This window comes from Sciurus carolinensis, chromosome 14, assembly GCF_902686445.1.
Source record: "Sciurus carolinensis chromosome 14, mSciCar1.2, whole genome shotgun sequence".
Lineage (NCBI taxonomy): Eukaryota > Metazoa > Chordata > Mammalia > Rodentia > Sciuridae > Sciurus > Sciurus carolinensis.
Window position 1 is genome coordinate 28,448,977 of NC_062226.1, and position 144,179 is coordinate 28,593,155.

At 35.0% G+C, this 144,179-nt stretch overlaps 1 protein-coding gene across 1 annotated transcript; it reads right to left on the bottom strand.

The window, feature by feature from the left end:
* Positions 1-44,408: 44,408 nt before the first annotated feature.
* Smc2 (structural maintenance of chromosomes 2) lies at positions 44,409-94,731 on the bottom strand. The gene is given in 35 exon segments (XM_047523988.1): positions 44,409-46,270; positions 47,189-47,336; positions 50,605-50,765; positions 56,205-56,321; positions 58,362-58,562; positions 59,132-59,326; positions 62,084-62,225; positions 62,678-62,820; positions 63,373-63,379; positions 63,756-63,900; positions 63,903-63,947; positions 65,567-65,691; positions 67,929-68,064; positions 70,691-70,759; positions 70,762-70,894; positions 72,552-72,640; positions 72,643-72,670; positions 73,995-74,068; positions 74,071-74,143; positions 74,715-74,821; positions 75,308-75,467; positions 76,214-76,410; positions 76,413-76,446; positions 85,559-85,575; positions 85,578-85,613; positions 85,616-85,706; positions 86,029-86,072; positions 86,075-86,261; positions 87,456-87,500; positions 87,664-87,764; positions 88,933-88,997; positions 90,326-90,447; positions 92,793-92,942; positions 93,537-93,766; positions 94,567-94,731. Coding segments are annotated over 34 exon segments (3,714 nt in total). The 5' UTR covers positions 93,705-93,766; positions 94,567-94,731; the 3' UTR covers positions 44,409-46,111.
* Positions 94,732-144,179: the final 49,448 nt, after the last annotated feature.

Below are 144,179 nucleotides of genomic sequence, written 5' to 3' on the forward strand. Positions count from 1 at the left end.
GCTTTCTCTTCACTATCAGAACATCATCTATCACATCTGACACACTCAAATCTCCCAAATCAATGGCTTATAAAATTTAAAATGTAGGGATGTTAAAAAAAGATCTTCCGCCATGCTGCAAAACAAATGTGTCTCTCCCATCCCGTGCGCGAAACACTATACATTCCCCAATTCTCAGACGTACCAGTTCCTCTCTGACTCCTCTTCACTACTTCACATCAGTGCTACTGCTACTGACATGCTAGGTACTTTAGACCTGTACTGAAAAGAAGCATTAAACCTTTCCACAACTTCAGCAAACACTTTGGTACCTTCCTGCCTCCACTGTCAGAGACAGGCCATTCTCATTAAGTTCTGTAAACGCATCCTACTACAGGATAGCTGCAGTATGAGATTGGAAAGAATCTAGAGTAGTGCTGTCCAATAGAAATTTCTGCAATGACGGAAATATCCTATAATTCTGAGCTGTTTGATATAGTAACCACTATCCGCAAAGGCTGTTGAACACTTGAAATGTAAACAGCAAATATCTTGAGTGTTAGAGTTATTGCATTTTAGGGTAAAAAGTCATACTGTTAACTATCTCTTGTTAAACTATAAAATGCTTCAACTCCTTGACTTTATACCAGCATCACACAAAACTTTTTACTGTTATTCTCTACTTTTCAGTTATTCTTGACCCTAGTTTCCCTAGGTCTTCCAAAAAATGTGGAAATTTGCCTAACAAACCAGGATTTCTATAATACTTGATAAATGTCAGAAATTTTCTTCTTTCAGGAAATTATATGGGTCCGAGATGGGGTCCTGCTGTTCTGTTAGACTTAAAATGGTTTTTGTTCATTTGCACTGCAGAATGAATGTTTGGAGAGAGTTACTGGTAGGTAGCTTCAAGTTTTTATACATTTCATGTTTTATTCTTTGTTTTAAATAGCTCTGCAATTCGTTCTTTCAAGCGTTTGTTCATTCTACAACCTCTATTTAATACCTAGGAGCTAGTCACAGAGCAATAAACATGAGAGTCTCTACCTTCTTGGAACTTAAATTGTAGCAAGGAAGTCCAACAATAGACAAATAAGCAGCTATTTATATATAAAAAAGAAAATATTATAAAATAGTGTAGTGTATTGGCAAGTTATAAAAATTAATCAAGGAAAAGATGGATGTAAGAGAGCATAGGTATTTTAGACAAGGAGATCTCAGAGCCTCTCTGAGGAAATAATGATTGAGCACAGACCAGAACGAAGGGAGGGGACAAGTAGTGCAGTATCCAGAGCAGAACTTTAAGGCAGAATCTAGAGCAAAGGCAAAGTATCCGAGGCTGAAACACGTTTCCTACATCCAGAAACATCTCCTTGAGAAGATGCTAAGAACAAGGGTATGGCTACACAAGATGAGAGCAAGGGAGAATGAGAGCAGATGAGCTCTGAGAGGTAGTCAAGGACCACCAGGGAAGTTTCTGGAAAACAGCATTTCAGGTTGGACCAGTACCTACAGCAAGAGCTGAATTAAGTCAAGAATCCTTTTTCTTGTATCCTGACTAAAGTTCGTCCAAGTGTTCTAGGTTAGTGCTTCTCAAAGTTCAGTGTCATATGAATTAATTGAACCTTTTATTAAAGTGCCAATTCAGATTATGCAGGTGTTGCATGGGTTCTGAGAACACTTCTGTACTGATGTTGCTGGTTCAGTTTGAGATTGCAAGGCTCTAGAGTCTAGATCACCCTCAGGCTCAAGTCCAAACTCCTTGGAATGGCTCCAATTATGTGTTTGGCTTCATTTCTTGATGCCCATTCTCACATCCCAATTCCCTTCCCTACTTTGTGTTACAGGTGCAGTTCTTCCTTTCTTGAACATACCAGGAGTTCTCCTACCCTTTGGCCTCCACACAGTGTCTGTGTTCCCGGAGCAACCCTTTCTTTCTCCAGTAGTCTCCTGTTCATCTCGCAGTTCCTCACTTAGCTCTTACTTCCCTGAAGTGTGGGTTAGCTGCCCTTCTACAGGCTATTAAAGTGCTTTTCACTCTCTAAAACACTACTACTCAATTCACCACGTGATTCCTGCACTGTGTGTCTCATTTAGTCTGGTCCATGGAGTAGGGGGAGGAAGAACCAGGTCCTTGTTCTCATCGTTGTAATTCAAAAGCCCAGCACAATGCTTACAATAAAACCTCCCAATAAATATTTGATGAGTAAATGTATAATTGAAGGACTTAATCAAACCACAAGACATACTGCTAGATCAATCTACAGAAAAGGAGTATTTTACTAAAATGTAGCAACGTCTGGTGCTTATGTAGGCTAAAAAATTAGTGAATAAACAACTCAGTAAACAACTCAGCATCATGACAATATTTTAACCTAGATTAATTAACCTTTTTAATTGAATGACATGCGATGAATTATTTTTGAATTGTCATAAAATATGATAAATAACAAGGAGGAATAATGTTTCAATTAAATTTCTTAAACTAGTTAAGTGTTTTCTTTGTGCATAAACAACTCACTGCCACAAAGACATGGTCCATAAATTTTACAGATTTATGACCTTTTCACTTTTCCAAACTGCTTCAAACATTGGTTTATCAACAGATTGTCTACTAACTAATCAGCACATTGAGTTTTTTCTGTTCTGACTCCCTTTCCCTGAATTTGTAAGTGCACCTGTTTGGACAGGCATCAAATCCCATCATTACTGTGACCTACAAAGAAGCATAGGTTAGCTTGGGACAACACAGCATTAGCTGTGCGTGGATTACTTCATTATTTCTCCCTTCATAAGATTATTCAGAACAAAGTCCGCTGGAGATTCAAAGAGTCTGTCTGGATTGGGTCTAGGCAGGGACTTCAAAAATGCAAGTAAAGTCAATATCATAAGACAGACATTGGGAAATTGTATCATAATAAAATTTTCCAAACCATAATAAAAGTTACAATACTATGCCAGTCAGTAGAAAACAACAGAACTATCTATATTTATCTCACACATGTAAATTTTACATTCTTATAGTTATATAAATTGTATCTATTAAAATTTTATGTGTATTTAAAGATTTTTTTTAAAAATTGGCTCAAGCAAACGTGGAGCTGGCACATACAAAATTGCAGGTCAGGTGGAAACTCAGGGAGGAGATGATGTTATAGTCCTAAGTCTGAAATCGGTAGGACAAGTTAGTTGGCTAGAAACTTGGTAAAAGTTGATTTTGCAGGTTTGAAGCAGAATTTCTCCAGGAAAATATTAATTTTCAGTCCTAATGCATTCAACTGACTTGATGAGATTCACCCACAGTATCAAAGGCAATCTTCTTTAAAAAGTTAGCTGATGGGCTGGGGCTGTAGTTCAATAGTATATCACTTGCCTAGCATGTGTGAGCCCTGGTTCAATTCACAGTACTCCAAAAAAAAAAAAAAGTCAACTGATCATAGATACTAACCACATCTACAAAATATCTTTGTAGTAGCACCCAGGTTAGTTAGTATTTACTTAAATAACTGAGATGGTAACCTGGACATCTTGATACATAAAAGTAACCACCACACATACTGAACTATAGATCGCATGTGTCTTATTTAAGAACAAATGAAGCAAATGATTGGTAATCACACAAAGTGCATGCTACCAACCAACTCTGAGTGATGAAGTAGTAACAGAGAAATCTGCATTTAGCATAGAACACCTGAGAACTGGGTGGAAGTATAGAAATCTAGCTTGTCAGGAGGATCCAACAGGTCAAATGAGCAGTTTTATAGTCAGAGAGATCTGAATTCCATATCTGTGCTTAGTGAGCAAGCTGTTAAACCTATGTCTTACATTCTTACCACTCACATGGAGGTCAAAATGACAAATAGGGCCTTCCTTCCTGATTTTGCCTTAAGGGGGATCCACCCCACCCGCCTCCTCTCTTCTCTTCTCCTTCCTTCTCCTCCCTCTTTCTCTCTCCCTCTCTTTTTTTGCCCCCCTTTCTCTCTCTCTCTCTCCCTCCCTCTTCCTTTCCCCCTCTCTCCCTTTTTTCCTTCTTGCCTTGCTCTCTCTCCTTCCTGCTGCCAAAATCTCTGTCCTTGACCCCGTGCTAATCTGATAAGGAGGAGATGGTTTTGAGAAAAAGGAAAAAGAAGGTTTGTTGCTTAGCTAGCAAAGGAGAAACATGTGGGGGCTTTTCTACAGGGTGTCCCTCAATTGCTGATGCTGGCCTCAAACTTGTGATCCTCCTGACTCAGCCTGGAATTGCAGGTATTCGGCTCTCCTTCCTCCTTCAAGTGATGGGGGCACTATGGGATATGTGAAGGGGTTGGAGAATTGGAACATTTTTCTCCTGGACAGCTGTCAAACCTGCAGTAGGACACAACTATCTGTCCAGTCCTGCAGTGGAAGATCTATAAAGGATCCTCAAGGAAGCAAGGAATAGGAGTGGGTCCCAGAAACTCTTCCCATGAAATATCCCCACCACCCTTTCCCCACCACACACACTGTTTACTTCTGGGAAATGAAAACACAGAGTTTAAATAAATAATAACAACAAAAACAGAAATTTGGAGCAAAAAAAAAAAAAAAAAAAAAAAAGACAAGTAGGGAGCAATGAGATGAAAATGAAATAACATCTTACAAAATATGCTCAAAAAAATTGCACAACTTTAAAAAAAAACTTTTCCTTTTCTCCTCATTTATTTTAAACTAAAGTGAAATTTAGGAAATCAAGTTTTTTCCCTGACTAGAGCAGAATCAACAATAAATGTTTCCAAGTAAGAGTTGCAAGTACTAGGCCAATCTCCTTCAACTACCCTGTTCCATCTTCTAAATTTATAGCAGCTTCTGAGTTCAGGAAATCTATGATTTTGATTTCAGAATAATTCTGTAAATAGAAAATTTCTCACGGTTTGTGAAATTCATTGTGTCAAGTTTTTCAAATGTGTGATCTTTAAGTTCCATGTTTCTCACAGTCAGAAGGTTCCAGGTCATTATTCTGCACTTATTATGCAATTAGATAAATCTGTAATATCGTCATCATGGGTCACAGGTGGCGAGTTAGGGAGCCAGCAATCTAGCTGTTGGATTCATTTCATGGGTGAACAACACTGGGGTTACGTAAGGGTTATCTGCATGAATTAATTCCTTCAACTTGTGCTTCAGACTGGCCATCTGGTCCCAGACTCTCTGGGAGGATCCTCTCAGGGCAAATGCTACAGGGTTAATTCACACAATTAGTATGGTTAGTTAGCACCTGGAGATACAAAGTATAGCTGATTCATTAGACGATTAGTGTTGGGGCAAAAAGAAAATTCTAGTGAATCAGAGATGATGAAATGGCTTTGATGCTTGGATACAGACATCTTGTAAAGATTTGGGACAGGTCCAAAAAAAAAGAAAAAACCAGAAAATGAAGGATCCTCACTTTCCACCCCCTCTAAATCTTAATCAATTTCTAGAAAGGATATAGGACAAGTGAAATACTATTATAATACTGCAAATAAATAATGGAGGTGACAAATATTCTGAATTAGTAAAGAAAGAGTTTAACAAAAGAAATACAGACCAGCTTAGCAAGAAAACAACCCACATAACTTGATGGATAAAGTCCTTGCTGCCTTTTTGTCAAAGACATGCAGGAATATACTTCCTTCTTTTGTTTTAGCAGAAATTAAAGAAACGTTGGATAGGGAAACATAATTACCCTATCTAAATAATCATGATTTCCTATCTAGTGTTCATCTTCATACATCTTACTGTTGTAATCACTGTTAAGTTGTATTTTAGACTCTGATAATTCCATGACTGTGTTAACATAGCAATTTTCTATTACAAGCAAATACCTTTCAAATTATTATATTTCTTCTTCTTAATACCTTTATTTTTTTCTTATTTTATAACCCTCCAGAGGGTAGGAGATAAGTTCTGCAAAGACTCAATAACTTACTACATGTATAAAATTTGGGGGGCCATTTTAGGGGCAGAGTGGACATCCCCTTTAAAAGTTAAAACATCCTTGTTCCTAGCAAGAATCTTTGGGTGATGAAGGTATTTCACACCTTGGAATACTACTGAGATTCAAATACTGCAAATGTAAAACAGCACCAACAATCTCTATGTGGTACCCACCTTAGAAAGTCTCTCAAACAGGACCAGGTATGGTTCAAGCAGCCCCACCAAGAGAGTAATAAAATCCAGTAGACTTCCTGGTGTTGGAGGTGTCTATAAAATCTAGTAGACTTCCTGGTGTTGGAGGTGTCTACAGTAGGAGAGAATGTTGCATAGAGCTTGTGGCAAATTCCAGTGGAAGAATTATAGGAAGGGCCCATGGGAACAAGGACACTAAGATTAAAATTTTAGAAGTTAAATAGTTAGAAAGAATACTTTATCACCTCTAATTTATAACTCATGACCATCCTTTTTGATAATCATTAAAATTTTGTCATTTTCAAAGTCCCAATAATTATTTTATTAGAATTCTAATCTATATTCCTGTTTATTCCTCTGAGTCCTATTTATTTTTCAGATATAAACTGAAATAATGTTTCATCCTACACTTTTCTGACCCTTGCAACTTAAATAATTTCATTCCTCAACATACTTATGATGGTTAAGTTGGTTTTGTCCAGCACCATATGCTTGGTGCCTCATATAGTGCCTGACAATAGGTAACTCATGGATAATTAAGTATATAAATATTCATAGAGTCTTTTATTTCCTTTGAATGAAGTTTTCTTTTTAAAAAATTGTTCTTTTTGGTTATCCGTGACAGTAGAGTCTAATTTGACATATTTGTACAAACATGGAGTATATCTTCTAATTAGGATCCCAGTCTTGTGGATGTACACAATGTTGAGATTTACTGTCATACATTCATATATGTTCAGAGGAAAGTTATGTCAGATTAATTCCAGAGTCTTTCCTATTCCTATACCACCTCCCTTCCCTTCATTCCTGATTTCACCATGGGTGAAGTTTTCTTGTAAATAAATATGATAAAGTCTACCAGTATAATGAAAATAGAAGATGGACTTGTTGTAATTATGGCCAGTATAATGGAAATGGAAGATAGACTTGTTATAATTGTGGTCGGTATAATGGAAATGGAAGATGGACTTGTTATAATTGTGGCCAGTATAATGGAAATGGAAGATGGACTTGTAATTGTGGCCAGTATAATGGAAATGGAAGGTGGACTTGTTATAATTGTGACTCTCAAGGAACTTTCATTTTAGTCACAGAACTAGAAAATAAATAAGTAAATTAAAGAATAAATGAGGTAAATTTTAACAATTACATGAATATAAACCAAGAATTATGTGATAATAAATCAGTTATATAATGTTGTAAAGAATAACTGGAAAGCGATGGAAGAAATTTCTGGCTAGGTAATTGGGGGAAACTATCTTGAAAATTACATCTAATCTCTATCTAAGATAGAGGTTTGTCCTGAACAGGAGAGTGGGGGAAAGCAGGCATGTTATATGCAGAGATAATAGTGAATGCAAATATTCCATGGTGGAATCAGGTTTGGAAAATATGACAAAGAGTAAGGCACCCAGTGGATCTACAGAGCATAATAAAGGAGATACTTCTAGAAGATGAGGCTGGGAAGGTTTGCATAAACAGGATCATATAGAAGCATTAGCAAGAATCAGTAAAAATCATTTTCTTGAAAAAGAAGTAAAAAATCATGTTTTAAGCATGAGTAACAATATCTTTAAATCTTTCTTCCTTGAAAGAAAATAGATTGGAATAAAAAATAAATGGAAAGAGTAGACACAAGGGCACTAATAAGGAGAGTTTTTTTAGCATAGGAAATATATGATGCTTTAAGTAAAAGGGATAGATTGGAAACCTGGCAAAAGAGGAATTCGTATATATTTTCAATACTAGCACAAAATAAAGATGTGATGGTTGTGAGACAATGAGGGGAAGGAAGGAATCAAAGATGATTCTTATGTTCTTGACTCAAGAAAGTGGGTGAGAAGCAGCATATCATTTACCAGGAGTAAAGGGATATTTCGTTGGGGCAGAGTCAGAAATCACACCTTCTATTTGGGGTATGCTATGTTTGAAATGTTTACTAGAAATCTATAAGGAAATGTCAAATAGGCACTTGGATAGCTGAGTTCAGACTCAGGGGAGAGAGTAGACCTGCAAATATACAAACAAAAGTCATCAGTGTTTAGTTGAGATGGAGGGAGTAAAGATGAGAAAAACAGGAAAACGGACCAATCTTGGTTGCTGCAGTCTGCTAACATTTACAGATCGACTGGAAGAGAGCCGACAGAGGAGAGGGAAAAAGAGCAGTGAGAATGGCAGAAGCAATTTTGCATCAAAAAAGCAAAGCAAAGAATTTCAGGGAAAAAAACTAGAGCAATCTACTAGAAACTGTTAAAGAATGGAATAAAATAAGACAACTGCATTTGGTAAACTGAAGACCATTGGCAAAGATGACACAAGCAGAGAAATGGAAAGAATAGAAGCTCAATTAGAGAAGACTGAGGAGAGAATACATTAATGCTCTTGGCAACATCTGTACTGCACTATAATACCTACTGAGAAGATCAGACATTTAGTCAATAATTCCTCAATTCATTTATTCAGCATTTAACTGGTCACTAGTTAAAAGGTGAAATTTTCAAGTAATTAAAAGATGATTCCTGCCCTTGAAAATATTATTTTTAAAATATCTCAGAACTCTCAGGAATGTGTCATTCAGTTCTGGAAATCTTTGTCATTGTTAAATTTTATATCTGCCAAAAGATGATTTAAAATTTAATACCTCCCTCCTTGCCTTACTCAATAAGGATGGAGGCTAAGGCTGGATTTAGTCTTACACATTTTCAAATTCTTGACTCTGGCAGAATGTTTTCATTCATTTTATAATATCTTTCCATGTTCAATATATTTTAAAATCCTTTTATGGATTTAAATAAAATAGAAGATAGCTATTCATACTCATTACTTCTTTAGCAAGTTATCTTCATTTGTCCTATATTCTTGTCCTAAATGACTTGGCAGTTTGGGGTCAATACCTGACTATGAATAGATACTATTATTAAATTCACTAGTCCTTCAATAACACTAGAGAATTCATTACAATGAACAAGTTTCTTAGCACAGTAATTAGGGAGTTCAATATTGATTTTCTATGCTGTGACAATTGCTGGCATTTCTGTGACAAGAATAACCATTACATTTAGAGAATCTTTTTAATACCAAATATAATTAGAAGCTTGAGACATGGACATGTTCACTATTATACCAGAAGTAGTTAAATTTTTTCTTTATCACAATTCAAAGGTACAGAAGTATCTTTTAACAGATTGATTTACTTGAGGTACAGGCTAGAATTCATTTTTTTTCCATTCTATTTTACTTTAAGAATGGAAGGTATTTTGTTTATTGTTACCATTGATATTGGGTTATTGTGGAAAATAAATGTTGATAATACAGACATTTAAAAAGTACAAGCAACTCATGATCTCAATAGAGAAATTTACTTTTATATTTTTATATATAATCCCTTGTAAATATTTCTTTGTGCTTGTCTTTAAATCAGATGCCTAACTAAGGGTTGACCTGGTTGGTAAAATAGTGTTTTATGCTTTTCAGAGATTATTTTGCGAAGTTCATTTTTCTGTTTTCAGAGAAAAAAAAATAGTTTTTAATAGGAAATCCAAATTCTAAAAACAAGAAGCTCTCTTATCATCACTAATCCAAATATAGTCACTATTTACAATGGGAAATTTTCCTTTCAGGATGCATTTTAGTTATAATTATTGTAGTGGCAATGAACACAGAGTATTTCTTTCCTTGGTTATAACTAATTTAGTCTGTTACTTACTAATGGCCACTATTTTTGCACTTTCAAGTGCCATGAACATTCTTGTACTCTGGTCTCATCAATTTATCTCCTTTGTATTCTTATCAGTTTATCTCTTTTTCTACCTTTAATATCAAAGTAACATTAAAAGGTTAAAATATGACTTACACAAATAAGCACTACCACAAGGGAGAAAATCTTTGTTAGCTATTCTTCCCACAGAGGATTAATATACAAGTATGTAAAGAACTCAAAAAATTCAACTCCAAAAAACAATAAGCCAATCAGTAAACAGGTAAATGACTAAAGAGACATTTCTCAAAAGAAATTAAAATGACCAACAAATATATAAAAATGGTCAACATCTTTAGCAACCAAGGAATGCAAAATAAAACTACACCGAGGGCACCGTGACACGGCCCAACCACCTGGCCCAGCTCACGCTGTCTCCAGCGCCAGCGCCCCAGCCCACGGTCTAGTGCCTGCACTGCAGCTGACCATCCAGCAACGTGGGGTCGCCTCTGGCCAATAGCAAGGATTATTCCTGACCTGGAGGCCACCATCCCTAGCGGGTCAGCACCCTTTTTGGGACACCGCATTATCAAGTTTCTTTCAGACATTAGGCTACTGGAGACGAGGAGTATACTGTTTGAACAGCAGAGTATAGTTTTATTGCAGATTTTTTTATTTGTAGTATTATTACAATTATTCCTATTTACTTACTATTATTCCTACTTTTATTTTCTTTTATTAATAATTTTATCATTCCCTATTTTCCTCCTATCTCTTGGAGACTCTTTCTCTCTTTTCTCATGCTAACAACCAATTTCTTTTAATTCTGCTTTCACTATTCCTACGACATAGTACCTCTGTAGACTCATTTCTTATCTCATTGATGTTATATCCTACACCCCTCCCCATCTTCCATGGCCACCATTAGAAATTGTGGCTCTTATTGCAAACCTATTAGTTATGCTGTAGATAAAATCAAACTCATCATCTCTGTTTATTAAGACAATATGGTTAATAACTTAATAGGGACTATTTGGGTAAAAAAATGAATATTTTTTGTATTGTGTGCTGCTAATATTGATCTCTCACTTCAAGGTGAGGTATTGGAAACCTGCAGGGACACTGTAAGTCTTTAAGGGGAAACTGAAATACCTTGGATTCACACTGCTAGAGCAGAAGATACACAAACAACATGAGAAAACAAGGGAAGAAAGTGTCCCAAACAAACCTAGATGCTATATCAATAGAATCCAATGACAGCATGGAAGAAGAAATGTCAGAAGAGAGTTCAGAATGTACATAATTAAAGTGATCTGAGAAGCAAACAATGAGATAAGAGAGCAAATGCAGGCAATGAATGATCGCACCAATTAAAAGAGCAAATGCAGGAAGCAAAAGAGCATTTCAATAAAGAGATAGAGATTCTGAAAAAGAACAAAAAAACAAACAGAAATACTTGAAATGAAGAAAACAATAAACCAAATTAAAAACTCAATATAAAACATAACCAACAGGCTAGAGAACTTCAAAGACAGAACCTCAGACAATGAAAACAAAATATTTAATCTTGAAAACAAAGGTGAACCAAACACAGAAGATAGTAAGAAATCATGAATGGAATCTCCATAAATTATATCATGAAAAGACCAAATTTAATAATTATTGAGATTGAAGAAGGCACAGAGGTACAAACCAAAAGAATGAATAAGTTATTCAATGAAATAATATCAGAAAATTTCTCAAATCTGAAGAATGAAATGGAAAATCAAATACAAGAGGCTTACAGGACACCAAGTGTACAAAATTACAACAGATCCACACCAAGACACATTATAATGAAAATACCTAACATACAAAATAAAGATAGAATTTTAAAGACTGAGAGAAAAGAATCACATTGCATATAGGTGGAACCAATACAATTATCAGCAGATTTATTAGCCCAGACACTAAAAGCTAGAAGGGCCTGGAACAATATATTTCAAGCTCTGAAAGAAAATGGATGCCAACCAAGAATCTTATACCTTCAGATTTGATGATGAAATAAAATCCTTCCATGATAAACAAAAGCTAAAATAATTTACAAATGGAAACCTGGTACTACAGAACAATCTCAGCAGAATATTCCATGAGGAAGAAATGAAAAACAACAATGTAAGTCAGCAAAGGGAGAAACTACCGTAAAGGAATAACCAATTAAAGGAGAAATCAAATCAAGTTAAAAACCAAAAATAAGCCAAAATGGCCAGGAATACAAGTCATATCTCTATAGTAACCCTGATTGTTAATGGCCTAAACTTATCAATCAAAAGACAGACTTGCTGATTGGATTAAAAGAACTACCCAACAATATGCTGCCTTCAAGAGATTCATCACATAGAAAAAGATACCCACAGAGTAAAGATGAAAGGACAGGAAAAACATACCACATACATAGTCAGTAAAAAAGTGGGGCTTTCCATCCTCATATCAGATAAAGCAGACTTCAAGCCAAAGTTAGTCAGAAGGGATAAAGAAGGACATTTCATACTGTTTAAAGGAGCATAAATCAGCAATAACATTACAGCTCAAAGTCCTAGAAAAAGAAGAACAGATCAACACCAAAAGTAGTAGAAGACATGAGATCATTAAAATCAGGACTGAAATCGATGAAATTGAAACAAAAGAAACAATTTAGAAAGTTGACAAAACAAAAAGTTGGTTGTTTGAGAAAGTAAACAAAATTGATAAACACTTCACCACACTAACAAAGAGAAGGAGAGAGAAAACTCAAATTTTACTAAAATTTGGGATGAAAAAGGAAATATCACAACGAACACTATTGAAATACAAAACATAATTAGAAGCTATTTTGAAAATCTATACTCCAACAAAATAGAAAATCTTGAAGATGTCAACTGGTTTCTAGAGACATGTGATCCACCCAAACTAAATCTGGAGGACATACACAATTTAAACAGATCAATTTCAAGCACTGAAATAGAAGAAGCCATCAAAAGCCTACGAACCAGGAAAAGTTCAGGACCACATGGATTCTCAGCCAAGTTCTAAAAGACCTTCAAAGAATACTCCTCAAAGTATTCCATGAAATAGAAAAAGAAGGGAACCATTCCAAACTCATTCTATGATGCTAATATCACCCTGAAACCAAAACCAGACAAAGACACATTGAGGAAAGAAAACTTCAGACCAATATGCCTAATGAACATAGAAGCAAAATTTCTTAACAAACTTTTAGCAAATCACATACAAAAGCATATTAAAAAGGTAGTGCACCATTATTAAGTGGGTTTCATCCAAGGGATGCTAGGTTTGTTCAATATCCAGAAATCAAAAAAATGTAATTCACCACATCAACAGGTTTAAAGTGAAGAATCATATGATTATTTCGATAGATGCAGAAAAAGCATTTGATAAAATACAGCACCACTGCATGCTCAAAACACCAGAAAAAATAGGGAGAGCAGGAACATACCTCAACTTGTAAAGGCTATCTATGTTAAGCCCATGGCCAACATCATTCTAAATGAAGAAAAACAAAGCATTCTCCCTAAAAACTGGAACAAGGCAGGAAGGCCCTCTTTCACCACTTCTATTTGACATCATCCTTGAAATTCTAACTAAAGCAATTAGATAGACCAAAGAAATTAAAGGGATATGAATAGGGAAAGAAGAATTCAAACTATCACTATTTGCTGATAACATGATTATATATTTAGAGGACCCAAAAAATTCCACCAGAAAACTTTTAGAACTCATAAATGAATTCAGTACAGTAACAGGATATAAAATCAAAACTCATAAATCTAATGGATTTTTATTCATAAGTGATGAATCCTCTGAAAGAGAAATTAGGAAAACTACCCCATTGACAATAGCCTCAAAAAAAAAAAAAACTTTGAAATCAATCTAACAAAAGAAGTGAAAGATCTCTATAATGAGAACTACAAAGCACTAAAGAAAGAAATTAAAGAAAACCTTAGAAGATGTAACTATCTCCCATGTTCTTGGATAGGCAGAATTAATATTGTCAAAATGGCCATACTACCAAAAGTACTATACAAATTCAATGCAATTCCAATTAAAATCCCAATGACGTACCTCATAGAAATAGAGACAGCAATCATGAAATTCATCTGGAAGAATAAGAGATCAAGAATAACTAAAGCAATCCTTAGCAGGAAGAGCAAAGCAGGTGATATCACAATACCAGATCCTCAACTATACTACGGAGCAATATAAACAAAAACAGCATGGTATTGGCACCAAAAGAGACAGGTAGAGCAATGGTATGTAATAGAGGACACAGAGACAAGCCCACATAAATACAGTTATTCTAGACAAAGGAGCCAGAAACATACAATGGAGAAAAGATAGCCTCTTCAACAAATGGTGCTGGGAAAATTAGAAATCCATATGCAGAAAAATGAAACTAAAACTCTATCTCTCTCCTTGCACAAAACTCAACTCACAATGGATCAAGGGCCTAGGAATTAGACCAGAAGCCCTGCACTTAATAGAACAAAAAGTAGGTCCAAATCTTTATCATGTTGGCTTAGGACCAGACTTCCTTAACATGATTCCCAAAGCACAAAAAATAAAAGCAGGAATCAACAAATGGGATAGATTCAAGCTAAAAAGCTTTTTCTTAGCAAAGGAAACAATCAGAAATGTGAAGAGAGAGCCTACAGAGTGGGAGAAAATCTTTGCTACACGCACTTCAGATAGAGCACTAATTTCCACAATCTATAAAGAACTCAAAAACCTTTACACCAAGAATACAAATAACCCAATCAATAAATGGGCTAAGGAAATGAACAGACACTTCACAGAAGATCTACAAGCATTCTACAGATACATGAAAAAAATGCTCAACATCTCTTGTAATAAGAGAAACGCAAATCAAAACTACCCTACAATTTCACCTCACCCCGATTAGAATGTCTATCATTATCAAGAATACAAGCAACAATAGGTATTGGCAGGATGTGGGGAAAAAGGTACACTCATACATTGCTGGTGGAGTTGCAAATTGGTGCAGCCACTCTGGAAAGCAGTATGGAGATCCCTTAGAAAACTTGGAATACAACCACCATTTGACCCAGTTATCCCACTCCTGTCCTATAACCAAAGGACTTTAAATCAGCATACTACAGTGATGCAGCCACATTAATGTTCATAGCAGCTCAATTCACAATGCCTAAACTATAGAACCAACCTAGATGCCCTTCAACAGAAGAATGGATAAAGAAAATGTGATGTATATATATACATATATATATATATGATATATATGTGCATGATGAATATTACTCAGTTTTAAAGAAGAATGAAATTATGGCTTTTGCTGGTAAATGCATGGAGTTAGAGAATATCATGCTAAGCAAAATAAGTCAAACCCAAAAAACCAAAGGCTGAATGTTTTCTCTGATATGTGGAAGCTAATTCACAAAAAGTGGGACTGCAGGGGTGGATAGGGAAGAATAGAGTTACTTTATATTAGGTAGAGGGGAGTGAAGGGGAGGGAAGGGGTATGGGGGTAGGAAAGATAGTAGAGTGAAACAGACATTATTACCTCATGTACATGTATGACTGCATGGCTGATGTAATCCTGCAATGTGTATAATCAGAAAAATGAGAGATTATATTCCATTTATGTGTGATCTATCAAATGTATAAATGCATTCTGCTATCATGTATAACTAATTAGAACAAATAAAATTTAAAAAAAAATTTAATTCCTAAAGAGGATGTGAAAATCTTATTATTAAACCATCTCAAGGAGAAAAAAATATTGTTTTTTTAAGTTCTCAAGAGAAAATTGATCTTTTCTCAAAGAAGTTGTGGTTGGAATTTTTATTAAAAATCTGTCCATATGAAAAGAAAACTACACTGAGATTTCATCTTACTCCAGTGTGAATGACAGTCATCAAAAATTTAAATACTAGTAAATGCTGGTAAGGATGTGGCAGGATGGGGGACAATCACTTATACACTGTTAATGGGATTACAAACTAGTAGAACCACTATGGAAATTAGTATGGAGTTTCCTCCAAAGGCTAGGACTGGAACTGGTACATGACCCAGCTATACAACTACTCAGTATTTCTCCAAAACTGCTGAACGTACTATAGTGATACATGCATAACCATGTTACAGCAGCACAATTCACAATAGCCAAAGGAGGGAACCAGCCTTGGTGTCATTCAACAGGTGAATGGATAAAGAAAACGTGATTCATATACATAATGGAGTTTCATTCAGTCATAAAGAATGAAATCATGTCATTCGCAGGAACATGGATGGAGACAGAAAGCATCAGGTTGAGCGAAATAAGTCAGTCTCAAAACCTCAAGGGTAATGTTTTCTCTTCTATGTGGAAACCAGAGAGGAAAAGGAAAAGAAAGGAGGGGTGAACCACATGAAAACAGAGGGGAGACCATGGAATTGAAGAAGGGGACCAGGGGGAGTGCGGAGGGGAAGAAAAAGGGAAGTACTAAGGTATTAAATTAATCAGATTATGTGCTTGTATGAATATGTCACAATGAATGCCACTATTATATATAATCATAGTGTACCAATAGAAATCACCTTAAAAATATGATTCAGAGTCTTATCATTTAGATGATAACACCTATAAATTTCTTACAATGTTAATAGTCTCTCTTGAGATATTTTGGTTTCCTATTTCTCTCCTTGATCACTTTTTCTGGGAAAGTCAGAATGGTCAGATGGGGTCATAAAACACTATCTAATGAATATGAGGAGAACTGGGGCATAGTAACCCCATGCTAGCAGAAAAATGAGGAAATACTGAACAATTCTATGTACAGTCAATAGAGAAAGCAGACCATCATTGCCTAGTGAAGGCAGTGAGTTAGGGATGGATTTTGGAGATGAGGAAACTTTCGGAGGTCATGAATTTGTTCATTATGATGATTATAATGATGGTTTCTTAGAGTACACCCTTGCCACAGCTTACCAATGATATATTTCAAACATGTGCAACTTAATGTATGTCAATTGTAGCTTGATCAATCTATTAAAACCAAGGCAAAAAGAAACATTACTAATGGTTACTGGTAAACTTTCAAATAGAGTTGCTGAACTATTATCTATAATTACATTTATATTTTGCTTTCAGTATATAAAGTACTTCATTACATTTTCCCCTTTTTATCCTCACAACAGTTTTGTGATATGTTAAGCAGACAGACAGACACACACACACACACACACACACACACACACATTCCATTTCACACATGAGAAAACTGAGACTCAAGAAAGTGAACTTGCCCAGAACTAAAAACTGCAAAAGACTGGTGTAAAATCTTAGGCTAAGCTCACTTTATATTCTGTAGAGTTTTCTCTGACATCACACTCCCACCAAATATAACCTTAGAGCCCTCCTTTTCATGATCCCTAATTGATACCAAGCAATAGGCAGTATAAAAATCTGGAGCTGTCAAAGCTGTCAACATAAAAAATCAAGATCAAAACAAATGAGGTTTTCACACAAAAGAAAGCAGGAGCTCTAAGAGATGTTTTTCTACTCATGTTCATAGCTATAATTTTATAATAGCCAAAATGAGGAAGTGAGACACTTGTTTGTTTACAGGTGAATAGATAGCAAAATGTGCTGTTTACAACGAATGAAATACTCAGCTCCTGCCATAGCACATCTGTACATTGGTATCCTCTCCTCCACTTTTCAAATGGGTGCATTTAGGTTCTTTGGATCTCAAATATCCCTTATTCACTGAGGTCTCTCCTGAATACATTATCTAATGTGGGTTCTTCCATTACCCTTCATCTCTGTTTCCTCCTTGCTTACTTCATGGCCTTTAACAAAATTTGAAATTATGTCATTTAACGATGGTTTCACTTCATTTTATCAGTTCCCTACACTTGAAGTTGAGTTGTTGGAGGTCTGGGAATATATTTGTTTTGCTCACTATTAACCTGAGCACCTAGCAGAGATTTGGGCACCTCAATAGGAAATCAGTAAAAGTTATTGAATGACTGAATGAATGAAGACAAAAGTAATACTACCTAAATGTCCATTGATGGAGGAATGACTTTCTATTTAATACCACTAAATTGTTTTAAAAATTGAGAAAGAGTTCTCTGTGCTGTTGTTAAATAAAAAAAAGACAGATGAAATGAAAGTACATTAAATACTATAGTATTTATATAAAATGTGAATATGCATAGATGAGTTATAATATATAATACACAATGTTTTATACAATATGTATGTGTATATATATATACATATAAAAATAAATAAATATATATGTAATACATATACACACACTGGGGGATACAGGGGGTATAGCAATACCAGAATTTCAACTATACTACAAAGCAATAGTAACAAAAACGGCATGGTATTGGTACCAAAATAGACAGGTAGATCAATGGTACAGAATAGAGGACACGACACAAACCCAAAAAAATATAATTTTCTCATACTAGACAAAGGGGCCAAAAATATGCAATGGAGAAAAGATAGCCTCTTCAACAAATGGTGCTGGGAAAATTGGAAATCCATATGCAACAGAATGAAACTAAACCCATATCTCTCACCGTGCACAAAACTAAACTCAAAATGGATTAAGGACCTCGGAATCAGACCAGAGACCCTGCATCTTATAGAAGAAAAAGTAGGTCCAGATCTTCAACATGTCGGCTTAGGACCAGACTTCCTCAACAAGTCTCCTGTAGCACAAGAAATAAAAGCAAGAATCAACAACTGGGATAGATTCAAACTAAAAAGCTTTCTCTCAGCAAAGGAAACTATCAGCAATGCGAAGAAAGAGCCTACAGAGTGGGAGAAAATCTTTGCCAATCATACTTCAGATAGAGCACTAATCTCCAGAATCTATAAAGAACTCAAAAAACTCAACACCAAGACTACAAATAACCCAATCGACAGGTGGTCTAAGGAAATGAACAGACACTTCACAGAAGAAGACCTACAAGCAATCAACAAACATATGGAAAAATGTTCAACATCTCTAGTAATAAGAGAAATGCAAATCAAAACCATCCTAAAATTCCATCTCACCCCAATTAGAATGGCGATTATCAAGAATACAAGCAACAACAGGTGTTGGCGAGGATGTGGGGAAAAAGGTACACTCATACATTGCTGGTGGGGTTGCAAATTAGTACAGCCACTCTGGAAAGCAGTATGGAGATTCCTTAGAAAACTTGGAATGGAACTACCATTTGACCCAGCTATCCCACTCCTTGGCCTATACCCAAAGGACCTACAATCAGCATACTACAGAGATACAGCCACATCAATGTTCATTGCTGCTCAATTCACCATAGCCAGATTGTGGAACCAACCTAGATGCCCTTCATTTGGTGAATGGATAAAGAAACTGTGGCATATATTTACAATGGAATATTACTCAGCCATAAAGAATGATAAAATTATGGCATTTGCAGGCAAATGGATGAAATTGGAGAATATCATGCTAAGTGAGATAAGCCAATCTCAAAAAACCAAAGGAAGAATGATCTCACTGATAAGTGGATGATGACACATAATGGGGCATGGGAGGGGTTAGTTTTAGGGTTAGAGTTAGGGTTAGGGAGGGGGGGCAAGAATGGGGGAAGGAAGGACTGTATAGAGGGAAAAGAGGGGTGGGAGGGGTGGGGGGAAGGGCAAAAATAACAGAATGAATCAACCAACATTACCCTATGTAAATTCATGATTACACAAACGGTATGCCTTTACTCTATGTACAAACAGAGAAACAACATGTATCCCATTTGTTTACAATAAAAAAAAAAGAAAAAAAAAGAGTACATGAAGTCAAGTAGGGTGGTACACACCTGTGTTCCCATCTATTCAGGAGGCTGAGTCAGGAGAATTGCAAATCTGGCACCAACCTGTCTCAAAGTAAAATTAGAAAGTTCTGGGACTATAGCTCAGTGTTAGAGCACCTACCTAGTAATAGTGGTAGACCCCAGGTTCAATCCTTGGGACTGAAAAAAAAATGTACGTGAAAGTTATAGGTTCATATATTCTATTTGAGCTAACACATATTCATAAAATTATAAAATAATAAAAGGCAGAATCAAAATTATTATATGGCTGCTTTTTTCTTTGTACTGGGGATTTAACCCAGGGGGGCACTTAACCCTTGAACCACATCCCGTTTTATATTTTGTTTAGAGACAGGGTCTTGGTAGTTGCTTAGAACCTTGCTAAATTGCTGAGGTTGGCTTTGGACTCACAATCCTCCTACCTCAGCCTCCAAAGCTGCTGGGATTACAGATGTGACCTACCACATCCCACAAAATTATTATATTGCATTCTAATCTGTTTGTAAAAACAACACCCATAACATTAAGAATATGAACTTTTAAGTACAAAAAAAAAATTTCTATTTTTACTTGATCTGTAATCGAATCAATTTAGTAACAAAGCACATGTTCTATATGTAACTGAAAATTCAAACAGAAAACATGATTACAGAAATGCAAAGAAGAGGCACCCTGAAAGAATGTAAAGTACCAGAGAGAACCTCCGGAATTCCAACCTACTTTGGTATTCAAAAATGGGCACTTTTTATCTAAAAAAGAGTAAGACAGCTCCAGGTATTCAAGGAAGAGCATCAGGTGGGCTTGTAAACTTTTGCAGTTGAGCTTGAGGTCACTTCTTTATTTTTTTTACACTTAACAAATATTTATTGAACAGCTAATATATGCTAGACACTCTAGTAAGTGTGGGAGTTATAGATAGCTATAAACAAGATATAGGAAAATGCTACCCAGAATTTTTCATGTTTGGGAACAGGCAAACAATCAATCAAGATGGTGTTTTATATTATTATAAACAAAATAAAATATGTGGTTGACTTAACTGGCTAGAGTATTATACTCAGAAAGTAAGAGGAGTTGGGTTGGGTATCAAGCATTGTTGAGGTCACTTCTTTTCCAAGTTCTGCCTTCATCTTTGTTTCAGGTGTTAGAGTCTCTCTCTGCATCACTGCCATCTTTAATTATTGCCACCAACTCTTATATTCCTTCTTCCAGCCTAGCTTCAGAGTGAAACACTCTCCCTACCCCTTACCTTGATATTCTGAAAAAAGTGAACCCTTTGTGCATTCAGACACGAAGCAGTTCAGGAACAATGCCTCAAGTCCCAGATCAAGTGGGAGTGGTGGGGAAGAATATCTTAATGACATACATGAAGGATTGTGGTATAAAAGCATAGCATACAATTTTATGTCTCCATTAGTGCCAAATGGACAATTTCTAGAACAATCTCAATGACAGTTATCTCATTGACATGAACCCAGATTTCCACAAAAGCACTTTCTTGTTGAGACAATATACAAATTAAGTCTTTTTACCCTCAATTCTTCATGGTAGTCAAGGCCCTTACCCCATGAGTCTTGACTCTAGGGCTGACTATAAACATAGGAACTACAGCTCTCTTGAAAGTATTAGGAGAAAATATTCTACCCTCATCCTCTCATTCATATTCCACACAGAAGGAAGGCCTTAACTGCATGGAAGGTCACCAGGAAAAGTTCACTGGCTTTTCTCTGGAAAGGGATCTGCTAGCCCTGCAGATTATTCATATTCATTTTCTATTTTTTCTTGGAGACCTGGATTGTTGAGCTGCTCTCCACCTGACTCAGTAGATAAGTTCAGTCAGTGGAGAAGGAGCAAAAAGAAAATTCAAACCCTGAGTCCAGGCAATCAGCATTTTTTTTCGCCAAAAATAAAGCTGATTAATGTGGTTTTCTTTTTTCCTCATTTATCTCAGACTTAGTGATGGAGAAATTGGCAACCTTAAAACACCAATAACAGTAGATGAGAAAAGCCCCAAGGAAAACTAAACATTCTGTCTAGCCAAATCAAGAGAGAGGCAACCAAACAAGATACAAGATAGTCAGATAATACCACCATGCCCCAGACAAACACCACAGAAAAAATGGCAGCCATTCAAACTCTCCCATTCTTGCAGGCCAAGTGGGAACTTGAACTACACTTTTAACAGAAAGCTAAGAAGCCCACCCGACCCCACTCACCCCTGCTCTCCAGCTCAATCCAGCAGGTGGTATCAGAGAAGACAAAACAGGGAGTTGGGAATTTTATCATCACCCTGTGGTAATGACCCGTGTGGGGATCCTACACTTCTATTCCCTACTGAATGGTAACATAGCAAAGCTTTCCCTCGGTGCTTGAATTAGAGGAGGTCAAATCAGAAACCAAATCTTTCACCACCATCCAGTGGTAAAAAGGCCTCCTCTTCCCTACTCCCATGGTGTCCATGGAGATCACATGGGGGGTGGGCAGGGGTGAGGCACAGACACAAAATATCTCTCTTCTCTCCTGTCAGGGAGGCATTAGTGGAAGATTTAGGGAGCCTGACATCCCATAAGCACTCAGCAGTAACAAGGCACCCCTACTCCTGCCCTGGGATGTCAAAGGAGGCTAAGATTTTAGCCTATACCATCACCTGCTACTACCAACCTGGTAGTAGCAATGAGGAGCCTCCTCTCTCCCCTCACCATTCAGGCCTGCTAAAATAGACATTAACAAGATCCATTATCTCATAACAAAATACACAGAATTGTCCGGGTTTTGATTTTTTAAAGAATCATGCATTATACCAAGGACTAGGAGAATCTCGTTCTGAACAACAACATAAGAACAGTTAACAATATCAGCGTGATGCAGATGTTTCCATTACTGCACAAGGATTTTAAGGAGCTTCAAAGGACAATTACAAATATGTTTGACCTGGGAAAAATTAAAATCTCTATAAAAAATTTGAGAAAATAAGGAAGAACCAAATGGAAATTTAGAATGAAAATGTGGTGATAGAATAACAGATATTAACCCAAATAGCAGAAAAAAAAAAAAAAACGACTTAAAAAAAAAAGAAAAAACGAAGAAGAAGAAGAAGAAGAATAGAACCTCAGGAACTTTTAATACTATGAAAAAAGATCTAAATTCATGCTGTCAGAGTTCCAGAAAGAGAAGAAAAAGAGGGTAATGGTATAAAATTATTCAAATTTGGTAAAAGATATAAATCCATAAGTTTGAGAAGCTGAATGTAGTCCAAAGAAGATAAACCCACAGAAACCCTTTCCAAGATATATCATGATGAGACTTGAAAACTAAAGACAGAGAAGACATCTCGAAAGCAGCAAGAAAGAAGTAACAACTCATAGATAGTGGAAAAGAATTCAAGTAACAGCCAATTTCTCATCAAAAATCAAGGAGGCCAGAACGAAAGGTACCAGAAATAAGGTACTGATGCAAAGAAAAAGTAAAAGGCCAACCAGTTTCTCTTCCTTTCCTCCTATTTCCTCTGGTGCCTGGTATTGACTAGTAGCATTAGAGACAGCCTGCCAGGGACTGTGAGCAAGGTAGTGGGTAAGGGGCCTGCCCTGGGGCACAGAAAAGCTTGGAGAAGAACAGAGAGACAACAAATGGAAAGTAACCAGCACGATGGCATTATAGAACTATCTCATTTGCAAAACTATCTTGTGAGAATCATTCTCATTTTAAAAGTAGAAAGAAGTAAAATTTAGAGATGGTAAATAACTTGCTCATTTCCTAACTCTGACCTTCAGGACGATGCTATTCTAGCTGCAGAATGTATGCTCCCGAATAATTGCTTAGAACTGAACTCTGTTCTCTTGCAATGGCTTAGTGCATGAGCAGAGCTGCACAGAATTTACCACCCAGAATCTCCCTGTGTATCTGTTCTCTGTGAACAATTTTGCATACGTGTTCCTTGACTCCGTGTGACTTGGGAGAGTCATAATTCCTCCCACTCAGGGCCACCATGTTACACAACACCAAACATGTCATAGTGTATGAAAATGTAAAGTAGTAAGAAGCCCTAAGAGAGTGTTTAGACATCTTTTCTTATTGTTTTTCCATAAAATTTTAATAGCATGTGTTTTGTGTGTCTGTTTATGTATTGTATATATATTTGTGTGCGTGTATATCCGTGTTCTATATATAAAGAGCAGAACATTTTGTTGTCATTTTCTTCCCCCATGAACAAAGTTTTGCCTTCTTGTGGGTGATACTGCTTGTATAGAGAATACTTGACATTAAAGAAATACCAAATTTTGGGGTAATAGACTTTTTTTAAAATTTATTTTTATTGTAAACAAATGGGATACATCTTGTTTCTCTGTACATGAAGTAGAGGCATACCATTTGTGTAATCATACATTTACATAGGGTTATAGTTTTTGATTCATTCTGTTATTTTTCCCTTCCCCACACCCCTCCCACCCCTCTTTTCCCTCTGTACAGTCCCTCCTTCCTCCATTCTTGCCCCCCTCCCAACCCCAATTATGTGTCATCATCCACTTATCAGCGAGATCATTCGTCCTTTGGTTTTTTGAGATTGGCTTATCTCACTTAGCAAGATCGGATAATAGACTTCAATAGACTACAGTGTGAATAGTTCTCCTGGTGTGGAGAAATTCAGTTCCCAATATATACTTAGAATTTCAAGAGAGATTTGATAATAATTTTAGGCTCTTATAGCATACTGATTTGATTTTGAGAAAATTTCATTTCAATCTCAAATCTTATGTTACCTTAGTTGACCTCTATGTTATACCATGAACAACAACACATAGTATTGTCAGATAATAAGAGGAATTTTCAAATTTTAACAGGGCTAAAGGAACGTTATTAAAAAACTCTAAATCACTAGTCACGCAAAGCATTTGCACATGTTGCAGACTTTAATGAAGGATAAGGCTGTTTATCCTCAGATTTTCCCATGCCACACAATACTCCTTATTTTACTACACAGAGCAATTAATTGGCCCTTCCTGATTCTGCATCCCCAGAACCTACATATGCAAAGATTCATTAATGCCACTGTCCAAATGTAGGATTGAAAAACTGGCAAAGACTGGAAGCAGTCTTCCATTCTCACTCTTTCTATGAAACTCTTCCATAAAAGAGGTCAGTTTTAGAGATTTATTTTCATGCTAACATGAACCATCTCTTGAATGCATGAAGATAATAGAAGGTTGAAGTGGTTATTGTTCATTATAGTTTTAAGCAACTTTTTTCACTATGAAGAGTCATGTATCTTTAAAGGTATTTTAGTTTAAAACTGAAAACACTCTATTTGAGGTTGCTAACCAGATTTTTTTTCCTTCCATTTTTCAAGTTTTGTTCTTTGTAGTAACAAACAAGCAAACAGCAGGAAAAACACTTTCCCTTTTTTTAATGGAATGATCTGTCTTGAGAATAAATCAGATGCTCAAGGGCCTATTCAAACACAAGGCTCAATAACCACTTTCAAGTTTATTAAATGTTAAGAAAATTCTCACATAGAAAACAGGTCTAGATCCTGAAACCTCTAAGTTCCCATCTCACTATTAAGATTCCAAAAACAGTGTTTCTTTTTGAGTATAGCAAGAACCTCAAAGATGTCAGTGTACCAGGTCCAGGGGACAAGCTCAAACCATAGCAAATATTTTCAATCCAGCTAGTCTTATTCTCAGCTTTATTCAGAGATCTAGCCTACACTATACCCATAAATCTCCTTTCTTCCCTAGATTTTTATAATTTTTAATTTTATCATTGGAAGATTTCTCTGGGCAAAGTATAAGGGATCTCTCCACATTTAAAGGGAATACAAAAGAATATAAGAAACTCAAAAAGTGTTTCCTTCAAGAGAATTCCTTTATTCTCTGCCAAAGCCAAGTCAGATCCCATTATACCAGACCTGCCTGCAATACATTCAAGTTGCCTCTAGTAAAAGTCAAATTTCCTTAGTATGACATACAACGTGGTCTCTAGTCCCATTCCATCTATATTTATGACCTCATTTCAAGCTACCTTTTCTTTTACTTATCCTATGTTCCTGAGTTTCTAAACATAACATTTTTTCTTTTATTTTTCTACCACTAGGCATCATTTTCTCTGTCTACAAGTTATATGTGTTATCCACTGGATAATCACTACCACAACTAACACTTTTTGAATTTTTTTTTTTTTTTTTTTGGTATTGAGTGTAGAACCAAGAACCACTCACCCACTAAGCCACATCCCTGGACCTTTTTGCTATTTTATTTAGAGACAACTGAGGCAGGGAGAGCTGAGTTGCTTAGGGCCTAAATTGATAAGGCTGGCTTTTAAACTCATGATTCTCCTACCTCAGCCTCCTGAGCTGCTGCGATTACAAGCGTGTGTTAGTTACCATGTCTGGCCCCATTTGACACCTCTTGATGAGCTAACAAACTCTTACGTAGCTTGTCATTCTTCTCCAATGCCATCACTCCACACAAGTCTCTGTTACAGCACTTCTGCCATTGGATTACTAGTGTTTGTATGCAGACATGCCCCTGTTCATATGCAATCTCTTTCTTGAGAGCAAGAAAAGTGTTAAACCAGCAAAGTGCTTATTATGCATTTATTGATTAGGCTGATTCATATGAAATTGCTGATACTTTGCCACTTTTGATCTATGAATATGTCTATATTTTATAGTCTCATTCTTAAAAATACTTCTCAAAATACTGTCAAAAATGCACTGAGATGAGATAGTATTCTCACCAAGTATTCCATTTGAATCCTCAAATTGTCTGACCCCATTGCTATAGGATGGGGCCCTCCAACCAGTCTAGTCAATGAAACAACAAAAAAGTAAACAGAAGTATGTCATTTTTCAGCTGACATAATGAAAATAGCATGTGCATCTTTCTAATCTCTTTTACTACAGTAACCAAAGAAACCATGTATTTAAACAAAGCAGCTATATATGGTGGAACTTCGAGTTGCTGAGCTGAGCAACACATGGGCAGAGCTCTGCACCAATATATATGGTACATAAGCAAAATGTAAACTATTATTGTGTTAAACTAGTAGAACTTCAGTTTTAACTTCTGGATAATCTTATGTACAACCATGTAAGATAAAATATTCAAGAAAATGAGGAAAAGAGAAATAAAAATAGAAAAATAAAGACAATAAGATTACACAAATGGTGTGAATCTACATCATGCACAACCATAGAAACGAAAAGATGTATCCCATTTGTGTACAATGTATCAAAATTCAGTCTGTAAAAATAAAAAAAAAATAATAAAAAATGAAGGGAAAATTTAAAAAAAATTAAGCCCAAACAATTCAGGGTCATGAAAGGCATCACAATTATAATTTTATAAATATTCTCCAAAGGAAGGAGTAAGGGCTTCATAGAGCAAAATCAGAAGCATGTATCAGAGAAACTAAATATGTTTTGCTCATAAACCCACTTAATTTTGCCTGCTTCAGGAGTTACATTTATAATACACTAACTTCAAGGATAGAGGTATGCAGAGAGAGTTATTGGAGGCCATGGTATATTAAGGAAGGTCTCCCAGGGGAGTTATGTTCATCCAAAATTTTAAGTGTGATAGGCATTATATAATCAACTTTGGCTTTAGAAAATACTACAGCTAATTTCAAGGAAAGTATGAATCAAAGAACTGAAGCAAGAAACAGAATGCAATCTATTACATTGTATATTTTTCTATGTTTATTGTTCACTATATGTGTTCTGTTCATCTCATTAAAGCATGGATAAAGAAAAAAGAAAGAAGATTAAACCCAAAGTGCAAGTCACATGTCCTTTACATACTAAAATTATGATACTTATTTGATTGTGCGCTTTCTTGTGGTCAAGAAAAATGTGCTACCATATATTTCATAAAATTCCATGCAATGAAAACTAACTTGCAGTGATGCTTTAAATGCTCAATATACATTGTTTATATGTACATTGTATTTCAGGAAAATAGGGAATAACAACATTGGTTCTAGAAAATTGAAGAGTCTTTATGAGAATGAATCAAAGAAATCTCTCAGATGTGTTGGGCCTAGTCTAACTCTAGATCAATTACTTTTCTTTCTCCAGAGATATTAGCCTTGAATTTCCAATTAGCAGGTGATTCTGAACAAAAGAAGACCAATGAAGTAAACCTCACTTGGTGCCTTAATATACTCTTTTAAAATATACTCTTTTAAATATACTCTTTAATACTCTTTTAATAATAATATACTCTTTTAAAAATAAGTTCAGATAAGGCTCAATTTTCTATTAACAAATCCATGGTATCAGATTTTACATTAATGAATTCTTATTTGAGAGGTGAGAATAACACTTCCAATGATTTTGTGAGAATCATAGGTCACACAGACTGATAATAAGATAATAATAACTTTATTATATAAACTTTTGGTGAAAAAGACAGTAATTATCTGAGCTGTTATTTCTCTCATTACCTATTTATATATTAAGATATAATGCTAATATTTTTATGTATATATGATACTTATGTGTATAAGCACTTGACTAGAAAGGCTTATATGATCATGGATCACTTTTAGCATCTTCTCTATACTTTTATCTGATTATAAAATATTTTGATTTTTTTGTCAAAAATCGACCAACTGTAAATATGTGGACTCATATTTGGGCTTGCAGTTCTATTACATTGGCCCCTGTGTTTATGTGTAAACTAGTACTGTATGGTTTTAATTACTTTGCTTTATAATATAGTTTGAAATCAGATAGGGTGGTTTCTTTAGATTGGTTCTTCTTTCTTTAGATTACTTTGGCTCTTTAGGAGTTTTTGTGGTTTCATAAAAAATGTTAAGATTATTTTTCTATTTCTGTGAAAAAGTCCATTGGAATTTTGATAGTGATTACATTGAATCTATAGACATTATTCCAAAGAAGACTTACAAATGGCCAATGTGAACAGTATATGAACAGGTGCTCAACATCATTAATCATCAGGGAAATGGAAATCAAAGCCACAATGATACATCACCTCATACCTGTCTGATGGTTGTGATCAAAAAGACAAGACAGCTAGGTGTGGTGATGCATGCCTGCAATCCCAGTGGCTTGAAAGGCTGAGGCAGGAAAAGCACAATTTCAAACCCAGCCTCGCAATTTAGAAAGACCCTAAAGCAACTCAGTGAGACCTCATCTCTAAATAAAAGTCAAAAAGGGTTCAGTGGTTAAGTGTCCCTAGGTTCAAAAAAAAAAAAAAAAGAAAGAAAGAAAAAAAAAAAGATAAAAGGTAACAGGTATTGGTATGGACAAAAGGGATCCCTTTTTACACTGTTGGTGAGAATGCAAAAAATTGTACAAATTGATAGTCATTATGGAAAACAGTGTAGAGTTTCTTTTAAAAATAGTACTGCCATACAACTCAGAAACCTGACTTGTGGGTATATATTCAAAGGAAATTAAATCTGTCTCAGTGAGATAGCTATACCTCATGTTCACTGCAGCATTATCCACACTAGCCAAGATATGAAAACAACCTAAATGTTCAGTGACAGATGAATAGATAAAGGAAGTATGGTGTTAATATGTATAAAGAATATTATTCAGATATAAAAGGCAATCCTGTCTTGTGACATGAATGAATCCAGAAGCATTATTCTAAGTGAAATAAACTGAACATAAAATAATACTAATATCATTCATGTGGAATCTAAAAAAAACTTACAGAACAGAGAGCAGAATGGTATTTGCTAAGAATTGGAAAGTAGGGAAAATGGAGAGAAGTTGGTCAATGTATACAAACTTTCAGTGATTTAATGAATAAGTTCTGTCAATTTGTAAAATGCAAATAGTGAACATACTTAATGATATTGTATTGCTCACTTGAAATTTGTAAGAGAGAAGATTTTAAGCATCCTTATAGCACACACACACAAATGGTAAAGCTATTGATGGATGTGTTATTTTTGCTATGACAGTCAGTGGATAATGTATATTTGAATCAAATCATCACACTGAACATGTTGAATATATACAATTTTTTTATTTGTCATTTTAAATGCTTTTTAAAAACAGGACTGAGATGATAAACTTGAATAACCTTACCTTTAATATAAAACATCTTCCCCCAGAATAAGAAGGGAGTTGCTAAGTCAACATTCACATAAGAAGTATGCATCTTAAATATAAGAACCACAGATTATTTTAAAAAATCACTTGCTGTTTGAACTATCTGAAGCAATTTCTGCTAAAGTCCTCACTTAGTCATTCAGTTAAGTAATCCATATTTGCACTCTTGTACAGTCATAAATCATCAGCCTCCTGGTTTAGTGTTAATTACTGAAAATGCCTCAAAAGTTGTGAAAATACAGGAACATTGAAGCACTAAAAATATTGTTTTCACCTATTAATGTTCCTGGGAAGAGCCATCAGCCAATGCTGGTAGCTGACCATTATGGTTGATCAATGCCAGGGTGCAAATATCTGAAAGTCTTGCCTCAATTTATAAAAATCTCTGAATTGATATTTCAACTTCTGAGTTCCCTCACAAGCTGACTAGGGCAGCAGTCATAGGGCATACCTACTGGCAAAATCCAATTTTTAAATATTCAGGGAGAACACACTAGATTTAATTATCAAGATATATGGAGGCTGGAATCTGGCTTAGCAATTACCTTATCCTCCTAATCAAACTTATTTACCTTCTTGGAACCTCAATTTCATCATTCAAAAAATGGATAATGCCTACCTCACAAGAATTGTGAGAATAAAGACAGAACATTCTGGCATACAAATGTTTGTTAAAATAACAGTATGCTAGCAAAACAGTAGTTGACCAGAGGAAAAATTAGTCATCATGTCCAGTGAGCCCCTGGTTCTTTCTTTACAACCTCCCTTTTTCTATTTCCTGTGACATTTTCTTTTGGCAAGGTCATATACTACTAAAAAAAAATGTGATAGAAATGAAAAGACATAGTTCTCAAGTCAACCTGTGATACAGAATAACCCTTTCTGGGGACTGGATGTGTATTTACTTTAAGGTGTCTTTAAGTTACAAAATTCTTTGATCTTATTTTTTTCAGTTTGTTTTTCCCATATAAACTTGTACTGAGAAGCTAGCCTGAACTTAGGCTGTCCTCCTGTCCCAAGTAGCCTACTGGAGTCTTTAAATATTCCAGTCACAGATCAGTAGTAAGACTGTAATAAAAGTAGAGTGAGAGATCTCTGAGAATGCTTTGATATAAATTTCAGCTTAAATAGCTTCCCACCAAGCCATTGGCAAACAGATCTTTCTCTTCCTCAATTTCACAATCATGCACTGGGAACTAATTGCATCTGATAAACTGCAAGCCTCAACTGACATTACAGCTCACTGGCTAAGCTATTAGGTTTGCCTTGAAATCAGTAAACCTTGGGTCCCTCTGGTCCTCAGTCTGGGCCTCGAGCATCATACAAGCATCATTCACCTTGATTACCTCAGTCAGTGACCTTTCCTTTGAACTCACTAGAGTTTCTGGAATGTTTTCTTTTTATTCTCCAAAATGAAATATCTTTCACAATTGAGATCTCAGAGCCTCAGATAAGAAACCAGTAAAGGTGCTTTAGGCCATTTTTTTTATAACTCCAAAAGATATTATTCCCATAGTATATATTGTGTTCTTTCAACAGAATTCCCCCTGTGAGACCTCTGTGTATCTCTTGGTGCCATTCTTCCTGATTCAGAATAGAAACATTGTAAATTTAGCACAATAGATATATACTGATAGTTCATGCCAGAATTCCAAGTCATTATGGAGACTGTAAATTTAGTTGGCACCTACAATTGATTAAATGCTTCTTTTTGTTATGAGGTCAATATTTTACTTTTCATATTTATTTTGCAGCAGAAATTCTGTAATTCACTTATGAGGCACCATGGTAAGGAAGTGTTTTAGTCAACTTTTCTGTTGCTGTGGCCAAAAGCTTTTTTGTTGCTGTGACCTGAAAGGAACAATTGGAGGAGTTTATTTGGCTCACCATTTCAGAGGTCTCAGTACATAGAAGGCTGACTCCATACTTCTGTACCTAAGGTGAGGCAGAACACCATGGCAGAAAAGTGTGGAGGAGGATAGCAGCTCAGGACATGGAAAGTAGGAAGCAGAGAGAACCTTGCTCATCACAGACAAAATAAAAACTCCAAAGGCATGCCCTCAGTGACCCATTTCTTCCAGTCACACCCTACATGCTTAGGGTTACCACCTAGTTAATGCACATCAGGCATAGGGATTATGTGCTGATTAGGTTAGAACTTTCATAACCCAATCTATGTACCTCTAAACTTCCTTGCATTATCTTACACGTGAACTTTTGGGGGACGCTACATATCTAAACCATAACAGAAGAAAATAGTCGTAGGTTGAATCTTCAGTCTATGAATTGTGGAAAGAAGAGTCCCCATCAGAGAAATTCCAGGTGAGCCATGCAATAGTTTGAAGCTTGTATAGCTAGTAAAGTTTGCATCATGTATGTATTGAGAGAGAAAAAAAATCCCGGACAGCTGTAAAACAACTATTTGAAGAACAGGCACCTGAGAACATCTTAAGGCATAGTTTCTGCTATACATATAGGTGCCCACCAGGCACTGTTTAGAGACAAAACCCTTCACTGACTAATGAATTATAGCATGCTCAGCAAGACTGGTGGCTCCCTGGAAGCAACCACTAGTTGATTCCAGCACTGATTGTAGTTGGTTATAGCAGTTACTAGGATAAGCTTTTTGCAATCGAAAGTCTATAGCAACAGGGTATTAATTGCAGACCTTCGTGGTAGAATACCTAAATGATTGGTGAGTGGTGTCTTCTAGACACTGAACAAAGTTCAAAGTATCTGTGAAATCAAGGAGGTGGTCCAGATATCTATTGGAACAGCCAGAGGTATGTCCATTCCCTCACTGTGGTCTCTGCAGTGCTATCTAAAGGTCACATCTTTGTGTTTTGTGTTGATGTAAGTCAAAGTAAAGCAATTTTAAACAGTAATACTTTTAGGGGTCTTCATAGGCTAGAAGGGAGTTTCATTTCTCATGACAACATTCACAAACACTATCTTTTGGGGCAAGTTGAAGGAACTAGGCTTTGATTTCCTCATCAGTAGATTAGATAAAATAAGTCCTGTAGGGATTAAATTAAGTAGCATATGTAAAGTAAATGACATATAACAGGTGTTTAATAGATGACAGCTATCATTACTTTTAAAGTGGTGACAAAATGAAATAGTGATACTGATTTTTGAACAAATACTTATCAGTTTGCTGCACAGAAAGAACTCAACTCAATATTCATTTCCTTTCCTTCTCATTATGAGATTATTTCAAGTCAAATATTTAAAATGTAGTCTAATTAGATTTTTCCCCAAAGTCCAAAAGATAAAAACACTCCATTTTTCTCTGAGTTATCAAAAATCTTCTCTCTCCAAGAAAGTCTATTGTGCTGCTTTGTTCTAAGTAGTGAAAAACATGGTCTTTAGATTCAGAATACCTGAATTTTTCCTGTATCACTATTCTACAAGTGTTAATGAAGATCTGTGTTAGAGTCCTAAGAACACTAATTACACCAAAATTTCTGAATCATAATCTATCCGAAATATAGCAAGTACAGCTACCATTTGAGAACATTTGTCATGTGTGGGTGTACTACCTCATTTAATGCTTACTTTTTTCTGAGGTGATTTTCATGACCAGTCTCATTTTACACATGAGGATAATTAGCTAATGAAAGTAAGATAAACTAGACTAAGAACACACAGTCGACAGGGAACAAAGATGGGATTCAGACTTCTGTCCAACTCAAATATCACCTCCTCACCAAAGATGGAAATTCTAAGGAAGTTTGTTCTCCTAGTGAACCATTAAATAATAAAAATTGAATGAACCAAATGTCAAATTGTTCATTAAGATAGGAAGTACAAACAATATAAAAATGATAAATCAGTTAGTTGACTTTTTACAACCTTGGTGTTCCACAAGAAAACTCATCAATCTTCTTCCCAACTAATTTTTTCAACATTAATAATTTCCTAAGCAAATTAGAAACTGGGAATTAATTTAATGAGTTTTTATTCCTACTGACATAAGCCTCAGATCATTCCAGTTTCTAAACCAAATTTAAGTTATCAAAGGATGTGGATTACAGCCCTCTATGGAACTAGGATAAATATAGAATTTAATTATTAAAATTTCTCACTAAAGTAGACATTTTTTATTCTCAAAAATTGTGTTTTACTATATTCAGAGCCTCATTTCTTAGCAATGTAAAGATGCTTGTTTCTTCTCATATGGCATTTGATCCACAAAACACATGCTACCAATATAAAATATAGCTTGTATACATTTTTAAATATGCAATTATAATTTTCAATGAGCCATGTAGGAGAGATGTATTGATTCATGTCACTTACATGAAATGTCAGTCAAATTGGCAGCTTGTTCACCCTTTTGCTGTCCTTGAAGCTCAGAACAGAATGCGGAATCCCACGCTGTCATTAGTGATGCCAATCAGAATAAGGACCAGTCACTCACTTTTAACTGAAATAATGAAAAATCAAATTAACCCTGACTTACCAAATAATTTCACAAAGTAATGATACCATTAATAAATCATATTAGTCCTACAAAGGAATCAGAATTCCCACTATAACATTTAAAGATAATTATATTTGAGGAGTAGGTTATAATCAAAAGGTTTGGATACTTTAAATTGGTACTTGAAAGGATTAAATAACTTGAAGTATTATCTTTCCAGTCACTATATAATTTTGTTAGGTTTTGTTTTAATATACACCCTAGACAAGATGTTTTTCATAAAGGCAATAAATTAAGAGATGCCTCTATGCTAAAAATGAGTAATTTAGACAGTTTGTAAGAGGAGGTAGACCTACAATAGTGAGGGATCTTGAAACATGAGGAATGGTGGAGGAAACGGATTCATTTAGCCTCATGAAAATTCAGCAGTGGACATTCTAGATGCCTTTGTTTATTTGAACCTGTCATAAGGAAGTGAATTAATAAATAAAATAAAGGTGAATGAGTAGAAGACATAGAAGACAGATTTCAGATCATAGGAAGACATTGTAAGCATTAGGGTTGTCCTTTATTATTTAATCTTGATACCACTGAAAATATTCAAACACAGGCTGAGGTTGAGAATATCATAGGAGAAAACAATATTACCTAGAAACCAGGTAGATAGCCAGTGATACTTTAGTTCTGAATGTTTCTCTGTTCTGGAGAATAAGATGACAATGACATGGAATTACCCAAGAATTGTTTTAAGAGAAAACAACTGACTAATCATTATGAAACAGAAAATTTTTAACTGAGTGTAAACTATTGTCATAGGTTGGGTTGCTCCAGAAGCTGACTCTGACATTGAATTTGATTTGCTGAATATTCGTTAAAGAATTCTTTTAAGGACAATCTATGTAAAGGGGAAGAAAAGGAAATAGGATTGATTAAGGGACTAGCCAAGCTGTGATGCAGGCCTCAGCCTACTCCAAAACTTGCTCTGGAGCTAGAATATTCATTCAGAGTTGACTTGAGCTGGGTCAAGATGACCAGGTTTATATACTTCTACCATTTGTTGGATGTGAGTCTCCTCAGGATGGGACACTACCTTGGGCAAAATGATGCTGCAGGTAAAACCAACCTTGAAAACGCCAGGAGCTGAAGGTGATAAGTCAGCAGCATTCCCAACCACTGGGAAAAAAGTCCTCTTTTGAACAAATCCACCCTTTACACCAATCAAATCTACTTCTTCATTTACAATTGGAAACAATTTCTATAGGATTATAGTAACCTTCTCTGATTGACTGAACTGTTATATAGAAGAGGAAGTTTAGTGTGACAAGCTGCAGCCTTTGCAGCTGGTCTCAGAGCCCCAGATGAAACTCCTTGTATCCCTTCCCCAGTTGGACCACCATCTCCATTCTAGTCACTGGCAGCACCATTAGCTCAGTGATGGCAAGTAAAACCACTGCTATTAGACAAAGCATGGACCCTTTTACATTTTATGCCTATTGTGCTGGTGCTAGGCAGGCTGACAGAATCTTGTTGATTTCTTGGTTATATGGTGCCTCTTCACTGGTGGATGTACTGTGGTGAGAGTCTTCATGTCATAAAAAGATCTTCACACTCTGTTCCTACTTCTATGTCCACCCATGTACTTCTATCTATGTGCCTTTTCCTGAGGATTGATTGTGCTTAGTCTTCCATCTTTATATAAGCCTCTAAGTAGCCAGACAAACCACTTACCACTGCCCATAAGTCTATATATTCTCATTTCAGATCACTTCTTTTTCCACATGAGGTTGATGAACAGGTATATCAGTCAAATCTCTGCCTTTGAGAGAATTTTACTTGGGACAATCTTTCAAGGACACTCATAGTACAGCTATTTCAATTTAAGTTTGCATTGGCAAACACTGAATGGGCTCATCTATGAAACAATCTCATGCTCCTCCTCTCTGTTGACATGCCATAAGGGATTCTCTTCACACAGTCACTTAAGGGAAAGGGACTATGCAAGAGTGGTGGACAATATGAGTCTATGGCTCACTGACGGGAACTTGTGCTCAGTTCTTGATGTACCGCTTTCATCTTAAAATGGATTGTTGCTGGGCACATCTGACTATATGACTTGGTGGGTCTGATAAAACTGACTTAAGCTGGGTAAGTGAGGATATATGGTTACTTTGTATTCCACTGTAAGGTGCTATATCTCTAGAAGGGTTTGACAACTCACAAGTTGTGATTTTCAGAAGATATTAAAGTCTCTACTATGGATGGCAAGGCCTTGCCTTAGGGATCTGTGCTGTGAATATCCCACTGTCATAAATGCCCGTGCTATGTTTTTCCAAAGCTGGTATTTGGTACAATTAATATTATCTGCCTGGTCATGTTTCAAGTGGCAAGGCTGCTTCCCCTTGCTATAGAGCCTTTTCCTGTTTTGTGTCCCACTTGAAGCTCTCATGTCACTTGGTATATGGGTCAACACATTATTCCTAGTTGTTCAATATGCTACTTTCAGAATCTGAAGAGACATAGGATGCATTTTTTCCTTCATTGTGATGGAGGGTGCAAGCCATAAAAAATGTATCTTGTACTCTGGGATGTCCTGGAATGTCCATGACCACTGGACCACTAAAATTTTGCTGATGTGGCATTCCCCCAGTGTTTGTAGGGTTTTTATATTCTGTCCTCTGGAACACATATCACAATAAGGTCTCTAATATGCTATCCACTCTTGCTCATTTAGCCTAATTAGCATTGATATAGTAGATTGACAAGGTATTCTGCAAATGGTTAGATTGTCCAGACCATTTTCCATCATATTGTGATGCCAGAAGAGAAAATTTTCTTAATCTTGGAGCTACCCTGTAACATATAATGTTGTCTTCTACATTTGAAATAAAAGTTTTTCTGATCCCTTATTCTGAGAATGGTGAAAAGAATACATTTGATAAATCCATGCCTATATTCTGTCTACCTAAGACTGTTTCAATCTACTCAGGCAAAGATATCTCATCTGGCTTGGCAATAAGGTCTATTCCTTGGTTAGGATTAACATAGTCTTAAGCCATTTTCCAAGATTCATCTGTATTTTTTACACAGTTCAGACTGGTGAATTAAATAAAGAAATGGCAGGAACCACCAACCCTATGCCCTATATAAATAGATTGGCACTAATTTCTGCCTACCCCATAAGACATGGAATTATTTATTGTTTTGTAATCTTGGGAGTTGTGCAATAATCAAGAGGTTTCCATATGGGATTTCACAAGATAGTGTTTATTCCATAGGTCAAGGATTCAATGTAGCTGCTCAAGCATTATGAAGTATGTCTTTGAATTACATTTGGAGCTTTGCACAATGGTGCACACTTGTAATCCCAGCAACTCAGAAGGCTGAGGTCAAGGGATTACAAATTGAAACCCAGACATTGCAACTTGGCAAGACTGTCTCAAAAAAACCACAAATATACATACATATATATATATATATATATATATATATATACACACACACACACACACATGTATATATGTTGTGTACATATATCTTTATATATGTTTATGTCTATATATATCTATGTATATGTATAAATATATAATATATATTATATATAGAGACAGAGAGTGAGAGGGAAGGAGACAGGGGCATGGAAGGAGAAGGAGATGTCTATATAGAGAGAAGGCTGGGTATAGAGATGTCTATATAGACAGGCTGTGAAGCCCCCCCTGGGTTCAATACCCAGTACCACAAAAGTATATGTATTTGGAATTGGGAAATCGCCACTATGTGGGTGGGATATGTACCCTTTCATTTATTACCTAGCCTTCATTCGCTCCCATTTTAATAATGTATTAGGACACTTTAGGTTTCTATGTAGCAACACAGCTCAGATCCTGTGTTCATCATTCCATAAAATATTTGGCATTTGCCTTTCCCTAGTGCACTATTACCCTAGCATATAATTGGGTCTTTGTTAATTGAATCTAAAAAAACTGTCTTAGTGTGTTTAGACCATTTTTGTTGAATGTAATTATTCCTGTGTTTGGACTGTGGTCTGTATTTTGTTTTCTCTTCATGCTTCTGTTTTTTTCAGTTTCTTCTTTTCTGATTTGTGTGATTTGTGTGTATTGTTGGAATATGATTTATTAATCCTTTTTATTTACCTGCATGGCTTTTTGACTTTGGTTTTTGTGATTGCTATAGACATTATAATATACATAATTGATGCTTCATCTTCTTATTTAAACTCTACCTTACTTTATAGTTGTCATATGTATTATGTATGACAGGGCAAGGAATGTGGGGAGGGAAGAAAGGGAGAACATAAGAGGACATGAACAGGAAGGGAAGGAAATAGACACTACGGAAAAAAGAGCAATGAAAAGTACCTAACTCCTTAATATGTATACATTCTACAAAGGGCAAACTCAATTTGAAAGCTCTTCTGTTCATTTTTCCTATCAAATATAACACTATCCATACCAAACATGCTTATTCGTTTATCAATGTCTCATGGCTAAGGCAGGCTTGAAGGCTGATGAGGTGGGGTGAGTGCTTTGGAGAACATTTGTATAGCTAAGATCAGAAAAATCCATTGAAAACCCATTCGAACAATTTTATAAATTCTTTCTTCCATAGTTACATATATCTTCAAGAACAAAAGAAGGGCTAAAGGGTTACTACTATATTCATGTATTTATTTTTTGTTCTTCCTTCTGAAGTTCCAAATTTCCTTTTGATATCATCTTGCCTATACAACTTTGTTCTTTCAGAAAATGTCTTAAGACAAATTCTCTACATTTTATTGTATCTTAGAATGTCTTTGTCTCCATTTCTGAATGCTATTTTCTCTAGAGAGGGAATTCTGGGTAGGTAGTTCTTTTTCTCTCATCATTGTATTATTTCACTTTTTTATTTTTTGCTACTCATAATTTCTAAGGAGAAATCCAAGGTCACTCAAATTGATATGAGTAACATGTAATATGTTGCTTTCATCTGGCTGATTTTAAAATTTTTCTCTTTTTATCAGAATGTAATTTTCTTTGTACTTAAGTTTTGCCAAATATTTCTTCTGTCAAATTATGTTTTTTTAGCAAATCTTGGAGATTTTAAGCTACTGTTTAAGATAAATTCTCTGCATTAATCTCTTACTGGGATTCTTCTGGTGTTAAGATTAATGTTTTAATATTATCCCATAGGTCCCTCAGGTTTTGTTCATTTTTTTCCCCATTTTTTCCTCTAAGATTGGAACTTTCGCTGATCTGTTTGACTTGCTTTTCTCTATCAAGTTTGCACGATTTTTGATTTTTTTTTTTTTTTTTTTTTTTTTTTTTTTGTGGTACTGGGGATCGAACCCAAGGCCTTGTGCTTGCGAGGCAGGCACTCTACCAACTGAGCTATATCCCCAGCCCGATTTTTTATTTTTTTGTCATCTTTTCATTTAACTTTTTTGTCTTTCTTCCATTCCACTGCTTTTCTTCCTTTGTTCCTTCCTTTTTTCAGGCCTAAATTGCTCAAGGTGGCTTTAAACTTGCAATCCTTTTGCCTCAGCCTCCCACATTACTGGATTAAAGGTGTGATAATTCCAATATGTGGGTCATCTCAGAGTTAGCACCTGAATTTTCTAGTATCTTCAAGATTTTTTTTTTTTTTTTGTGAGGGAGGAGTATATTCTGTAATGTTCCATTGTATCCCAAACTTTATGAATATTGATTTAAGGTTTTATCATATTCCTCAGAGAATGGTTGCATTTTGTTTTAGCAGCAATGTCATTGGATTCAGGTCTAAGTGTTAATCTGTCTTCTGTGGGCTGTAATTTGGATGTCAATTTAGTTTCTAAAACATATGCAGTACTATTTGTGCCTCTCAAGGGTCTGGTCACGTTTTAACTTAATAGGAAAGCACATCAGGCCAGTGTTATTCATGAGCAGCTCAGGGGTGAGCACAGGACCTTTATATACAATTTAGAGATCTCAACCACATTGCTCCTAATATTCTCCACATTATTTCCAAGATTCTTTTTCACAGTATTCGGGCTGGTGAGCTGAAGTGTCCCATACTGTCACAAATTTCCATGATTGAGTCTACATAGCAGCAAAGTATCAGAGAAAAGGATAAAAATTACTGAAAATTTTCACACACTCTGCACTACAGGAATTTCTTTTCCAGGTTCTTCTGGTCAGAGAAGGATTTTATCTCATGGTTTTAAGACACCAATATGGCTACTACCACTATCATTCCTACCCAAGTACAACTTCATTTCTGGAACTTGCATTAGGTTGGGCTGGTAAAACTTTTTTTTTTTTTTAATTGGAATTTTCTGCACAACTATTCTAGATGCCATTTTTCCTCTTCATCTGGTCAGAAAAAAAAAAAAGTTTTTTCTTGGTCATTTTTCTGTTCACATTCAGATATGAGTGCGAGAGATATAGGAGAACAAAACAGGAAACTTAAGGTTACTATGTTGGTTATTCTTCATTTTTTATTTCCTTATCAAATATGCTATTATTTACTTTTTAGTGTTTTCACTTAGCATTATGAATTTTTTTTCCAGAGATTTTAGTTGTTATAAGTGGAAGAGAGAGGGTGAAATAAGTATACTCCAATTTTATTGGAACTTCAGTCTCAAAGAAAGTAAGTTTAGGAGCTTTTCTAAATCTCACAAAAATATTGAGTATTAAATCATTATTATTTTGAGAAGTCAGGGTCATAGCTTTAAAGAAAACAAAAACACAAAACCCAGCAAGGAATAACAGTCTTTTCTTATTAGATTATTTCTACTTGGATGGCTGTAAATTATCCTGTAGTTTGAGTTCTTGTCATGCATTAAATGACTTCACTACTCCCTGACATAACAAGAACTTTTAAGTGTTCTGCCTAACAAATGATTCACTTGACCTATTTATGAATAAATGCAATTGTTTGGCATTTCTACTACAAAATGTAAGGATCTCTTAATTTTTCTTCCTAAGTGAAATAACTCTCTCAATGATAAAGGATTTTTTAATCTTGTTAGAATTATTTCCCAGCAAAGTTTTAACACTTATAATCATGAATTATACAGTGCCATCTGCATGCTCTTAACAACTTGTGAATTCTAACATGTTAGAAACAACAAAACTGACCATAACACTATCCCTTGATGATGTACTTAAAATAGTTCTTATGATGAAACAACTTTACTCTTAATAATTATTGTTCTATCCTAACCTTGATAAATTAAAAAAAAAAAAGACCTTTCTCTATTGTCATTTCTGAGCAAGTTATTTCACACCTGCTTCTGCTGCAGCACCTATTGTAAAATTGGAATAGTACCACCACTTTACATGATTGTTGCCAGGATTGAGGATAAAGTATCAGTAAAATTGACAGGCATACAAATTTGTAATTTTGAGAGACTAAAAGGTATCATCTCTCCATACTACCACACCTTCTCATTATCAAACTCATCCACTGTCAATAGATGACATACTTTTTATATCCAGGGCTGGGAGAGGACCCATGTGTATCCTATCAAGTAAATGCTCTTTTCAGAATCCTCAAGTGTTTGCCCTTTAAAATGTTACTAACACATTGTGTCAGTTTCTAGTGACCAGTTATTTTAAAAAGACTATAATGACAAGTTTTGTATTGATGTTATGAGGTTGAAGTCAATCAAAGCGACAAAAAGTTATTTTTCAGGGATACAAAAGGAATTTTTGGATAATTTTATATTTTCTGAAATTGAATTGTAACTAGGAATTAGACTAAGATCTATAAATCAAAAAGGGAAAAAAACACCCATCCCTGAGTTTGTGAAGTCAGAAATTCCTGAACTAGATTGTCAATCATTCAGAGTACTTTGTCCTTTCATCTTAAAAGTCTCTCATTTTTAGTTTCTCACATATAAGGTACCAAGTGCCTCTGTTCAATGAATGCATGAACCAACAATTATAATACAGTTCTAACAGTTATGATAGAACTGTGTAACTTTAACCTAGTAAATCACCAAGCTCTCACCTGTCAATCAACACCAAGTTCTCTCTTCAAAGAAACAGCTTTACCTCTCTGGTTTTTCAGTCCTTTTTGCATTTACTAAAGTATCCATTCAACATAATACATATCTACTAATTACTATAATGTATTATATGTATTTGTTCCTTTCTTCTCCAATACTCCTGGACCCTAACTTCCAATAGGGAAAGAACAGTCTGTCTCCTCTAAGTGCTACCAATATGGATAATAGCTGGCACTTCATAAGACCTACATAGATATAGAATAAAATTCTGAGTTAACCTGCATGACTGCTTTTTACTTTTAGGTTAACATCTTTAGAATACCCTGGACCACACTCCAGTAATCTAAATAGAAAGTCAGAATTTCTATGGATTTCTCTCAGGACTCTGAGAGTAGGGTAATGACCAATATTGCATCCATTTCCATTTTTCTTAGCACTGTAAGATAGGAGAAAAATGGACACACAGTTGGGCTATGTACTATACCAACCTATTCTAAAGCAGTATTTTAATTTTCAAACTTTATTTGAATACTTTTAGGGTCATACATTTCCTACAAACTATAACCCAATAATAGAGTAAAAACAACTCTGGTAGGAGCCAGAAACTCCTGCCACATGGCTCCTCTCAACCCCATGGGACAAAATTTGAAGTTCCACTGCTTATAGCTGTGAGGACTATCCTGATGAATGCTCCAAGGGCAATCAATCTTTTCTTCGGTGGTTTTCATTTTCTGTTAGGTAAAAATGTCATCAGAACATGCTGTCACTTCACCCAACAAAAATCACAAACCCTAATCTGCTACACCATGGTTAAAACAGTGGAAGTCAGAGATTTGGTATAGAACAAGGATTAATAACCCTATTTGCATTAAAAGCAGCTATACTCCAAGCAGTTTCTACAAACTGTCATCTATTACAGGGGCAGGGGAGCACTTCTTTGGAAGAGTTGCTTGAGTCTCTCAGACAATGGATTGTTTCCGTAGACACTATAAACCTAGTCACATCTATTCTTTTTTATAGTTCAGAGTTCTTTCTATGCACTCCATACAAAGACAAAAATAGAGAGTAGGGACAAACTATACCTCATTGTGTAATGTAGTAGAAAGAAAAAGAGTCTGAAATAATGTGGATTAAAAATATTTGGCATATTCAAAAGATTTTTTTAAAATATCTCTGACCAACATGATAGAACCACTAAAGCAGACAAAACCCCATAGTTTAGGAGTCAAACACTGGCCGAGTTCATCTACCAAACCTGAGAAGTCCCTTCTCTAGTTCTCTCTTTGGAGATTCCTCCCACACTTTCTAGAAGTTGTGCTTGTGCCAGACTCCATCCTTCAGTTCTGTAATTAGGAAAGACAGCATGTTTTATATTGTCATTTAACTGTCCCAGAGCTGCATCATGGTAATCCAGCTAGTAATTAGATCAAAGGTGCTAAAACATTAAATTTAGCTTGTGCCTCCAAATTTTCTCTCCCATCTATAATCTTCTAACTTTTGCATAAGTACCCAGAGCTCTCATAGTTGTTTTTGGTTATTTTGCCCATAATCTCTATTATCTGTGGATGTACTGGCTTAGTAGATCACTTCACCATATTGGAAGAGAAATTTTCAAGTCTTTGCTTTGCATTTGCTGTTAGCTTACATGAAATATATTAAAACAGCAGCAATAAGAATAGCTTTCTTTAAATATTTCAAGTTCTTGAAACTATTCACATATTTTACACATTGCTCATACAGGAAAACTCTATTAAGCTTGTGCAATAAATGTGAATGTTCAAGCTGTCAGCAGGTAGTACAGATCAAGTATCCCCAACTCAAAAATTCAAAACATTTTGAGCACTGGTATGATTCTCAAAATTTTCAGATTTTGTAGCATTTTGGATTTGGAGACTAAAGATGCTCAGCCAGTAGTCTATGAAATATTCCCAAATCTAAAACACTTCTGGTACCAAGCATTTCAGATAAGAGATACTCAAATAGTATTTCCATAGGCTCTGGGAACCAACTACCATGCCCATACCTTGGCTCTACCACTTATGTTAGCACCATGAGCAAGTTTAACTTCTTTGCTTAATTTCATTTCCTCAATTACATAATGTTGAGAACAGTTTTTATCTAACTGGGTTATTATAAGGATTAAATATGAAATTGAATACAAATGAAAATAGTGTTTGATCAATTGCAGTTGTGTAAAATAAATGTCCCCATTTCCCTTAATGTCTTCCCTCTAATTAAAGAACAACATTACTCACAAAAATTTAATATATTTGAGAATCTTCAGAGTGCGAATATATACAAGACAAAAACCAGGAAAGCACACAAGCAGAAAATTGTTGCACAGGAAAGGAAATTAGTAGTACATAATGGCAAATTATTCAACCCCATAAGTTATGCTAAAATGCTGGCTAACATAGCAATCAAGTACCATTTTATTAATTGTTTAATCAGAAATATTAAAATAAATAGTACTGATTAGTTTTGCTGGTATACTTTGTCGGTGACAGTGAGAATGGATATTGCTATTTTGGTCGATAGTTTTAATACTTTTTTGAAAGGAAGCAAACTCTACAGGTCTGTTACCTGTGATCCTGGACATTCTGTAACTCAGTATTTCTAGCTTTTATCTCCTTTCCCTCCCACAGTAGATAGAACTCTCTCCAGATTAAATCCTTTCCAATCTGTCCCCAAATATCAATTACTTGGATATTATTGTAACATCTCAAATATGTATGGAGAATGAAGAATGAGAAAGGTTAAAACCCAGGGTCAGGAAATATGAGCATGTTATCAGGGAAAGAATGATAATAGCTAAAGAATTAAGGCTCAAGTATCAGGTAAGGATTTGGGCCCAAAATAATGCATCCACAATATGATTAGATTACATCAGAACTTGTAGGATTCATAATTTGGAGACACTATTTTGGCAATGTATCAAGACATAATAAAAAACTACAGAGAGTAGTCTCATGATGTTTAATAACTTTAGCTTTCCAGTTCTAAAGGAATTTCACCTCACCCCCTTGAAATGGAAAGCAGAAGGCACCAAGAATTATGATAATCATCAAGCTCTTGAGTAATTTAATAGGACAAATGGATCTATTTACTTATATAGTTTTCAGACTCAAGAAAAAGATCCATTTAATTTAGTCTGCTAGGTCTTAAACTCTCATTCACCAATAGGTCATTGATTAGAATACTAAAAGGTGCCAATAATCTTTGAAAATATATTGGGAGACTGCACATAAACCCACAGAGAGCACCATACAACACACCTCTTTCCAAACTCCCATTAAAATACTCATAAAGCTTAAAAATAAAAAAAACTACATATGGTTATAGAAACCAATTATTGTACATACAAACATGATATTTCAACATCACTAAAATGAGAAATCTTTTGAAGATCTGTTTCCTATTCCAGGATCTGGCCTTGTGTCCTCAAGAGACTATCCTCAAAAAGCTTGATGCATGCATAATAGCTTTCTTTGTGTTCCCTTTGTTGTTCTAGCTACTTACTTTGCAATTTTTCCTTACCTAAATGATTTTTATCAGCAACAGAAAACACATTAATACTGCCTTAGGAATTAAACTAATTAAAATTGGACCATCAGCTATATTTATCCTGTAATTTAATTTCATCTTTTTCTTTATATTTTTGCCTTTCCATATATAATTTACCACCAACTAGGTATCTCAGGTTCCCTAATACAAACATTAAAAAACTTGCATACAAACAAGCATTTGATGATATATATAAAATCACAACCACACTAATTGGACCAGAGTTACATTAATTGAGAGAGAAATCTGCTCATTTATAAGTGATAATAAAAAGAAAGAAAAAATATGAGTTAAGTAACAAAATAACATTATATAAACAAATCAGATCCCAAGTTCTTCAAAGATTGTTTGAAAAACAGGTCAAGGTGCACGTTTGTATTTTAAACTTCCACCATATGCTCATTTGGGTCCTTTTGCCTTGGATTTTGTTTCCTTGGGAATTCTTCCATTTTGACTTTGAGTAAATCTGGCTACTGTAGAAACACCATCCACAAACTTGGTTTTGAAAAGAACATTTGCATTGTTGAACATGCCTTCTTTTAGGGACACCACAATGAACTTAAAGGAAAAGGAAAAAAAAAAAAGCATTAAAAAGTTTTCATAATATTCTTGAAAGAGTTCATTCCAGTATCTGACTCCAAGAAAATGGAGTCGTACCCTTATGTACCAAGAAAAAATATTTGTATTAGACTAATTTCCACATTTGGTTTCAGAAGTCTCAATGTTACCCTGAGTGCTTCATGGCTCAACTTTACTGCTTCCTGGTGGTTGACAGCTTATTGTTGCTTTTGTTCACTATTCTGCTCCTAACCCTAACTGCCTTAATGAATTTTTTTTTTAGATTTTTTTATAATAGCAAGGTGACATGTTCCCACGGACCCACCTCAATCCTGAATGAAACCTGTATATAATTAAGGAAAGACACCAGTTACCTGCTCAAAAACTGCCACCATAAATAATCTATGACAACAATGATGAATGAAGTCCCTAGGGTTGTATAATGCATAATTTATGCATCTGTATTTGGCAGACACAGTTCCTATAGCAATAGCGCAATAAAAATAAACCGTTCTTAGCTTCAAGGGACTTTTCTTCAGCTTTTTGGTGGAAAAAAATGAAAGTTACCCCACTGAATGCCACATAATTTTCTGATTTTTCTGTTAGTATATTCTTAAGAGTTGTGTTCTGACTGTATCCTATGTCAGCTAGCCGTAGAAAATAATTACATCAACATTCAATTCTAAATTGGATTCTCTCTTATCCTTACAATTTTAATGTTTGTTTTTTTTCTTTGTAGGAAGATCAAACCCTTATTTCTTCAATCACCATTTGAATGCAAGCTTATTTAAATACATAATAATGCTTTAGTATTAGTCAATTCTAAATATCTCACTGACATTGGTTACTTACTAAAGAATTGTTTTAGAAAACCCAATATTCAATATTATTGAAACATTCTTCTTTCCTGGTTGTTACCTGAGAATGCGTGAAATGAGTACGCAGCATTTGTCCAATATTCTGGGTGTGAGAAAGATCCAAGGCTGCATCTACCTCATCCAAGATATAAATTGGAGCAGGTTTGAAGAGGAGCATAGATAATATTAATGATAAAGCCACTAAAGACCTAAGAGAAGATTGGTGGAAGAAAAGTCATAAACATTTTGCCATTTTTTACCAAAACACTGAAGCAAATTTGCAATCTAGTTATAAAATACATAGATTTATCTGAAAAGTCACAAAAAAAATCTTAAGATTCAAACTGCAACATATTTGTTGTATTAAAGTGTTTCTTTTAGCTTTTCATTTTTCCTCTTTTCCTAAGTATACTATTTTCATAGAACAATTTTAATGATGTCGTTATGTTTCACACTCATCCTTAAGTGAAGATCATGTTAGTTTTAACAGTTTTTTTTGTCCCAACCCCAAATCTTTGTTTACAGCCCAGATAACAGGTGACTGTTGGATATAAATTTGTTTAAAATATTTAAACTGCATAACACTTAGGTGCCTTCTTTTAAACTTTTATTATGTATGTACCCTTATGAATGAACATACACACTATATATATTTTTTCCTTGGTTCCATTTGCAAGTAACACAGATTATGGCTGATTAACCTAAATACTTCATAGTATCAGAAATTCAAACAATCCTTATCTAAAATTTGTAGTTATACCTACTCCCAAATTCCACAGCTTTATTTTCAGTTATCTTCTAGTTCATCATCCCCTTTAACTGCAGCTGTTTTCATTCTAATCTGGTATGAAGAATCATAACAATTCTTAAAGTATTTTTTCTAAAGAAACATACATCTTATAAAAAAGCCTTTTTAATTTTAATACAAAACATTTATAATTATCTAGCAATAAAATAAAAGTTACAATAACGTTTATAACATTTATTTTATAACTTCAAATATCTCCTGGCAGCAGTATTAGAATACCAATCCTAAACATCCCACATTCCAGAATAAATGGGAGAAAACAATGTGTGCACAATAAAGGGGAAACCAAGATTTCAAGCAAAGGAAATGAATGAAACAGCACAATAAAAAAAGCATAGTGAGACTGACAATCACCTCTTTAGAGAGAAGCAAATTCATTAAGTAAACAAAAATTATTTTTCATTGTCTTTCTGTGCCAATGCACTGAACTTTAACCTTTTTAAAAAAGCCACCTTCACACTATGACTTTAACTATTATGTTGTAGAGTATGGCATATCTAAAAATAATTTTATAGTATCTTAGTCACAGAAATAATCTGTAGATCCCAATAAGAGAAGCAAATATTTCCTGTTTTAATCAAAATATTTTCTAGGACTTTGGCAAAAACAGTTAAAGATACTGAGACTTAAACATTAGAATTAAATTTTAAGAACTATCTTTTAGATTCTTGAAACATATCAATTGTATCAAATATGTTAGAAATATATTTCTATTCATAAAAATGGCAAAAGAGTTTATAAGGAAAATTAACAGGTCTCAATGTTTTCTACAAAGAAAGATTTATATATGGTATTATAGAAACAGAACACATGAAAACAATTCAAGGACTAGGAATTGAATACCCTGAAGGAAGAATACTAAATACTAAAATAACCAATTTTAATTATATGAATAGTTGCAACTTTCACTCAGGAGGTTTTAATTATTTGTGTGCACGCCAAGAGTCAGACAACATTAACTTTTAAGTTTTGATCAATATGCTGATTTCTGAATCACTGTTAAGTTCAGAGAAACTTCCCTCAATTCCACATTCACATCTTTTCCCCAATACTCTTCATTACTTTATGTGGACGGAAGGCTGCATCTAATATCACTTTCCTTTTGTCCAAGAATGTCCTTTAAGCATTAGTATAGTTTTGTATCAAACTGTATCAACTTCTTTCAGTTTTTGCTTATCTGAGCAAGTATTTAAATTGTCTTCAATATGAAAAATATTTCTTTTAGCAATAATTATACAGGCTGACATTTTCTTTCAGCACTTCATAGATGTTCTAGACTTTTCTTTTGCAGTGTTAGAAGTCTAAAATCATTCTTATCTTTATTATTCACATATAATATGTCTTCTCCACTGGCTCTTTTAAAATTTTTCTCCTAATTGTGAGTTTTCAGTAACTTTATATATGCCTTGCTGTGCCACTGTGTATATGGATGTGTCTTCCCAGAACTCTAATATGTGACTTTACAGAATTCATTATACATGGAAACTCTGGGGCCATCATTTCTTCAAATATTTTTTTGTTTTCCCTCCTAATTTCTTTTTGGAATTTCAGTTACATATATATTAGGCATTTCTCCACAGGATACTGTTTAGTTTCAATTTGTTTATCTATTTATAGTGCTGAGGATCAAATCCAGGGCCTTGCATAGGCCAGATAAACACTCTACCACTGAGTCATATCACAACCCTTTCTTTCAGTTTTTTTTTTAATTTCTTAGTAAAGTTGAATAAATTCTATTGTTATGTCTTCAGGTTTGCTTATCTTTCTTTTACAGTGTGTAATCTGCTGTTAATTCCATGCAGTGAATTTTTCATTTCAGCTATGTTTTTACCTTATAGATATTCCTCTTGATTCCTTTTAATAGCTTCTATTTCTGTTTTTCAAGAATACAAAAAAAAAAAAAAAAAAATCTAACTTCCTTCCTTATGTCTCAGTTACATACTTTCTGTCATTCCTGGGTCAGTTTCTACTGACTGATCTTTGTTTAGGTTAGCATTACACTTCCTTGATTTTTGTCTTGTCATTTTTATTAGATGTTGGACATTATAGTTATCAAGGTTGATTGCTGTGTTAATTTTGTTGTCTTCCTGTAAATGAGTACTGGACTTTGTTCTGATAAACAATTAAATAACATGCAGATCAGGTTCATCCCTTCAAGGCTGTTGTCAAGTTTCTTAGCGTCTGTCTATAGTAGCCTTCATTTTAGGAACAGTTCAGACTTAATAATAAGGTATATTTTGTCTTGGACTTCCCAAAATTCTAATAGATGTCTCCTCAACTTAGTAAGAATAATGAGCTCTATTTGTGTTCCCCTCCTTGCTTCTGATACCCAGAAACTGCCACCAGGGAGAAAGTCAGGGTAAGAAGAAGGCTCAGTTCAGCTTCCTCTTTCACGTATCATAATCCTTAGCAACTTACTCATTTTCCCATGTTTGAAAAGTTGTTTTTCATATATTGTTTAGTTTTCTAGTTGCTTTTTCTTTCTTCTCCTTTACTGTCTACTAATTTAATCAAATGATCTAATCACATTAGTACTCATGTTAGGCTTCTTAAATTCTATATATAAAGGTAGCTAAGCAAATCAAAACTGAAATTAGGAGGTAATGAAATGAAGGATTATAATAAAATAAAGAGAATGAGCCCTTATAAATTGTAAAGGGATTACCCACCTCTGACCACCACTAAGCTCAGTTAGGTTTTCTTTCCAGGTATTTCCTAAAGCAACCTTGAACTCGAGACCATCCAAAACAGTTTGTCCCTCTGGTGGTGCAAGCATAGCATTTGCACCAGGCAAAAGAGTAGAAAAAATAGATCCAAAGTCTTTGTTCACCTGGATTAAAAAAATCATATTAAAACATCAGAATGTCTTCTTAAGAAGAATCAATTATTGGTGTATGTACATGCAACTCATCAGGTCTTTTTGGTTATCTGTTATTTTAATTTAAAGGTTGGCAAATGCTCTCATATGACATCTGTCCATGTCTACCCATTTAGAACCTGTCTATCCCTGTTGGCACTGTGGCAGAGACTGGTTGGTTCATCAAGACAGAAATATCTGGACCTGAACTGAAACAGTTTACTAAGAAATACTCTAACTTCCAAGGGGGAATTAGAGGCTATCTTTCTACTTCTATTCCAAAGTTTTCATGCTTTTATAGGACATATTACAGGAATCAAGAAAAACAATTATTTCACATAGGGGGAAAAAACTATAAAAGTTGGAGAATGTTCCCCTATAAATTTTTCCCTCCTATTGATTAATAGGGTAAGATGGGCCAAGGGTCACCAACTAAATGTCTAAGTAAAGCAAGATGAGGTCCAGGAGAAAAGAAGAAATAAAATCAAAGAATCAAATTGGTTGAAGGTGTTAAAAGGTTCTCTTCTATATGCTTCATTTCATAGTCAAAGAGGACAGGTGTTATGGGCCAGGAATAGCACTGTACCCCGCAACCCCCGCCAAAAAAAAAAGATGAGGAAGTTATTTGTTCTTCCTCCATCTTGCCACAGTAAGAGACTAATACACAGGAATTTAGGGACAAAATTCTAGTTTGTAACAGGTAAAAAATTTTGTGCATACACATGTAATCAATGATTTGGAAATCTGGTCATCTGTCTTCAAAGACATGACTAATAATTGTTAAAGCAAATTTGAGTGCATACACACACACAAACCCATACTGCCCTCCTCCCCAACATACATCCTCAGAATTTGACAGTCATGTTCTCCAGGGAAATCTCCAAATTCAACAGTAGGTACACAAAATTGAAATGTAAATATACTTAGGAAGTCTCTTGGAGACAAGCAGTACTTCTGAAAACAGACTTAACTAAGGAACAACAGCTAAAGAGTAATTGCTTACCTGCTATGTAAAATCCTACATAATAGAAGTTGAAAATGGAGAAAGAGGCCAGACCATGTTATAAACTCTTCTACCAAGGCTCCTGCTGTACAAGGCCATTTTCAGACCCCAACCACTTATGAAACAGGCAGGCAGCTGTAAGCCAGTCCGATGGCCCAATCCAACAGCCCTCAGTTCCAGGAAGCAGATGCACTGGCTACTCCCAGATTGCCCCACCCTCCAGATTTCCTATAAAGTCAGTCATGTAGCCAACAGACACTGAAGGGTACCCCATCTGGGCCTACCAGTATGATCCATTGAAGATTGCCCTATTCATTGCTGGGCACACTGTAGCACACCAATCTGGGTCCACCCCACTGATCCTCAGAAAATGACAGGTGCCATATCTCTGCAGCTGTACCAGTTGTGCCTTGCTTAAAACTACCCACCAGAGCAACCTCACTTCTATACACCCTGCAGAAACTGATGCCTATACCTACAGCAGGACGCACTGTGCCCAGTCACCAGAGAACCTACCCTACTTAGATGGGTTGTATAACAGCTGTGAATGCAATTAATCTCACAACCCCTGTAGCCTAGGTTACTGGACACCCACAGACATCACTTATACTGAATACAACTGAAGAAAGTACACAAACATCAGACCATGACACCCACGTGAAACCAAATTCAATACACCCTACCCTACTGACACCCTAGGAAATATTGCCAGGATAAAGTCTTACACCATGAAATCCACCCAATAAAACTGGTATAGGCAACTGATTCATCAAATGCATAAAAATCAATGTAGAAACACAAGCATAAAAAACAAGGTAACATGATGGCTCCAAAGGAACATCATTACTCTCCAGCAACAGACCCAAGTGAAAAGGAAATCCATGAACTGGCTGAAAAAGAATTCAAAATGATTTTTTTAAGAAAATGTAATGAGATACTACAGAATACAGACAATAAAATTAGGCAGATAATTCATTATGTGAATGAAAAATTAGCAATCATAAAAAACCATAAAACAAATCTTGGAGAACTCAATAAATAAAACATATAGTTGAGAGTATAAACAGCAAGCTAGACCAAGCAGAAGAAAAAATTACTGAGTGTGAAGATAGGTCTCTTGAAAGAACCTAGTAAGACAAACAAGAAAAAAAGAAGAAAGCTTATGAGACTTATGGGACACCATTAAGTGAGTAACCATTCACCTTGTAGGTGCTCCAACAGGAAAACAGAAAGAAGATACTGTAAAACTACTTAACAGAATAACTGCTGAAATGTTCCAACACAGGAATATCCAAAACCAGGAAGCTCAAAGGACCACTAACAGATTTCACCAGAAAAAGTTCTCTTAAAAGCACAAGGTAAAGAGAGAACTCTAAAAACAGTAAGAGGAAAAATAAAGTCACTGAACAAAGAGCAGATTTCTCTGCTGAAAGAAACCTTACAGACCTGAAGAGAATGGAATGATTTATTTAAAGTCCTGAAAGAAAAAACTGTCACACCAACAAAGCTACCCGTCAGAAATGAAGGTTAAAATAGGTATAACACATTCCAAGACAAAATCGAGGAAATTCACCACAAGATCAGACCTACAAAAAATGCTTTAGCGTTCTATTCTGGAAGTGAAAGAATGGGAAGTACAATCATGAAAACACAAAATTTCAAAATTAACAGAGTAGATAATGTTATTAAAACGAAAACAAAAAGCTTACCAATATGGAAAACCACTAAAACACAAAGATGAACAAGAAACAAAGGATATACAAAACAAACATAAAAATATTAACAGGAGTATAAAGTTATTTATCAATAATACCTTGAATTTAAATGAATTCCCCAAATAAAAGATATCAACTGGCTGATTGATTAAGAAACAAAAACAAAACTAGACCCAATAATATGATGCCTTGAAGAAACTTACTTCCTCAATAAAGACACAGCTTGAAAATGAAGGGAGGGAAAAGGATATACCACGCAAATGGAAACCAGAAGTAAGTGGGAATAGTTACACGTCTACGTCTATCGGAAAACACAGACTTCAAATCAAAAACTGTAGAGACAAAGTTACTGCATAATGATAAAGGGATCAATTTCACATGATGAAATAACAATTGTAAATATATAAGCACTCCACAATGAAGTACCTAATTATGTAAAGCAATATTATTGGATCTAAAACAAAGAGACTAATACAGAAACAAATAGGAACTTCAACACTGTACTTTCATCAACATACCTATCATCCAGACCAAAAAAATAAAAATCAACAAAGTAACATTAGAGTTAAATCATACCATAGACCAAATGAACCTAACAGAGTTATGGAATATTTCATCTAATAACTGCAGAAAACATATTCTTTTCATCATCACTGTTATGGTTCAGATGTGAGGTGTTCCCCAAAAGCTCACATGTGAGACGATGCAGGAAGGTTCAGAGGAGAAATGATTGGGTTGTAAGAGTCTTAACCCAATCAGGGAATTAATCCTTAATGGGATTAACAGAAGTGATAGGGTGTGGCTGGTTAAGATTGGAATTGGGATGTGGCTTTGGGGTATATATTTTATATCCTGAGAGTGGAGTCTCTCTCTTGCTCTCCCTGCTTCTTAATGATGTGAGTTGCTTCCTTGTGCCAAGCTCTTTTTCCATGATGTTCTGCCTCACCTGAAGTCCCAAGGAATGAGCTGCCTTCTATGGATGGACTAAGAGCTCTGAAACTGTGAGCCCTCAAATAAACCTTTCCTCCTCTATAATTGTGCTGGTCAGATCATTTAGTCAGAGTGGAAAAGGGTGACTAAAACAATCAAAGAACATTCTCCAGGACAGACCGTATGTTGGGCGACAAAACAAGTCTTAATTCAAAAAACTGAAATCATAGCATGCTATCTTCTCTAACCATAATGCAATGAAACTAGAAATCAGTGACAAGAGGAACTTTAGAAATGGTACAAATACAAATAAAACAATTTCATGAATGACCAGTGGGTTGATGAAGAAATTAAAGGAATACCCAAAAAAAAAAAAAAAAAAATTCTTAAAACAACTGAAAATGTAAACACATACCAATACTTAAGAATTTTACACAGGAACTACTTACATCAAAAACAAACAAATACAGATTCCAACAACATAATAGTGCACCATAAGGAACCAGAAATGCAAGAACAAACAAAGTACTAAATTAGTAGAGGAAAGAAATAAAAAAGATGACAGTTTTTACAAATAAAATAAACTAAAAAAAAAAAAAAATCAAAGAAATAAAGATTCAATTTTTGAAAAGATAATCAAAATTGACAAAACTTTAGCAAGAAATCAACCTAGGTATGTGTCAATGAATAAATGGATAAAGAAAATGTGGTTATATGCACAATGGAATATTAATTCAACCACTAAAAAGGAATGAAATTCTGTCACTTAAGGAATAGGAGCACATATGCTAAATGAAATCAAATAGGCTCAGAAGGACAAATATTGCATGTTCTTACTTTTATATGAAAGTTAAAGCTGATCTCAGAGAAGGAAAGACTAGAACAGTGGTAAGGATAAGGAGGGATGGAGAGAGAATGGTTAATGGGTATAAGGAGTACAGCTGGATGGAATTAATTCTAATGTTCTATAATAGAGTAGGATAACTAGAGTTGACAACAATTATTTCAAAATTGCAAGTATACAGGATTTTGAATGTTCCCAAAAGAAGAAACGTTAAATGTCACATATAATCGGTATGTCAATTATCTGGGTCTGATCACTACATATTACATACATTTATTGAAATGTCCAACTATGCCCCTAAATATATACAACTGCTATGTCCATTGAAAATAAAGATAAATTTTTAAAAACCTTGTTATGGAAATGTTTTAGAACTAATATTTGACTTTTGTGAGTCTGGACAAGAGAAACTGAAGATAGTAGAACTGAACAAGCCCCTGGAAGAGGGTTTCTGGTTTCAAAAATTAAAGCATTTACCATATGAAATGGCTACTATTTCTAGTTTTAAGCAAAAGCTGAGTGGAATACAACAGATAGTGAGTAGCATCCAAGACGTCTTCCAAGTGTTAAGAGTGTACAGTCTCCTAAGAAGTAAAGAAAATAAATTGAATCTCCTTCGAAAGCAACACTGTCCTAGTAAATGAGGATAAGAGTAAGAAATAGATAAAGCTAGAAAATAGGATTCAATACAGCTTCAGAACCAGATTAATAGACTATAAGAGTATGACGGACTGACAAAAAAAGCCAAGTCCAAAACATAAAATTCATTTAAAGTCTGTGAGGGTTTAATTAAGGTGTAAGCATAGGTCCCATTCAAACACAAATTAATCATATCAAATTCTTCTTAGAGTATATAATCGATGACATTCTTCATCCTTGCCTCATACAGAATGAAAGAAAGCATTTTAGGGGTCAAATACCTTTTGCCAAGCAATATTTAGAGCTTGGTTTTTCTTTTGGTCAAGGTCTTCTATAGTTGCAAGGATTTTGGATTTGTCATTTTCTACAATTCTCTTCTTCTTCATCAAGTCATTATACTGTAAGATTAAAAGGCATACTTTATTTGGTAAATACAGAATTTCCTACATATTCTGAAATTCATTCAGGAATAAGAGATTTCATTATTTTAAATATAATACATACAATCCTATTTACCAAAAGGTACAATGTACAAGAATTACAATGCAAACCAAATTATGAGTAAAGCAAATATATCACCCAAAGGTTTATAGTAAAATTCAATTATTAGAAGTGAGAATTTTTGGGGAAGATTTCTCAAAATATTTTAACCACTAGTATTCCCTTATCTTCCAAGCAATCAAACCAAAAAGGAACATGTGTCACATGTAAATTCATATAATACCCCAGAATAAAAACAGAAAGTCTTAGAAGTAACATGAATAAAATTTCAATTCTTCATCATAATGTATATATGGGTCCCACAGAAGTCGGCTCTTATTCACCTCTGACTTTAAAGCATCAGACTCCTCTCCAGGGTCTAGCCATATGTTTTTTTTTTTTTCAGCTTCTTGAACATGATGAACTTATTCTCTGCATTTTTTTCCCCTAGAATTCTCTTTCCCTGTATCTACATTACAGGTGCCGTGACTTTCAATCCAGACATCATCTCTTCCTTTGAGGGGGGCTGCGGTGCGATAGTTATTACATGAACAGCAGTATATGCTTTCTACCCTAATTTCCTCTAAGCTGCACATTTCAAGGAGGCTTCATATTCTCTCTTAGGAACTCCAGCTAGTCTTGTTCTTTCTCACTGTCCCAGTCCTTAATGGCCAACCTCTCAAAACCTTCTCTTTTTATATTTTTTCTTGCCTACATCCATGTAATTTCTTATATGAACAGACAAAAAAAAAAAAAAAAAAAATACGGGCTGGGGATATAGCTCAGTTGGTAGAGTGCTAGGCAAGCAAGCACAAGGCCCTGGGTTCGATCCCCAGCACCGCAAAAAAAAAAAAAACACAAGAAAGAAAAAGGCCATTTGCTAATCAACAATAGAGACTTCCTCTCTAATGAGAGAAGACCTGATGAATTCTTATAAAAATAAAAATAAAGGCCTAGATGTCCTTATTTAAAAAAAGTAAATTGTACAATACTGTGCAGTTGATATTTAGACCAAATATTTTCTTCCACAAATATGCCATGTATTTCAAAGTTGTAATGTAGAAAAATGAAAACCAGCATTTTATAGAGAAGATCTCAGCACCTGCACTATTAGCCTGTTTAGTATGTAACATAATACAGATAATACAGATTCTTTGTACATAGAAATGCCACTAATAGTTTTTTAAAAGACTCATAACAACAAACTTTCTTAGAAGTAAATTGAGCTCATATATACTATCACTTTTGCAGATATCTCATTTACTTTAATATAAAAATTCAAATAGAATTTTGTAGAATTAAGGAAAGTATAAGACATTAACACAAAATTACTAAGTTTGCTTCTGCCTATGGGGTCCCAAAGAGCGGGAACTGTGGCTCCCACTGGGTTTTTGTTATGGCAGGATTTTTCAAGTTCATTACTAGAAGACATTAAAATTACCTTTCTAGTACAGAGTTTTATCAGGGTAGGGGAAATGGATTACACGATCAAGTAATCAAGAGCATTACGATATAGAAGATGCTGCTGGATTTACAGAGTACTGAAAAATGGTTATGACAGAACTAAGGAATTAACAGGACCTAAAAGTGCTTTTTTTTTTTTTTTGCGGTGCTGGGGATTGAACCCAGGGCCTTGTGTTTGCAAGGCAAGCACTCTACCAACTGAGCTATATCCCCAGCCCAAAAGTGTTTTTTATTTACATCAAGAGTAGAATATGTTAATAGCAAAGAGCAAAAGCCACTGGAAATATCATTTAAGGTATACCAGAACAGAAAAACAACTAGTAAAAAAAATAAAAGTCATAAGAAATGAAGAAAAGGGAGAAAAGGGGAAATAGGAAACAAAGTACCTAGGATACTGAGCAAACGTTGGATGAAATAATTTCATAGTGGTCACATAGAGCCACCAATGCTACTTTGTTTTAACATGGTCAGTTATCCACAGAAGATTGACTTACTCGCTCTTCAGCTTCTGTCAGTACATTCATAGCTCTCATATTGACATTTCTTCCTAGTTTCTCCTTCATTTCTTGCAACTTCTGAAGTCTCTGACCAGCTTCTTTGGGGTTGTTAGTTTTGAAATCATAGGCACTATTAGATTGGCCAAAGAGGTGTTTCTCTGCATTAATCCAGTCATAATCTTTCAACATTTTGGATACCTAGCCACATATGAAAATAGAAGGAAATATGATTGCTTAAAAACATTTATAAACCAGTTTCTTAAATATTTACTAATTTTAAGTCAAATCTTTGGGAGAAAAAAATATAATAATCATCTGAAAAATTGAGGTTCATCACTGACAGGAATAGGGATGAATATTTTTACCTGGAGCATAGGGTCAAGAAAAAACAGATCATATAGAAAAAAGATCCGAGGCAGGAGAATTGCAAGTTCGAAGCCAGTCAAGGCGCTAAGAAACTCAGTGAGACCTTGTCTCTAAATAAAATACAAATAGGGTTTGGGATGTGGCTCAGCGGTCATGTGTCTTGAGTTCAATCCCCGGTAATGATCTCCCCAACAAAAAAACAAAAAAAAATAAAACATTTGTGACATTTGTTGAAAATAAATATTGTTGAGAAGCAGTTAAAATAGTGTGAGTTCAAAATTATGTTAGGCTGTTGCTCTGCTTTTTATACCAAGTTTTTCATTGAGCAGGATACTAGAATTTTTTCAAAGACCCAGAAACAAAAACTTGATTATTAAAGGTAAAAATGAATACAAACATGCCTTTGCAGCAGCATCTTCTGCTTCCCGTTTATGTTTGCTGATATTGTGGTCTAATTCCTTAATTTTAAGCTGAGAATCATTGTTTTGCTCCTTATGTTTTGCCACTTCTGCATATTTAGCTTTAATTACATTGTCTTGGGCTGTTATCACCTCTTTTTGCTTGGTCAACTCTTCTTGAGCTTTATTCACTGATTCCTAAAAGAAACAAAAACATTAGAGAATAATACAAATGCTTTTATTTTACTAGAAGCTTGTCTGACAAGACTTCTGGCATGATGTCAATGTGATTGTAATCGGATGGTCATCTAACATTCTACACTTTATATCCCCGTTAAGATGATAATGAATTTACACACAGGATAAAGTGAGGACTACCACTGAAAGTAAAACAAGTTGGGGAACAATGTTCATGCAGAAAACAATAGTTTTTGATGGACTCAGTGCAGATGGAATTAATTGGGTGGGAGGAATAACTACTGGAAGCTGACCTGTGAGGTCTCTCAGAAAAGGAGCATTCTGGGTAGTTAACAAAAAGATAATGTAACAGATTCCCAGATGACCGGAAGAATAAAGATCAGAGATTGAGATAAGGGGGACTGGGTCTTGCTTCTTTTCTTTTCTGTGATATAAGGCATCTGGATACCAGAGGTAAAAGAAAGTCACAGCATTTGATTCTAATGCAGGGGTCAAAACAGAGAAATAGAAGAGAAAGCAAACCTGTTTTGGAAGGAAGAGACCTATGGCACAAAGAAAAATACTACCCTTTTTTTCTTTTTTAGTACCAGGGATTAAACTCAGGGGCACTTAACCACTAAGCCACATCCTTAACCCTTTTTTGTATTTCAGAGACAGGGTCTCACTGAGTTGCTAAGGCTGGATCTGAACTTGAGATCCTCCTGCCTCAGGCTCCCAAGTCACTGGGATTTCAGGTGAGCAACACCACGCCCAGCAAAAAAACTTTTTGCCCTGACGTTCACTACTCTCCTGCTTCCCAAAGTTGAGGCTAATTAACTGCTGAAGTGCTAACTGCCCTTGGGATTTACTCTATCACCATTTCCAAACACCTTTGCTTTGTCCTAGACCTTAAATATCCTTTCTGGTAAAGATAAAATCACAAACTCACACAGTGTATATCTAAAACAACAACAAAAAACAAAACACAACACCCACAGCAGAAAACCCCTAGCTCAACTTATATTTAGGTTGGGGGAAAACAAAGGGCCAAAACAAGAAAAACAAAACAACCCCCCGCCCCAAAACTCTAAGGAAGAACGATCTCCTTAAAGTAGTTACAAGCACCAATAAAAGTTTAGATATTTTTAAGGCATATTTATTAGAAAACAAGTAATTTTGAGCAATAAAAAGTGCTCCATGTCAAGCTCTTAAATGGTCCCAATATGATTAAATTTCCTGTCTAAATTGAGTCAGTAGAGGTTTTTCACAGGAAGAAGGCAAATTCTGGCATTCATAAAAACTCAAAAGAAATTTTAGCTTTTTAAAAACCTTTCAAGAACAAAAAAAGGAAGTGAATAAAACTCTGACAACATTAAAAGAAAATAATAATAGATAAAGATTTATTAACTAAAACTACTATTAACTAAAACTACACTTGACAAAAACAAGTTTATAAAGTTTATCTCCTATCTAGAGGGTAAAGACTGTACTGCAGATTTAACTGCCAATCTTTTTTACAATGGTAGAAAAATACATAGTAAATCTAGCACTTAAGACCCAACACAGATGGGCTGGGATTGTAGCTCAGTGGTAGAGCACTTGCCTAGCATGTGTGTGGCACTGGGTTTGATTATCAGCACCGCATACAAATAAATAAATAAAGGTTCATCAACAACTAGAAAAAAAAAAAAAAAAGACAACAACAAGAAAAAGACTGAACAGAAATGAAGTTTCTCTTGTTTATCTCAACATGAGTAGTTGGCAGGTAATTTCTGTTTTTAGCTTCCCATAAGTGTGTTTATCTACTCCTATCAGCAAAAGGAAATAATTTTAATGCAGAACTTGAATGAACAACCTTTAAAAATTAAGTGATACATTTTATAGTTTTCTGTTAAGAAAACACAAATACTCTCTTAATGGAATTATGTACATATTTTGATTTTGTTTTTAGATCAAGAAAGGAGGGCATTATTTTCACATTTCTCTTTGGAAACGCAATATATCATTTTTTAAAATTCTACAACACGATGCTGATGAAAGGTTAACAGAAAATATAGAGGAACAGAATGAGATGAAAAAATATGAGGTTAAAAACGAACCAAAAGGTAGCTAAAAAAAAAAAAAAATTAAAGTTTACTTTGAAAACAAAAAAGAAAATTGAATAGAAACTGCAAACATTTAAATACTAGCAAGAGAGATGAACTGTGATTTTATAGTCAGAAAAAGTATAGTTAAAATTCTTACTCTACTGTTCTATTTGTGCAATAAATGTGTTAAAAACAAAAAAGAAATTGAATGTAGTCAAGAATAAAACTAACAAGAAAATGTACTTTCCAAAGCATTGCACACAACGATGATTAAAACAATCATCTCAAGGGGGAAACGTAAGAAACATAGAAGCAGCTGACAAAAGGGAAAGTGTATGTAAATGGATGAAAGTCCCCTGTTGAATGTCATGTACATTTAATTAACTGGAAACTCAAATGAGTTATACTACTTATAAAAACATTATCTATAGCTGATAACAGAAAACTTGAAAGTTGTATTACAAAAGGAGAGTAGGAACAGAAATCAACAGAATTCAAGATACCATAATAAGTGATTTTTGAAAGTGAGAACATTCAATAATCAATAATCAAGAAGGACAGTCTCTAATAAAGACAATGCTGTAACACTGATTTTCAGGTAACAGAATGTGTTTATAACATTTGAAATCCTCTCAGCTCCAAATCTACACTTCACTGTCCTGCTTCTGAGAATGGAACATTTCTCCCTTGCCAGTGTAGGAATGAAGGGACTTGGTGCTGATTCCAGTGTGCTTTTATCAAAGGCAGCTGCATCTGGCCTCTCAACATGGAGGTTCACAGGTCTATAGGATGGATACCACTCTGTGGTCTGTGGTCTAGAAACACATGCAGGCCTAGAAATACATGTAGCACTTCACTGTCAACAGTTTCTGCTGACACCCAAAAAAACTTCACCAGTGGGCCACAGTTATGCTTTCTGCAGTTAGATCTAGTCATTAGCCCTGTGAGTGGAGTGGGGGTCTTTACCACGCTTATTCCTCAGTCTTAGGGGCTATTTCCTCTTTTCATTGTTTCTACATTTTTTAGAGTTCTCTTGACACTTAGAGATCGATTTACACCATCCTAAACTTCTATTACAGTTAATAATATTTTCTGTAAACTCTGCCTGTTCAATTTACTATTTTTTATATTCTGAGTTGACTGACACTTAAACAATTATTGATGTTATTTCAGGGCTTTCTCCATGTGTAATTGCCATTTTTTGCCACATGATTACACAATGACAAGAGTGAAAAGACAGAAAGCACTAACAAATATCTCAGTTTTCCAATTTGATAAATCTTACCTTATTTTAGCTACCTCAGCTGCCATTACTTCAATTTGACCTTCATAGGATTTGATAGCCTCATTTACAGCTTCAAGCTGTTGTTTATAAGACGCATGCTCTCTCTTGAGCTCTTCTAGCTCCAGAGTGATAGCTTCAACTTCCTATAGAAACACAGTATCTAGGTATTCACACAAGTAATTAACTGTTGACATGTAAATATATATAGGGCTAAAAATTAACAGTAGTCTTATTGTTAACTAACCTACAGCTTAGTTATCAAGGACTCAACTACCAAGAGCACATGTTAAACTCCTTCTCCAGAAAAAGCAGGAAATAGAAGCATAATTTTATATTTAAAAAAGATGACAAATGGATGTAATTTTATTTAAATTATAAATCCATTGTTATGGATTTAAATAACTTGATTTCCTTGTCTTTTTATTCATATTGGGAAAATAATATAAAATTTCTACATAACAGTAAATTAGTTTTTTTAAATCAATTATTCAGTGTACGAAAAAAGCTTAATTTTCTTTTTTCCCATTTTAACCTTTTAATTCGCTAGAAAATACGTTGTGCTGCTATTTAATGACAGAACCTTAAGGTAGGTTAAAAAAAAACTGGAAGGTAGAATTGGGTGAAAATTACAGATTTTAGTGTTTGGAGACAGAAACAGAGGTTCAAATTCCAACTCTGGCACTATTCAGAAGTACCACCAGTCTACAATTCAATGCAAACATAGCATGCTTTGTCTTCATTCATACAGTTGCTTACAAAACAGAAACATCAGCTCGCTCAGTCTCTGATATGATACAGTCCCACTAATATAATCTACTCCAGAAGGAAGTATTTACTAAGAGGCAACTTTGTTCTTACCTTAAAATTAGTAAGCTAATGCACCCCAAACTCACATGAGACACTCAATTACAGGATTTTATTGGGCTTATAAGATGCATTAATTTTTTCTTAAAGAACACAACTCACTTTTAGATTTAGGAATCAATATTGATGAATAAGGTCAATGCATGATGTTCTGCCATTTTCTGCTTCATGTTGACTTTAAAAAGATTGGTTCCATTTCAAGAAATCTTATTACCTGTTGTTTTCTTTCATTTTCTTACTAGATGCATCTGCCTTTGTTTTGGCACAATCCAGTTTTTTCTGAGCATCTTTTAGTTCTCTCTCTCTTTCAGCTTCTGCATTTTTCATTTTATTCTCCAACACTTCATATTTTTCTTCTAATTTTTTTGGATTTCTTTGGTGTTTTTTAAGGTCTCCTCACTTTCATCTGGATCATAAGTAGTTAAATGTAGCTAAATTAACAATTATAATAAATGGCCTGGAAAATTAGAAGTTAGAGTTTAAAAAAATTAACTATTCTAACAATATTCTAAAAATCGTATATTGAAACAGAAATACTATATAAGAGCCATATTTCAAGTATCTGAAGATCTGTGAAATTATTTCTAATGAATAACATCAATTTTACCTACAACTTTTACAAAGATTTTAAGAAACTTACTAAAAAGATGACTCATATACACACACACATATATATATTTATTATCTATGTATGTGTGTGTGTGCGTATACACACACACACACACTTATAATTTTACGTATACACGTTGTGAGTGTGTATTCATCCACCAGTGTTGGGAGTGAACCCAGGACCTCATGCACGCAAAATACACATCCTAACACTAAGTTATGTCCCCAGTCCCACAGTTCATATTTTTAATATAACTAATAGGATAGCCACAGTATTTTTCAGTGATTTTTAATTGCCAGAAAGCTTACAGTGGTTTTATGTCCACTTAAAAACATTCATGGAACCTCTCATTAGAGAAACATGAGAACATGTCTAGGATGAAGCATGGAAAAAATATTAAAAAAATAAAAAAGAGTAAGCTGGGCTCGGTGGCACATGCCTATAATCCCAATGGCTCAGGTGGCTGAGGCAGGAGAATCACAAGTTCAAAGCCAGCCTCAGCAATTTATCAAGGCCCTGAGCAACTCAGCACTAGACCCTGTCTCAAAATAAAATAAAAAAAAACAAAAACAGGCTGGGGATGTGGCTCAGTGGTTAATCGCCCCTGGGTTCAATCCTTAGTACCAAAAAAAAAAAGATACAACAGAAATATTGTAACAATTGAAACACATATTAGTGTTAGGTTCTAGGTGCAAATGTAACTCTAGAAGTCATGACTGGACACCATTTTATACTTTTCATTGCAGAATAAAAATACTAATGGAGAAATAGGTGTGTGGATATTGTCAGAGGAATGACAAAAATAAACTTTCATATACAAAATGTGATGAAAAAGTACAAAAAGGTCTGCACTTTTAGGGAGATGGCCATAACCTAATTACACTTAATATTAAAAAACTTTAAAATGACGAAAATACTATAAACACAGTTAAAAGATGGTAAACAAAAAAAAAACCCTGAAATGCACATAACTTATAAGAAATTGCAATTATGAGAAAAAAACATAAAAAAATGGGTGAAACAGGAAATTCACAGAAAAACCCAACAATCCAATAACATATATATATAAACATACAAAAATAGATCCAAATTTCATTAAAATTAAATACTATACTAATTAAAATGCTAATGTGATATCTTCCCAACCATCATATTGTGAGAATTTTAAAAGTCTGGAAATAATCTGAAGAAATGAGAACTCTCACATGCCACTGGGGGAAATAACTACTGCCAAAATGGACAGAATTCTGGTGATACATAATGAAGATGAAAATGACCTAAGTCCCAGAAGTCCCTTATTGGATTTACTCTACAGCTCTGCTCCCACAGGTGTCTTAAATGTAACAGAATCTTCAAAATGTAAAGTAAAGGATTATTAACATAAACATGTTAAGCTCAGAATGTGTTGATATTACCAATTGTTCTTTTAAGGGTATCTAATTCTTCTTGTTGTTTGTGATATGAGCTTTGCTGGAGCTTGGTTTGTAATAAATCTGCCTCCTCTGTTTTCAACTCCCACTGTTGTTTTAGTTGGCGATACCTTAGAAAAAGAAGTTTGTAATAAATGTTTTCCTGGTGTATGAGACATGCATTCAAACTCAGGTTCTCACCTAAAATAAACTCACATACTTTATAAACAATATTAGATAAAACTGGTCATCAAGAAAAGCTGGTGACTTTCAAGATTCTGAGGCATCAACTAAAGTCTGATGTGGTCACTACACTATTTATAAAAACAGTCTTAATTTCAAAACACACTAAAATAACTTTTGAATAAATAAGTTTTCTTACAAATAACCCCTACTGCTGATTCTTATCTAAAACAACCCACAAAGTACTTACCACAAAAATAGGACTATTCATAAAAATTACATAAAGTTCCAAAAAATCTGATTATCTACTTGTTCCCATTTTTAACAGTATTATTCTAAAATTCGCCTTTTTGTAATGAGACAGTTTATGAAGACATAGTTATTGACCTCAGTCATTTGTAATACACTTTCTTGCAAATTCTGAAATTCTATCTTGCTTCTGACTGCTTAGTCATCTGTTTGGAAGATATTTAGCTAATTCAGTTGCAGTGAATTTTAAGTTAATGTAAGTCACAAGATAGCCTCGTCACTAGAAACTAATGAAGTTTGAGGGAAAAGGAAACAACTCATAAAAATATAACACTATTTTGAATATTTGTGCTTGAACTCTGCTTACCAATAAAGTAACTTCAAAACATGTAAAAAATGTCAGAAAGAAAATTTGAAGAAAAAAGTATACTGATTTCCTGACACGATATGAAAGAAATGACTTTAGCTAATCCTCAGTCTTATATTTTTCTAAATCTATTTTCTTTCCTTTACCTCAGTGCCACATTTGTTGAGACAAATGATCTAATGAAACTACTGAACAAATTAACAGCTCCAAGTCAAATGTAACTAAAGACTCGTTGCCTTAAGATTCTGTATAGCACAGAAAATTTTTACTGCATCATTTGCACATTAAAAAGTTCATTTATTGCTATTGTTAATTTTTGTTAATAAAGATAAAAATGAAGAAGGTTTCACATGTTTTTGATGTCCAAAAGAGGCATTTATACAATCTGTATTTTGAAATGGTCAATCTGAGTAGGAAAATTTCTTTCATATACACAGTATCTCAGAGTCTTGGTATGATTTCAAGTTTTAATAACTTCGGAAATTAAATGCTCCTGTATCCCCCCCAAAATTCATCATATTTAGATTTTTTACATTCATTTATTACTGTGAATTCTGAATGTTTTTATCATTTCCTGTTTGTCTTCAAAGAGACTGGAAAAATCATAAAATTCAAACAAAGCACTTTCTACATTTGTAGCACTTCTGCTGAAACTTCAAAGCGAGTGGAGACGCTTCTGGTCTGTTCATATTTATCTTTCAGGTGTTTACTCAATACTCATGTTCATACTGAGCTTTTCATGGCCATCCAGTCAAAATTTCAATACCTCTTTCTCCTTGGACAGTTCACACCTCCTTTCCTGATTTAGCTTTTCTTCTTGAAACTATGGAACATATTTTACCAATTTATTCCCCAACTATATGAAACTAGATAAAGAGAGATTTATCTGATTTACTGCTATAAAGAGTACATGGTACATATAGGAGGCATTCAACAGATATGTAACTGAGTAAATAATGTTAAGTGACAAAAAGAGATTAAACATCAAGATTCCTATTTTTAAAAAGTGAAAATATGCATACACCTGAATTATAAATGAAAAGAAGTAATGCTGAGTATACATGCTAACTTTATCTACACTCACACAGAAAAAACACTGTAAGGGAACATTAAAATTTTAGTGCTTATTCTCTGAAATGAACTTCATTTCCTCCTCTGGCAACCCAGTGATCTTGGGACGGCCAGAAGGCTGCTAAACTTAGTGCAAACACCTGATACATGCTCTACTGTTCAAGTAAGGTAAAATTAAGAACTCAAGTATCCTCTGGTATCTGGCTCCAGAGTATCTAAGGGTTTCTTCAACAACTCCAGGAGGATACCAACAGTATATTTTAGCAGGGAGAGTAGAGTAGTTACATTTACTTCCCCCTTTTTGCTTAATTAAAATTTGCAAAACATTCCTTTATCAGAAAAAGAGGCTATTACAGGGAGGTTATCAATTTACAATTCAGTCAAATATTTTAAACAATCCAAAGTTATGAATTTGTTTCAACAGAAGTAAATTTTCTGTCATTTTCTGTCTCACAAAACTTTGAGATACATATATGCTTAATAAGACAGAAGTCTTACTTTTCAGCAGTGTTTTTAAGACCTGCTAATTCCTCCTCTAGAGTCCGTAGCTCATTTTCCTTAATTCTTAGTTCATCTTGTACATCTTTGAGTTCTTGAAACTTGGTTAAAATAGAAGCTGCCTGGGATCGAGCACCTGATAGAGACAAAATGAACAGGACTTGGACATTAAGTTATCACATGTTTATTAAAGAATAAAATATTTCCTAAGAGAATTATAATGGAACTTTGTAAATTCAGTGAACTTACAAAACTATAGACTTCATTCCATCACCAAAACATAATAACATACACAACAGATAAGAAAGAGTTCTAAGTAGATAGGGTATATTATTTATTCAAAATAACTACTGCCTATCTTCCCAAAGCCCACTTTCTAGCTCACTGATGTTGGGTTTAGACATGTGATTTGCTCTGGCCAATGAAATGAGAAATTTGACTCTTCTGAAAATAAATTTTGAGAGGCAATACATAATTAACCATTTGCTTTCCCTTTGCCATGAGAAAAGAGGGTTCAAGATAGGGACTATTTCTCTTTTAATCTGAGCTACAGAATGAAACAACATGGAGCAAAGCCAACTGACCTGCAGTAAATGTATACAATTATGGAATAAACTATTATAGGTTATTAAGATTTGGGGGTTATTTGTGGCCACATCATAATCTAGTCGAAGCTCTGATACAGTAGAGCAAGCAGAATATGTTGAACTTACATTGGTGTACAAGCGACCATAATCTTCTGTCTTGAGGCATTACATTAGTAAGAAAACTGTTAACTTGATGGGAGAATGCTAAGGTCAACTAGTAATGCTCTTATAATACTATATGAATAAGATATGGATTACATACTGGTCATCTATTAATAGAAACTTCAAGAACATCTAAACCAATGAGAGTTAAAAAGTTTCTCCTGTTTTAGATATTTAATAAACATACTAAGTTTATCTTTCATTTAGAAACAAGTCATTTCATTGTGTACTGGGTGTCAGAAATACCCAGTGCCACAAGGAATCAGACACGTAGTCGAAGTAGCTCAGCAAGCAAACATTTTACTTCTGGCAGAAGAGTATACTACCAAACTAAGTCTGGCAAGCAAGCACAATTGGGTGGGCAGTCTACCTGTTTTTATTGCTAAGGCAGCACAACCCTTGCTCTAATAGGAGGAGCTTGGGGTTACAATCTGCGTACTGGCTAATTTTAAAGTTGGGAGGGCAAACAAAAGGATTACAGTTCTACTACTGGTAGAGCTCCGATGGTTACTGGGTTATTGAAAGAAGTATGCTTCAGTTGTTTCTGTCTCCCTTTGTTCTCTTGTGGCAAGAAAATCTTCTTGGGGTGAATGCATTGTGACATGTACAGAGCTCTTACTTCTTTACCTAATTACTATTTCTCAACAGAGAGATTCTCTCTGTTGGTTACGCCGACCCCTTCCCCACCTCTTGGTCTTCAAGGGACTGTTCAGGTGCAGGGACGTTGGTATTGACACATTCATGGCTATGGTGCTACTGTGTAACTTACCATTCTGCTCTATTTCCCCTCTGGCTGCCTTTCTTACATCCAATTTTACATTTAGGCTAAATGCTACATTCTCAAAATGGACCCCCAGTCTTTTTATTTCTCACACTGGGGAATCTGATACTTGAACGTGGAATTCATTACCTGACCTAGTAAAACAGTAAGTCATTGATATCTCAAGGGGCATTATTTTGCCTATTGAGTTAAAAGCACAAACTCTGAAATCAGACCACCTGAATTCAAAAACCAGTTTTGCTACTTACTAGCAATTTATTTAATCACTCTGTGTTTTAAATGTTTTAACTGCATTTTGGAGATGATAGTAATATGCCCACTTATAGTTGTTATTAAGAATTAAATGAATTACTTATAGTTCAAATAATAGAGTCTTACCAAGTGATAAAAATGTTCTATATATGTGTAGTCCAATTATCCATTAACCATGTGGTGGTTTCTGAGCCCTTGAAATGTGACTAGTGCAACTGAGGAAATTATTTTAAGTCAATATAATTAACTTAAGTCACCTGTGGCTAGTAGCTACTGTAATGGAAAACAGTCTGAACATTGTCTAGTGTAGAGTATTATTCCCTGTTGGTTATATTATCATTTGATACAGATCTAGAAAATTGATATGGAAAATATTAGAACAAGATGTTCATTAAACATTCCTTTCCTTAGGCATTAAGGCACTATGTCAAGGGTTTTTATTTTGACAGGAATAGTGGCAGCTCTGACATGAGTTAACAAGTTTCCTAAAGAAGTGAGTGGTTAGGCTAAAAAGTTAATTAAAAGACTTTGTTTCCCTGTGAGTGCAGGTTGGGTAAGGGTAAGAAGCAAGCAAGAACATCTCAGTATCAATATCCCAGTGACTGGAATACCCTGATAAGAGAAAAAGCAAGAATTATAGGAATAGATTTGAGACAAATAAGTTATAAGGTTGATTATTACCCAAAACTCCCAAGGACTATGACACTGTATAATTTCCCAGTATTATTATACCTGCCACATGGTCAGTATTTAAAGGTTGAACTCGATCCTTGGATTTACATTAGTAGGGCTTCAGAAATAAGTATATATCTGATGTTAAGTGTTGGACGTAGGTGCTAAAATTGGTTAAAATCAAGACTAGTAATAATCTCAACTCTGCCATTAAGCTATTTTAAAAATAAAGGGGTGGGGGGAACCCCCAGAAAGTTCCATTCTATTTACCATACAGAACTGTACAAACAAACAGATACAAAACTTACCTCCACTCAATGTCCCATGAGGATCAAATACATCACCTCCTAGAGTTACAGTTCTAGTCATTATCCTTTATCAAAGGCCACTTTTTTGGCATTATCCATACTGTCACAAAACAAACGTTGTTCCAAAGACAACTCCATTGCTTTCTGAAGTTCTGGCTTGTATTCAACCAGGGATAGAGCCACATGAACATTATCAGGACCAACCTGTGGCCAAACACAGATATGCCATATTCTCTACCGTTTTTCCTTTCAAATATTATTCTACTATAATAGAAATTTAAGTAGTGTCTACCTAGCATTAAAATTCTTTGTGAATTTACTAAAGTTACTGTAGGGTGGGGTATGTGTAGCTCAGTGGTAGAGTGCTTGCCTAGCATGTGGTCCTGGGTTCAATTCCTAGTACTAACAAAAAAAAGAAAGAAAGAAAAAAAAGAAAGTTTAAGTAAAGATCTATTACTAAGTAAAATATTTAGCTAAACTATTAAACATTAGAATTTCTATCAAGAAAGGAGCTAATACCAAGTTTCTAAAATCAAAATGGACAAAGTAAACAACTTTCTTAAACTCTTGAATCAATACAATTATATATGTTTTGTTTCTATTATTAGTAATCTGGTTGGTCCACAGTGAATACTTTTTCATTCAAATTAAACACATTAAAGCAGCTACTGGCCATTTACATAATAAAAACAGATTTATAAATGACAGAGTTAAAAAAAAAATAGAAAAAGTTGTCAGTCTTTTATTTTGATCCAACTGCCTTTTCATAACCTTTGTTAAAAATGTCAATCTCTGCTCATCTTTCAAAAAAACTAACATCCCTTCCTAGCAGCAGCAGAATGATAACAAAGGCAGTTCTAGTTAACATTATGTTCACTTTTTTCTTTGACATAGCAGCTACCATTCAACAGGTCTGGCTATAGGATCTGAGAAGTATTTTTGCTGTTACTTGAAAACCCAATTGACTTTTAACACACAGACATCTTGACTTATACCTGAATTTACCTCCTGATCCAATCAATGCTGATTTTTTTAACTAAAGAAAGTACAAACCAAAAAACACCATTTTCAATTACTCTGCACTCCTCTTTTCTCTTCTGAAAGTACATTATCAATACAATACTTTGAAATCATTTTTATTGAAAACAACTCAATTTCAATAAGGACAGTAGTTATCCACTTAATATCTTAATTACAATGTTATTTCTAGGTTTTACAGAACTATCTTTTTAACTCATGCACCCCAGATGACTATTCAATAACAACTAATTTTGCTGCTATTGATTAGCTTCCTATTTAAGTACTACACATCCATGACACCTTTTAAATATGTTTCTTGTACACATCTGTTTCTTATTAGCTGTCATACAACTTTAGATCTACCTGAGCAGTTGAACGGGATCCCAGTCACCTGCATTATATGTTAATAGACTGAAGAGCAATCTAGAAGAACTCTTATTTTCAAAAAAAGTACTTCTGGAATACAGACAGATGCCTTCCATAATGGGCAAATCAAGCACATCTGACAAAAAAAATCTTGGATAATTTCAGAATGTATCTGAAAGTTCAATTCTATCTATTCAGAAAACAAGAATGCCATTTTCGCTATCACCTAATAGTCGTTTGACTTGATTTAAGGTTAAAGACATTCCAGCACTAATTTTTAAAGTTTCATTAATTCTATTTTCTTGCCATCTAATAGCACAAGAATCAATGTTAGGTTTTCTCTACCTCAATTTTTAAATGGTAACAAAATTAAATGCTGTGGTTCTGTATGACTATATCCTCCCCAAATTGATGTCTAACTTAAAAAAAAAAAAGATACAAATCAAATATATAAATGACACAAAATAAGACTTACAAGATTCTGAGCAACCCTCAGAGTTTCTGGAGCAATACATCTGGCTGAAATTTTATTGAGTGGAATTATAGTGTAACGTCGCTTCAATCTCCCTTTTCTAATAGCTTTTTACCAGTAACCTAAAATGTCCATTTGAAATTAAAAAAAAAAAAAATTATGACAAAATCCATTAAAATAGAAAGAGTATAAGTTTAGGAATCCATAAATCCATAAACAGTAAATGTTTAGTGCCTTCTATCTCAAATGAGAATTTAAGAATATATAAAATGAATTATTATTCAGTCACCGGCAAGAACATGAATGAACCTAGAAGACATTTATGCTAAGTGACACAAGTCAGACATGGAAAAATACTGTGTAATTTCTGCATATGCAATATCTTAAAATGAAAAAAAAAAAAAAAAAAAAAAAGAAAAGAGAAATTACTTAATTAGAGTAGAATAGAGGGTTACTAGGGATGGGGAGGGGAGGAAGTAGAAAGAAGTAGGTTGTAGGCCAAAGGATATATTTGCAGTTACATAAGATAAGTAAGTATAGAGATTTGGAAATATATACACAGCATGAGGACTATAGTTAATATCTTACATGTTAAAATTTGCCAAGAGAATTGATTTTAGGTGCTCCTAAAATCAAAGGAAAAACAAAAAGGCAACTATACAAGGTAATGGATATGTATACTTGTTTGATTAAGTATTCCTGTACTATATATGCTTCAAAACATGTTGTACTTTAAATATATAAATCAAAAACATAAATTTTAAAAACCACAAAGAAGTACATTTGATAATAATTACTACGCAACATTTATATAAATAAGAATATTCTAAAGAGAAAAAAAGAGAACTGAAAAAAATGCAGATAAATCCAGTGTTACCTTCATGGGTGTCAGGGGATGACCGACACTGAAAAACAGGTTATTCCTAGATTATTTTACAAATTTAAATCAATACAAATTTGCACATGAAAAAAAAAAAAAAAAAAAGGTAAGATTGACAATGTGCCTTCTGAGTTCCTGAGCAACATGAAACTACTCTTTTTGGAATACAAGTATCAAGAAATCATTAACTTAGCCAGGTTTGGGGGCACATGCATGCAACCCCGGCTACTCAGGGAGGTTGATACAAGAGGATTGCAAATTCGAGGCTAGCTTGGGCAATTTAGGGAGATCTGTCCTAAAATAAAAACTAAAAATGTATGCGTCACTTTAGCAGAAATGTCTTCTAGGTTCATGGGGATGTAGCTCAGTGTAGAACACTTGCCTAGTATATGCTAGTCCCCAGTACTGTTTAAAAAAAAAAAAAAAAAAAAAATCATTCGCCATATAAAGATAAGTGACCTGGGAGAATTTTAGAATATCAAGAAAATGTCTAACTGTTCTAGTAGCACATGATTTTTCAAGCAAAACACCAATTTCAAATTTTACTTTAATTAAAATGAATTTACCTCTGTATCTACTACAACATTGTAGAGTCGTTCTCCAGCCACCAGTTCTAAAGCTGTGGTTGCAGAACTATCTTCACACTAATCAGAGAAGCTACAAGTCCTTTCACACAATTTCTGTTCCAGTTCTTCTCCGGATCCCTAACGGAAAAGTTGACAAAAATTAATTTGAGGTAAGAAAATAGAAAAATTTAAACTTTCCTAGTCAAGATCTCTTTTGAACAGTATAGTAAACTGAAATGAAAGCAAAGGTATCACATTTTACCAAAACAAAAATTTTAAATGTCCCAGATGATAGTCAGTTTTTTAAGTCAAAAGATCTTTTCAATTAGTTTCCAATGTAACAAAGAGTTTTACTGTTCTAATCTCTGTAATACATTTTTACACCATAAAAATCCCTTGTATAAATGTACATATTTAACAGTAATAACAATAACTTTAAAGACACTGAACGAGATTAAATTTCCTTCATTTGAGGTTTAAATTCAAGATTAGTGAAATCGGTAACCATTAATTGCACAAGAAATTCCCCTACTGACATGCGAAACAGTTCAATTAATATTTAAAGATACAATATCAAAGAAAAAATGCAATTCATAAGAATTTTCATACAAAAATCTTGGTGTTAACAAAATTTCAGATGGTCTTCCAGCTTAAATAAAAACATATCTTGGTTATTGCTATACTAAAAATCCGAAGTCTAAATCTCTTACTTGTATGCAATTGAAGATTGGGAAATCTGGCCAAGAGAGCTTCATATGTTTCTTTCAATCTACTGATATCACGAGACAGCTGCCTGCGTTTTTCCAAAAGTCTTTCCTCCTTATTTTCTGAGTAAATCATAAGTACAGTAAGTTAAAATGAAGTTTTAAAAACCCCACTGTGTTAAGGAAAAGATAAGTAACATCTCAAAGCTTTCTAAGAAGCAAATATAAATTTCTGATAAATATTAATAAAGAAGCACTCTTAATATTCCAAATTTCTATCAAGTGTCAAGTAGACATTATTTCCAACAATAAATAATGTAATTTTCATACCAAGAAACAACAAATGAATTAAATGCTTACTCATATAGAAATACACAAATGACATTTCTGAGTTTCAAGTGAGCAAAAAATTCTCAATACTGAGTTCTTGGAAATTCAAAGGGAGGTTATACATAAGATATTTTTATGATTGTATTTACAAATACTTCTTATACTAAAGTCTGTTGATAGGGTAAAAAATGTTTCCTACTTGCTTATTTCCTTTAAATCAGTTTCTAATAATATTCACTACCTCCTAATGATTTGATTATCATGTCTTTAAAGGCAAACCTTCATAATTTAGCTTCTTCATTTCGGTTTCAAGTTTTTCTTTAAGTTTTTTTACAGCTTCTAAAGCTTCTTGATCCTTCCTGTAGCCACTATCCATCTTCTTAACTTCTGCTTGCTTATTCTTTAATTCTTGCTGGGCATGTTTCAGCTTCATTTGGGCCTGTCATAGAAAAATGTAAGACTATATGAGGTAGTACGTAGTGCTAGTAATTAAATGGCCACAGAGCTGAACTGGTTCAATCAAGAGACTTCAGCCTTGAAAATTTAACTGTTTGGTCTCTTGAATTAGTATTTTAAAACATCAGTCACTTCCCAGTATTTCTCTTAAATATAGTATGATTAACATAAGTCATTAAATAATTTCTAATGGAAGTTCACATTTTTAGTATTTATAAATATGACAGATTAACAAAGTTGACAAATACTGTCAATAGATGGTTAAATTAAAAATATCAGAAAACTAAAAATCTTAACACTTAGGTGTTCATATTTGTATCTGTGTATCTTTGTATTGTCCACAAACAGCAGAGGAGCTCCATTACGTGATGAAAAATATATTTTAAGAACTAGAAATGGTAAGGTGACAGAGAACAGTTTTTCTTGTTAAAGTTTAAGACTTCAACTTTATGATGTCAATAAAACAAATTATAGCCAAAAAAGATGAGAAATGACTAATCTTCAATATTCCAAACAAGGCTACAAAATAGTTACTGCACTTACTGAATGAATTATGGCATTTCATGTTGACAATCTGATATCCTCAATATTTAATAAACAACATATCTGAATTTTGCTGTATTAGGTATACAGAGTGACAGAATGGTGTAACCAAGTTTCTTGACACTGAACTGATTATTTTCAACATTTTTTTAACATAACCACATAGTGCTTAATGTCTTTATTTACCTGTTTGGCCTCTGTCTGAGCTTTACTTATATCATTTTTACAGGCGATCATTTGACCAGCGAGAGTTGCTTCTGCTCCATCTTCATTACTGGACAAGCCAGCGGAAACAGCATTGAAGTGTTGCTGTGCAGCAGCCAAAGCTTCAGCATCTTTATTACTTGCTTCTTGAAGGTCATGTAGCCCATCTGTTATCTTTTAACTTCTTTTTCCTTTGCTGCTAAGGTTTTAGAGTCCTTCAGGGAGAATTTCAAATTGGCAAATATTGTTATTTTAAGAAAACATCCATTTTTAATACACATGTACCCTACTTCATTAAATTTTGTAGCAAATTTAATAATAAAGAAAATAATTATTGTAACTTTAAGAACTAAATTCGCATTCTGAATTTGCTCTGTTTTGAGGATATAACTCTACCACTACCTGAAATATTTTCATTCCATATGTGATAGTAAAATCTAGGCAATAATGGGTTAAAAAATGATTGCATATTTAAACAATCCACTTGAAGAAGTTAAAAATCAGTTCCTAAATTTTAAAAATTGAAATAATAGCCATCCTACACTAAGGTTAAAAGCAGAGATTTTAGGATTAAGAGCATATGCATGAAAATACTTTATAAAGGGGGCATAAGATTTAAGTATTAAATAGTTATGGAAAAGTACTATTATTAATGAAAGCTCTTTTAAGTAATGCTAAACAGATCTCTGACACAACATAAGACACCAGTGACACTGAAAAGTCTAGCTATCTTGTTTACATAAAAATGACCAGGAATGTTGGGACTATTTGAATAGCTCATGATTCATCAAAAACTTATTAGGTGCTTACTATATACTGAGTATCATTCTAAGATATTAAAAACACAAACTAAGACTCTAATCCCAAGGATCATATTCAAGGGAGGAAGGCATGGTAAAAAATAAAGCAAGGTCAAGGGAGAGAAAGTGGGGGTAACTACTAATTTAAGAAAAAGGGAATCTTCTGTGACTTTGAGTAAAAGACTAAAGGAAGAGAAGTGATCATGTAAATAGCTGTGAACACTGTACCCGTAAGCCCTGAGAAATGTTTGGGTGTTTGAGGAACTGCAGTTGGAGCAGAAAGAGAATGTAAGCGGGAACCAGTAATCATAGCATGAATGGTATTGAAAAGACATAATAAAGACCTTATATTGAATTATACACAGGACTTTGAAACCATTGCAGGATTTTAAGCACAGGAATGATACAATCTAATTAATATTTTAGCTTTAAAAAACTAGAAAGTGGCAATACCAAAATTATAGTAACTATTAAGTATTGTATTACAGTTGCCCTTATGGGAGGTGATGGCTCAAATGAGGCTGACAGTGATGGAAGTGATAAAAAGTGGCTGTATTCTGCATATGTTTTAGAGTCAACAGAATTGCTGATCAACTCATAAAGGAGCTTCTGAGAAAAAGGAAATTCAGATGGACCCCAGAACTTCTGGCCTAAATGATTAGGTGAATGGTGGTGCCATTTACTGACATGTGGAAAATACAGTAATTTGGATTTGCATTGGTGGGGAAAATTTATAAATTCCATTATGGGTATGTTAAATTTTATACTTTTTGTTAGTCATCTGGGTAAAAATGTTAAGTAGCTAGCTGGACAAATGAATCTGCAGTTTATAGGACAATTCTCCAGGTGACCTTAGACTGACCCAGTTCTCTTCCCTTTCTCAGATGCAGTTCTCAAAAATAACTGTAGAATGTGTTAGAACAGCAACATCCTAAATAGCCTATGCTGTTTTAGTCTCTACCCCTCTAGCCTAGAACAAAATATCTTTAATGCTTTAACCCAGCAACTCATATCACCTTGTGGTACAAATCCCAGGGCAGGCTATGTTCTGGGGTTCCTCAGATATAGGTTGAATGGGACTTACACATGAGACTCCATCTGCCCTTGGCAGTTTCCCATCATGAATCCTAGTATTCCTTTGTCAATTACTACCTATCTGTAAATAATAAATTTGCTTCACATAACTTGTGTATGAATACCTACTATAAATCACTATGAATATGTTATGTGTATGAATATATATTGAACACAGAGAAGTTGATAATCAAGTGCATAGTAAACCTGTTTCACAAAATTGGCACAATGAGTACAGACCAGTCTGGCTTACTGACAAAGTTAGAGTGGCCTCACCTTACCCCCTCAAACCCAGATCACAGCAGAGATGTAAGTCAGCTGGCAGGGCATGGGGAGATTTAAGAACTGGACATGCACCTAGATGTTTCATGGGAAAGGAGGCATAGTAAGTGGGTCACAGGTCACTCTCTTATAGATGGGAATAAGCTGGCTACATGGATTAAAGAAATACAGAAATGGGGCAGTTCAGCATATAATCCCCTGATTTGGGGGCATTTATGTAATTGTTCATGCCAAGTGACAGAGACCCCAGGAAATGGGTAATCAGATGAACCCTAGAGGTATCAGAGGGAGCAAACACAAAAAACATGCAGGCCTTTACAGAAAGAGTATCTTGAGGACAGATGCAAAAAGGCTGGGAAGCCCTATACAGCCTGACTAAAGAGTTGACTTGGTAAAGGTGTGTTACAGATCTAAACCACTAAACAGTATGATTTGGAGTGGAAGCAAGGCCTCCAGATGCCTACTGGAGGACAATGGCCTTATACTCCTGTCAAGATGACAGGGGGGAAAAAGGAATTCCAACCTTTTTGGGGTTCCTGCATACTGGAGAATTATGACAGTATTTCCAGATCTCTGTAGAGGAAAAATGAAATTGATTACATCAGAGTTTGGAATGAATATAGTGAGCCAAGGTACTTATTGGTTGTGGGTGGGGCCTTTGGTTGTGGAACATTTGGGGTGTCAGTGACCACAATTCCCATTGCTGAATACATTATTCACATTGACATTTTGGCTGCTTAAAGCACAAGACATCACTTAATAGGGTATGTTCCCTCATAGCTAAGAACTCAAGTCCTAACAATGGAAAATAATCACTTTGGCCTGCCACCTAAGCTAGCGAGGACCCAACGGTTATTTGGCAAAAGTGCCTCCAGACACTAAGTAGAAAACAGGACATAACATTATTAATTCAAATCTGCTACACACAAAAATATTACAAACCAATGTATTACAATGCACCAGCTAATGTTGCTGGTCAAAAAGGGTTTTAAGGCATGGAAACTAGGAAAAGAAGTCAGATAAGTATCCCAAATATAATTTAACAAGAATTTTTCACCCTGATGGCACATATAGAGGAAGCCTTCTGAAGAGCAGTGACAGAGAATGGGAGAACGGTGACTGAGACTGGGAGTCTCTGATGACCTCATGGCTGTGGCTCACCTGATGCCTGGGAACCTTTCTGTGTAAGGACATAGGATGCCTAGTTGCTATGGTAATGCCTTGCCAGAGGAGGCTTTATGCAAGAGTATCAGCTTTGACCTTGATCTTAGGCACACAGCTCCTGGGAACAGAGGAATTCTCATGCTAGACAACCAAAATGTTTCAGCAGTTCTGCTATTCCTGAGCCTACACACTTAACAGTAACTTTAACCAGTGAACCTCCTTGAATGCTACACAAAGCTACACATATTGCAACTGTGGAAAAGCTGCACAGATGTTTCTAGTTCTGTAACTTTCCTGAGTACAAAGAATAATGCTTGCAGTCTTTAACCTGATAATGATACATATACAAATAAAGATTGCTGGCTTAACTCTTTAGATCTGCTTTTCCATCACAGAGCAGCACTCCACCTGACCCCAACTATTTATCTTCATATCTGCGAATGTGTGTCTTTCTTTTCTAATTTCCCATTGTCCCTTGCTGGTATTGAGTTTGGCACCACTGGTCATGGCAAAATCTAACAGCTGGTAGGCCACTTAGGCACAGTACATGTATCCCACATGAGTATTCTTTGACCCTTTCAGTAAAGCTGCCAATTTTGAGCAAGACTCTTTGAAGCATGCCTTGTAAGTAGTTCTACATGTCAAGGCCCAGGTGCTGTTTTTAAAACCTTTAGCTAGCCAGCCATACATGCTGACTGGAGTCTGTGGCAAAAGAAAACTACCACAGGGGTTTATTAGCCTACTAGATTTGGGATATATAATTTGCTTGATGCAGCCAGCACATACATCCCCTTTCAATGGATAACTTGCTTGCTAACTTGTGCTAATATGCACAGGTGGAGAATAAGCATTTAAAGTTGGAGCACGACATGTGACTGTGAGACCTGAACTGACTGTTCTTATAAACCCCATCAATAAATTTGGCAGGCTCAAGAAAGCTCAATTTTCAAATGAAAAAGGTACATTCAAGATCAGGTCCAGCAATCCCCATGAACCAGCTATGGTTAGCTTACCAGAAGAGATCAAGGGGATGTTTTGGCTTCTCCTCTGGCTACCTGGGGACTAAGTTTTAGAGATAAACCTACTAATAGTATGGCATGGTTTACTGAAGGATCTGTAAAACAAAGCCAAAGGGATCTACCTACAGGATAGTGACCATCATTAGGCCAATAGATGGTCATCATCTGATAAGACTGAAGTGAATATTCTGCCAATGAGCCAAACTATAAGCAGTAGTGACATTCAAACCATCTTGCTATATTTTCATCAACTCGTGGGCTACTGCTAATAGCCTAGTCATCTGGTCAAGAGAATGGTAACTGAGTGACTGGACTATTAAAGGATCTCCTGTATGGAAGACAAGGACTATGTCTGGAAGAGATAAATGTATGTTAGTCATGTGGACATTGAGGCTACCACAGCCATCCATTCTTGAGAAGAAACTTACATCATGTTTTGGGACACCCCTTCCTACTTCCAGTCTGACCAAGGAACATACTTGACTATACAAATAAGATGATAACAGGCACTCTCTCATGGAATACAATGGACTTTTCATGTACTCTGTCATTCACAAGTCAATGAAGCAACTGACTGATGGGACAGGTGACTCTTGCAACAATTGAATGATATCTTGCTAGTTAGTAATAACCTTCTGACTGAGACAGTATGGACACAAACACTGCACTCCAGCACTAGGGAAACATAACACTGCAGTGCACGTTAAGACATACTAAGCTAGATGGGAGTAGAGGGAGAACAGGCAGCAAATGATTAGGATACACCTATGAAATCCCAATCTGTTTTATCAACCATTCTTTCACACCTATGAAATCCCAATATCAGTGTTGTTAATCATTCCCCAGTCTTTCTCTTTAAAGTGCATGTCCTAGGTATGTGTGGTTTAACCATATTACCTCAGACCCCAGGAGCTCCTACTAAATTGGAGATTCTTCCCCAAGGTGCCTCCCCTCCACAGGATCCCATGGGTAAGGGATAGATCAAGCACACCTGATCCTTCCAGCGGATAGGGCAATCTGATCAGAATATTTCAAGTTTGTGATCTCCCCTAATGGACTGATAATTAAGGCTGACCAGTCTGGATAAGTCACATGAACAATGGGTGCTCATAGAGGTAGACAGTAGCCTTGAGACAGGGGACATACTATGTCACTACACCAACTCAGCTTAACCCTATCCAACAGGCAGAAAACACCTAAGATCATGGGGTAGCAGGGGTCAGAGAGCAATTAAAATGCTGTTTCCACAGGAGGCAGCTGCAAAGAATTAGAAACATAACTCCCCTAAGCTGTGGCTACTATAGGTACCTAACAAAATGTTAGATATGCCATTCCAGGCCTTATTCCTGTCACAGACCTTAGTGACCATCTGGTCTTACAAGTAGTAAACTATACCAGCCTATACCCCACAGTGTATACCAACAGACCCCACAACCCCTGGTTATCAAGAGAGAATGTATCAAAGTTACATGGAAAGGAGCCAAAAAGACTCCATTTTAACTTAACTGACTCTATGGCAAAATGTCACAACTTAAACTAACAAACCCTTAAAGGGCTGGAATTTTAGGCCAGGCGGGTGGTGCATGCGTACAATCCCAGCAGCTTGGGAGGCTGAGGCTATTGAATACAATTTGAAACCAGCCTCAGCAACTTGGCAACACCCTACGCAACTCGACAAGACCTTGTCTCAAAATAAGAATGAAAACAGCTGGGGATGTGACCCAGTGGTTAAGTGTCCCTGGGTTCAATCCCAGGTACCAAAAAATAAAAATAAAAAATACATAAATAAATTAATTAATTAAAATAAAAAGGGCTGGTATTTGGGGGCACCATGCTCCTTTAACTACATGATTAAATGTCCCTAGCAATAATGACAAAAACAAGGACTAGGCTTGTGCTAGTCTCGTGTGTAGGAGCTTCATAAACAATTTAGTATGAAGGAAAGTGAAAATGTGCAAGTAGGTCATAAATGAGATTTAGCTAGTAAATACCAATGCTTTCATATCCATATGTGGGCCACCGAACAATAAAATCGGGGAAGGGTGCTATGTGTATCCCAGAGCTACAACTTGCCCTGTGGGCAGTCTAGAGGTTACCCAAACAGATGATGTTCAATGCCATGCCTGGATAGCTCACAGACAGTGGGATTCTGTACACTGGGTGTGTTTGGGATGCCCTTAGATATCACCCCTAGGAATGAGATGCAGCACTGAGTCAGTAGCCTAAAGCTGGGGACCTGCCAGGAGGTGTAAACAACTCGGGGTTTATGTGCTTTATGAGATCGTTGGAATCACACAAAGGAGTCAGAGCTCATGAGAAAATGAGAAGAAACCTATCCCCAACCACAGCAAATATTGCCTTTGCCTCTCTCAAGATCTTGGCAGTCAAAGTGACATCCCTCAACTCCCTTTAAAAAAAAAAAAAAAAAAGGTTGTTGTAGACAATAGATCTGCTCTAAACTTTCTATTAAGCTGAATGAAAAGGGTTTATTCAATTGCCAAAATCTCCTACTGTATCTGGATAGAGACCCTGGATACTGTAGAAGCCAAACAGAAGATATCCAGAAGAAGTACACTGGCTGCAGAGAGCGGTGTTACCCTGCAGGATCCTCTCTGACCTCTTCAGCAACTCAGTACTTAAATGCCCAGGTTCTGGTCTGGGTCAGTGCTCCACTCAGGCCTGATCATCCTTCTTGTGGCAGTCTCCTAGTGAAATGTACTCTAGCTATGGCTTGACAATGTTGTACTGTGTATCAGTTAAGGTATACACATCAACCCAAAGAGATGAACCTCCTTCTCCTTTAGACTCCGGGAGATCCAATGGCATATGAAATGGACTAGCTTTGCTCAGGGGATTATTTGGGTCAGGAGATGGACTGCAGGATGATTTTCCACGTGGCCTTGGACTGACTCAATTCCCCCTTTCTGGCTTGTAGTTCTCAAGAATGTGATAGTCAAGCAACGTCTTAAACTGGAATGAGACTGGCTAGAACACTCAGGGCTTTGTTCAAGTCTGTCCCCAGAAACGGAATGTCTTTTAATTCTTTAGCCCAGCCACACATATCACCCTAGGGCATAAAAACTCAGGGCAGGCTACTTCCTGAGGTCCCTCAGTCATGGCTGAGAGGTGGATAAGATTCCATCCACTCTGAGGAAGCTTCACTGAGCCTTGGGAACTAGTTCACAATTTATTCTATGCTTTGTTGTCCATTGCTGACTATCTGTAAGCAATACACAAACTTCATGTAGTATTTTGTGTATGAGTGTGTTTTGTCTTTTAGAACTCAGACAAGCTGATAAGTAGTGCACAGTGAAACTGCTTCTTCACAGAGTTCAGGGAAAGAGGTAAGTCCAGTTTAGATTTGGAAGGCATCAACATGTAGACAATGTTGAGAGCTACAGGGCTGGAATGAGACTGGAAGAAGCCAGTGTAAACAGAAGATGTCTGCACACTAGCCTGGGGCATGCTAACATTTAGAGATCAAGAATAAAGGATACAGAAAAGGAGATGAAAGAGTAACAATCAGTATACCTATCTGAAGCTTAAGGACCTGGCAAAATTAAAGAAAATCAGCCAAAACCAAGGCAGGTTCACAAATTTAGTGCTTTATAAACTTGATTAGAAAAAAAATAATGACCTGATTTCAGCTACTGGAAGACAAAAACAGAAACTGCTATGTCACATTCATACTGCTTTGACAATTTGTCTAAATTTTTATCCCATGTTTCTTAAAGTCGATAATTACATTTCGACTTAATTGTGCAGCAATATCTACTAATAATAAAATGAAATACTTTATTTCATAAAGTTAATTTTTTCCAAGGAAGGCAAATGCATATTTCACTGGGACAACAGAATCACCCTCAAGAGAACTCCCATAAGCTCTATCATACCCCTAATCATCTGCCTGTATGACAGTACACACTTGACTCTTCCTGTTACTGTGAATGACCTATTTCTGCCCCTTGCAAAGGCTCCCTGCTCTAATTGCATACCAGTTTCTATCCTACTCTCACCTACTGAGGAAGCTTGTTTTAACAAGTCTCCAATTTCTCTCTTCTGAATCACCAATACTGCTTTTTTGACTGGATTTTTTTCCATCAATGTATGATTTATTCTTTATAAAATCATGCCAAAAAAAGCTTGCTTCTATATTACTTTTTTATTACCCTCCAGTCAGCTCCTTCTTTATTCTTTTTAGAAAACATCTCAAAAGAGTTTCTATACTCATGCATGTATTTTTCTGATGACATTTTGTAGGAGTGTGAACATACTCTAATCTGGATCCCAGGGCCACTTCTTCAAATTATTTTTTCACTTGGCTATAGGTCAACTTATTAATTGGTATGATTTTCCTCATGCCTTCTCCATCTCTTTGCTCATTCTTCCCCTAACTTTAAAATGTTGAATTACTTCATTGCTTGAAGTTTAAATCTCTTCTCTTCTTATATATACTCATACCTTTGTTTCATTCTGTCTAATGAACTTAAACACCACTTAGATACTGATGAAATCCAAATCTGTATTTTAGGCCTCAATTTAATATTCATATATCTTGCTACCTAATCAACATCACCACTCAAGATGTCTAACAGGCATCTCAAGCCCATTATGATCACTGTGTACTTATTTTCACCACATAAACCTGTCCTTTCTATTCTCCTCCTTAGTTAATGAAAATTTCATACTTTAATAGCTAGGCAATTTAAATACCACATTGTGTCCTTCTTCCCCTAAACTCCAAACTTTCTCCTCTGCTTTTTTTCCCTCATATTACCACTATATAACATGCTATATATTTTACTTACTTACTTCATTATAATCATTTCCCAACTGAACCCACAAGATTGAGAATTTTGATCATTTTTCACTACTTTATCTGCAGCTCAAATAATTGTTTTTAGCTCACAGTAGAGATACTAAATATTAAGAGAACTAAATATTAATAAATGTACATTGAGAATTAAATCAACTTTTTATTTGCTTACCTCAATCATATTTTTTCTAACTCCTTGTGTTTGTTTTCTTCACTTGCCAGATTTTCTTCTTGAGGTCAAAAGCACTTTGAGATTTAGTATTAACTCGCTGAGCTTCTGCAAGAGCATCTTCTAAAGATCGAAGTACACCTCCAATTTCCTATAATCAAATATACACAACTCACATTACTCAAAATATATTCATGCTTTAATTTCTTTGTATTTCTACATAAAATATTTATTACACAAGTCATTTTATTGTTCTACCTTAAGATTAACAAATCCAATTATTAAAATTCTAAACAGCCTACTAACAGTGAGGCCCTGTTCCAAAATAAAAATTGAAAAGAGTTGCAGATGTGCTTCAGTGGTTAAGCACCCCTGGTTCAATCCCCAGTATTTAAAAAAAAAAAAAAAAAAAAAAAATCCTAGTTTTATTGTATATTTTTTCAGAATATGTTATTCAACTTGTATGTTCTGACCTTATCTTTTCTTTTTTCTAATTCTTCTATTTCATGATTAAGTGTCTTATTTTTTTATCATTCTCAGACAATTCTTCTTGAAGTTTTAGAATTTTATCCTGCATTTCTTTCAACTCCTCAGCGGAGCGTTCTTTGGTATCTTCAGCCAGTAAAAATTGATAAGCAATGTATAAACGACTCAAATGTTCAATTTCTCTTATTACTTTTTGGTATTCCAAATAGGAAGATCTTTCCTAAAAGAGAAGTGAGAACAAAGAATAACTCAAAATTCATACTTTTAAAAACAAACTTGGAAAGAATCAAACTACAGCATCATGTTTCAAATTTCCCATTACATGATATGATAAGATTTTTGTCTTAAAGATCATGGCATTTTAAATTTTAGGAAATTTTAAATAACATCAGAACTCTGACTTTTTAGATAGCTTTATACCATCTCTAATGGATTCCATGTGGCCAATTTTTCTAATATAACATGAGGCAGGTGGAATTAACCAGGAAATGTGGATATACGGTTCAAAAACTGGTAGTAATAAACAGCCTATAGACAATCTAGAAATCTATCACTGATACACAATTAAATGTATTTTGTAGTATTATTATCATGATGCTTAATTAACATTCTGTCAAGAACTACTATAAGTACTGTTCACATTATTAAACCTTCTTAAACAAAGTAACAATTAAAATCCCTAACATGCAGATGAAGAAACAAATTCAGAGTGGTTAAATGGCTTCCTGTCCATGTTAATAGATATAGAAAGATTATACATATAATAAAGGGGATACCTTCAAGATCAAAACTTTTCAGTTTTTCCAGTATCTACAACACAGATTCTACTCTACAGTAGTATACTACTATATGAATTAAGAAGATAGTTTTAAGCAGTACCAAATTTTAATGTGTATTTAACCAATTCCTACATGGATATCTTTAAAACAATGAGCTTTATAAATGTATTCTTTCTGAAACATCACCAAGTTTAATGCAACTAAAAACTGTTTTGGTTCTTTTCACATACAAAATGCCTTGACAGTAATAATTCTAGCAATAGCTACCACAACCCTAGAAGTAATTCACTCCACCAATGAGGGTTACTAAGAGTGCACATCTTTAAGAAATGTTGTTCTGGTCAATTTTAATTATCCAGGAAAATCAGACTTGCTCCTCTTCAATAAAACATTAAAATCTAGCTTATCATTTTACAAGGTTAAGGAAGATTACAGTCCAAAATCATGACTTAAGAAATGAGGAATACTTACTCTCTATAAGCAGAAGGCTGTTATAGAGCACTTAAATTCCTTATTTCAAGTCAAGGAAAATCCCAAGAAACAGTGTACACTTCATCCCTATTTGCATGATTTTGGATACATCACCAATTTTAAGAGACATTCTAACTGGCTGTCTTTACATACAAAATACATACCTCTTTTAATTTTTGAATAGTTGGAGTAATCTCTTCTTCAAGTATCTGAAAAAAAAAATCAGTATTTTCAGTAAGTCAAATACCATTTAACAAAACTTCAAGAAGTAGGCTGGAAGACTGGAAACCTGAACTTAGAAACTAAGATGTTTCCCTCTTTACAGCAGAAACTCTAAATGCAAAAGGGCACTCTTCTCAAAATGTTTTATACAATTAATTACCGTTTAATTTCTTTCAGCTTAGCTTCTTTTTTTTCTATAGTTTTCTGGGCAGCTATTTTTTTGTATTCATACATTCTGGTTCCAGCTGCTTCTTCATCATAGATAAAATCTGGAATGACAATTATAATAATGTCATGAGAGCCCCTTCAATGCATCTCAATGACTTCCATAATTATATCATTACAGATTACCAAAATAAGAGCTTAAAAAGATCATAAGCTATGAGATAAAAATGTAATATTAACCATAACTCTTCTATTTAAGAAACATTTCTTAAACATCCTCTTACACTATGTGTTCCAAAAGTTTCTCTTTTCTAAAAATGAAGCAATAATTTCTCCTTTTTTATTTTAATTACACATTTTAAAAGAGTAAAAATAAAAAAGAATGGTCAATTTTAATTATCCAGGAAAATCAGGTCATCTTTCATTTTAGGAAGTTTCTATTGAAAAGTCTTAAGTCAGACTTCAGCCACTTCGTCAACAAGGCTGAAGTAGGCACAACGTTAGCCTTCCAATTGTGGCACATGAGTAACAACTGCTGCATATAATTTCCTTTGTGTTTCAGTTTTCCATTCAGAGTACTGATAATGTCTCACAGCAGCACTGAGATTAAAACAAAACAATGCTGTGAAAAGCCCGGTGAAAGAGGAAATATCAATCAATCATAATTTTATATGATGGTAATTTTGCCAGCACTCCTTTTTTAGAAGTCTTTACTCGCCATCAATCCCTGTTCAAGAGGATTATTTTTTCCTGGTACCACTATGTCTATTATTGATAGATTTCAAATTAGCAGTTTTCCCCTTCAGATGTTATCTAAGGAAAATAAGCATAACCTATACCCGAACAGACTAATATTACCAATTATCAGTCTTACTAGCTCATCTCAATAGAAAAAAATATCTGAAGAGCCTTTGTTCATATATACAATAGTCATTCCTTCACACCAACCGTTCAAGGTGGTTCAAGAGAAAATTAAGCCTCAATGCCTAAGTAGCCTATTCTACAAAATGAACTAATTGCAAATTAATTTTTTCTCTTAAGCTTTTCTGTAATATTAATACTGGCATGGAACATTAATTAAGTAAGGCTGCTTTATGCAGTCAACATCTCGTTTAATATTGAGCAAAAGTGCTAAAATTCAACAAACTACTTCCTTTACTAATCACTAAACAATGTTTCTAAGAATTTTAATACAAGAAATTATTTTAAAAACTTATTTCTTAAAAGATTAAAACAATACATATAATTAATTACTTTCCATAAATAGCAACTCTCTTACCTCAGGAGGTTTCATATTCAATACTTTGGTAATCGACCCTGAAAATAAAATGACAAAATTACTACAATAACAATTATAAAAATGCGAACGAATGACATCAGATGTTTACCTGTAGGGAGGCTGCTCTATCTCAATATACCAACTGAAGAGTTACTTTTTCATGAAAAGATGTTACTTTGTTAAGCTTGAGACTAAAGGACCTTTATAATTCTAGAATTTCAGAAATGTGCTATTTTGGAACATTATATCACCAGTGTTACACATCATGTGAGTTATTAAATGATACAAATGAAATAACTTAGTAACTGTAACAAGTTAATTCAGACAATGTTTCTGAGATAGTTAATATTGAAATTGTAGAAGTACCCAATTTTACAACAGATTATGTATATAGAGAGATTTTAGCATAATTGTGAAGGTTTCTTGACTTTTTTTTGATAGCCCTCACTTATAGACAAAAAACCTGTACACCTGAATAGAATAATTTATTTCAATGCCAGAACATTAAATTCATTCTTTACTAAAAGCAAACATAACAAAAGTCTGCACATCCAGTTCTCCCAGAATCATTAGTTAGGATACATACTCACTATAGTAAATTTTCAGCCTTGAAGCTGAGATGTAAGAAAAATATTTTTATTCCGTCTATTTTTATGTGTTGGAAACTTAACCCGCCTAGAGCAACCCAATGTTTGGAGATAGGCTCTACTCTCTTGAAGGAATTAATGATGTTGTGAGGATGACACACTCCTCACCAGAGGCCTGTGCCATGATCTTAGACTTCACAAATAAATTTCTATTGTTTATAAAGTAACCAGTCTGTGGTACTGTTATAGCAACGCAAAATGGACAAACACATGGTTCCATTAAGGTCCTGCCAGTGACCTTGATAATGACACTCTCAAAAGACAACTAGATGTTTCAAGTGAAATAATCTTACGTGCAACACAGCATCAGTCTTACATTTCATTTACATGATTTTCTAAACAGGAAAATTATTCAGATTGTTACATCTTAAGTATTAAGATGCTTTAACCCAATAAATTTAAAGACTATATAATAATAACTTTTCAACAGCACGTATTGTCCTTATAGTAATAAAATAAGTCAAGAAAAATTATTTCTAGACAGTCTTTAAAATTCAAATGTATATAGTATGGTAGAAAACATCAGAACAATTAACTAAACTGCATTTTCTTAAAAGGTGTCTAAACACAGTAAATAAAAATTCTATAAATGGAAATAAAAATAATAAACACAAATAAAAAAGTAAATTCAAAAAGAAAGGCACTTCTGTTGAAATAACTTAAAATAAAAGATAGTAAAAACCAATTACAAAAGATATAAAAGGACCACAAACAAAATACCTGCATGATGAGAAAGTGAGGGTTGTTAACATTCAGACCAACAGAACAGAAGAGATCCTGTACTCTGGTGTTGTTTGCATTTACTCCATTGATTAAATATTTATTCCTGCCACCAATAACCACCTAAAAGGAAGCATTTTAAAAAATATAAATGTACATGCACATCTTGTTCTAAAAAAGATAAATTACAAATACTACCTTGCATTTATTTATTCTGTCTAACTAATAAACAAAATCAATCCCAAGTACATAGTAGAAAAAGTACGTCATGGTCAAAACGATTACTAACTGTATTCAGGGCAATTAGATTCTAATTCAGGGAATTTTGCTAACTATCTACGTAATTATGCACAATTCTCTTAACCTTCCCTGTACTGAAACGTCTGTAAGGTCACTTCTAGCTTTATGCTTCCAAGAAGGCGTAAAACATACTTTCTTTTTCTGGTCTCCTTTCTGCACTTTTTCTACACTTAGAGGTGAACTCTTCTACCTCCACTTTTCAAAGGGAAAAGAAGTCAGATACTTTTAAAAGCTGTACAAGTGGTCTGGAATCACTTTCTGACAAAATTTTAAAAGAATTAAGTCATGATTTTGACTACTTCGAGACAGTAATGGAGCTTCAGCATGGTTTCAATAAGAACAGGCATGCCAGAAACTGGCTTGCTCATACTTTATGATAGCATTTAAATGGTCATTTTTGGGATATGACTCTATCTTAGATTCTGAGGCCTTTATTCAAGATCTTTATCTCATATTTCTTCCTATATGTATATTCCAGTGTATTCGAGAACATCCGGTACACATCAAGAAATTAATAAGTAATGAACAAATGTTACTAAATAAATATTGAATAAATGTCTTTCCTGACAGGATTGTTAGATTGATAGTTCATATAATAATAATACACCTAAACAAACCTAGTATGCTTGCTCCTAAGTAATTTTAACAAGGACTTTAGGATAAAATTTTGGTAAAGATACCTGAATGAGTAGAGGAAAAATTAGGTAGACTGGTATTAAATTTAAGGACAATTCCAACAGGGTTATTATTTGATGAATGCCTAATAACAGAGTAAGATTCTGCCCCAATGTAGTCAATTTTTGTAAAAATCAGAGGCTTTTATCAAAATAGAGGAGAAAATCTACCAGTGGCATAATGTTAAGTCAGAGAGTAAGAGTGAGTTAATGGAATTTTAAAAAACAAAATTTTGACAAGTTGAAAACACTGACCATATGAAAAAAAAAAAATTCAGGGACAAATGTAAGGTTCTTACTCATTCCAAAAAACCTCATATATGCAGAAATGGCAATAACATGGCATACATAAAAAAATTTAGAGCCATTTCACGTACACCTACCATGAATCCACAATTTATTATGAACACTACAATGTCAAATTTGGGAAAAACAGAAGTAGAGTATTGAAATGGAAGAAGTCTTTATTCTGCTCTTACTAGACCAACTCTGGCACACTGAACTGGAGGTATCATGCATAAAAATATATAATAAAAACAGAAAGATTGGTCAGGGGGAAGACTAATGAATACTTGATGGGATCAGACAAGTGAAGGAAGTAGAAACAAATATCAGGTAAAAAACGTGGTGAGATTCTACTAAGAAAACATTTGACTAGCAGATCACTTACATGTTGAAATACAGAATAAATTAGATTTGGTCTTGGTGCTCTCTGAGATTGAACTGTAAAACTATAAGGCTGTACACATCAGTCAAATTTTTAAATAACTTTTTAACAAGATTGGTCCAAAAACAGAACGGTTTATTTCAGAAGATAGCAAGATCTCAGGTTTTGGGAGGTATTCAAGTATAGCCAGAGAAGACTAAAGTATGGTTTACAATTCAGGCATGGTTGAATTCTTATAATGGATAGAAAAATTTTCAGATGTCTTTTGATCTTAGTTAACGGTAGAACTTACAGGATCAAAATTTTAAAATACTTTTAAAATACTTTCTTAGAAATGCATCATTAAACAATTTCATCACTGTGCAAACTTCAGAGTGTACTAAGGCAGGTACATCAACTAAGTGATATCATCTTCTGGGACCACTGTCACATATGTAGTCCATCACTGACTGACGACATTATGCAGTACATGATCATATAAGGAAACTATTAAGAACTCTAGTCAGTATTTGAAGCATCAATTTTGCTTATGAACTTGTCTCCAACACTTTTTTTGGTACTGAGGATTGAACCCAAGGATTTTACAACTAAACCACACCCCCAGCCCTTTTTTTATTTTGAGACAGGGTCTTGCTAAGCTGCTTAGGGCTTCACTAAGTTGTTGAGGCTGGTCTCAAACTTGCAATTCTCCTGCCTCAACCTCCAAAGACACTGGGAACGTTCCTGCACTGAGCTTGTCTGCAGCACTTTTTACAAAGTCATATTGCCAAGTAACACATCAGAATATCAAAGTTCTTAAAGTATCCAAATATTTAATAACCACTCACCTGCCTTGTTACTGTGATTTCATCATGAACTTCAAATCCTAAAGGACTTTGCTTTTTGTCAGAATTATCAAAGGTGATTGACACTGAGGCTTTGGTAATTCCAGCCTGCCCATTTTTGTAAACTAAATCTTGTAAATTAGAAGCCCGAACCTATAACAAAAGAAAAAAAGTTTAGCAACTACAAATCCCTATATTGCACAAAGCAGCATAAAAAATGGGTTCCGTGCAGTTGGAAAACCCACTCAAGGATAAGGACAGGCAGCAGCATCCACTGGAAAGGAAAACAAAGACAATGGACAACAAACCTCCAGAGTCTTTCCTGATAGAACTCTTTGAATCTCTCTATTCATTCTTAACAAAGTTAACTTGCAAGATTGAAGGGAAGACAGTGCCTATGAATTTCATTTGTCATTCAATCCATTAGTATGTCCTTAAAAGGCATTATAACACAGGAGGGGAAGAATAGAGACTTTGGAGTGAGACTGCCATAGAGTAACAATGCTTGAATTTGGGTGTTATTCCCAAACATCTTAAAAGGGTGAACCTTAATCAACACTTTTGAGTTTCCATTTTCTCATCTAACAGAGTAATAATACTCTCCTGAAGGGGCCACACTGAAGTATGATATAATTTGCTTTAAGTATAAAAACCAAATGAAGAAAATATTGGCAATAGTCTCCAAAGTTGAGTGAGGATTCTCTTGCCAAACTTAAATTCACATAAATCAGAAAGTTTGCACGTTACCTGAGACAGATTGGAGATTCCCAGCAAAAAGCAGATGGAGTCCAATATGTTAGATTTTCCACTACCATTTAAACCAGTGATAGCATTGAAGAGGGGGTCAAAACCATTGACTTCTGTCCTCTGAGCATAGGACTTGAATCCCTCAAGAATGATTGATTTAATATGCATTTTCAATACTGACTTGGGCCAGTAAACTTCTGCTAGGCATCAAACAAACCACAAAGCCAGGTCTGTACAAAACAGAAATAACACCACTTAAGTGGAATGTAAACCTAGAATCATCATGAGTGTGAGAGACTAAAACAGGTATGACAGGGTAATAGAAATAAAAGACAGTCGTCAAACTACCCTATCTTAAAGATACCATTCTTCTACTTGAAAACATAAGTTAGCCTCTAATTGGAAATTAAACCATTAAACCTGATAATGACCACTAGTACCTACTTTTACAGTTTGCCTTACACTTTTATCACAGTCTTGCTAACAACGACTACTGATTATTTCACATCCCATTCGCTTTACCCACAACATACTTCTCTGATGGCATGGTTCACTCTCTCCTTTGCAACACTCACGTCTTTGCACAAATATCACCTTACTGGGTGGAATATTCCTTACCTTCCTATGTGAAGAAAGTACCTCTACCCATATGCTTTCTTTTTGCTTCACAACAAGGCTAACACTTAAAACTGCATTTGTCTACTCAACTCATCACAAGGTCCTGTAGCATGTTCGCCTACGTCCATTGCTGTGTACCCGAAGTGTCTTGACTCTGAGGGGCAAGAAAGTCTGCAAGTATTCACTTTAGAAGAGCAGATAAATCTCACATTCTCTAGCTTCTTGCTTTTACTCAGATTGTTTCCTCTCATCCCGACAGCTTTTTCTACACCTCCGAGTCCCACTCCAAGCCTGCATGGAACAGATCTTTAACCCCTAACTATCGCTTGTGGTCCCTTTTTGCCACTTGCCCTCCTACATGCCCCATTCCCGCAGGGCACCAGGCCTGGCCCAACCGGCCGCGCATACGCACCTGCCTCGGCACTGCCTCAAGCCGCCTGTGCTTGGGGCTCCTCCAAAACTCCCTCCGGTCACGAAGACGGAGAAAGGGCTCAATCGCACCGGGCTTTGCGCGCTACCAAGCAAACTCTACCATAGCAGGTACTACCCTTGCCCTTCTTCCAGCACCCGCGCCGGAACTATTTATGCCTTTGAATTTCGGCGCGAGCAAAGGACCCCACCGCCGCTGGTTATTTCCTCTGCTGGCGCCTAGGATCTGCCTGAGTTTGGAGCTTCATCTTTTCCCTCCATTCGAATGATCAAACTGAAAGGGTGATAGTGAGGAGAATCTATACAGTGGAAGCTATGGAGAGTCAAAGTCTTGAGCACGGAGATTACAGGACAAGGAGGTATATATTCACACCGGCGTCCGGCACGCTCTGGGCAGCCCCAAGCCTCTCCTTGGGGCCTCGCGCTTCTCCCGCTCCGCCCCGCCTCAGGCCCCTTCCGCTCGCGGGCTGCGCCCTGCAGACTCCGCCTTCAGAAGACCCGAATTTAGCGGGATTCTTTAGTGCTTTGGTCTGCAGGCGGCGGCGCTGGGGAGTGGGACGGAATCCTGTGTTGTCATTCTATTTCAGAAGCTTTAGTTTCTTTTCCGATTGCTCAGCTGCTTGGAAGATGGAAGCTGTACTTTGTTGGGCCAGGGAGGCGTTGGTCTTCTGGGGACTGTGGCCCCGCCCTTGATGGGTTTCTGATGGGCGAACTTTTTCACCCTAAGTTTCCACGTCTGGGAGGGGAACACGGTGATCACGGAGTCGAGCTGAGCCCGGGGGAAAAATAGTGTGGGTCGAGTAGTAGGTGTTAGACCTAGCTCTTCAACTCCTTACCCTGAAAGGCTGTGTCATCATAAGCAACGGAAGGTCTAGCATTGCACGAAGTTTTATTGGAGGCCCCTCACGACTTCTGGCGCTTACCGGCTTTAGTGTGTACCTCCGGCTTTTAAAAATTCGCATTAGCAACTCTGAAATCCCTGGAACAGTTTTATTGAGTTTTTTGCTTGTTTGTTTGTTTTTGTTTTGGGTACTGAGAATTGAACCCCAGGGCGCTTTACCACTGAACTATATGCCCATCCTGTTTTATTTTTGACAGAGGATTTCGCAAAGTTGCTCAGGGTCCTCAGTTGTTGAGGCTGTCCTGACACTTGCATCCCCCTGCCCCACCCTCCTCAATTGCTGGGATTACAGGCCTGCACCACTGTGCCCCTTTGACCTTGTTCTCATTTTGCAGATGAGCAAACTGAGTCGCAGAATTGTCAAGCAGCTGTGAACAGAGAAACGGATTTGTTCCCAAGCAGTCTAGCTGCAGAGCAAATGTTCTTTAATATTATTTACAGAACCCAGTACTACTGGTAAATGACATTGTTACAAGTGGATACTGTTCTTTACTAAAAACAAAAAACGTGGTTGTCAATTGTACTCACTTTTGAGCACACTGATGCTAATGAATAAGGAAGGGTTTAGGTTAAAAATAGGTAAGGCGCTATTCAAAGCGAGGGACAGAAAAAATGACCAACATACCATTTTAGGGTGCGTTAGTTCTTTTAAGCTGGTATAACAAAATTAACTAGTTTATGAACAACAGAATTGATTCCCCTCAGTTCTGGAAGCTGAGAAGTCCAAGTGCGAATAGTCAGTGTCTAGTAGGGAGTACTTTTCTAGTGTTTTTTAGGGGCACATTCCAAAAAGGCTACCTCTGTTAATACCATTACTTTGGAGGTCAGAATTTCAACATATGAGCTTGGAGCGGGGAGGGACAAGACATTTATACCATATATTTTAGCACTTTAGAACATGAATTAATTTCTTTCTCAGCCTTGAAATGACTTTGCAATAATCTCAACCAGTTTTAAACTACCAAGAATGAGCCTATATTTTGAAAATGTTTCTTAATTTAAAGAAGTAAAATAAGGTTTTATGTTTTGTTGTTTTGTAAGAAAGGATTTGTGTATGCAATCTGATTTACTACCCACTTGTGCTTTAATGTCAGCTATGGGTAGTGGCCTAATGTCTATTTAGTTAAGCATATACTTTGTCCTTTCTGACTCCTGCATCTCCACAGCTATTCATTTATTTTGACTCTATTGAGTCTTACACATTTACTTTCAGCTGTGTGCCTTTTCATTACTTTTCTGAATAAAGAGTTTTAACCTACCAGCAAATCTTACTGTAGGTTTTAACATTGTGAAATAAACTATTCTTTGGGATAAAAACATAAATTAAGACAAACATTAGCCTTTACAACTATTTTGATAGATGAATAACTAATTGATATCCTTAAGTCAAATGGATGAAAATTTATATTGAAATGCACTTTTGCTGAATAAGGACTTTTGTATGTTTTAAGAAAGCACACATCTAAATACTACAATTAAAACTTTATTAAAATTGCTTAAAATAAAGAGGTAGAGATCTCTCTTGGTTTTACATATAGTACATGCCAGAAATGCTAAGGAATTTCTGCTAAATATAGTACAGAGGTACTTGAGGAAATCACTAATGGCTGACTTATGACTCTGGATCTTCAAATATCTACATGTAAGTAAAGAACAGAAAGACACAAAGCCACTGTTGAAAGCCTGCTATTTTGGAGAGGTGAGGGCAGAAATAAAGACTGTTGAGTAGATGCAGCATGAATAAAGTACTGTTCTTATATCTTTATCATGGATAAAAATTTAGTTTTCAACACAGGCAGGCACTGGCTAAACTGTGAAGAAATTTGGACAACTAGTGGAACCTTAGTTGTTACGTGGGTGTCAGCAACAACAAGGACTCAGATAAAGTTATAAAACAGGACCTCAGAAAAAGATTTGGTCTTCTCCAAGGCATTAGGAGGGATTCCCTTCTTCCCTGGATGTGCTTTTTATAATTTTAGAGTGCTGAAGTAGCTCTTATTTGGCCCCAAGTCAATCCTCCCTCCTTGAAACTTCAGACAGAAGAAAAAAAATGAAAGAACTTAACAGAAAAAGGAAAGATTGCTGCATTTGTTGAGAGAATATCTGGGTTCAAGGGGATGAATTGCTATTGATGAGAAGTTCATGTTTTTAAACTGAAATGACTAGCAACACATTTTGCATACTTCATTTCTACTACCATGTTATTTGAACTTCGGTTCATCAAAAATAACCTGTCTGACAAACTTTGAAAGAAACACAAGCATAATTTTAAATAAGGAATAGAAAAGGAAGTGATTATATTCTTTAACCCCTGGGATCTGATTAGAGCTATGCATTTTAATTTCAATGACAATACAATTTTCAATAAAACTATGTGCTCTTGGTCTTTGTGAAGCTATTTTGCCTCTTTTCTTTCAGGTGGTTCTGTTATTTCTAGCTTTTGAATTCCTAAATCTTTGGTTTACAACATATTCTGACTTATTTATAGTGATTTATTTCTTCATGTGGTGATCTTCAGTGGAGTTGTTTTGTTTATGGAAATCTCATGCCTTGAGTTGTGAAAGAATCCCTTTTGAGAAATTGTACATTTATTTCTGCCAAGGTTTTTTGGCTCTTAAAGATCCTAGAATGTTTTTAAGTTATAAGTTCTCAGCTCAGGGTTCCTGAATTATGTAGATGTTGTAAGTTGAGATGTGTTGCAAGAGTTTGGAGTTTTGTATTCTCACAGATACATTTTAATGGATATTCCCCCTATCTGAAGCCCCAAACATGGAACAATCTCCTTGGCCTTTTCCCTAGACTAGGTAACATCTCTACAGCACCAGTGGCTGACACTTCTTTAAGGCCTGGTTTCACCCTCTGCCTCATCAAAGCTCAAGGACTTGTGTCCTTGAGCATTAAAGCCTAGCTACTTGAGGTTGGGAGTGTAGTTAAGCGGTAAAAGCAAGAAGCTCTGGGTTCAATCCCCAACACCAAAATAATAGCAACAACAAAAAAAGTCAGTACTACCTACTAGTTCCTGATGGCTCCTGAGGAACATAACAAGTGAGAAATGTTAGAAAGTCCTGGTGGTGTCAATTCCTGCTTTCTACTCCATTTTATTTCTCTTGTCAGTGATAATTCCCTGTTTATTGTTTTCTTTAGGTTTACATTAATTCCAGCATTTCTATGAGTTTATGAAGGGAAGCCGAGCCAACCACTTTAGAGGAGGTCTTCTTATTTATTTTCATAAAAAATATAATTGATCATTGTTCCTGAGAGTCCTGCTTATAGTTCTCACATCCTATATTCAAAGTAGCTTTTTCTACAAACCAGTAATTACTTCTCTAAAGAAGTCTAGTACCAGTTCTTAAAGTATTTTTGTACATTATTAATTTGTATATAGTATTCTTTCAGTTTTTCCAGCTATCCTTGACTTATAGTCAAAGCTACCCATTTCCTCTCTTTTTTTGCTTTGTCTTATGCCTTTGTTTTATGGGAATGATTATGGGCTCCTCACTCAAGTGTTGTTCTCATATCAGTGTCCTCCCTGTCATAGTGTTTCCTAATTATGTTTTATTTCAAAGTCATATATGTGTGGCTGATCCTCCTCTAATTGGTTACTTTTATCACCTAACTCAGTTTTTACCAGATAAATAAATGCTTCACTCTTAATACAAGACAAATAGAGGAATACTATTTGAACCTGTCTACAAGCAGTCTATAGTAGAATTTAGAAGACAAATATGAAGACATTGACCAGTGGAAGAGAAAAGTGAAAGGGAGAGTAGGATAGATTGCACAGAAGATGGAATAGAAGATAACATTTATGGAAGAAAGAAGTAGCAAGATGTTGTCCAAGAGATGCACAGAAGCCAGATTGTGAAGTATTTTGTGTGCCATCTTAACCTCCAAACGTGTAACTTAACTTTGTTAAACCCGAAACTTTTATCTCCACCTTTGTACATGCTGCACTTTGAAATGTTCATCCATTCTTCCACATTCTCCATGTGTATTGCTATTTCTATTTTAACCCCAAAGTCTGACCCATTTTGAAAAATTATAGCCTCTTCTGTAATCCTTTAAAACTTTACCCACCTCTTCTGACCTCTGTTCCTATTGTGACATGCCTTTGTGATATACTTCAGTGCCTAACACATGGTAGACAGTAAATATTAGTTGAATATGAATAAGCTCAGCAGGTTCATTTGCTGCTTTCTCACTAAGTTGAAGGGAAAGAACAATATAGAAGAGAAAAAGACTTGAAATGCTGAATGCTAGAATACACAATATATTCCAAAAGTATTCAATATTTTAAGGTTCAGCAACTTGATGGGAGTGATCATTTCTTATTATTCTAACATTAGAGACTTAAAAAACAACTGCCAGAAAAATAATTTTTATTGGTTCTTTTTAGTTATACACAAAAATATAACTCAATTTGAAGAAATATTTTGTGTGTGTGTCTGATACCATCAGTAACTACTGTGACATTCATAAGCCTGAGGAATGTACCATAAAATACATCTTCCAGGTCTATGCTTCAGAGGGCTTTCAGTACCATATACTTTTTCTCAGGTCATGATTTTTTTTCGTGTTTTTTGTTTTGTTTTCTTTTGTTGACCTATAAAGTACAAACAAGCTTCTGATATGATGTAGGAACAACTTTAGTTTCAAGTTGAAAAAACTAGAATTCAAGTAACACTCCCTTAGTTGCTGTAACTGACATCTGTGATCCTTTATTACAGACACATACTCATTCATGTTTGCCTCTCTGCACTGTAAGCATCTCAACATCGTTGCTCTACATTTATTAGTGTCTGCAGATCTAGCATCCAGACCAGTTCCCAACAGAGCTGTGCTCCATCAAGGTTATTAAATGGATGAGTGACCACAAGAACATATAAAGATTATAGAAATGTTTTTTTCTTTCTGAACCAGAAGACACCCATTCTCTGATTTTTCAAATAAAATTGTTTTTCAGATAAAAGATGGTAGTCATTTTGTTGTTACTTATTTTTGTTGTTATATTTAAATTCCTAAGTAATTATTTGCATATTCCATCAAATATTAACATGCATAGAAACTCAAGGATTACCTTGATTACTATCTCTCTTCCCTTTTCCATCTGTCCTCTTCTGCAAACATTGATTTCCACATTGTGGGTAGGTGAGCAATGGGAAATTCACAAATTGCTGTCTATTACCTTTTGATTTCCAGTCTCCCTATACTTCATTCTCCACAAACCTCACAGACCATAATAGTGTGACATCGATACATTTCTAAGAGTTTGAAATACTGGCATTTATGGGGCATTCACTGTGGAATTCATGTGGGACTTCAGCGATCCAAATCTGAATCTCTTTATGTATCTTATCAATAGGAGATGAAGATCATATCTCTAAGATGTTTCTGCCATTTCTGGGTACCTTCTCCCAATTTCCCATGGGCAATTTATAAGGAAAGCACATACTTATAAAGATAAGTAATAATGTATAAGCATAGTTTGATCTAGATACATGCATAAGAAACAGGTGATTTTTAAATGTTTTCATTAGTGTGTTATACATCATATTGGGGTTCATTTTGACAAAATTATACATACATTGAATATAATTCATTCCACTTTAGTCCCAAGTATTTCCTCTTTCCCTTCCCTCATCTCTTCCTCTGGTCCCCTTCCTCTACTCTACTGCTCTCCCTTCTGTTTATTTATAGTTTTTAAAATTAGTACTTTATAGATATAAAGATGAAATTCATTGTGGCATATGCACATATGTACACAGAATAATGTGGACAATTTCACTTCACCCTTCCTCTCTTTTCCTATCCCTCTTCCTTTCCTTAATCCCCTTCCTCTATTTTATTTTCATGGGATTCCCCTCTACACTTTTCCCCCTGTTATGGTTTAGATGTGCCCCCCAAAAGCTTACATGTGAGACAATGCAAGAAGATTTGGAGCAGAAATGATTGGGTTATAGCTTTAACCTAATCAGTGAATTAATCCCTGATGGGATTAACTGAGTGGTAACTGGAGGCAGGTGGGATATGACTGGAGGAAGTTGATCATTGGGAGCGTGGCTACAGGGTGTATCTTTTGTGTCTGGAGAGTGGAGTCTCTCTGCTTACTGATCACCATGTGAACTGCTTCCCTGTGCCATACTCTTCCACCATGGTATTCAGTCTTACCTCCAGCCCTGAGGAATGGAGCTAACCTTCTATGAAACCTCTGAAACCATGAGCTTGAGAGTAAACATTTCTTCCCTAAAATTGTCTCTATTTCATGTACAACCAGAGGAACAAGTTGTACCCCATTTGTTTACAATGAATTAAAGTAAATAAATTTAAAAAAAAGATAACAGAGGAAAAAAATTGTTCTAGTGGGATCTTTTAGTCACAGCAATGAAAAAGCTGACTAAAATGCCCCCTTATTTTGGTCTATCTTCCACAGACAAGAGAAAACATTCAACCCTTGACTGAATCTGGCTTATCTCACTTAGCATTATGTGCTCCTGTTCCATCCATTTACCAAAAAATGCATAATTTTGTTATTATTTATGGCTAAGTAAAACTCCATTATGTATATATACTACATTTTCTTTATCCATTCATTTATTTACAGGTATCTGGGCTGGTTCCATAACTGGCTTTTGTGAATTGCACTGCTATAAACAATGATGTGGAAAGAAAGGTGATTTTAAAAGAAATAGACTACAACTATTTACATTAAAAACCAATATGCTACAATATTTGGCAAGCCGTTTCTCTCCTACTACACATCTAGAATATTTCTACTGCAACAGAGAACTATTTTTGTATGTTCGTATAAACTTGAGGATCCATTCAGATGATTTTGTTTGGAATTTCCACAATCCAGCAATCCAACAGGGCTGGGGACTCGAACCCAGGTCTGGAGCTTGAGAGGCAAGCACCCTACGTGATGGGCTACATCGCCAGCACCATTCAGATGATTTTGTAAAAAAAAAACACTCATTGCTGTTCAAGGATCTAAAATAATGTTTTATTTCAAACTTAGCTTGAGTTATCTTATTTAAGATTATTATTAGTAGTAATCATTTTATTGCTTAAAATACTGACATATGCTGTACCAAATTCCACACATTTTCTCTAAGTTACTTCATGATATACAAGTTTATTATTATTATAGATGTTATTTTTATAGATAGCTGTTTTGTAAATGAATAAATTGGATCTTGACACTTGACTTTGCAAATAAAGCAGGGCTAGGCCAAAGTCCATCCATTCAACATGTCCTTAAACTCTTACAATGTTGGCAGACTGCATCTCAAATGTTTCTCCTTTACGCAGCTTATAGCACACATCAGCTCTTGTCTTGTTGATTATAAAGCATATTTTTACAATAATCTTATACTACCATAGGAGTAGCTATCAGTCTTACTGCCTGAAGTAATTTCCTACCCATGTGACTACTGAAGCCCTCAAGTCATTGAAACCCCAGCTGACCCATTTCACAGATGTTTAGATATTCTCAATCAAGCTTGGATTTATAGTAGGTACTTGGGTTTCAGACAAGAACATGAAATTTGAGCCTCCATAAGAACTACTCAAAGGAAGTGAATGCTTAGTGAAAAATCAATGTCCACTAGGAGTAAAAGTCATAATAGGCAAAAGGCAGATTTGCAAATGTTAATTAAAAAAATGGGTTGGATTTGGCATAAGGCACAGTGCTGAACAGGGGGAACAAGAGGACTGCATATATCACAGTGAATTTCACCTTTAGATATATCTGTAAGCACTCATTAAAAAAAAACTATAAATAAACAGTAGAGCAGAGGAAGAACATGTGGTATGAGATCAGGGAAAGAGGAAGGACTGGGGACAAAAGTGGAGCAAATTATATTCCAGGCGTATATGATTATGTCAAAATGAGCCCCAATGTTATGTATAACTCTAATGTATTCTTCATTAGTTCTGTATAATGGCATCTTTTTTTATATATATATACAAAGAAATGTTGCCAACAATGCTACTCAGAAGGCTAATTAATGTGAGGTAATTTTTATTTCGTGTATTTTTATTAGTTAATGGGATCTAGGAGTATAATAACCTGGTGAGAATTTCTCTGCAAATGGCAATCAAATTAGTCTTATTCATGAAACTCATAAATAAGCTATAATCCAGCATTTTACATGTAGGGGAATGAAAACTGGGATCATGCTGTTTAAGAGGATAAGGGAATTTAACAAAACACTGGGGGACTCATAACAGATTTATGATGAAGACATATCCTAACTGGAAGCTTAATTGTGATTTAAATTACAGGTCAAGCTGTGTAATATGTTTTCTGTTTAGGGAGAAATCTTTAGAGAGATAGACTGTACTTGCTTAAAGAGGAAACAGGAAGCAAATGAGAAAATAGATTACATTTTTGTTTTTCTTTTAAAATTTCAAGCTGCTTTAAGTCAAATTGCCTGTGTTCCTGATGATGGCTTTGTTAATTTTTTTTTTTACTTTATGTTATTCTGGTCCATCAGAGTAGTTATTTACCTGAAGGTAGCAAAAAAGATGTAGGCAGTATATCTGTCAGCAATCTAATATGGAAACCAGAGACAAGATATTCACAACCTTTACAGAATTGTGACATCTTATCATTTTAGGCTTGATGTCCATAAAATTATCAAGTTCTGCAGATGAAAAGGCCCTGGAAGAATTAATGGCCTCTCAGTTTGTAACTGGGCAAATTAAGATTTCTTGTGATTTTCCTAAATTTACTTTTATATCTAGTAACTTAAGGTCTAATGAGGAAATAAAATGTGTACAAATAATTTTAATGGAATGAATAAAGAAATTGCTTCCCTGAAAAATGAAACTTAAAACAGTTGGAGGTTGACTATGTAGGGAGGATTTCTGGTAGGAAAATAACAGGAAGACTTGACAACCTAGATTCTGACTGCCTCATATTGCCTTCTCCCTTGGCGAAGTTCCTCAAAAACTAATATGACTATCATGCAGACTTCAGCCATGAATGGGGATAGAGTCAAGGGTGGGAGACAAAAGTTCTGAGAAGAAATTGAAATGACCTGTTAATGTTCTGAAGCAAGGCCATGACAAGAATGGAATTTTTAAAAAAATACTAAAGCTTTGAGAATACTAGTGGGTAAATAATACAAAGAGTACTGTGAAAAGAGGAAGAATCGGGCTTAGAAGACACTATATGGGACTATAAATACTCTGGGACTCAAAAGCCTAATATTATCTATGTGGAAATCCAGAAAAATAAAAGGGACCCAGAGTGTCCCTATCTTCATCCTTCAAGTTATCCTCTCTTTGACTCCACCATCTTCCATCTTAGTTTCTCTGAGCCTCAAATTTGAGGAGCAACCCCACAGCCATTCACTTAGAGGGTCTTGTCCTCACATAAAGCAACGTATGAAACAGAATTTGTGTTCAGTGCCAAGAATGTCAACAAGAAGAAACACCCTGGGAGGATTGTCCTAGATGATGTTTGAGTTGAATCCTTAAGGTGAAATAAGATTTTAAAAGTAGGGAACAGAAACTGTAGTTCAAGTGAATGGATCATGGCAAACAAAAACTGAAGTAATGGTTTCAATGGAAAGTTGCCCATGATTTTATTTGGAAACATATATTACTTATGTAATAGATGCTGCGTTTCATTATGCAGAATCATCCTCAGGACAGAAGCATGAGTGTCCTCTGGGCAGCAGGTGTGTTGGCTGCTGATGTCACTCACCAGTGACTCCCTTCCCAGGCATTGCCCTTCTCTGAAGGAAGCTGCCTATGTGAGTTTCATGGCTCCCCTGTGGTCACCCATATCCCATAACTGGCTAAAGCAGAGAAACAAAAGTCTAGGCCCTTACCTTCAACCAGGAGAGCTATAAAAGTTTCTCCTAACAGCTACTTACACCATCAGCGGAGGCCTTTGTTCTGACTGCATCACACTTAAACTTCCTGCTCTGACAAATAATGTTTCTGAACTAGGTCACAAGTATTCTGGACGGTATTCCCAATTAAACTTTGTGCATACTAATCTCTGCCTCAAAATTTTTTCACTGAGAAACTTACCTATGATAACTCTAGAGCTAACTGGAGACACAATTTTAACAGAATTTAACACGGAGTTTGAAGAACTTAAAGAATGCATATGAATCAGTCATTAGAAGTGCTGGCTCTTGGTTTCCATGGTAACAATTTGGTATCTCAACTTAAGTGCTGAATTACTAAAGCAATTTAGATTCTACTGAGAAAGGGTTGGAAAGGAGAGAAATTGTACCTGAGCTATGATTCTTCTGTTCTCAAGCTTTACCAAACTTCTCCATCATTTCTGGCTGCTAAGTGTAGCCTTATCAGTAAGGCTATTTCAGGAAGTTATGCTGCAGGGGTGGGGAACAAATCTGAAGAGTGTAAAAGTAATTATAGTTTATTTCTTATTAGTGCCAAATGTCTAGTTCAGGTCAGAAGAGGGAGAAGGTATTCCTGCTTATAGTCACTGAGGAAGCCAGACTAACGGAGCAACTACATAGAATCTTGCAAATTTATGCCACAAGGAACAAGAATTTTGGGAGGGCTTAAAACTATAATTTAAATGCTCCACCCAAAGCGACACACATAACTTTCACTTATAATTTACCCCAACTGTTCATCAAAAGAGGCTCAAAAAGTTCAATCCCAATAATATGCCTGCAAGGGCAATATTTGAGAGATTGCACTAATAAAGACCAAGGGGAAATCTTGGAACTTAGAAAATAAAAGAAAAAAAAAAGAAGAGAAAAATCGGGTTAAATTGGTACTTAAGTTTTCAATATTCAATTAAATAAAAAATAGCTTAGTAATATAAAATCAATGGTCCTCTGGTATCTTCAAAGACATATTTGCTCCCTTTGAAGTTTATTTTATAAACATGTGTTGGTGATCTTCTATTTACAAAGTCCTGTAATGTTTACTATCAAGGTATAACTACGAAGAATTCCTGAACTGTTTCTTTAACATTTATACTAGTTGTAGATACAGGTACTCCAAGTATATAAAGCAGAGAACAAAGAGAAGAAAGAGTAGGGGCAATGGTCAAAGAGTATAAAAGAGGCAATTGTTAAGGACCAAGTTTCCATGTGTGAAGCTGGAGAGGACAAAGTTATGCCTTTTACAAATATACTTGAAAATATCCATTTGATCTGAACTGTACAGAAAAGCTCAATCAAGAAAGACAAATATTACATTATGGCTTTTAAATCCACTTTTTTTCCATTTTCCCTTTCCCATTCCAGACCCTTCTATTTACATTTTTGTGGTTAGGAAAAATTATAATAAACAGAGATAATATCATTGTTCCTTGAGATTAGCAACCATGCTTTTTGGTATTCTATACAACCTGTTCAAATTAATGAGGATTCGTGGCAGTAATTATAATAAATTGCACCTCTAATGCCTTTGCAGCTTATAAAGCAAGTGTATGTATGCTATTAACGTTATTTCCATAATATGCTAGTAAGATGAGTTCAGGAGGTTTTGGCAAAATATTTCCACATCCTAGAGAAATTGAGACAAAAAGAAGTAAATAAACTAATTTAATCATTGCTGCAGTTATTTATAACCATGAACAAATCACCCTAAAATAAGGGCTTTAAAAAATAACTTATTTGTTTTGCTCACCTGAGGGATGCCCGACCTGGTTAGTCAATTCTTGCTTAGGGTCTCTCATGTAGTTGAAAGCAGGTGCTGGCTAGGGCTGAGGGTTCCTCAAAGGCTCCATTCACATATTTGGTGCCTGGCCCAGAATAATGCAAACATCTGGGAGCTAGAACAGCTGGAGTTCCTCAGGCACAGTCCTCTCTATGGTCTCCCCACATGGTCTATGTGAAAGCTTCAGGCTAAATGACAGCTGGGTTTCTTACATGGTAGCAAAAGTCATCCAGAGTGAATATCCAACAGGGACCAGCAGAGGTTGCATGCACTTTACTTCCTAGCCTCAGAGGTCACATATCACACAGAAGTCTTTTCTGGCACATTCCTTTGTTCATTGAATCATTAACAAAGGCCCATCAGTTTTCCAGGTGGGGATGGAGACTCTACCTTTTGATAGAAGTGTCAAAAACTTCGCTCACTTGTTGTCAAACAATCACATATTTATTTACATGATAAATAGTGAAACTGAGAATTCTGGTTTTTGCATGGTGAGTTGAGCTCCCTGATAGCAGGTGCCAAGGCAGATCTTAGAGTGCGGGATGTTTATTAAGGACTGCCCTTGGCATCACACCTGTGAAGGAGAGCATGGCAGCAGGACTGAGCAGAAGGACATGCTGAGCTTTGATCCAGGCCTAATGACAACCAACCCTGCAAAGGGATCCCAAATTAGACCTGCATGTCCCAGCACTGACATTCCCACATAGACCTGTCATTGGATGTGGGGCCCCTCCAGAAGGGATGTGACCTTGGAAATACCGATCTCTACAGCTCAGTCAATCCTGAGGGTGCTGACAGCTGAAGGTTTTCTGCCAGTAGGGATTCTAGCCCTTGAAGCAATAAGATCTTCCTTGAAGTAGAATCACCACCCTTAGTTCTAAATCGGGTGCTCTCCATTATATCTTACTATGTCCACAAAGTCTTAGAATTCAATAAATTTAATTGTGAAATTTTAAATTTAATATTAGAAATAATCATACTGGGACACTGCTAAGCAATTTTATAGCATTTTTGCTATTACCCAAGTATTTCATTCCTTACTAATTCATAGGTAGTTATCAATGAGATCACATTGACATTAGTTTTCAACTCCTGCTAGGTTCAAGAAGTTCTCCCATTCTTTTTCAAGAATTCTAGTTTCTTTCAGAGCAGCCTGTCCTTAAGCATCAGCAGTAATATCCAAGAGATGGAATCTATGGACTGAAAATCAACTCAGGCAATCACTGGCTGCCTGCCTTTATTTTTATTACAGGCTGCACTATCAATACCCCTACCCCCAATTCAGTGTTTATTGTAATGAATGTAATTACTGTGCTGCAACATATCTATCAAGCTCCAGACTACTGTGTCCAACTGCCTAGTCCACATTGCCATTAGTATCTTGTCAGCATCAAAAGAATTTTCTTATCTAAAACCAAACACTTGATTTTGGTGCTTTTATGAAACTCTTTTGCTTCAATATTAAATGGCACAAACACACATCAAAACCTGAAAGTTTTGATTCTTTTCCTTCAGATCATCTTCAGGTTTGAATACCTGAAATTATGTAATTTATTTCCTTATCTACTTAACTATTTTCTGTTTCCTCCTCCTAAATATTAACTCTATCAAAGCAGAAAATTCATTTCCTAACCTCGTGTTGTACAATGCCTAGAAAAAATTAGGATCATGACTTGCATAGAATAGGAACTCAGTAAATACATAAAGAATGACTCTGAAGAAATTAATTAATGGGTTAATTATATTAACCCATTCAGGATCACACAGCAACTGACTTCAGTCAGTTTTCAGAGATGCTGCTCCAAGAGGATACTTTTCTGCTCTAAGGAAAGACAGCTTTCATTGACTGTTGATGATTGGAAATCAATCCATTTCTACCTATTTACACAAGCCACTTTTTGAGATTTGCTTATGTCACATCCATTGTCACTAATCTGTTGGGGATTTCCCTGCTGAAAGTCTACAAAACTACTTAGAGGATTTGACATTATGATAGTACTATTTCCGGCGGCTTATGATGGCATGAGCCAGCATCACTGCGGCCACCATGAAAATTTGTCTTCACTATGAAGCATGGCATGTCCCTTTGTTAAAAGAAGCATTCCAAAGCAGTCAATTTATTCTTCCTGTACCTGTATACAATCATAGGTGGGTTGGGAGGGATAAAACTAAAAACTTAATGTTGAAAGAGGCCAGATTCTTTTTTGTATAAATTTGTTAAAGAAAATTTTCTTGCAAAAGCACAAAGATCACTTCCTGTAGTCTGATGCTACTTTATCAGAATATGTGTACGTATCTTAACTCCAAATGTAAAGAGTTGAACTAAACATATACAGATAGATAGGATGCACAATTTTCTGCTTTAGACAGGCTGATATCTTTATAAGAAATCAGAGTACACCACAGAAATAATTTTCTTTTGTTATATATCACGATATATATTTATATATATAAATAATACATATATATATTTATACATTCCTGTGTAGCTATATGAATATATATCAAAAGAATATATATATATATATATATATATATATATATATACATTTTTTAGGGACTTTTCATAATTCAGAAATTCTAGGAGCATGTTAATTATATTTTTGAACCAAGAATGTATTTGAGTTCTCTTATTCAGAAATGGTAGATACTAGGTTGAAAATTACCAAATATTTCCAGTTCTCACCACTTCCAGCCACATGGTAACATTGTATTTCTTGGCCCTCTTGTGGTTGGATGGGGCCATGTGAATAATTATGACCAAAACATTTGTTTAGTAAAAGTGGCATGTATCACTTTGAGATAAAACATTTCATTAAGGGCATGAAATACTTTTGTGTTCTCTGTCTCTGACTTAATGTTTCATGTTATGTATTCTTGACTAGCTAAGTCACTTAGTCTAAACTATATGGTTCCCATTGGTTAATACATAATGCAAAGCACAAATAAGAAATAAGGTGATTTGTGTTAAACCACTGAGATAAATATTACCAAATGCCATCTTTTAGCTGTATGAACTCAGAAAATCACTTTTCTTTTTTTATTCCACATACTTTCCTTTTTCTTTTTTTTTGAATTTATTAGTTCTTTTTAGTTATATATGACTGCAGAATTCATTTTTACATACTTATACAAACATGGAATATATCTTATTCTAGTTAGGATTTCATTTTTGTGGATCTACATGTTGGTGGGATTTACTGTGTTCTTTTCATGTACTTCTCAGTATATGCCCAAAGGACTTTAAAACAGTTTAGTACAGTGATGCAGCCACATCACTGTTCATAGAAGCTCAATTCAGTATAGCTAAGCTATGGAACCAGCCTAGGCACCCTTCAACAGATGAATGGATAAAGAATATGTGCTAAATACACACAATGTACTATTACTCAGCCATAAAAAAGAAAGACTTTATGACATTTTCCCAGAAATGAATGGATCTAGAGACTATCATGCTAAGTGAAATAAGCCAGTCACTTTACTTTTCTTTCTTTTTTTAAAATTTTTTTTAGTTGAAGATGGACACAATACCTTTATTTTATTTATTCATTTATTTTTTTGCGGTGCTGAGGATTGAACCCAGTACCTCACACATTTGAGGCAAGCACTGTACCACTGAGCCACAACCCCAGCCTAGTCACTTTACTTTTCTGAACTTTAATTTTTTAATCTTTAAACTAGAAATTAGGACAGTTAGGTCATTGGGTTCCTATGAGATTTAACAAGGAATGTATTTGAAGAGTGATATGAACATTTCAAAATGCTACACTGATGCTAGTAATTATATTAATACAGAGGGGTCACAATTAGTTTCAAAATGTTTTGGATTTGTCTTTTTTTCTCTTAATTCTGATTTTTCAGTTTTTTGTGCAATCATGTCTATGAATACAAAAATATTAGTGAACTTGCTTCACACAATTTCAAAGGGTTGCTTCACTTCAATCTACATGAGATGGATGTATTTTTTGTACAACATCAAACATTTACTTAGTTATTTCCTCCGACTTTCCCTTTCTCCTCCCTCCCTCCCTTCTTTCTTTCCTACCTTGCTGCTACTCTCCCCTCTCCCATCTTGCTTTCCCTCTTTCCTTCTTCTTTTTTCTCCCTCCCTTCTATCCTCAACAAATATTCACAGAACACCTATTTGTGCAGTACAGGTTAAACAAAGATAATTATAAAGAGCCTCTAATCTCAAGGTACACATGGAAAATTATGTATCTCTTTTCACACATTATGGAAAATTGTGTCAGGATGATAACAAATATATGTTCAAGCTATAATGGGTCATAAAGATAAGAGTGGTTAATAAGGTTTTAATTTAGGGTGAAAAACAAGTTGTGTCTTAGAGAGACAGTTAGGTGATAATAGAATGGCAGAAGAAAAGAGAGAAAGGGGGACACCAGGTGGTCAGAGCAACTCAGGCAGATACAGAGAGATGTGGTCTAATTCATGACAAACTATAAAGCATTGAACCAGCCTAAGCTGGACAACCTAACATTTGTCTTTGTTATTAATTAAAAAAGATATTTAGGCTGGACACAGTGGTGCATTCCTGTAATCCCAGCAGCTCAGGAGGCTGAGGCAGGAGGGTAGGAAGTTGCAAGCCTCGGCAACTTCATGAGGCTCTAAGCAAATTAGCAAGACCCTGTCTCAAAATAAAAAAAAATAAAATAAAACTAAAAAGGACCGGGGATGTGACTCTGTGGTTAAGCACTCTTGGGTTCAATGTCCAGTACCAATCAATCAATCAATAAAACAAAAGACATTTAGTTTCCGATAAAAAACCAACTCAGACAGGGAAGAAGACATCACTTTATTTATCTCTGATGAACTTTGTTTGTGATGGTATTATCATGCATTGTAGGAATTCATAAAATATAGAAAAGTACATTTAAAAAATCCAGAGAGAAGCAGTGATAACATTCTAGTATATTTTCTCCCAATTTATACTACATATCATTAATACTCAGAAATGTTCTTTTATATATCAATAAGGTGATGTTTTATACACATCATTATTTCTTTCTGGTTTATAATGTGCATATTGAATATGATGACACAAGACTAAGGTGTGGGTGAGTGCACACATGATCTAAATGTTTCTGCTGAATTGATTGACCTAGGATGGGACTATTCATTCATGTATTTGTGACTTACAGGATGTCAATTTCTGAGACAAAATTTTGTTCAACACAGCTCAAATTTCTGATTGATCTGATGAATCTTTTTTTAAAAAGAGCAGAGAAATACAAAATTCTTCTTATGTAACACATGTTTTGCCGGGGTCCAGCCCTAGCAGCAATTGGAGTCCGAGGTGGATGGAAGACGTTGGCGTGGTGGAGAAACAGCACACAGAGACACCAAGTATTCTGAGGCTGAATCTGAATCTTTATTGTTCACAGAATCTTTTTGTATGTTTTTTCTTTGGTATTGATTACATCATTTCATGGTTAATACAAGGAAATGTTAAGTAAAAAATCTTTAAGAGTATAATTAATGATCTTATTCAAGAAACATGTTTTTACTGTATGATAGCTTAAATGAAAAGAAAAACAATTCCCAGCAAGGTAGAGGGCACCATGCTCTGTTTAGTTTTAATTTCCCTGGAATAATACGTCATTAAGTTTCTATAGAAGTTACCCTTTCCAAGAACTCTAATGTTAGTTTTTAACAGTGGAAAGTTTTTGTTATTACTAACAGAGAATAGAGGAATCAGCTTATAGTTAATATTTATTCTATTTCATTTACTCAGTGGCGGACTAAAGCTCTATTTTGATCTTTGAAGAACTAGACATAGGAAGAATAATCATAAGCACTAAGAAACCAATGAAGACCAAACACCATATCAAAGTTCAGAGGAATACACTCTCATATATAACTTTTAGAGAATTTGTATACTAAAAGAAATCACAGGCTTCTTACAAATTTGAGCAAATCATAATTGCTTATTTATAATTTCATCTAAGTATTAATATCAAACTTTATTGTATATTATTTTGTGTCCCAGCACCATGAAATCTCCCCAGTATTCTCTGTAATCTGAATCTAAGGATATATTAATTATCAGCATTAAAAGCAACTGCACATGGAGACATGCCACAACTATGGCCCCCAAGAGGGAGGATGATTTTTCCACAGAACGGTGTCAAGCGTTGACTCCTCTACTCCAACAGAACCGTGTCAAGTGCTGGAGTGGTAGGAAATAGATGCGGCAATGTTTTGAAAATTAGGTCATATACATCTTTACATATATGTATGTGCATAAATAGCAGAATAAGGTAGAATATCTGTAAAATATAAAATACATATTTCCTTTTCTATCAATGAAGCACAAACTATTTTTCTACTTATTTAGACAGAATAATAGCTATATCATTTTAAACACTGATTACTGACAGAAAAAGTTAGATGTATTACAACATCTAATCCTGGAAACAACTCTTATTTCTCCCTATTTACAGACAGAGAAAACTGGTACCTAGGGAGAGTAACAAATTTGCCCAAGGTAAAACAGCTAATAAATGCCCAAACTGAATTTAAACCCAAGATGACTTGGTAATTTTTGCTGTATTAGTACCACAATTTATCCATTTTCTTTTTAATGGACACTTAGAGGAATAGACAATGATATTTTAATAGTAGGTATCTCTGTGTGGTAGGATTTTGTGGTTGGTTTTTGTTCTGTTCTTTATTGTTACAATCAGGAAAAATTAGTATGATACTTCTGCCCCTTACTAGCTACAGGATGCTGGGCAAGTAACAACCTCTTTAGATTCTATAGTTCAACCTTGTTTCATTTAGAATGCTGAGCCAACGCTCTGTTGGCCTGTTTCTATTCTGACATTTTTGTGGCCATGAGACTCAAAGGTGAAAGAATGTTTCCCTGAATAGAATGTGGCATTCGGAGGTCCAATATAATGCTTAAGCTAAAGTTCACGTTTATATAACATTATTTCTAGGAATGTATTTCGAGCCCCAATTTTGTCCAGCAAATACCAATAAAATCTGAGAGGGAAAACTAGAGAAACTAAAGAAATCATTTAGGGTAAATTGTACGTAGAAAGACTATTTTGCTAAGAAGCAGAAAGAATGAGTGACATGCTAACCTTTACTACTTTCTAACTGTATTGAGAAAATACTTCCTTTCTGATTCATAGTTGCCTCTCCTGTAACAAGTAAACACTTGGGAATCAGAGAGGTTATTATTTTGCTACAATGCAAGACAAACGTGATGCTACATGGAAGATCAGAATCAGAGAAGTAGGCACAAATAGCCTTATCACTTTGGAGGGACATGGACAGTAAAGTACTTTGTTGAAGTCTGAGTCCTGAGAAAAGGGTAGAATCACAGTAGTATAATAAGTATCTTTATATAATAACAAAAAGTATATAACTTCTTTTAGAAGGTAAAATGTGGAGAACATAAAATTTCATGCACAGCTAATGAATTGTACTTTGGTCATATTAATTAAAGTTGAAAATATATATTCTCTACAACTCAGCAGAGAAACTTCCAGACATACAAATGGAAATATATTCAAAACTGCTTATGGCAGCATAGTTTGAAAAAGAGAAGACTGGGAAGGCTTTAAAATGCCCATCAACAGGAGAACAAATAAATTGTGTGATGTAGGCATAAAATAGAATGTTTTTAAAAATAAGGCAGTCATAATAAATAAACCAAAGCAATACATATTAATATAGATAAAGCTCACATATATGATGTTAAATAAGACAAAAGTTTGAAAAATAATAGCACTTATTAGAAATTTAGCCAAATCATTATATCTGTTGTTTATAGATAAATAAAAATGTTAAATATTAGAAAACCTAACTATAAATGATAATAATTGAATTAGCGAGAGTAGATTACTTTTGAGAAAGAGCAAATATAATGGAAATACAAAGGACTTAGAACTCTAACTATAGTTAAAACAGGTATGGAATAATATTAGAATATGAGAATCACAGTGGTTGATTGAACATATGACTTTTATTATATTATTCTATATTATTGTTTTAGTTTCATAAACTGCTTTATAATTTTGAAACACTGAATTTAGAAGCTTAAATATTATGTTTACCATATTCAAGCCAGAGTGTATTTTTATATGTTTAAAAAGTTAAAATGGCTGGGAATATAGCTCAATGGTAAAGCACTCCTGGGTTCAATTTCTGGTTTGGTTCCAAAAAGAAGAAAAATTGCTTTTGACATATGTAGAAAGCAAAATACCAATCAAATGTTGAAAACACTGAAAAACTATCTCAGAGTTCTGTGAAATATATAAACTTGTACAGATTAAGAAAGTTATAATTCATTATCACAGAGGATTATATTCTCTCATTGAGTGAGAGAAATTGTACCCAGTTTTATATGACCCACAACCCAGCTCTGAGTTTTACTACCTAAAGAAACACATGTATGTTTAATTTGCTCTTATTTAACCATTTATAAAGTGGACATACTGGCTCATGCAGATTATGACTTAAAAGTTCTTTGACAAGAAAAAGTGACTTCTAAAATTATTCATAAAGTTAGCAAATTTATTTGACTAGTACACAATGTATGTGCTTTATTTCAGCAAGTAAAACTCAGGGGAATGTATTCTCACCATGTCTGTCTATGACACATTGAGGCACTGAAGTTCGAAGGTGTTATGTTCCTATAGATTTCTATTATAGTAAAAATCCTTGAAGCATGAGCAGTATGTAGCCATACTGATTTTCTCCCAGCATGTGATGCAGAATTTATATACTCTATTTGGCTCCCATAAAAGAAAATCTATTGTCAAAAATAATGGTCCTGCACAAATTATATATTGAATATGATCAAATGTCTCCTTTTAAAATATCCAGTTCTTACATATGACTAAAAATATAAATTAGAAAACTTACCAGTTCGAAGCAAAGTGGTTAACATTGCTATGGTGTTTTAGCATCAGTATTTTTTTTTTTTGCTATATACTTTATAGGACTTGAATTAAATATACTGGTAATAATGCATCTATTTGCATATTTGTATTAAGAGTTTTTAAAAATCTGTTTTCAAAACCTATTCTAGAAAGAGTAGTGGAACAGAGAAATTAGATTAAGTGGAAGGGAGGAGGGACAGGATAAGGGAGGAACAGTGGAATGAATCTGACCTAACCTTCCTATCTACCTGTATGAATATACCACAATGAATCTCACCATTGTGAACATCCACAAGACACTAAATTAAAAAAAAAAAAACTACAGGTAAGTAGTAGAAAGATCAATGGAATAGGGTACAGGGGAGAGAGGAGGATAGGGAAAGGGGAAGTATTGGGGACTGAATTAGAGCAAATTACATTCCATGCTTTTATGATTATGTCAAAATGAAGCCTAATGTTATGTATAACTATAAAGAACCAATAAAAAACATCTTATAAAGCATGTTTTTATAATCCATGAATTTTTTATTTCTTACAGACCTATTACATACATGGCATTGTTGGCAAAGATGTACACAATTTAGCAACAATTGAGTATGTATTAACTTCAAAGCATTGGTTAAAGATGTTGTAATCAAATATTCTATTTATTTTCTTTATAACCGTGGAATTTAGATAATCCCTTATGTTGTTATTTGACAGCTTCTATTATAAAGAGGTGAGGTTTATTTTCCTGCCACTAGGATATGAGCTATGAATAGGTTTTGACCAAAAGAATGTGGCAGAAGTGATTGTCATTTTTGAGTTTAGGCCCTAAGAGGCCACTTGCCTTCTCTCGGAATTTTATCACTGCTATGTGGAATAAGCACAGACTGCATTTCTGGAGAATGATAAATTACATGGAAAATAGCTCAGTTATCCTTGCTGATGTCATCCTAGGATGACATCTTTATTGTCAACCACCAAGCACATGAAAGAGACTAGCCAAGATCAGCAGTGCTGCCTCTTTCATGCAAGGCTAATTGCAGGTGCTTAAATAACACTAGCCAAGGCTAGAAGAACCATGTAGCGTACCCACAGATTTAAGAGCAATAAACATGCTTAATGTTTTAAGTTGTTAAATTTTGGGTAATTTGTTACACAGCAATAGCTAACTGCCACACCTATCTTTAGAAAAGTGACATAGTTTAGATTAGTGCTGAATGTTGAATCACACCTGTATGACTTCAAAACCCATGCTATTTTATTATATTACATGGAATACAAATAATAAAGTAGAAAAGGATGAAACAAAGACATGCAGCTATTCCATAGACAGAAGTAACTAAGAAAGTTATCATAAGGAAGTGTCCATTGCACTGGACCCTAAATAAATGAAGAGGGAGGTTTGTAGTTGAAAATGAATTAAGGTGTAGAAGGAAGAAGGTGGAAATCATGCTTGATGAACAGCAAATAAATCTATTACCTAGAAAGTACAATTGATGTATCACACAGTCTTGGGCCCCAAAAGTGAATTTCATTCATACTGGTTTTTCATTCATTTGGATGAAAATTTACAGGAAAAAACTTTACCTTGTTTACATTCAGAAATCAGTAATTGAGTATTTTGCTTCTTTGGATTATAATTCATTCATCTTTTTGGATCACAATGTACTAATGTCAAAATGTAATTGTATTAAAAATTAAGTGTTTAGAGGAGTAAATCCATATTCTTTAGAATTACTAAAATTATATGTTCAATAAGTGCATGGTCATATGTTTAAGACAAAATTGGACGTAAAATTCAGCTTAGTCATTTACCACATGGACTTGCATAAGATACTGATTTTAATAGCAAATACTAAGTTCAGTTTCTTTACCTATAAAATGGAGACTTTAAATATCTATTTTGTAGGATTGTTGGGAGAATTAGGGATAATATGTATAGAAATGTCTGACATATAGTAAGAAACTTAATTCATAGTAGCAATTAAAAATGGACACATTCATCAACAAATTCAGAGGTACATTGAAGTTCAGAGTTTTTTGGGGGGCCAAGTGTTATTTATTTATTTTTATTTTTTATTATTTTTATTTAGCTTTTAATTTTTTACAGATTGCATTTTGATTCATTGTACACAAATGGGGTACATAATTTCATTTCTATGGTTGTACACAATGCAGATTCATACCATTCGTGTAATTATACATGTACATAGGGCAATGATGTTTGTCTCATTCCACCATTTTTCATACACCCCTCCCTCTCATTTTCTTCTACATATTCTAAAGTTCCCCCATTATCCTCTCATTCCCCATCCCCATCCCCATTATATATCATCCTCCACTTATCAGGGAAAACATTCGGCCTTTGGTTTTTGGGCTTGGCTTATTTCACTTAGCATGATCTTCTCCAGTTCCATCCATTTATTTGCAAATGCCATAATATTATTCTTCTTTATGGCTGAATAGTATTCCATTGTGTATATATCCCACAGTTTCTTTATCCATTCATCTGTTGAAGGGCATCTAGGCTGGTTCCACAATCTAGCTATTGTGAACTGAGCTGAGATTCTTTTTATTTATATAATTTCTTAGTATATCAAATAGAAGCACCTATGTTATAACACAATCATTGAGCCTGAAGCTCCCTCACTATCTTAATTGCTATGCCTATTTCTTCTATGAGAAGAGATGCAAAATGATATCATATTTCAGTATCACAAAATATTGAATTAGTGATTTTGTGGTAAGAATGTAGTGTAACACAAGTCCCTTTCAGATATGATTGAAGGATGAACCAGGAAATTGGAAAGAGACTTAAGAGTGGTAGGATTGTCCCCTTACTATTATTATTAGCTTTCCTTATGATTTATTCATTGTTTTAGGAGTCCTTACATGAGAGAACTGTGGTCAAGAAAAGAATAATGAGTTCACATGCAAACAATCATTTATGGAACAAAATTCGATGTGACTATTAAAGAAGTAAAATCAAATGAAATATTATTTTATAACTATTAAATAAACATACATGTACCAGTAAGTGTGTTGAAATTGGTCCATTTATATATACTACTGAGACTATAAATTGTAATTATCTTTATAAAACAAAATTGCAAAACATGTTGAGATTTTTCAGGCTTTTGACCTATTGTATTGTGGAGACTCTACATGGAAAAAAATCATGCAAGAATACTCATTATTAACTTCCTTATAATGGTGAAAAATTGATAGCAACTTAATATTTGAAAACTGAGAAATAGTTCAGTAAATAACAGAATATCATTTGTGAACTACAACCCATCCAATAACAAATTTAGTAAAAAATGGAAATGTACAGAAATGTTTATGTCAAGAAAAACACATTAAAATGTACACTATTGTAAATGCAAAAAAATGTTAATTTATGATCAAGAGAAAATAAAATGGGAAGACAAAGGATTTGTTACAGAGGTGGTACTGTTTTAGAATTTTCTATTTATTTTGTTCATGTTGAAATGATGTTTCTTATGCTGCAAACATAAAACAATGAAATGGATATATTAATCCTGTGTCAAAAATTGGAGGTATATACAGGTTGATTTTTTTATAGTTTACCAATATCAGTGTAATTGCCTATTTACAGAAATGCTTTATCTCCCTTGTTTTTTATTGATTATTTTTAGTTATATAAAACATTAGGGTGCATTTTGACATAATCACAAAAGCATGGAATATAACTTTCTCTATTTCAGTCCCTTTCCCCTTTTTCCTTCTCAACCTGCTCCCTGTCCTTTACTGATCTTTCTCCAATTAATTTCATTCTTTTATTAGTTTCTTGTGGATATCTTGATTTTGGGATTCACTGTACGATGTTCATGTAAGTACATGTTTTGGTCACATTCATTCCACTGTGCTTCCCTCTTTCTGTCCCACAGTCCACCCTCTCAATCCTTTTCATTTATTCTGCTCATCTTTCCTCTATTTTGAGTTTAGGCCCTCAGAGGCCACTCCATTCTGCCCCCCACCTTATTTTGGATTAACTTGGGCATATCAGAAAAAAACATTTGACCTCTGACTTTTGGGTTAGGGCTTATTTCACTTATCATGATAGTTTCTAGTACTATCCATTTACCATAAAATGCCATAATTTCATTCTTCTGTGTGGCTGAGTAATACTCCATTGTGTGTGTGTGTGTGTGTGTGTGTGTGTGTGTGTGTGATTTTCTTTATCTACTCAACTGTTGAAGGGTACCTTGGTTGCTTCTATAGCTTGGCTATTGTGAATTGTGCTGCTATAAACATTGATGCAGCTGCATCACTGTAGTATGCTGTCTTTAAATCTTTTTGATATATACCAAGGAATGGAATAGCTAGGTCATATTGTGGTTCCAATCCTAGTTTTTTGAGGAATCTTCCTATTGCTTTCCAGAGTGGTTGCATTAATTTACAGTTCTACCAATAATGTGTGAGTGTCCCTTTTTCCCACATCCTTGCTAACACTTATTATTTGTATTCTTGATAATAGTCATTCTGACTGGAGTCAGATAAAATTTCAGTGAATTTTGACTTACATTCCTAGAGATGTTGAACATTTTTCTAATTTTTTTGACCAGTTGTACCTCATCATTGAGAAATGTCTGTTTAGTTCTTTTAATTTAATTTTATTGGATTATTTGCTTTTCTTGTGTTAAGTTTTTTTGTGTTCCAAAACCAGGATCACCCTGATGGCAAAACCAAACTCATATCAATAAAAGAAAACATCAGGCCAATATCCTTGATGAACATAGATGCAAAAATTCTTAATAAAATATTTACAAACTGCATCAAAACACATTAAAAAGATGGTGCACTATGATCAAGTGGGATTCATCCCAGGGATGCAAAGTTAGTTCAACATATGGAAATCAATAAATGTAATTCACCATATAAATAGACTTAAGGCTAAGAATCACATAATTATCTCAATAGATGCAGAAAAGGTATTTTAGGAAGTACAGCACCTCAACATTGTAAAGGCTTTGTATATCAAAACCAAGGCCAACATTATACTGAATGGAGAAAAACTGAAACTGTTTCCTCTAAAATCAGGAACAAGACAAGGATGCCCACTCTCACCACTCCTATTCAAAATAGTCCTTGAAACTTTAGCCAGATCAATTAGGCAAAGGAAGGAAATTAATGGGATACAAAAAGGAAGACAAGAGTTCTGATTATGTCTGCTGATGACATGATCCTATATTTAGAAGACCCCAAAATCTCCACCAGAATACTTCTAGAATTGATGAATTCAGCAAAGTGGCAGGATACACGATCAACACTCATAAATCAATTGTGTTCCTATCCTCTAGCAATGAATCTGCTGAAAAAGAAATTATGAAAACTATCCGTTTTAGTTAGGTTTTTTACTGATGTGACTAAAAGATCTGAACAGAACAACTGTAGAGGAGGAAAGGTTTATTTGGGGGCTCACAGTTTCAGAAATCTTAGTCCATAAACATTCCTCAGGGCTCCAGGTGAGGCAGGAACAATATGGCGGAAGAGTGTGATGGAGGGAAGCAGCTCAGATCAGAAAGCAGAGAGAAACTCCACTAGCCAGATATCAAATATATACCCCAAAGCCAAGCCCCAATTCCCACTTCCTCCAACCACACCCTACCACTTCAAATACCACTCTGTAAGGGATTAATTCACTGATTGGGTTAAGGCTCTTATACCCCAATCATTTCTCCTCTGAATCTTCTTGCATTGTATTATACATGAATATTTGGGGAACACCTCATATCCAAACCATAATACTATCCCATTCACAATAACTGCACAAAACAAAACAAAACAAAACTTGGGAATCAATCGAACAAAAGAGGTGAAGGACCTCTACAATGAAAACTATAGAACACTAAAAAAAGAAATTGAAGAAGACTTTAGAAGATAGAAAGACTCTTGTGTATTTGGATAGGCAGAATTAATACTGTCAAAGTAGCTGTACTAACAAAAGCAAAACAAAAATGAACACCAATGAAATAGAATAGAAAATAGAAGATACAAAGACAAACCCACCATATATATACATATATATATGTATATATATGTATATATTCTTTCTCTCTCTGTGTGTGTATATATATATATATTCTCTCTCTCTCTCCATATATATATCTGGATATATATATATATATATATATATATATCTTCTCATTGCCATATAATTGCTGTGTCTCCATGTCTCTCTGTGGGAGAAGCATACTTTCCTTTCCCACAGACATTCATCTTTTCAACTAGACCTATGTTCGCCAATAGAATCAATAGGATGATTAGAATTTTAGAATGTGATTGGGGTGATGTCTGCCAAGCCTAGCAGAAACCTTAAAGAGACAATGCATTGAACTGCCATTGCTCTTTTCCTCTCTCTAGAGAAATACACGTTCCAAGTAGGAATTTTTTTCTCTTGAGTATGGATCACATAAATATGACAACATGTCAACTGACAGTCCATAAGTAATGTAATCAAGAGATTGAACTTTGCTTCTGTAAACTAAAGTTTTTGAGAACTGTTTGGTGTCATATCTTGCAGGAAGATGGAAGTCAGTTGTATCAATTAGGTAGGTCAAGAGCTATTTTTTTCTTAATATAATACCTTGAAGATATTGTTCTACTTTCTCCTGACTTCCATGTCACACTAATTGCTGTCATTTGCAAGTAATCATTTATCTCCAGCTGCTTTTATGATATTCTCTTTTTAATTTAGTGTCCTGTGTTTGTACCACAAAGTATATTTCTTTTACTCAGCCTGTTTGAATATATGTAACAGATTCCCTACATGTGTAGACTTATCTTTTATCAAAAGAAACTACTATTAACTTTTCAAATATTTATTCTCTAATCTCTCCTTCTACAACTGTGATTATACATATGCCAGACTCTATTCTTTCTCCATCTCTTAACATCTCTTTCAGGTTTCCATCTTTTTTTTATTTTGAAAGTTAAACTACAGATTATTTTCAGATTTTTATCCCTTTTTTCCTCACTAATTTTCTTTGCATTTTGGTCAAAATCAATAGACCATCTATGTGTATGTTTATAGCTAGCATCTCTATTATGTTCCCTTGATACATCCTTTAATCGGTACAAACTGTCCTGATTTTTCAGCTTTATCCTAAATCTTAAAATTGAATAGCATGAGTATATCAACTTTGTCTCTTCAAAATTTACTAGGCCATTATATAGTGCTTTTACTTTTTAATGTAAATTTTAGAATTAACTTGTCTATATCTATAAAAAGCTTGTTGAGATTTTGTTTGAGATTGTACTGAATCGAGATAAAGTTGGAGTGAGTTGATATTGAATCATCAAGGCACAAATATATATGTATATGGGATGTAAAATATAATGTATATTGTATTTGTATATAGGAGACCATAATATATATTGTCACACTCATTTTTCTAGTGTTTTGCTAAGAATTTTTAAGTCTATGTTCAGGAATTTCAGTCATTTTCAATCATTTTCTTGTAATGTCTTTTATCTGGTTTTGTCATAAACAATGCTGGCATCAAAATGAATTTGAAAATATGTTGTTTTTATGGATCTTCTTTCATGTCAGCTTTTTGTTTTGTTATCTTTGAGTGTGAGCTCCTATTTTTTTGATCTTAGCTTGTGGAAATCCTGAGTGCCTGTACCTATGCCTTCCCTCAGAATTAATCTACATTTGCTTTCCCTGGGAGTCTGACACCATTACCTAATGTGCAGTCATTTCAGCTTTCTTTGAAAGTTCTTAACCTGATATGGGATTCTTAGTTTCAGCCCTTCCTCTCTGTACCTGATCGAAGGTATAATCTTCTGATCTTAGCCCTAATTCTTGGGACAACTAGCACATTTTGTTTTAGTGTCATTTAAAAAATGGGGTAGTTATTAAATTTTACACACATGTAGAAGATCCAGTTATTAATCTTTTTTTTTTTTTTTTTTTGGTCTCTCAGATCAAAACTTTATTTGTGCTAAGTTTATTTCAAAACACATAAATTCCTTGCCTTAGATAGTAATGCTACTTTTAGACTACATATCAGTCAGATTCACCTATGTTAACTTATTAAATGTGGTCAAATGCACCCAGATATTAATATTATTTCTAATTACCATACGGAAAAACTAAAGGCTATGCAACTTACATTACTAACAAGTGGACAATCTAGGATTAGAAAACAAATCTTTTTCTGTTTTTTTAGATTTATTTATTTTGATTCATTGTACACAAATGGCATACAACTGTTGTTTCTCTGGTTTTACATGAAGTAGAGTCACACCATTTGTGTAATCATACATGTACATAGGGCAACAGTTATTAAGCTTTTAAAAGGCCCTTAAGAATACCTGAACTTCACAGGGCTATAAATAAAGTTGGTTCATCATTTGAATCAGAAGTTCACCCCCTGACATGTTTTAATAATGAGGAAACAGAGAATAAAGGTGATACATCTGCCTACAATGTACAGCTAGGAAGTGCCCAAGATAGGGCAGGAATCCTGGGTTGTTTGCATAAACATCCAAGTTGTTCTAAAAGAACTACATTCCCACCTTTTAAAAGGTACATATAGTTGGAAATACAATGCATTATAAAATTTCTCATTCTTGTATATGCTTTCACATTAACTTATTTATAGGAAAATGAATTGTTAATTTTATTAGGGAATTAGCACACTTTATTGTCAGAGCAGTCAACCTTTTACTTTGACCATTGCTTACCCTATCTTTCTTTTGTACTAACTACATTGTGATTTGTAAGTGTTTCTGCATATTTGCCGGGATTCCATGGCTCCTGTATTCTGGCTGTAGTTATGTATATGTTCTGTTATATTTCAGCGATCTTATAATCCAGATTTGCATTCATCAAACCAATGCTGAAATCACTGCTAGTGTTTCCTATAATTGGAATACATTAACATTAAATACATTAATTTTAAGTTTTGGATGAAAGATTTTTACCCAAACTTTTTGTCCTAATAACCATTTTATGATTCAAACATTTTTTGATCATGCTGTATTATTGTGTACTTTCTCTTTTTTTTCACACCTAATTTGACATGATTTCTTTGGCAGTTAGTAAGTCCACATCATACAGTTTAATGAATCTGCAAACTAAATAATGGTTGTAGTGGGTGTGAAAATAGGGATATTTAAATGCATAAGGAAATTTAGCACATATCCCAGTGGCCATGTAAATAGACTTCTGATTCTTTCATAAATTGAAAATACTTTCTTGTGCAGAAACACAGTGAAAGAGAGTCCTGCATCCATACATAGAGCTCATTATCATACCTCAGAATGCTCACTGCATGCCTATTATCCACTTAAAAGCTCCATTAAAACACCCACTCTGTTTTAGAAGCTGCTAAAGTGGTCAAAAAGTAAGCCTCATTTGTCACTATTTATCCCCAGAGATTAAAGACAGCTGTATTGATGAGGTTTATGTAAAATTACATCTCCAGTTATTTTCATAAAAACTTTCAAGTATGACCCTGTGTCATATAAAATCAGTCTTCAAAAACTCATTATCAACATAAATTCTAGGACAGACAAACCCAAGAGAAATGTGTATGAAGAAAAATGATTGTGAATAATGAACATTTGTTGGCTTGTACCTTTAAATTGCTATACAAAAACTTAAGACTTTTGGTTTAATAGTGCTTTATTATTATGGATAATCTACATGCAAAGATGTTGAGTATGTTCAGTGCTTTACATGAAAGTAAAATAATTAACAAGATAGCATATTGCTGAGACACATAAATTGAGTTCCAGTTTAGGACTGAACAAACACATCATTATACAGAGGCTGATAACATTTAGAAGGTGCACAGGAATGACACACTTTGAAATTTGAGTTTTTAAAGATCCTGATATTCTTTTCTCTTTTCATTGAGCTTTGTTGAGTCTTTATTTGGATATCATTGGTTTTAAAATTGCTGTGTTGCCATTAAATTGACAGATAGTGTCTGTACATATATCCGAATGTGTTAGGTTATGCTTCTAAAACAAATAGAAAATGCACAACTTGTCATATGGAGATGAAATCATTATTTGTATGCACTATGCCTGCCCTTTGGATATGTGTCATGAGATAACAAATGGTCTGTATAGGTGAGCTTAGATTCATACCCCATTGTGTGCCTATGTCTTTTCCCATATTGAAACATAAAAAATGTATTACTTTCTTGATCTATTCCTTTACACTTTTATGCAAATATAATTATTAGGAATTCAGAACACACATTTTTCTGCAATATAAAAACCTCTTTCGTAGTGAGTATTGGAAGAACATTCTTAAAACTAAAGACTTACATATCACTGTCTCTTGTATTTAAATCTCTCTCTCTCTCTCTCTCATATGAATAAAAGCTACCATCCCACTATTTCATGATTTCTGGATACAGAAGATGTTATTGCTTACTAACCATGGTCCTTATTCACTCTCTGTTTTCTCCTTTCATTAAAAGAAGCCTGAACTTATGTGGCAGGTACATTTCCCTGTTAGCAGCTAGCAAGATGAGCATGTGATTTGTTTCTGGCCATTAAGGTGCTCAGAGGGGTAGTCTTTCTATGTAGGCATTTGTTCCCTGACTAACAAGGAGAAAATAAGGTGACCCTTTCTTGACTAAGAAGAGTTCTCTGTGAACCTGCTACCAAAAACCATGTCATCGTGTCTATTTTGCCTGTGCAGTAAATTGATGGGAGGAAAGAAGATTCATTAATTAGTAAAAGGTTGTTATATGAGTCTAAACAACAATGACAAAAAAAGCACTGAGGATAGAGAAGAGGGAGTGGGTTCCAGAGGTATTTGAAGAGTATTGTTGACAGGATCTGGTGATGGATTTGACATGGTGAACACAAAAGCAAAAGCTGTTGAAGATGATGTTGAGGTTTCTGATACTGATGCCTTTTTGAAGGCACCGTTGTTCAGAAAACAGTTGAGTAGGGCTCTCTGGTAAATTATAAGGACTAGAGGTATATGTCTATAATAGTAAATTTATAAATATTAATAAATTCTTGGGTAAATATAAGGTTAAGAGACATTTCTCCAAGTTACAGTATGTAAGTGTATGCATTTCCTTTCCTTTGCCAGTTAATATCTTTGGTTTTTGCCTGCTTTTCTATTGCTATTTTAGTTAATGAACATAGCATTTCTTTACTGGATTGTAGAGAGAGACTCTAAACTGGTTTACCTGCTTCTGGTTTTGACTCTTCCAATTGATCTGTTATTCAATTATTTTTAGAGTGATTGCCTTAAAGTACAAAATTAATTGTGAAATCCCTCTTCTTCAAATCTTTAAATGGTCATTACTATCATGCAGGAATAAGTTTAAATGCCTTAGTTTGACATACCAGGTCAGTCACTGACTTCCAAGTCTCCATGTTGTCACCCCTTCCCATTTCCAGCTATATAGAGTGTATTAATTTCCTGTTATTGCAGTGAAGAATCACCACAGACTTAGTGGTTTAAAAGGACACACATTTAGTCTCATGTAATTCTGGAGGTCAGAAGTCCTCAGTGGGTTTAAGGAACTGCTTTGGAGCCTTAGTGGGTGGAAATCAGGTTCTCTCACTTTCCCAGTTTCTAGAGATCATCTGTATTCTTTGACTTGGGGAGTGTTTCTCCATCTTCAAAGCCAATTGCATGACTTTTTCAGTTTCATTCCTGTCTGACCTCTGTGTTTGTTCATCTCCTCTTCCATCCCACTTCCTTTTTTCCCTTATAATTATCCTGTGATTACACTGGGCCACTTGTAGAATCCAGGGTGATCTTTCCATCTGCCTTAACTTTCCATACCCTTAACTTAACCATTTCTGTAAAGTCCCTTTTGCCATGAAAGATAACATTTGTAAACTTTTTGAGGATTAGGATATATACATCTTTGGGTTGAGAAATTATACTTCCTCCCATGTATAATATAGTAGCTCTTAGAAACCATATTTTCCCCTGCCCAGAATGCCATTTCCCTCATTTCTGTTTTGATAAACTTTAGGTATTCTGAAGAAACAACACTCAGTTTTAGGTTTCAATTCCTTTTCCCTGTGTACAATTATTTATGAATACCATAGAAGAAAACACAGAAAAACATATTCTAGACAATGGCTATAATGCTACACTGAAACATATGAACATGTAAATGGTAGTGCAGTAGTATCTGATTTAGCAAAATGAAACAAAATCAAATCTAAGGATTTGCAAAGGAAGAGGGAGAAAGAGACTCTGAGAAGTAAGATATTTTTTTCTTTATAGATCCTGAAAAGTCCTAACAAGCTCGAAGCATGAAGTAGTACAGAAGTTCTGGAGAGACAAAGCTGATGGGCTAAGTGAAAAGAAGGGAGGGGTTTGAAAGTATGTATGAAGAGAGGTTATTGCTTCCCCACATCCTGCAGACCATAAGTACTGTTTCTGTAAAAGCAGAACCAGAGTCTATGGGCTGTTTAGAGGTCTCAGTGGTGGAGACAATACCATGAAGATGTGAAGATATGAAGTCAAATACCAAGTAACTGAATTGCCTTCCTCAATTGTTCAGTAGATTCTGGAGTTAATTTGGGCTTAGACACAATGGATCAGCCCTGTGCAAGCCTAACCAATTCCTGCTCCTTAGTTCCACACCAGGGTCCCAGACCATAATTGCTCTCATCGTGTGTTTCAAATTCCCATCCTACTTGGGTTTTCCAACAATTTTCTTTTCACAATAAGAATATTGTAATAAAAGTTGGTATATGTAACTATTCTCAGTAAAATACTCATTTGCCGAATTTATATGACAAAAGGTAGTATTATGTAGTTATAGAGTTAAAGAAAACTAAAAGCACCACAGTGATTAGTAGGGAAATACTAAAGACTTATTTTTCAAGTTTACTTCAAACAATATCTAACATGAGGTGGATAAATATGGAGGATTTCTGGTGGAAGTGAAGTCAGAACCATAATTGGAGGCAGAAACAGAGTCTCACTTCTTACAAGAAAGAAAAGACTCTAGAGTTTGTAATGTGAACAAGCTATGGAAAGTGGTCAGACAATGAGAGATTGAAGAAAGTCACCCAAAGGTAGTAACTTTTTATGTGCTTGCTTCTTGACCATCTAAAGGCACTGGGTTCTTTGAAAATCATGCTTTACCCGGAGTCGGAACTTGGCCATGACTCCCTCCCACTGTGCTGAAGTGCATGAGGGGGCTCTGCAGTGCCTGGTTTAAACAATACTCACTCTGTGCTTACTCTTCCTTTTTAAACAAATCTATAAAACCTGTTATTTCTTGACACTGAGACTTACAATTCATTCTTTTGGTATTTTGCTTTAATGACAATATTACTTCCTGGCCAATGAATATACCACTGGAAAACCTTATTCACTGGGTACAAGGATACAAGCAGAGCTAAATATGAATCTAAATTATTGAATATGATATTTAAAAACAACCCTACTTGTTTAATTTCTGTGGAAATCTGGTGATAGAATATGAAAATTCTACTTTAAGAGAATGCTTTAGGGAAATAGTTTCAATGGATAAATAAAAACAATTGTTATTAGCCTATCATTCCAGGTATTTATATGCAAATAATGCTTCCAAAGTACTTGAGGTTGCCTGAAAGTAATTTCTTTAATTTCTTCTTTGAGTTAGTCATAAACTTTAAGCATTGTGCTCACAGTGGTTTTGCTCTATTAATCTGGTTAACAAACCATTTCTTCACCGTTAGCTCATGGTAAACTTAAACACAATTTAAAAAATTGTCCAGATTGTTGTAATCTATATAAGGTTGAAACAGGTATAAACTTTAAATGTCAAAACACACTTGGCTATCACATGAGTTTATCTTACTCCTGTCTGATCAACCAAGAACTATTGTAATTGCCAGTACTAGCTGAAAGTAATCCTGCTTTTAAGCCTTGTCTGTGACACAAAGTCAAAGGACAGTGACCACTTCTAAATAGTCTGGGTCTCATTCTTGCACCAAGCGTGTGCAGTGATGTGTGAGGGCAGGAGAGCAAGTCCCAGGGAAAGCAGTTCTGAGTTTAGTTGTGATGTTAGGGGACTGATGAGGGCGTGGGAGCTGCCACACAGAATCAGCTTCTGTGACAGATGCTCTCGATTTAAAGAGGTAAATGCAAAACTATAAGAGAAATAACGTTTCAGCACAAAAGCCTAGAGGCCCTTGAGAATAGATGATGCCAGAAAAATGTGAGATTATTGTGCCTGCCAGAGTATATTAATACTATAAATATAGATGATTTCCTGAGGAAAGAATCTTTGAAAATGTACCAAATGTATGATGCCGAATATCAAGTTAAATAGCTGAGACACAGAATGCCAACAAAGCATGGATTCCCTGACCCCTCCTTCCCCAGGGTCCTAAAACATGGCTGGATATCTCAAAGGCACCTAGCATTGGACTGGGTGAATTCAAACTGAATTCATTAATTTTTTTCACGCTTTCTTCTTTCTTCAGATTTTTTCATCTTCATTAGTCTTACAGAGGGCCATTCAGTAACTCAAAGCTGAATGACCAAGTTCACCCATTCGTTCAACAAAGACTTATTAAACAATTCTGGAGTGTCGGGTGATGTTCTAGGTGTTTAGGATATATTGTGATGTACTGGAACCTACATTATAGTGGAGGTAGGTAGTATAGGCAGTAAACAAGAAATACAACAAATGAATCAATTATGTGCTAGAAATTGCTATGGAAAACAAGTAGATCAAATAATAGTGGTGAAGGAAGGTTCAGAGGAAGTGTGTCAATTCTGAATTGGGTGGTCAAGATAGGTCTAAACTGAGCACAACTCAATTCTCCTTCCTGTCTTTCTTTTACCTCTTGGCATACATAATTGTGTTAAATTCTACCCATCCTTCAATGTCCAGGACAAACATCTCCTTTGTGATTCCTGCCCTGATTACCTCGGTATTCCTTAAATATTCTTTCCTTTACATTTCCAAGCATAGCTGATTGTGTTGTTTGCTCATCTCATTTCCCTTCTGAGTTATGGACAGGTGTCAAGCATGTTCATATGCAATCTGGCAGTTTCTCACTGCAATGCTTACTTCTCTGCTTCTCTGTCCAAGGACTTTCCTCAGTGCACAGCATAGTGTGCTAGGAAGCCTCTATATGCTAAAGGATTTAAAACTCCCAGAGATAATCCTCAAGCAATGAAAGATGGGCCTGGGTAGATAAGAACCTAGCTTCTCCACTCACTGGTGGAGGAATTTTGAAGTGCATTCCACATTATTCCTAAGAAGCTTCTAGTGGGATTAAGCATCAGTTGCCCACAGCAATTTCTGCATATTAATTCACTGTTTATTAATATTCTGCTCTTCCCTGTATCCCTCTCTGCACTCTCTCACTTGTACCTCCTGCCCTCACTTTGTAAATAAGTTATGCACACCAAAGACCTTTAGGGGAATCTAAATTCAGACATCATAGCATTTCATTTTGGGACTCTTTATGATCTTAATAGATTTTTTCCTTTTCCTTTTTCCTTTTTTTTTTTTTTTAAATTTTGGTGATGTTCCTCTTCTACTAACTTGTGAGTTCCTTAATTCGTATTCTAAAAATTCCATATTACTAAACATAGTTTTCAACACTTAATACAAAATAATAAGATGCCTATATATTTGGTGAAGGTGACCTGGGTATAATTAACCAATTACTTGATTTAAATCTTAGATCTGTTATTTTATAACTATTAATCACTGTTCTGTGCTTCTGATATCTCAGAAAACTGCAAACTGGAGAGCTATGTAAACTACCTTTCAATCTCCAGCACAACAAATTGATTAATTAATTAAAAATATTACCTACTTTGTGGATTGTTCTGAGGATAATGTATGCAAAGATCTGAGCACAGTGCCTGGCATATCTTAGGCATTCAATCAATATAAGCCCTTTCCTAGTTCTCCTTTCCTTTCTCTTTTCTGATATTTTAAAATCCAATTCTCTAAAGGAACTGCAACAGGAATAGTCAAATTTCAAGTCTGATTGAAATATTAACACATTAAAGAAAAGGCGTTTTATCTCAGTAAGAAGTGGAACCATAAACTACGTTTTCTGTCTTTCCTCCTAGTTTCTTTAAATTCAATAAATAATGAGTTTTGGATTTTAAGTCTTCGGTTATCTCTTTAAAGCCCTTGCCTTACATTGTAGAAATATGCTGCTCATAAAATCACTGTGGCCTGTTAGTTAGCTAGGGCAGATATGTTACAAAAAGTATCATATTATTTGAAACATGTGTGCCAAGGGGAAAAATGTGTCAATTATTAGATACTAATTTTTTCTCTATTTTATAGTTTAAAACTGTGATTTGAGGAAGGAAATAAAGTGTGGTGCCTTGTAAATTGTAGCAAAATATTACTTAACTCACTAATAACTCCAGATGGTAAAATATTTTCAAAATGTCAGTTTAGTAACTAGGTATTGAATGTGAAAAATCCTGTGTCAGATGAAATTCAGGAAGAAAAGTAACTATAGGGTCAAAACTTGGAATTGTACCTCAAACCACAAGATGGGTCAAATCAATGTCATGAGAGAAATGGGAAATTATTGCAGAATGGGTTTGAAAGAGAAAAGAATCTGGGTGTAGTGGTAACTGCCTATAATCCCAATGACTCCAAAGGTGGAGACAGGAGGATCACAGGTTCAAGACCAACACTGGCAATTTAGTGAGACCCAATGTCAAAATAAACAAATAGAAAAAGGTGGGATGTAGCTTGGTGGTAAAGTGCCGTGGGTTCATCCCCTAGAACTGCTTCAGGAATCAGGAAATCTTCATGTAGAGGTAATATCTGAGATGAGTAGGTCTGAAGAGTTTTAGCATGAAAAAGTGAACAGATGGTATTTCTGAAATGAGGGGCAGTCTACAAAGATGTGATTACGAGAAAGAAAGGAATATTTTAAAAAAATAGATTATGTTCTTCCAGTGTGACTTAAAAGTAAAGTGTTTAAGTAGGTTTTAGATAAAGGGGAAGAGGAGGTCATAGATAAAGGATCTTGAAAGGGAGAGAAGACATTGTGTTTAGTTTGCATCATAACTCATTTAGACAATAAGGAAAATGTATTATTTCACACAGGATAAAGGTATCTTGCTTTGGATGCAGAATACCTTCAAGTTTATTTAATTAAATATCTTATGATACAATCAGAGAATCAAGTTCTTTTCATTTCTCTCTGCTAAAGCTAGGATATTACCTTTATCCTCTGCTATATCACTTCATGACTGCCAACTAGCTACTAAAGTTCCAGGAATCAAATACAGACAAGACATCAATCAACAGAAGAAATCAAAATGATCATTGCACACATATAGAAATATTTTTCACAACTCTCTTTCTCTGAAGCAGACTACTACTCACAGTTCACAGGCTCAAATTAGATCACCTGTTTCTTTTTAAATTAGTTACTGACAAAAGGAATGAGATGTCCATGTTGGTCCAAACAATTCAGTGGTACCACTAAATCATGATAAGGAGGAGTGAATGCCAGAAAAAGTAGTTTGGTCTCAGAAAGAAGGGAGGACTGATTATTAAGTATGCAAACAACAGTCCCTGTGCAAGAATATCCATGCATCCTGGTTGCCTGGACAATTCACACCTCGTTCATACCTATAGTACCAACGTACTTAATAGTCATGCCCTTATACTCTCAAGTGTGCCCATTTGGACATTAATTATGTGACTGTTATAGCTAAAAGTTTATAATGGACTTTTAATGATTTGAGTATAGGAGCTATGATTCTGAGTGATTAATTAGTCAATAATGTTATAAAAAACATCCTAGTGAGATAATTAGAACAGATTCATGGAAGAAAGACTGAACTAGTAACATGACAATGGGAATGGAAATAAAGAGGCAAATAATTCTTACAGAAGTTGTAATTTAAAATTGGGCATCTGTTGATGTAAGGTACAACAATAAGAGAATAAAAGCTGAAAGCAATCTTAAATATTTAAATTTGCACATTGAGAACATAACAATGCATTGATGGAAACAGTAAAGTCAGAAATACATAGTAGTTCAATAGTAAAATGACAAGTTCAGTTCTGACATGTTTAATTTGGTTGGGAAAATTATGTGGAATTATGAAGCAGATATATTAAGTGTTTTTCAATAGTCTCTGTGATAATTTAATTAGCTATGTAATCTTTTTAGTAAGCTCTTATGGCATTTTTAATCCAGTAGAAGTAAATGAAAAATTTTCAATTCACCATCTACTCAACAAATAAGTACTAAGAGTCAGAATTCTCTAAGAGCTGAAAATTTAGTAGTAAACAAAACAGACCACATCTCCACTCTCTTGAAATTAATGGAGGAAATCACAATAAGCAAATTAATGTATTATTATTATTATTATTATTGCATATTTTGATTGAAAGCTATGGAAGAAAAATAAAGGTATTTGAAGATAAAGGTAGTGAAGATTCTTCCAATAAGGAGACACTTGAGCAGAGAACTGAAGGGAATAAATCCTCTAGATATTTAGACAAATAATGTTCCAGTCTGAAGAACTGCAGGAGTAAAGGCTCTTAGTGGAGGGTTCTTGGAATCAGCAGCAATAACAATATGGTCAGTGGGTCTCAAGCCCAGGGAATGGGAAGGACAGTGGCAGGTAACAAAGTTGTGACAGGTGACCAGAGGCAATTGAATACAGACTTATGGGTCCTGGTGATCACAGATTTTGCACTGAGTAATGCAGAAAGCCATGTAGCTTTTTTAATGCTGATGAGTGGAGAATTGATTGTTGGAAGGCAGGAATTCTCAACAGAGTTGGAATACTAAGAGGCTATTGTAAAAATTTTGACAACACATTATAGTACTTTGATATAAGAAAGTTCCAAGTAGAGATGTGATGAATGGTAAGATTTAGGAATGTATTTTGCAGTCAAATAATTGAATATTCAGTTGAAGGATGGAATATGAGGCATAAAAGCAAGAAAGGAGTTGAACCTTCAATAGTTTGGCCAGAGATATGGAAAGGAATCTTGAAAGAGCATACTCAGGGAGAGGGAACAAACCAAATAATATCAGAATATTAAGTTTTAGATGCTTAGATTCACAATGACATGAAGATATTTGCATAGTAGTTAGAAGGAATTTGATGTTTGACAGAAATGTTGGGGCTAGAGATATAAATTCTACAGTGATAAATAAGTAAATGATATTTAAAAACATGGGCCTGGATGAAATTCTCTGGAGAATGAGTATAGAATTAAAAAGCAAAAGGCTCTAAAAGTTGGGGTACTTCATTGTTGAATGATCAATAACAAGTTCTTGCAAGGCAGGAGAACTAAGAAAAATGTCACGGGTTGGTGGTGCAATGGTAAGTAGGTAACAGATGGGTCTTTAAAACTGAACACCTTGATTGATATTGCTTGCCAGTCATGGTGGAAATATTCTTACCATGGTAAATGGTTTTAAGCTACTAATTATTCAACAACAGGTTTACAAAAATTCAAGAAATCTTAAGTTAGCTATTGTAAAGAGGGCTCCAGTATACCATGAACTGAAGGTTATGTAAGATATTTCAAGGACAAGGGTCTGATCAACTGTGCCAAATTATAGTGATGGAGTGAACTAGAAGGTTAAGCAAAGATCATTGGATTAGCAACATGGAAATCCATTGATGAGCTTGACCAGCAAATATAGCACATGAAAAAGGTGCTATGAAAGGTGTTTTCTATGACAAGCTCAAAGGGAGTAATGCTATTTAGTTAGATGTCCAGTTAATGTTCAAGATTCTTTCTGAGAAAATATTTGAGAAGGTGAAGCACTTAGCCCCATAAAGAGCAAGGAGAAGAACATGCCAGGGAAGAGGAAAGACCCTGTAACAGGAATGAGGTAGGTGGTTTCACAAACTAAAGGCAGTCTGTGTGGCATAAGTATAGCAATCTAGGCTGGGAATGGCTGGGCATGAGCGAGGAGATGAGGACAAGGTCGTGGTGCTCCTTGTAGGCCACCAAGAAAATATGTTCATTGTAAATTAAAGGGAAATACACAGGAAGGTTTTAAGCAGAGACATCTCATAATCTGACTGGAGTTTTACAAAAGATTGCTGGGTAATGAATGAAGAATGCATTGGAGACCAGGTGGAAATAAGAAAGTATAATGCCCCAGCCCCAGTATAATTGTAGGTATTCGGGTGAGAGTAATGACGGTCTGCTCCAGGATGGTGGCAGAGGAAGAGGAAGAGATATATTCTGAAGTTAAAATTGACAATATTTATTGACAAACTGCCTGTAAAAGGTGAACAAGAAGGAAGGATGATATTTAGACTTGTGGCTAGGAAAGGTAGAAGAATAAATATTAAGGGGAAAAACATGCATTCAGGTTTTTATATGTTGAATGGGTTTAGATTCATGAGGTCAAAGATGGGAAGTAAGGTTTGGGTTAGGATGAGACAACCTAGCAGAAGAGAAGAATAAAGAGAAGATTGTAGAATGGAGAAAGATTAGGAGAAGGATTATTCAGAGAGAAGAAAAATTAAGAAAAGTGGCATTGTAGAAGCCAAGGAAGAAGAGTACTTCATGAAAGAATGGAGCACTGTTGAAGGTCCAGTGAAAGCAGGAAACATGGGGGTACATTAGAGATCTTAGAAAAATCATTTTAGAGAAATAGTGGAAGTGAAAAACAGGGAAGCAAAGAGTGAACAGTGGGGAGAAAACGTGTAGACCTTGAAGCGGACATTATCACCTCAGGTACATATATGACTGCATGACTGATGTGATCCTGCAATATTATAATCAGAAAAATGAGATTACACTCCATGTATGTATGATCTATCAAAATGTACAGATGCTTTCTACTGTCATGTACAACAAATTAAAACAAATAATTTTTTTTAAAGTATAGACCTTGTGAATTGACAACTCTTACAAGAAGTTTGAAGAAAGGGAATAGATAATTGGGAAACAGGAAAAGAGGAGGTCAGGTAATTTTGTTTAGATGGGTAACGGTGGACAGTGGTTTCATGAAGGGGAGAAGAAGGAGTGATGATACAGAGGAGAGAGAGCAAGCAATGCCTTGAAAAGGCAAAGAACAAGTGGAGATGTACTTCATTTAAAAAATGATCTGAGCTAACATTGAGGAAGACACTTTCCCACTGCAGCTGACTAGCGAAAGAAGGTGAGTGCAGAGTCAGGTAGGTATCCTGGTTGGGTGATAGGAAATAATAAGGATTTTCTATGCTATGACTTCTGGGTTTTTTGTTGGTTTGTTTTTTATGAAGCATGAAGCAAAATCATCATAAAGTACTTGAGTCATATGAAAAACAAAAAAAATTAAGTAGCTAAGAATACAAAAATAAGCTTGGAGAAATATAGTAGGATTGCAGTGTGTTAATGAATATCTATTAGGGACTGATCCTCATGTTGTTTATGAATTTAAATCGAAACTGATAACATCGATTTCCCCAGTTGTGTACTTTTTCTCAGTCATTTTCATTATTATGTTGTGATTAGAAATTCAAATTGTGTACTAAATGTACATATCAAAAAAAGTGAAAATGATGTGTAAGTAGGTAAAAATTATCAATTTTTCTTTCATTAGTTTTTTATTTAGCAACTGCTATTCAGGCATTAAAGATTCAAAGATATAAGCCATGCTCCCTGCTGTGAGGAACCCACAATGTAGCAGTTCATGGGTGTTTCCAGAATAAATCCACTCTTGTCAGCATGGAAGAGCATGTGAAAAGGTCTTGTAAAACAGGTTGCTTTTTTGTAGGTGAGGTAGCAAAATTCATAACAACTGTATGATATTTATTTGGATCATCACTCAAAGCACTGATACTTCATCAATCAAAGATTATATAAGGTAGGAATTCTGATGTTCTACTTCCTTTCCTACACATAAATATTGGATATATTCATCTAAAGTAATTGTCAAAAGAGTCTGATATCTTGTATCCTACATTAAGTTAGAATCCCCAATGGTAAATTGTATGTATCTTGCATATTTAAGTTCTAATCCTATATTTCTATGTGTATGTTTTATCTAGATAACATATAAATGATACTGTGCTAAGTATTTAACACACATTATCTTATTTAAGTATCACACACACAAAAAGTAGATTCATTATTACCTTTTCCTTTCAGACGAGGAAATTGAGTCTAAGTAGATAAATTGATGGAGACCACGGTTTCTAGCTGATGAAACTAAATGAGGCCTCTTCAGTGAGTGCTGTTAAGAGATGTGTCTCTCATTCTATTTTTGATAAATAGTTTTAGGAATTGTACTAACATCCCACCACCACCATCATCAGGTGCCAACACAGAGCATTCTTGTTAAGTTCAATAAAAAAAAAAAAAAATTGAAATTTCTTTTTCACCATTTCATCTCCAAATAAACTTCTACTTTGCTCTTTATTCTCATCAGAATGAACATAATGTAGGTCTGCCTTCGGAATTTCTGAGGGCAAATCATGCTTTAATCCTCCATTTATCCCCATCTTTAAATTCAGTTTCTGTCAGAGATGGAGTTCAAAATTGCTGTTTATCTGAACTAAAGATTGGATATGATACCGTGAGGAGCTTCTCAGAAGACTCTGCAGTGAGAATTTAAATGGTGGTGACTGTAGCCTAGTGCATGATGATATCAGGAAACTCTGACCAACGACTTAGCAAAGCCTGTGGGCTGGTGGAGAGAGATGACACAGACCAGTCACCCCCAGGATATCCTGAAGACTTGGAGAAAAGGTGAGCTCAGTAAGTGCGGGTTTTCATTGAAGAATATTCAAGTCAGACCTTTCTGAGCAGCGGTCAGGAAAAGTGAGGCAGGGACTTCAGGAAAAGTGAGGCAGGGACTCTTTTGAACTTCTACAGAATGGAGGCTACAGCACCAGTGCTTAGGGAGGGAGGAAGAGAGAGAGAGATAAGTAACTTCTATGAAACTCACTTTTCAATGTTATTTTTCTCCAAGAGTTGATAAGATATTTAAATGAGAAAATATTTATGTTACTTGTGAAAAAGTCAGGAAGTTGGCCCATTATGCAGAAAAAGTTGACTGACTAGTAGCCGTTGATCTTGTGACATCTTTAGACTATGATCTCTTTGAAGCCAGAAGTGATCTCTTGTCAATCTTTGTATCCCAGGTGACAAATCTGAACCCAATTCGAGTAGTGAATCAAAGAAAGAACGAATAAAAGTGATAGCATTTTACTTTTGTCATTTAGTTTTCAAAGACCACTGACCTTTAAAGAGTTAGTTGTACATAAGCAGATTTTTCTAGTCACTTATTAATATCATAGAAAAACCTCTGCAAGAACTTTGGTTAAACAATTATAAGGTACACATTTATATTTTTTAGTTATAGTCACATGCATTTTGTTAAACTGATTTTTTTTTACTCAACCACTTATCTAAATGACAGTACACATAATCACTCTCATTATAAACTAATTTGAAAAGGTAATATTCAAATTAATAAATATTCACCAATGTAAAATTCATTCTTATGGTAAAATAGTTATAATAGCTATTGACAACTTTGGAAAGAAAACAAAGAAGTTAGTGGCAAGACCTAATGAAAAATCTGATGGACTAAACTAGAAAAATTGACAAGCACAATTCCCCTCACAAGAACAATTTGTTACTGATGATGAAATTGAGAAATAACCAGAATGAACGTTGTGAAATTCATAGTGAAAGCCCGTAGGGTAAAATTAATTTCTTTATAACACAGTTTAAAGGCAAACAAAAGGAAATTGCTTGTGCCAGATGGGATAGCAAAGGCATTGTGAATAAAAATGAGCATCTCTTTTCTGCTTACAAATATTTGAATTAAGATGATACCAGCGTGTCTGGTTAATGGAAAAACAGTATTGATGGTTGCACCACTTTTAAAGATTTTCTCATTCTTTTTAAATGGACTTTGTCAACACAACAAAGTACTTTAAGCAATATATTAAGCCTGGCACTATCACAGCACATTTTATTCTGCTTGAATTATTGTTTCAGGCAAAACAGGAAGAATACAATGTATAGAGTGCTGGGCTTAGAATCAGAGCACCATTATGTGATTCTGCCACTGGCCAGAGTGTGGCTAGGCAGTCACCAAGTCCCTGAGGGACAGTTTCTTCATTAGTAAAATGAAGACAGGAATACCTGCACTCCCATCAGCTAAGTTCTATAAGGATTCAATGAGATAATGAAGGTGAACATTTCTTGTAAACCATAAAGCGTACGCATATAGACTTTGATTTTGTAGTTTATTTTTTCCGAAAATTATTTCCAATTTTATCCTGTATTTTATCTGAATGGTTGGTTCACAGCTGCTGGCTTTCTTCTTATAATATCAGGCATTTTATGCATAACATTTAAAACCCAGTCATTGAAGATGCAGCTGATGGTGATCTCTTTCTGCCCCAAGCACCTATAATAGTTATTTAGCACTTATCATGCCGCTATTTATCTTTATATGCATATGTCATCTCCACTTAGCTGTAACATAAATTCTTGAATATTAACACTAATACTAACACTATTACTAGTGATAGCTAACATTTATTGTCTACTAAATGCCAGGCACTGTGTTCAGCATTCTAAATGGGTGATCAAATTTAATAAGTAGAAAATGCATCATATTTTTCTGTAGGGTCACATCATGCATCTGTTATATAACATGTATAAGCATTTCACACTCAGCAGTTCTCACTATCCAAAGAATGAGAGACTAAGGTATAGAAATATAAATTTATATAGTGTAAACATTTATCCTACTACTTCATTCAATGAGTTTATGCTCCAGAGTAAGGGTGAGATGGGAGAGGTGAATATGCTCTGATGAAGTCAGTTCCCATACATCCTTCACAGTGATAGCATCTAGCTGTGGAAAATAAAATGCCTAATGCCTAAAGACGAATATTTTCAGTACAATACAGACCATGAATGTGGGTTATATCTCTTATTAAACTAAAGAAGCAGTTTTAATGTTGGAGGAAAAACTGGTTGCATTAGACTTCTTAAGAGAGTGTGACAGTCTTCAATATGAAAAATTCCAAGAAAGTTTCATGGACAATTTGACTCTATGCAGTTTTTGCCACACATATTGAGTTATCAATGAAGTAAGAAGCAAGGGGAACAGCAGAAAATGAGAAGGAGAAAGGGGTTTTGAAAGTTGGAGCAGAAAGGGAAATGTATAAACTGTTAGTGGTGTGATACAATAGAAAAACGAACACCAAACTTGCATATTTACTTTGGCCAATGTCTCTTTGCCCACTAGCACAGAAAATAGATTGTAACCCATAACTGCAGGCCTGCTTTTCTTTGCTATATTTGGTCATCACTGAAGGCTGATATCAGTATGTGTAGATATGGCCACACCAATTGTTTAAGTTTGAGCAGAGAGGGCAATGTGTGGGATGGTTAGTATTGTGGTACAGAGGAAAAGGAAACAAATTAGGGAAATGGAACATAGATTTGTCAAGCAATAATATGGATTAAGGATCTCAGAATCAGACCAGAGACCTTGCATCTTATAGAAGAAAAAGTAGGTCCAGAGCTTCAACATGTCGGCTTAGGACCAGACTTCCTCAACAGGACTCCCATAGCAGAAGAAATAAAAGCAAGAATTAATAACTGGGATAGATTCAAACTAAAAAGCTTTCTCTCAGCAAAGGAAACTATCAGCAATGCGAAGAAAGAGCCTACAGAGTGGGAGAAAATCTTTGCCAATAATACTTCAGATAGAGCGCTAATCTCCAGAATCTATAAAGAACTCAAAAAACTCTACACCAAGAATGTAAATAATCCAACTGACAAATGGGCTAAGGAAATGAATAGACATTTCACAGAAGAAGATATACAAGCAATCAACAAACATATGGAAAAATGTTCAACATCTCTAGTAATAAGAGAAATGCAAATCAAAACCACCCTAAGATTCCATCTCACCCCAATTAGAATGGCAATTATTAAGAATACAAGCAACAACAGGTGTTGGCGAGGATGTGGGGAGAAAGGTACACTCTTACATTGCTGGTGGGGCTGTAAATTAGTGCAGCCACTCTGGAAAGCAGTGTGGAGATTCCTTAGAAAACTTGGAATGGAAACACCATTTGACCCAGCTATCCCACTCCTTGGCCTATACCCAAAGGACTTAAAATCAGCATATTACAGAGATACAGCCACATCAATGTTCATAGCTGCTCAGTTCACAATAGCCAGATTGTGGAACCAACCTAGATGTCCTTCAATTGATGAATGGATAAAGAAAATGTGGTATATATATACAATAGAATATTACTCAGCCATAAAGAATGATAAAATTATGGCATTTGCAGGCAAATGGATGAAACTGGAGAATATCATGCTAAGTGAGATAAGCCAATCTCAAAAAACCAAAGGAAGAATGATATCGCTAATAAGTGGATGATGACACATAATGGGGGGTGGGAAGGGTTAGTGTTGGGGTTGGAGTTGGGTTTAGGGAGGGGGGCAGGAATGGAGGAAGGAAGGACTGTATAGATGGAGGGGAAGGGTGGGAGGGGAGGGGGGGAAGGGAAAAAATGGCAGAATGAATCAAACAACATTACCCTATGTAAATTTATGATTACACAAATGGTATGCCTTTACGCCATGTACAGACAGAGAAACAACATGTATCCCATTTGTTTACAATAAAAAAAAAAGAAAAAAAAATAATACAAGTCTGTTATGCATTTGTGACTGAATTCAAGGTGTGACAGATTAGCATGGCTGTACTTTTTCTCCCAATGTGTTTAGTTATCTAAATACAGAGGAAGTAGGTAGAGGGTTGTGATTAATAGGGGTAAGTTTTATTATGTAAGTTCTTCTAGAAGAAAGGAAGAGGAGAGGAAGCAAGATCATATGCAAAGGGATTAATTTAGTGCTGACTTAGGGAGTGAAATCTCACTTGGTAAGGGGAAAGTTGGGACGTGTGTTGGGAGAACGAACATTGAAAAAACGATAAGGCCAATGTATTGGAAGTCTTGATGTAATTAGTTGATTTTGGAGAAGGGATACAAGAAGGAATTTGCTAAAAAGGCAGTGAGTATTTTTCCTAGAAAAGGATGATAGAAAAAACATTAGAGTATTTGGTTCAATAATTGATGATGACCAGTTATAGGGTGTGAACATGGAAATGGATGGTCAAAGTTGGGTAGATGAGAGATGTCTTGTTATACCTGTGATTTTATTGCCTCAGCCCTTCAATCCAGAGATAAACTTGGGTGAATCAAAAACCAATGTTTGCATACACTGTGTGTTAGGAATGTGAGTAAGCCTTTCAGATTAATCACTGAACTATAAATTAATACTTTTTTCTTCACCAATTCTGTGTATACTGTGGAGAGTATCTCTTTGTCTACTGGCATAGAAAATAATTATAACCCAAATCTGCAGGTCTGATTCTCTGTTATCTTTAATTGACACTAAACATTGATATTCAGTTGGCATGTATAGTTCTGACTGTACTAATTATTAAAGTAATGAAATAATTTCATAAAATTTGATAAGTTACTGTTTTTTCAAGGTTTCTCTATGCCCACTAGCTTAGCTAAAAATTTCCTTGTGTGACTGACTACTCTAGACTTCTGTAAGTTATAAGCAAGCATTAAAATCTAGTCTAGAAAGTTCTTCCAGGACCCAATGATTACAGTTTTGCTTATGTGCTGTTTACTCTGATTGACAAAATCAAATCTGCCCACACCCCAAATACAAGATCTTCATCTAACTCTTCATTTCCTCTCCAACTACAGCTCTGTTCTTTACTTCCAATCCATTTCTCCATTCTTGTTTTACTTCCCTGATTCAGTACAATTCCTTCCTACTCTACTACTAACCATCTCACACATTCCCCTCTCTGCTCAACCTGTAATAATTGGTGTGGCCATATCTGCACACACTGACTGAATATCATTTTTTATGTTGACCAAATGTAGCCAAGAAAATAAGACCTTCAGATTTGGGTTATAATCTGTTTTCTATACCAGTAAGTGCCTCCAATTTTATTGAGGACATTGAAAGCATCAGGAAAAAATTTTCTCTGTTATAGTGTACAAATTGATGACATTTGACTCCACATCTCACAACTTTTCTTCAAGTTTATAGTCTTCTATTTGAAACAAGTGTCTTTACCTGAAATTTAGACCCCACTCATTCCTAATTCTTTAGGAATCTTGTTACTTGGGTGGTT